At 37.9% G+C, this 144,179-nt stretch overlaps 3 long non-coding RNA genes across 5 annotated transcripts; 1 reads left to right on the top strand and 2 right to left on the bottom strand.

The window, feature by feature from the left end:
* Positions 1-18,024: 18,024 nt before the first annotated feature.
* On the bottom strand, positions 18,025-23,252 carry LOC117665061 (uncharacterized). Of its 2 annotated transcripts, XR_004591240.3 has the most exons (3): positions 22,996-23,252; positions 21,873-22,081; positions 18,025-18,981 (listed from the first exon to the last, which is right to left on the bottom strand). It is a non-coding gene; the product is annotated as an uncharacterized LOC117665061 (long non-coding RNA). The 2 variants fall into 2 exon arrangements; XR_004591239.1 differs by lacking the exon at positions 18,025-18,981 and having other exon boundaries at positions 21,829-22,081.
* A 6,265-nt stretch (positions 23,253-29,517) lies between these two features.
* Positions 29,518-94,458, top strand: LOC117664961 (uncharacterized). Of its 2 annotated transcripts, none has more exons than XR_009622551.1 (3): positions 29,518-29,566; positions 73,647-73,845; positions 93,956-94,458. It is a non-coding gene; the product is annotated as an uncharacterized LOC117664961 (long non-coding RNA). The 2 variants fall into 2 exon arrangements; XR_004591213.2 differs by lacking the exon at positions 29,518-29,566 and adding an exon at positions 69,782-69,934.
* LOC148114153 (uncharacterized) lies at positions 59,644-69,485 on the bottom strand. The gene is made up of 2 exons (XR_015734337.1): positions 69,378-69,485; positions 59,644-63,690 (listed from the first exon to the last, which is right to left on the bottom strand). It is a non-coding gene; the product is annotated as an uncharacterized LOC148114153 (long non-coding RNA).
* Positions 94,459-144,179: the final 49,721 nt, after the last annotated feature.

Below are 144,179 nucleotides of genomic sequence, written 5' to 3'. Positions count from 1 at the left end.
AAGTCTAAAATTTTCACACACAGTCCTTCTTCACAAGTAAAATATTGTGCAACAATGGGATACATTTTGCAATTTCCCTTGTTTGATGCGTCAGTGGAGAGAGAAAATGGAATTCCAGTTTTAAGATCATTGAGAACCAACTCAATAGCAAAAGGATACAAAACCTCATTGACAATAGCTGATGATTTGGTTCTTCCACAAGACATCTTTTTTACAATTTCTGAATCATCAAAAATTTGCTTCATTAACTTAATACCGCAATCTTGAGCCAGGAAAGAAATATGGTGTTTGATCCCACAGTAAATTTCAGCCATTTCAGTTACAGTCACTTTCTCATTGAAAGAGGAGTCTTTAACAATGAAAAACGAATTGATTCACTTGTTGCTGGAAGCTATTTTCTTCTTATCTAAATGATTTGTTGTGCTTGCATGCTGTGTGACAGTTTTTATACCATTATATTCAATTGTGAACAATTTCTGACACAATTTACAGTAGGCCGTCGTATTTGTTCTGTCGGTTTCGTTGTTGGTAATCCATGGAAAAGTAGCTTCCCAGTCTTTGGTGTATTTGCACACTCCTCTCTTTCATTTTAAAGAATTCGAAATCTCGCCGCTGTCACTCTCATCACTCGACGCCATTTTAGGTCAGTCAACACAAGCTACAATACATTTTAAAAATGTGAACTGTACATAATTTTATAATATATTTTTATTTTAATCTCATCATTAATTTTTTCGGAGAATCGAGTTCAATGGATATTCAATCTTTGTCTCATTCTAACTTATGGAAAAAAAGACAAAACACGATTCTCCTATCCTTATTCTTTTAGACTCTACAGCTTTAGATTACGTACCATTTCATCATAAAGCTTTTGAATAAAAAAAATCTCCACTATTTTGTGAAAAAAAATACTGAACATAATGTGAAAAAAATGGACTGTCCGCTCAAATAGTGGACACCTGGCAACTCTAGGGCCACAGCGACATTATCTGTAGTTTTATCATCTATATTGTCATATATCTATGTTCTGATAAATACAGATACAGGGTAGACTTTATTTGTTCTTTAGCAATTTGTTCAGAGGAGGACTTTTGGAGAATTTTGTGTCTGTGTGTATTTGTAAAAGCATTTGTGCATTTACAAAATACCTTTTCAAAGAGTATGATTATCAGTGTTTGATATCTATGGCTATCAAGGTAGAAAATAATCTTTGTGAATAAGAAGGACCACAGCTAATGCAGGGGAACAGTTTATTAAATAAACTGCAATACAAAGGGTTTGGGGAATTTATTTTGAATGAACTCATCATTTTGTAAGCATGAAAATCATTTGGGGTTTTTCAATGTAAACCAAAGGTTTATTTTAGCAACTGTAAATCACTAGTATTTACAGCAGATTATTGAGACAAATTGAAATTGCTACATGTGTTGGGCCTTAAAAAGGTTAGGGATTTGATGTGAAATAAATTGAAATATGAAAGATTTATTCCTTTGAGCGCCAATATAGTCTAATAAAACACTGTAATTTAATATTGAACAAATATGAAAAAGTGTGATTACAACATCAATAATTTAAAATTACAGAAAAGTAATAGACATCTCTCTGAAATCAAGGGCATCAATTTAGCTGGTACATAGAAATTGCTTCCTGAAATAACTAGCCAGTACTCCCGATCAGTTGGACTGTTGGAAATAACTTCAAAAAACTGAAATTACTAATGCGGTCTTGTATTTGAGATGTATGAGCCATACAGCCCTGGTATCATTTGGGGACATCCTCATCAGGGGTGAAATTCACTTACCTTCCCTACCGGTTTGCAAATGTGTGCATGCCGTTGTCCACCCATCAGTGGTGGGTTGCTCCCGGCACCGGTTCTCAAGAACCCGTAGTAAAAAATTTTAATAGTTGGGAGAACCGATAATAAGATTGGCTGGCCACGCCTCCCGAACCTGTTCCGGCCCGGTCACCGTTCGCTTACCCCGCCCACTCCCAATCTATTGCTGCCTCCTGAGTCCCAGCTGATGGCTAGAGGAAAGAAAACTGTTTAAACTCTTCCCGCGGGGCTTCAAAGGGCCGCCCTATAGCTGATCAGTGTTAAAAGAAAACAAAGTAGACCAGTGCCTGCAAAAATAGAAAAAACAGCCCCTTTCAGCTTCAGGATAGATTAATTAGCACAAGTTGATTAGATCGGCCTCCAGACTCTCAGCTGATTTGCTCTCAGCTGTTTTGCTCAGAGCTCTGTTGCTAGCTATGCTGAAAAAACGAAACTGAAAGTAAAGCAGGGTCTTTGCTGCAATGTGACAAAATGAGGCAGAGAGAGATTTCTTTTTCTTTTTCCTCACCAAAAAAGGTAGGTGCAAAACTGCAAACAAGGGGAAATTTAGGGCAAAAGAGGAGAGTTCAAGATTTTAAAACACAAAAGAAAAAAAGTTCTATTTAACTAGGGAATTGTAATAATTGAGATACTATGAATTGTATATTGTGTTGAAAGCAGAAATGGTTAAGTTGTGGTTTGAAGGAATATATGGGGGAAATTATTTGTTTATTATTATTGGTAAATATAATTAATTGATTTGTAAGAAATTGGATTGCATGGAAATAATTGGAATATTCATGTTCATATTGATTAATATATAAAAAAATAGTTATATAACTAATTGATTTATATTAAAATGTTGAATTTGTATTAAACAACTGTAATATTATGTAATTAACCAATGTGAGCATGGATATAAAAAGAGATGACAATGGGAAGGAGTATAATATAGAATAGAAGGGAAAAATTGAATTTGATTAAGATTAGAGATGAGGATGAAGGGTAATATTGGTTTTTTAAAAAAATAGATGAGGAATAAATATGGCAAAAAGGAAATATAGAAATTGTAAATTTAATTGAAATGACTAAACACTGTTTAAATTTGTGAACCGGCCAAATACTCTGTTCAAAGAAAATAAATTGTATGTTTGTATGTGTGTTTCTATATTTGTTCTCTTTTATTCTTTAAAGTTTAACAATTCATTCTTTATCTTAATATCTTTATATTTGTTTGGGGTTGGCTTTCTTCCCTTTCATCTTTTTTATTGTACAGCAATCTTGCTCCTCAAACCTACCACCTCTCTCTTTTCTTTCCTTCTTACTTTCTCTTCCCACTCTTCTTCTCCTCCTTACTTCCTCTTCCTTTCTCCTTCTCCTCCTCTCTTCCTCCCTCTCTTACCCTCACTCCTACTCTAATTTCCCTTCCCTTCCTTCATCCCTCTCTATTGCTGTATCCTTTTATGCACATGGACTACTCAGAGGGCTGAAAAAGTTATTTTTGACTGGTCCTCGCACTTTTGACTAGTCCTCGAATTTACGACTGTCCTCACATTTTACGTTTTTGCCCTATCTTGTCACCATGGTGAAGAGAAGCAGTTATGAAATGAATGACATGGTTGTTAAGAATGCTACAATAGGCATAAATGATGACCAGTCATAAGTGCGAAGACCGGTCAAAAGTGCGAGGACCTGTCAGAAATCACTTTTTTCAGCCCTCTGGGTAGTCCCTTTGTGCATATGGACTACTCAGAGGGCTGAAAAAGTTATTTTTGACTGGTCCTCACACTTTTGACCAGTCCTCAAACTTACGACTGTCCTAACATTTTACGTTTTTTGCCCTATCTTATCACCATGGTGAAGAGAAGCAGTTGTGAAATGAGTGACATGGTTGTTAAGAATGCTGCACGGGCATAAATGTGAGGATAATCATAAGTGTGAGGATCAGTCAAAAGTGCGAGGACCTGTCAGAAATGACTTTTTTCAGCCCTCTGAGTAGTCCCTATACACATAGCCATGGCCACCCGGTCACATGACCAGCTAGCCATGCCCACCCAGTCACATGACCTTTAAGCCACACCCACAAAATAAGCCTCGCCCACAGAACTGGTAGTAAAAAAAATTAGAACCCACCCCTGCCACACATGCACAAATCCTTCTGCACATGAGGCTGAAAATGTCACAAAAAAGGGACATCATGACGTCCGCGTGGGTGGGCGGGGCTTTGCACAGTCAGCCCTACCGTATCACATGATCTGGTAGGAACTGGCTGAATTTCACTCCTGATTCTCATAATTGCAAGTAGGAACTATGAGTTTGAAAAATTAATTTAGAATGCAAACTAAATTCAGGGAAAAAAACCCATCAAAGACATAAATTTTTATATTTGTTCAGCAGAATTTTGAGAAATAATCAGAGATTAACTGAATCTTTTAGCTGAGTTTTTAAAATTGTTTTCAGTATTTTGGATTACACTTGATAAAGTATGATGGAGAAGGAAGATGAAAACACATGAGAAATATCTTTCTTTCCATACTACACAATTACAACCGTGTATGGATATCCAATTCAGGATGTGCAGCTTCTATTGTGTTCCTGAACTTTGGTGAGAGATGAAATTTAAGCACTGCTCATAGCTAGTGCTTAAATCATATTATTTTAAATATGAATAAATTCTTAGAATGGATCTTGTTTTCTCCCTTGTAGTAGCTTTACATCATAAGTCATGACGTATTGCAAGAGCATAAGGCCAACATTCTGTTTAACATTTATTCCTAGTAATAATTTAGAAGACATCAATAGATCAGCAAATGGGCAAGAAAATGGTTTTCAAAAACAAGTTGACTCTATTCAATTAAAAACATTTAGTTTTCATACCTTTGATGCAGAGGTGGGTTTCAGCAGGTTCTGACCAGTTCTGGAAAACCAGTAGCGGAAATTTTGAGTAGTTAGGAGAACTGGTAGTAAAAATTCTGACTGGCCCCGCCCCCATCTATTCTCTGCCTTCCAAGTCCCAGCTGATCGGGAGGAAATGGGGATTTTTCAGTAACCTTCTCCTGGAGTGGGGTGGGAATGGAGATTTTACAGTATCCTTCCCCTGCCATGCCCACCAAGCCACGTCCATCAAGCCATGCCACGCCCAAGCCACACCCACAGAACGGTAGTAAAAAAATTTGAAATCCATCACTGCTTTGATGTGATTTCATTGGCGTCTAAATCCAATGAAGAATCTAGATCTAGAGTCTACTTAGAATCTAAGTTAGTACCTAGAGCATTAAGATTTATATTTCTTGCTATTTATTCTAGAAAGATGTGAATTATTTACTCAAGTTAACTAGAACACAACTAGAACATCGAAACACAGGAAGCTTTACCTGACATGATAAAACAATTTGGGGAAAAAAGTATGTTAACCCTAGTGTAATTTAGAAATAATTTCTGAACTATCTTGCATCTATCTCTTCTGTATAATACCATAGAATGCATACATCAGATAAAAGAGAACAGTTTGATTATATCTGTAGGGACACATGGATATTTTAAAAGAGAATATATTGGAAGTGTACTTAGTTAATGGAATCTTGGTTGAGGGTTCTGTCCTATCTACTGGGAGCAAAAAGATAATTTAAACATGGAAACATTCAGTAAATGCAGGACAATCCTATAAAACAAAGAATTTTTTTGTCTTGGGGAGACTTTCTAAAACTACATTGTCTGCTGTAACTTGTTAAGCTCCCTCTCTTTTGCTCTGTTCAATTTTGAAGCACCATTTTTATATGAAATTGATTTTTGCCTTTGACCTAGAATGAACATACTTCTTTGCTACAATTTCTGAATTACCAAAGTAATTCCAGATATGTTCCCACTACTTAATAGCAGAGACCCCTGTGTCAACAATCACAGTTCCATTTCAGAAGAGCAAATGGAGTTCACTAACATAAATTGTGTGAACTGAGAAATGACAGTACATTAAAGAAAAGCTTTTTCGATATTATATAAATCACATAGAAAATGGGCATTCCAGAAGCAGTAGAGATAAGGGTCTTGGAGATTTCCTGGAAGTTTCACCATCCTCATATTTTGAGCACTGTATAGGTTTTCCTGGGATTTGCCATTATGTTTTCCCAGTAAAAAATTGAATTTAAGATAAAAAAAAAAAATTAATAAAGCAAACAATTACTTGTAAAACCTTACTAAATTATTTGCTACCCATCCTAAATATTTATATGGAGATGTTTAAAAGATAAAGGTAAAGGTTCCCCTCACACATACGTGCTAGTCATTCCCAACTCTAGGGGGTGGTGCTCATCTCCGTTTCAAAGCCGAAGAGCTAGTGCTGTCTGAAGACATCTCTGTGGTCATGTGGCCGGCATGACTAAATGGCAAAGGCGCACGGAATGCTGTTACCTTCCCACCAAAGGTGGTCCCTATTTTTCTACTTGCATTTTTTACGTGCTTTCGAACTCTAGGCTGGCAGAAGCTGGGGCAAGTAATGGGAGCTCACCCCATTATGTGGCACTAGGGATTCGAACTGCTGAACTGCCAACCTTTCAATTGACAAGCTCAGTATCTTAGCCACTGAGCCACCACGTCCCTGTAAACATGGAGATGTTTACTGGTTTACAAAGAGCATAAAATACTTTTCTCCAATTAAAAGCCCTATTTAAAAGGAAAAAAGTTGAGCCAGGATAGCAACATTGGGTACAGAAGAAGATGGACTTTCATCTTCTTTTTAATGTGGAAAATAAAACTCAGTATTTATTGGGAATAAATATTAACGTTAAAAATAATTTTTGCATAAATGGAATGGTAATTTTTTAAAGAAATGAATATTCAATTTAATAATTAATTGTGAGAACATAGCATGCCAAAAATTCAGTCTGAAAGTGTAGTCTAAGGACTTTACTAGACATGGCTTTACATCTGTTTAGGAAGGAAATTCAGCTTCTCTTTGCCTACTCATAGCAGATAGGTTCAATTGCAGGCATAAAATATTCAGTGTCTGTGGGAGAAAGTGTCTCTGGCCGATTCACCAGCTACAGTTCAAACTCTTATGAACGCCATTTATTCATCCCATTGTAAAGTCTGGCTTTTTTCCTGTTACTTCTTTCAATTATTCACAGATCCAGTGGATTGTGATGTGGCAGAACATAAAGGACTCATAAGCATTGTGCTTTGTCCCAGTTTCATCCCACAGGAATAGCAAGCTTTTATGCAATACTTGTCATTATGAGGTGTGGGAAGCCTCCCCCCAAGAATGAAATATTTTGGGAAAAATTAAAAAGGCAGAATATTATATTTCCCTAAAGGAGAAAGGGAGAAACATGTCTTAAAGACAGAAAGCATCCTCCAAATCTTTCTTAATAGCCCACAGGAGATACCAGCACTTAAGAGCTTATTGAAAGAGGAAGACAAGTATCTAGATAGCTCTATTCATAAGCAAAGCAAACACTGCAGGCAGAAATTCATTTAAGACAGGATATTTTGAAACTCCTTGGCAGAATGGTAGGATTAGAAAGCAGCCCCTCACCCAAGATCCAATACAGGATGAAAGCCATTAGCCACAATAGGAATTGCCCAACACCCTTTCAGAACATAAACCATTCATTGCACTACTCCCAGAGCAGTCCAAACTTCAAAGTCACAGAAACCTGGAAGCTCAGATAAACAATAAGCTAGAGGTTGACCAGAGTAGCTCAGACCTAGGATTTGCATTTCCGCTTTTACCTATAGAACCAGCTATGACTTCTACACAACCCCTACATGACCTAATAGGAGGTCATGTTGGAATCTGACAACAGCCAATAGAATATTAAGGGACATGTTCTGGCACAGGAAGCTCAAATACAAAAGAAGGTATAGAAACCTATACCAAAGAAGGTATAGAAACCCACCCACCCTCACCTCCATTTTGTCAGCTGCCCGGAATCACATATGGTTGGTGGTTCTGTTTCATCAGTAAACTTCTCTTTCCAGTCTGCCTCCATGTTGTTTCCAGCATCTTTCTCCCAGCTTGGAACTGAACCAGATGGATTTTCTTTCCAACAAAGGGAAGCCAGTTCATGCCATAATGAAAAGTTCTCAGCTATTATTTAACTGCTCACTAGACGATTCAATTGTTTCTCAGGTGGATCTGAATCTTACCTACACTAAATGAGGACAAGTAAAACTGGATATGAAAAAGAAAGATGGTGGCATTTGTGAGACTTACTACAGCCTTCCATGTCTTTACTATCTTAGCAATAAGCAAAATAATAAAATGTGGTTTCAGCCCACCATGAGTTTTCTGTGCTGCAGTGCAGTCCCTTCATTTTTGAAGATAACCAGATTCCCATACATTAGGTAACCATAGTTGTGTATAAGATCCACCATAACAGTAGTTCTAAATTGTATTTGGTGACTTATAAAACAAAACAATTTTTTAAATGGCAAGGAAGCTGAATAAATTCTGTGTACCACAGCCATCATTTTTATCATGTGTATTGTCCTGTTATTTTTCCTGGATGGATATGATGTCAGTAATGATGAATTATTCCTGATGGGATAAGTTAATTTATAATCTTGATAGAATCCTGTAAGTCCTGATGATATACATTCTTTTATCCTTCCTGCAATGAAGTATTTTTTAATCATGAGTTTCCAAACGGCTATCATGCAACCAAAGAGAATTATTGTGTTTTTATTATGCATAGATTATTTTCAAATTATTTTCCTCCAGGTAAACATTTTTATTATTATCTTTTAAATCTATTTTAATATAATCTATCAGATATAAGCCATGTGTCATAATAAGTGAATGAATATCTGAATTAATACAACCTCTCTGATTTTCTAAAAAGTGATCTAAATCTTTGAATAAAAACCCAGAAGCTTTCACAAAGTGCTTCTTCAATTTATTTTTGGGCTTCTTCATTAGATGCAGTAACATTATTATATTTATTATTTTTCAATTTATTACTGTAGGGGACAGCAGAAAATGAGGTGGCTGGATGGAATCACTGAAGCAGTTGGCATGAGCTTAAATGATCTCTGGGGGATGGTAGAAGACAGGAAGGCCTGGAGGAAAGTTGTCCATGGAGTTGCGATGGGTCAGATATGACTTCACAACTAACAACAACAACACAACTGTAAGTGTAAGTTGGAACATTGGTAGCTACTGACCCTATAACTATTTAGAGAATTCCAGAAGAATGCATGGTCTTTTGCTATAGTATTAGGCAATCCTTACTTTAAGATTACTTAGAGGGGACTCTGTGATTCCATCAATAGAGATAGCTCAAACTATATAGATATGCAATATTGACTTCTTGATGGTAATGCTCAAATTCCTTCCATGAGGAAGTACAGTTTGCTCCATGCTGTTGAATTTAAACAATATATAAAATTTTACTTAGATGTAATAGTTTTGTTTGAGTAATATTCATGTGATTTGGATGGCTCATATTTGTAGATACTTTCTCTGTCCAATATCAATGTTTTATTGATTGGGAATTTAATCTACTCTGTTAATCACGAGCTGCTCTTGAATATTTGGATGTATCAGTTGGTCCAGAATTCAGCAGCTCATGCATTAGTGAGTGCACCCTGCTATGCCCATATAAAACCCTTGCTATGTTTGATGTACTGTCTTCTAGTAGGCTTCCATTCAAGGAGCTGATTTTCATCATTAAAGCATGGGGCCAGGTTACTTTTGGGACTCCCTATTCCCAATTGTTTCTGCCTGTCTTAACAGATCTGGGAGAGTGGGCATGCTTCAGGCCCCTTTGGTTGCAGTAGGGTCACCTGGCACAGACTCCACAGCCTGTGCTCTCTGTCTTATGGCACCTGCCTTATGGAGTAGCCTCCTTATGGAGATATGGATGATCTTGTGCTATGGTTGTGTGGATATTGGTGTAATGTAAAACTTTGACTTTTCTTTTCTTTAATTTTTTAAAAAAGTATTTTAACTAGATTTCTACTAGTTGAATGGGCAACCCCATACATTTGTGAATGAATGAATGAATGAATATCATCTTGAGCCAACAGATGGTAGAATTTGATTTACCTCAATCATAATGTCTAATACATAATCAGGTTTCTGTGATTCTTCTGTGAATTAAATTTGATTCCAATCATGTTCATTTGATAGCCTCAGGAAAACTGCAATTACAGTACTATTATCACAGCACTATATAATGGATTTCTTATTTGTGCATACACTCTGTGACAGCGTGCCTTGACTTCTTTTTATCGGAGACTATTGGATTTTTTAAATCTATCTAATACACCATATTCCTAAGCAGCTCATAACAGCAGCAGGTAACTGCAGAAGAATACCCAGCAAACAAATGGAAAGAAACTGCAAAATCCATTGTAGTTTTGCATATGCTTAAAGCCTCTGCCCCCACTCCCCAGTTCAAATGGCAAATCTGAAGTTTTGAAGCTAAGATGTAAGATACCCATAGAATCAACATGCACTGGTAATTTTAAAAATTCAAGCAACGTATCTTATAACTCTAATCTTATCAGTCCTTGCAAAAAAAACCCATAACCATTTGTAAGCTATGTGGAAAAAACTGTTGGAAGAAATATCCTTCTGGGTTCAGTTCCAAGTGGGAAAAAGACACTGGATTCATGGAAGTTGCTTAGAAAGGTTTATTGATGAACAGGATCACATGGCTTGAGATCCTGGGCAGAAAAGGGCAGGGATGCTGAGAGTGCCTTGGTTTTATACCTCTGTTGGGCTTTGAATTTGAGCTTGTGTTCTGATTGGTTGTCAGACTCCCATGGTACCATGCAAGGGTAACTTTGTAGGTTGTCTTGGTTGACTCTTGCTGGGTGATGATGTAATGAAAGTCTTTGGGGAATTCCTACTATGGCTCTGCCTGAAGGAGGTAGATCTTTCTGCCTGAAGGATGTAGATCTTTGTTATGTAGAATAGACTGGCCCAGGCCTTAATGGCTCATCGACAAAGGTGGGGGCTGAGTTTCTGCCTCCCTTTTTAGGGGAAATATTCTGACCTTGTAATATTTCCTAAAATATGTCATTTTCCTAGGAGAGGGGTGGGTGTTAACTTCCTACAAAATATTGGAATAAATATTTTTAGACTTTTTCTATATAACGCTGTATATTCTTTCTTTGAAAATGTTGCATTGTATTCAGTGATACTTAGTTTCTAGAACTATGAGGCCAGACATGGATCATATGATTGGCTAGAGAATATTACCAGCATGCAGATATTTGTGCATTTTCAATACAGAAATGGAACTCATGGAAGGGCTATGGCATCTGAATTAGAAATAAAAGACATATATATTGGACTTAAATTAGAATTTAAGAATTAAATTTATATAGTTATCTATCTCACAAAAAAATGACTCTGGGCCCATACAAATAAAACAAAAATGTAAAAATCATTATTATAAAAATGTTGACAAACATTAACATATAATATATATTAAAAATTAAAATATCTAAAATTAGAATATACAGTACAAACCACAAAAACAGAGAGTAAATATACCAACACATATAAATCACAATAGGGGAGCCACTTCAAAATGCTGGTTCTCTGGGATCCTCAAGCCTGGTGGGATAACCAAGTCTTGAGGGTCTTCCTGTACATTAATAGAGAGACCATAGAACCCAGACTACAATTACTGTAGATGGCATCAAAGAAAAGAAATACAGAAATCTCAACTATTTCCCGCCATCTGGATTTTTGCAGCACTTAATGATAGCTCTACCTAATGAAAGGAGACACTATATAATGCATAAACTTTTCTTTATGCATTTTATAGTTCACATTCATATTAGTAGTTACAGCAATTACTTCCATTTCAGTCTAAGCTTGGGGTTAAAATCTTCTTCACTAACAGTCTACATTAAATTGACACATTAATGAGAAGGGGAAGCCAAAGCACCAGTTGTACTTCTTTGACTACAGGGAATCATTATTTAACTTTTCTTGGCACAATTTTAGAATTACTTCTAATGTCATCAACCAGGCAGCTGGTTGATGGTATTAGATAATACACTTTGCAAAACATGTTATTTAATAAATTTCCTGGTTTGTTTGTTTTTTTAAATTTGATTTATATGCCGCCCTTCTCCGGAGACTCAGGGCGGCTTACAATGCACTGTTGATAGATTTACATGAATTTACTTTATAGGAAGAAACATTTAAACAATCTCTTGAGTTGGATACTCTTTAGTAAATCCACTGCAAAATATTACATGTTGAACTAAACAAAATGCTCACATTCACACAACTTTCTAAATCTAGCATAGTTCAATTCTTTTAATTTTTTTTGACAGTATTACACAAGCTTAAGACTGTGGTGAACCAATGTTTGACAGCTATAAGGGCACGCGGGAAGGATCTTGTAAAATGGATGGGGTGGGGTGGGGTAGATGGGAAGCGATACTACCTTGGGAATGATCATAGTGGGCCTGTACAGAATAATGTGCAGATAAAGAAATTCAGGAAGAAATTCTAATTTATCAGACTAAAAAGAGGTAGCAGGAGATTTGTATTTTCAGACTTGCAAGATTTTGTTAATATAGTCTTAGAATAAAAATCACTTGGTCTGTTTCCTGGTTGGACTACCTGGAAAGGCTGACAATAGCTGAATGTAATTTTGTACACATAATCTGTGGTTTAATCAACAAATATGGGCTAGGCAAAGTATGTTTTAGCATAATTTTTATTCTGACAATTTGGGATAATTAAAACTTCATTAAGCACTGAAATAGGATATATTTGAAGAGAGACATGGGAATAAATATTCCCATTCCATTTCCTGCATTTTGTTTTTGCTATGCTCATGAATATATTTTAAAATGGAAAAACTCATTTTAAAATGACTTGCAGAGATAGTATCACTCCTTACCTATGGAGAAGGATATTGACAAACCTATATACTTTTTTTTTTTATCCAGGAAGATGTTTTTGGGAATTATAATTGTTGGAAGTGTTTGGTTCCAAGATGGTAGAAAGATGCAGGAGCCAATGAATTTGGAAGCAGGTTAGAGGAAAGGAGATCTCCATTTATTTTGGAATCAGAAGCAAAGTGACTCAATATCAGTTCTGGGACAACTGAACTGCCTGGCATCGGGAGTAGACTGATTCTTATACCCTTTTGGACCTTTGAGATTGAGATACCTGGTGGGGGTTATTTGATTAGATTAATAATGTGCCTTTCTGTATTCTAATTGTCTCTTTAAAAAAATTGTAATTTTAATATATATATATATATATATATATATATATATATATATATATATATATATATAATGACATTCACATAACATACAACATATACGTATCTTATCTCTTTTAAACATTGTTTCTTCATGGTCTTCTTTCTTTTATTTTATTTTTCCTTCCATATGTCTCCATTTCTTTCTTTCTTTCCCCCCCCATTGTCCTTCCCCCCTCTTTTGATTACAATATGTTTTTTAGCTTTAACAAGCTTAACTTTATACATTTCTCTACAATTATTATATACATATTTTAATTATATCCATAATTTTATACAATTCTATATTCTTGTTATATAAAATTTTTCTTTTTTATTTATACTGTTTGTTGTTGTCCGGTTCTCTACATTTTTATTCCACTCCATACATTTGTTATGTATATATTTTATAATTCTAATTGTTTCCCCTGATAGTTATTATTCTTTATTTCTCTCCTTAAGCCATTTATACCATTTATTCCATATTCTATAATAATCTGTCTCTTCTTTTTCTTTAATTTTTGTTAATTTATCCATCTCAGCACATTCTAAAATTTTATCTATCAATTCTTCCTCTGTTGGGGTTCTTTCCTGTTTCCAATTTTTTGCATATACTATTTGTGCTGCTGTTAATATGTGTGGCATCAAATATTTTATTTCCTTGGTATATGGTCTTGTAAAAATTCCTACAGGAATGTTTCTGGTTTTCTTTCTATTGGTTGATCAATTATTTGTTCTATCCACTTCTTAATATTTGCCCATGTTCCTTGGGATTTCTTGCCTTTCCAACATGTTGAGCTATTGTTCAGATACATCTTGTAAGTCTTGTTGGCGGAAGATGCCATCTATAAAACATCTTCAACTGGTTTTCCTTGTATGCTGCCGATAATGTTACTTTTGCATTTACTTGCCACATTGTTTCCCATCTCTTCAGATCTATTGTATAATTAAAGTTTTGCGCCCATTTAATCATTGTGTCCTTCACTATCTCTTCCTCCATTTTGTATTGTAATAGAAATTTATAAATTTTGCTAATTAGCTTCTCCTCTGATCCTAATATGATTTTGTTTTTATACCAATTTTAGATACACACACCTTTACTTATATCCTATATACGTTTCAACTTACTCTGGATTTATCTATTATGCAAATATACAGTATAATATAACACTTCATATAACAATATAACAATATAATCAATTATTACTTTGCAATTAATCAATTATTACTTTACAATATTTTTAATCAGTGTAATGTATTTAATTTGCTTTTCTTCTGCTTCTCTATTTTTCTCCCTCCCCTCTTTATATTTCTGTAATTAACTTAGTATCTTATTCATTCATTCATTATATTCTGTAATATTCCTCTTTTTCATATTCAGTAATTTAACCATACAATAATTAATTATAGAGTTAATAGATATTCTAATTGTCTCTGTTTGGTTTCCAGGATGGTGGTCAGGGTCAAGGCTAGCCTTGGGGAAAGGTGAGGAATGTGAATTCTATGTAGTTTATTGTTTTCTGACTTAATCCTTAATCCTGTCAATTTGACCTGCCACAGTCTTCTAAAGAGGTTACTTGAGGTATTCTGGCTGGGGGGGGGCAGGGATTGCTTTAGCCTCTATGGAAGGTTCTTTGCCTTCCCTGGGGGCATTGAAATAATGGGGGCGGGGAAGCATCTTATGATTTTTCCTAGAGAGTATTATGGAGAATAGGTTTGCATCAAAATGGTTTCAATAAAAACCATATCTGATCTTAACAACATACAAATAATTTTGCTTATTTTATCGGGCAGATCATAACATAAAATCCATCCAAATGTGCTTGTGGTATTGATGAGAAGATATGTGTACGTATAGCAGCGTTAGAAATGTTCTCCAGTTCTGGGTAAAATCTTTTCTTCTAACACTTGGATCATTTTATTTAATTATTTCTCAATGAATGTAAAGTGTTTGAATAGATAATATTTGTCTTTAGATAATATTTATCTTTATTTATTTTGAGGATATAAAAAGATAACAAGGTAAAAATGTAGGTAGAAAACAGCACAGCTAAAGAAGCTTCTTGGATGAGAAGCGAAATATCTTCAAAGAAAAACAAGAAAAAGCACCTTTGGGACAATTATGACTTGGATGACTAAGAATCTTCATAGACATAAAAAAGTAAAAGTTTTTTTAAACAAAGAAGCTGGAAGGGACCTTGGAGGTCTTCTAGTCCAACCCCCTGATGAAATACCTACAACTTCTGAAGGCAAGCTATTCCATTGTCCTCACTGTTAGAAAGTCGGGCTATAGTTTCTTTTTGCGTGAAGACTGGTGCAAAGAATTAGTTAAGTAACTCTGCTTTCTCTCTATTACTTTTTTCATTATCTTTGACTTTTGTTGGAAGTCTTTGTTCATTCTGAGCCTTTGCTTTCCTGACTTCTTTGCTGATTTGAGCTATCTGCTGATATTCTGCCTTAGTTATGTATCCCTATTTCCATTTTTTGTACTTATCCTTTTTGTTTTTCAGTTTATCAGAGAGATTTTTGTGCAACTGTGCTGGTTTCTTGGATTTCTTGTTGTTCTTTTTCAGTGGTATTGTGCTGGACTGGACTTTTATGATTACATTTTTCAGAGTTTTCCATGCTTCTTGAGTTGTTTTCCCCTTTAGAATTTTTATCTATGGAATTTTTCTTAGGTTGTTTCTGAATTTGTTAAAATCAAATAAGTTCAAGACCCTGGCTGGATTATGTTCTATTGCTTGTGTTTGCATTATATTGAATTCCAATATGACGTGGTCATTCTCACCCAAGGTTCTAGCACCTTCAACTACCTCTATTACTTCTTCTCTAATAGAAGAATTAGGTCCAGTGTAGCTTTTCCTGTAGTTTCCTCCTCCACCTTTTGGATGACAAAGCCTACCCATGCCCAGTTCCTGCAACTGTTCTTATGTTTTGCCTCTAATCCCCTAATCATCTTTGTTGCTCTTCTCTGCCGTCTTTTTAGAGTCTCAACATTTTTTTTATAATGTGGTGACCAAAACTGAAACCATCTATGAAAAAAAAGCCCTAAATATTTTTTTCTGAAAAGAATAATATATACTGACATGTAATCAAGACAGGAAGAGGCTGAAAATAATACAGGCAAATTTGGACTGTTTAATATAACAGATTTTTGAAGTTTTCAGTTCCTTTCCCTAGAGAATTGAAGCAGAGTAGTCTCTCAGAAGGTCTAAGCTGGACTGTATAATATTTAGTTTAATGCAGTAAAAGACCTCAGACATTACAAACATGTTACAATTTTCTTATAAAGAAAACCAATCTTAGCTTAGATATATGGTTTCACTATTATAACATTAAAGTAAGCAACAGAAATTAAGAATATGTGCTTAACTTTTCTAGAACTTCTTTATTTCTTCATTTCTTCATTTTTTATTGTAAGTAAAATTGAACAATGTCAATGCTATTTTTTTCATTTTTCATAATTCAGAGTGAGTCACTTCACTGCAATGATAAGTGGTACTGGCAAAGCTTAAATAAATAAAATAATTACATAAAATCATGGGAACTAAACATGGCAATCTAATTTTCTCAGTTTTCCCTCCCAAGGTCAGCCAAGTGTCAAGATTTTTCAGGGTAAACATGTTTAAATGTCAAATTTTACTAAACAAGCATAAGTATGCAGGGAAAGTTGTCTTTAAATAGTGCAGTTGTATTTAATATAGAATATACAAACATTTAATTATTTCTTATTATTTCTGAAAACACTTCTTTCGGAATTTGTATTATAAATTTAGGCTTTAAATCTTCTATGACAGCGAAAGTTCTGATTTGCAGTCTAAGTCAAATAAAATGACAACTTTGGTCTAAATAATGAATGTAAAGAATTCTAATGAAATTAAAATCCCAAAATGATATCTTAATAGGCTTTATCTAAACATGTTTGTTTTTTTAAGCATGAGTCTGCTTGGCTGCCAAAGAGATAGATTATTTGAAAACTATCTTTTCTCTTGCTTTTTTCTTTCACTTTATGTTCGTTTAAGGATGACAGTAGCTAACAGAAACACTAGCACATTTCAATTTCAATATTTGGATTAGATGATAGGCTTTCACTCCTTATCACATAAGGCTTTGGAAGAATTAAAGCAAATTTTTAATTAGATAAACATGTCTTAAAAATTATATCAAAGGCGTAGTAAATGAGCATGGGAGATAAGGTTGAAGATGAAGCACACAAACTTTCAAAACTGAAGACTGAAGACAGTCAATAGTTCGGCACACACACTGTCAGCACCACTATTCCTGCTTCCATTTTGCCTATTTATACATGAACTCAAAACAAAATACAAATTGATTGAAACCAGGAAAGAAAAATAGGCAAGTTTTCAGATCATGGAAATAGTGTGTATAAATAGATCAAGGTGAAATCTACTTACCTTCCTTACCGGTTTGGAAGCGCACATGCTGTGTGTGTGTGCATCACAGACACGCGCAGATCTTCTGCGCATGCACAAAACTTTCTGCACATGTGCAGAAGATAAAAAGCACATTACTTCCTAGTTAAAGCCAGGAAGTAATGACTCCGCCAGGGGGGGCGGAGCTATGCTCTGCCGTCACTACCAGTTCACCGAACCACCAGCAAGATCGCTACCGGATCGCTACTGATCCAGTCCGATCTGGGAGCATTTCACCCCTGAAATAGATCTCTATATAGCAGTCATTTTTCCAAAATATACACGGGGATAAAGTAGACTCATGTACTTACTTGGAGCAGAGCCTTCAAGCATAGGGCACTTTTATTATATTTCAACTTTCATGGAGTTGTATTTTTAACAATGGGTATGACGGAAATGTCTACTTTGCTGATCTGATTCCAGGATGTTAAGTAACTGCTTGAAAATTCAAGTTTGCATTTTACGTATCTGAGTTTACTTAGCTATCTATTTTAATCCATCAAGAAGTTCTTATAAACTGTAATAGTAAAACAAACCCTGAATTACAAGTTCCAGAGCTTCTAAACAAATATGCAAGAATAGCATGTTATAACATTAAAATTAGATCAGTTTATATGTGAACTTCAAAAAAAAAAAAAAAACTATTTGTGAGCTTCATGAAATAATAATTTTGTTCCATTTAGGGACAAGTTCTTTTGCTTCTAGCTTTGCAGTTACAAGCCCTCTTTTGACCCATAAAAGAGTTAGACAACTCTGCAATTTCTAAGCCAGTTTGACTTTCATCACAGTTCTGATGATTATACAGAACTAGCAAAACTAGCAAAACCAGATTTATGTTCCAAAATGCCAATGATTTAAATTAAATTCTGAAGCTTTTAAAAGTTTAAGATTCACTACTTGGGATATAGATGTGCTGAAGGGAGACATGGCTTAAAATGGCCAGGGAATAAAGTATATAATCTCATTTGATTCCATTTCAGGCATATTTCATGGTGATATACAGATTATCCAAAAAAGATGTATCTGAAATCTGGACAACTACAATTTATACAATCTGTATAATCCCATGGATTTATAGAAACAGGACAGCAGTCTGGAATTCAAATGTATTCTTAATTTTTCACAAATGTATTGCTATTTGTTTCATTTTAAATAATGGCAACATGTTTTTCTATTTTCAATGATTTGATATTAAAAAAATATAATGTTTACAACTTGGTAAATTTTCAGTTTGCTAAAATCCATAAGAACCTACAGGAAGAGTCAATGAAAAGAAATATCTTGTTCTATTTCATTTGAAGCACTCTGTGCTCAATATGTCTGAGATTTTTAGGTAAATGCATTAAATTCTGGAGGGGAGAAGTGGGCCATTTGATTCTGGTTTTCTCATAGTTTCTCCAGATTCACAGGGTAGATTGGGATTTTTCAGCTGAATCAGTTTTCCAGTTGCTGTAGAAGATACACTGCACCATTCTATTAGACTCTAGAAACTGGAGAAATCCGCAAAACTTGGAACCTATGGAATTAAACAAGTCACTGCTATTTTGTGATTAGAGTCAAGATTAAAGTTAAGGAGCACAGCAAACAGAATAAGAAGGGAAGGAAGGGATTTTGGAGATCTTCTAGTCCAATCCTCTGCCCAAGCATAAAACCCTATAACATTCTGGACAAATGGCTGTCCAATTTCTTCTTAAAAACCTCCAGTGATGGAACATTCACAACTTCTGAAGGCAAGCCATTCCACTGATAAATTGTTCTCACTGTCAGGTAATTTCTAATTAGTTCTATGTTACTTTTTTCCTTGATTAGTTTCCATCTATTGCTTCTTGTTCTGCCTTCAAGTTCTTTGGAGAATAAGTTGATCCCCTCTTCTTTGTGGCAGCCCATCAAATATTGGAACATTGCTATCATGTTACCCCTAGTTTTCATTAAATTAGATATACCCAATTCCTGAAACCATTCTTCATATGTTTTAGCCTCCACTCCCCTAATCCTCTTTGTTGTTTTTCTGTACACTCTTTCTAGAATCTCAGCATCTTTTTTACATTGTGATTACCAAAACTGGATGCGATATTCCAAGGGTGGTCTTACTAAGTCATTATAAAGCAATACTAACACTTCACATGATCTTGATTCTAACCCTCTGTTAATTCAGCCAACAGTTGGCTTTTTTGGCAATTCCAGCACACTGCTGTCTCATACTTAAGTAATTATCCACTAGGATTCCAAGATCCTTCTCAGTTACTACTATTGAGCCAGGTGTCACCTATTAGATTTTATTGTTCTTAAAATATAGCTTGCCTAAAATATTAATCTATTTCTTAAAAATAATTTGATTTCTGAAGCAAAGGACTCTGCTTGTTTTTCTTGCCTTTCTGAAGACTTCTTAAGCTAAGCCTACCATTTATCCCAGCTGTAGTTGAGATGATGCACCCAATTCAGTTTCTTCTGAAATTTACTGGAGTTCAGTCCCTGATTTTAATAGAACAAAGCTTTTTCTATCTAGGTGAGGGATGAACTGAGGCTTTCCCCTCTACTGTATATTATGGAAGTCATCTCTTCCCCATTGTTGATCTTGTTTGAGATGAAGGCATATATATTTCTAGTGTGGTAGGCTGGCTGTTGTTCTAGATTATAAAATGTAGAATATACGTACATTAAATGAATGAGTATAAAAACAACAATTCTGAACGTGTTTTTATTGTATTCTATCTTGAAAATTTATGCTATATGGTGATTAATACATTTTGCAAATAAATATTTGCAAATACTTTTAATAGGAAGAAAAATCCCAAATAATGTTTAATATAAAGAGGAATCCTGAAAACAACACACCCAAAATCACAAAATAATTTAATTTTCACAGTGTATTGTGGGTAAAATAAGGAAAGGGAAAGGAAAGGAGTTCCTGCAAATCTTACTCTGCTAATCATTGCTGACTATAGGGAACTGCACTCATCTCCATTTCAAGGCCATGAAAAAGAGGTGAATGTGATTCTCTATAGTTGCTTTTACATTCATTCATTGATAAGCACTTCTCATAGTATTAATAGTATTAATAGTATTAATATTGAGGTATTTCTAACAACTGTACAACTAAATTGGATTTTGTGGAGTCCTGAAGCCTTTATTTGTCACATGCCAAGTCCCATGACATACATGAGACAAACTATCTATAGCTTTTGTTTTTATCACCTTCTCTCCATTCCAGCCTCAAGACTTGGATGTAGTATTCAAAGCTCATTGAAAAATTGATACTGAACTTTGGTTTTCATGTGTCAGAATGAAATAACCACAGCTTTCTCAGTTTTAATGGCCTCTGAAGTCTTTTGGCATAGGGCATTATTTTAGTAATTGAAAGGTGCTTCAAATCTAGTTGCATGCATATCTGAAAAACTATTTCCCCATCAAAATATGACTTAATGTTTTTACCTAAATATACTTTTCAGAGTTTTTATATACATCCTTTTTGTTCCTTTTATTAATAAATATTCCTCCAAATTTTTATTTCCTTTGAGATTAAAGGACCTAATTCTTACTAATAGAGAAGAAGTGATAGAAGGAGTTGGAATTACAGGAACTTTGGATGAGAAGGACTATGACATATTGGAATTTAACATAACATAAACACAAGCAGTAGAACATAATTATACCAGACTTTTAAAAGAGCTGATTTTAGCAAACTCAGAGAGAGCTTGGGAAAGGTTCCTGGATGAAAATACTAAAGAGGAAACAACTCAAGAAGCTTGGGAAACTCTGGAAAATATGATCATCCAGCACAATACCACTGAAAAAGAAAAGCAAGAAATCCAAGAAGAAGCCAGTATGTTGAATAGAGATCTCTCTGATAAACTGAAAGACAAAAAGAATAAGTACAAAAAATTGAAAGAGGGATACATAACTAAAGCAGAATACCAGCAGATAGCCCAAATCTGCAAAGATGAAGTCAGGAAAACAAAGGCTCAAAATGAACAAAGGCTTGCAAGAAAAGTCAAAGATAATAGTAAAAGGTTTCTTTCAATATATAAATAAGAAGAAAAAAGTCAAGGAAACAGTTGATTCACTAAAGAGAGAAGATGGCAAGGAAGTAACAGGCAGTAGAGAGAAAGCAGAGTGGCTTAATTCATTCTTTGCATTGGTCTAGTATGAAAATGCAGTACAAATTGAAAGCTTTAATTAATCATTTAATCTATTAATCAATGGAGACCAATTTTAATCAGTGGACTAATTTTAAAGATGCTTTAAGAATCCTTTATACTTTAAAAATGTGGAATATGATAGGGAATTATTAGTAATTTTAATATCACTTTTAATAATGTATAATTTGGAGAATACACACATATACACATAAAACACATACACACCACATAACTTATCAATTTATGATGAAATTTAAGGGATACATACCTGGATATATAGTAAGAAAATCAATCTTCAGCAACAATATAGGTGGAACTAATTTCTATGATTTTTCATTGATTGAATGAGATTTTCTGAGGAGTGAAAATGGCTATCATGTTTTAGAATCTGATGTTGAGATGCTGAAAAACCATTTTCCGGGTAGTTGGATGTTGTGGCTATGAAACCAGCTGATTGTCTAGTGCAAGCCACATTGTCTGTACAAAAAGTATATAACAACAAAGACTTTATTATTTATTTGCATTCTAGTATCAATTAGTTGGAGAATAAGATATGCATTTGTTAACATATACAGAATATTTCTTAAGAAACACTTCATACTCCTCTATAGATTACTGTTGAATTGACCGACTTTAGGAGCAACTCATTAACCACCTATGTCAACTCTTTATTATAAGAAATACTTGGATTATTGTTTGAAATAAACTTCCGAATTAAGATTTTGACTAAGCCAATAGTATTTTTGGAGTTGTTATAAGATCATGGTTGTGCTTTGATTTGACAAAGCTCTGAGCTCTGTGCTGGATGGGCGATTTTAAATGTTATTTGTTTTATGGATGGAAGTATATATTTCATCCTAACCCAGATTCAAAATCCATCCTGAAGCTTTTCCTCTATTATGATGGTTATGAATTCACCTTGAAGGCTGAAAAGAATAGCACTGTGTGTCAAAAAGGATATGGTGTGTGAGAAAGAAGTTTCTGTTTTATGCTAGCATACTAGCTTAATGAGGAGCAGATGGAAAAGGTGAATATATTGGATTCACTTGACTGACAAGTTTGCATCAAAGTGGCTCTTCAAACAGACCTTTGATTGCTTGAATCCTTACATCTTGGATCTATATTTTTCTCCTTTTTAAAACTTTCTCTAGATTGTACTAATCCTTTCTTTTTTACATCAAATTTTATTAATTTTTATCATACAAATATAAGATACAAAGGAAAATAATAAGTAATTAAAACTAGGGAAAGGAAAAATGGGAAAAAGAGAAAATGTGAGATGGAAAGGGAAAAAGACAAAAAAGTGTTGACTTTCAACTTTCTTCGACACAGTAGAAGGTAATAATATTACAACCTCAACTTTTTACTTTTATACAATAGTATATACTAACCATCTGTAATAATCCTTTCTCAAAGATGATGATTGTTCTCTGCCACCACTCTTTATCTTGCATTTCAACCAGTCTACATTTTGCCATAGGGGATAGTGCTTTTTTAAGTCTCACTGAAGTCTTCCACAAAAAATAAAAATCTATAGTCACTTTTTAAAAATATTAAATAAAAATATAATGTTGGAATGTTGTATGTTTCTTATAGATATTCCTTCTCTGTGTGTAATCTTCTAACTTCCTTGTAAAGTTCATTCTGTTCTGTTCTGAAACACAGCAAAAATGTTTTACCAATTTATTAAAGTTTCTCTCATGCTAGAAACTGCCTATCCACCAAGCAGTTCAAAAGTATGCAAATGCAAATAGAAAAGCAGGTATCATTTAAATGGGAAGATAATAGCATTCTGTGTGCCTTTTATTGGCCAGATAATCATAAAAATGTCTTTGGACAATGCCAGCTCCTTTGGCCGAGAAACCGAGATAGCACCTTGCTCTAGAGTCAGACATGACTGGACAAGAAAATCTTTACCTTTACCTGTAGAGAATGGAAAAACAAATATCTGAGCTTCTTAAATAATGTTCAAGAATTGGAATGAACTGGGACAAGCTACTCTAGGGTCAACACCTAAAGTCAGGCCCATGAGAGAAGCCAATCAGTCAGGTTTTCTTTTGTTGTCACAACTTATGAATTTACAGCATCTCTGTCAAAATGCAGACATGACCTGGATGCTGCATTGGATTGAGTAAGATGGTGTTCATCAATCTGACCGTGATCATGCAGGAAAAATGCTGGGAAGATAGTGATAATGATGGTGATGATCATGACTCTAGGATCAATACAAGGTAAAGCTATTCTGTACTAGCTAAGCAGTAGGTCAGATGAGCCTTTTACAGCTGTAATAATAATAAAAAAGTTTGCATTACTTCCAGCTTGGCGTCGCGGCAAGACAGTCGGGGAAATAGCGGGCTCTGATGAGCCCCGTGAAAACCCCGGCTGCCGAACCGCTGTCGATGGATCTTCGGACAGAACCCATCTTGCAGGGACAGGGGGAGAAGAGGGGCGCCTTGGACTACTGAGAGGAACAGAAAACCCTCTGTGAGTTGGTGGCGGGGAGCGGCAGTCATGGCGACTGCCATGAAGCTGGGACAAACTGAAAAAAGAAATGTGCAGGAGGAAGAAGTAAAGAACGATGTACTCCGAAGCCAGGTGAATGACACCAACCTTGGCGAGAAACAACATCAGAGGATGAACTTTTACTAATAAGACCCCTAACCTTAAATAGCGGCTGTGGATTTGTGGGGCAAGAAGATCTAGTAAAGGAATTACAGGAGGCAAAGACCTTTTAAGGAATCTATCCTAGTATAGACTAATTTGGAACAATTGACTATTGAAACATGCTAGTTTGGAGGAAATCTTTTTAAACTGGAACTGATTTGACCTTGGAAAAAGAAAAAAGAAAAAGCGATAAACAGGGATTTAACACCTTTAAGTCTAGAAGAAGAGAGACAAAGGGATGGTTACATAATTACAACAAAATGGAGAGAGCCATGACTAAGTGAAAGTGTGGATTGCAGAGATTCGATTTCCGTTTGAAAAACAAACAATGTGATCTGTCATTTATTTTGGATTAATTTGAAAACAACCAAGGGTTTTTGAATTTTGGAGATTCCTGCTCTATCTATGAGTGGTTTTATTGGTGGAAAGAAAGAAGAAATATTAAAAAAGTGAAACTAACTGGCGTAGGAACAAAAGAAGTTAAATGGCGCAGGAACAAAAGAAGGGAAGCTGATGGACTTTGCATAGAATAGTTATAACAAGAGAATTAAAAAGACCAATAGAGTTTCAAATTCGGCAACATTTAATTAAATGGAATACTTATGGACAGATAAGGAAATGCTATAAAATAAAATATATTTGGTTGTGAAATAAGAACATAAAACAGTTTGATTAAAAATGAAAATGTAATGTTTAAATGTTTAAATGAATTTTGAACATATACAGGAGGTGCTTATAGAGTAATAAAGATGGAAAATAAAACAAGGTAATTAAAATAGAAAATCAATGCAAAGGTGGATAAAAATGATGTCTTTAGAAAAGAATAAGAGTATATATGAATATGAGATAAATTTAAGAAAATTTACTAACTTATGGGAGAATATATGGAGAATATGTTTGAGGTAATATGTTTTAGTTTTAAATTGTAAACAAAACTGAGAATGGTAATTATGATTAAATATGAATGTTTAATGTATTGATGATGAAATAAGATACACAGATTTAATTAACAAACTAAGATTGAGCTTAATGTATGTTGGAAATGGTTAATATTCTGAACAATGCTGGGAACCACCCAGGAAGAGATGTACAGCCAAAATAAGATATGCTGGGAATCAGCCAAACAATAGTTGGAGATATGGAGGAGATTATGCTGGAAATCAGCCAAAATATGATATGCTGGGAATCAGCCAAACAATAGTTGGAGATGTGGAGGAGAATATGCTGGAAATCAGCCAAAACAAAATATGCTGGAAATCAGCTAAATAATAGTTGGAGGTGAGGAGGAGAATATGCTGGAAATCAGCCAAAATAAAATATGCTGCGAACCAGTTAAACAACAGATGTAGGTGTGGAGGAAAATATACTGCAAATCAGCTAAAATATAAAATGGTTGGAAATTAGATAAAATAATAGATAGGGGGTGAAAAAAGAATATGTTGGAAAAATAATTGAAGTGAAGCAAAATGAGTATGAAATGATTCTGTGTAAAATGAAAAGTGTAATAGATGATAATTTTTTTTTTTAAAAAGTGCAAATTAATAGAGTTTAAGATTTAAGGATTTGATGAAATGGGTCCAAGGACCCATTTATAGATATAAATTTGATTTATAAATTGAAATAAAAATAGAGTTGTGCTTATTTGGAAATTAAGATTTGTGGTGATATAATAGTAAGGTAAATATTTAGATTAAATATTTAGATTAGAGGTTAGAATATTCGTTAAAAATTGGTGTTTAGATTTTTATGTTAAAAGGGGTAATGGAGGAAATTTGGGGAAGAGCTAGATAGAATTTTGATTAACAACTGGAATTAAAAATGATGTGTTTATTTGGAAATTAAGATTTGTGGTGATATAATAGAATGGTAAATACCTAGATTAAGATATTAGAATTTTTGTTAAGATTTGTGTTTTGATTTTTATTTTAAAAGATGTAATGGAGGAAATTCAGGATAGAGCGTGTCAAAGAAGTGTAAGCAATTGTACCTATTTATGACCGGATCAAGACTTCGTTCTTAAAAGATGTATTTTATGTTTATGTTTTTTTAAAAAATAAAAATTAAATTAAATTAAAAAAAAAAGTTTGCATTGTTTAGTTCTTGTTTAGACTCATATGATATTTACATATGATATGCTGGTTTACAAAATCAAACATAAAATCAACATAAAAGTATCCTCATAATATCTTTTTATGTTGTTAATTATATTTTATGCCAAGTTTTAAATTATTGAAAAAGAAATTTTTTTAAAAAAATTTGATTTATATGCCGCCCTTCTCCGTAGACTCAGGGCGGCTTACAGTGCGTTAAGCAATAGCCTTCATACTTTTGTATATTTTATACTAAGTCAGCTTATTGCCCCACAAACTGGGTCCTCGATTTACCTACCTTAGAAAGGATGGAAGGCTGAGTCAACCTTGAGTCTGGCAAGATTCGAACTTACTTTAATTGCAGACAGCTGGTGTTAAATTACAGTGCGTTGTCTGCAGAGCTACCCAGGCTCTTCAATTAAATTGAAATATAATTAGTATAAAATGTATTTTAATAGATATAAATAGTGTAAAAATGGTAAAGGAGCATTCAGACATGTTATTTAACAAGTATAGAATAGAGAATAGTCATCAATTTCTGTTTAATCCTTGTTCAATTTACAAGGTTTAAAAATTATTTGTTCATTTTACTCAGTAGGCCAATGATTTCTGGGTCATTAGTTTCAGGAATGATCTTGCATATATCAGGCTGTTTATTTTTATTTTGTTAAAATAAAGAAAAACAGATAAAATGTTCTTTTGAGATGTTTTTCTTAGAATGAAGGAGACTTTATTTACATTTTTAAAAACAGTATATGTGAAAAGGAAGTTCAACAGAATGTAAAATGATCCACACATAACTTTGGGTTTTTAAGTCAGCTGGGACCAATGTTTTGCAAAATTTTGACAACTTCCTGCATTTGTATAAATAAAACACTATTTCTGCAGTGCAGAAACTTAATGAAACTGAGCTTTATATTGGATCATAAGAAATGCGTGGAATTGACTTTTCTTATTGCACCAGTAGTTATCATCTGCATTCAGCATTTAGCAGAACCAAACCCAAGACAATGGAGAGATAATAACCAGCCAGGGAGTGTTGCATTAAATAGATGTGCCATCTCATTATATTATTTTCTAAGGCAACATTTCCAAAGGGAATCAACTTTAAATACACTGTTGACAATCTGAAAAATTATTTTATAAATATGATAAAGTGTATATCTTTTACAAAGGAAGTGCCACCACCAAACAGCAAGAATTTTCATAACATAATAAAGAGGGCTTGCTTGCAAAATAATTTGTTATGCTATTTGAAAAATAGTCATAATCATATTGGTTCTATTCTAAAAGAATAAGTACTTTCCAATGTTTTGCAATTCACACATCCTTTTACACAAGGATCAAAGCTTCAAATTTGTATTTCTTTGTTCAGGTAAAACAATCTTGAACTTACTTGTCTGTATCAAAAAATAACACATCAGTAAGGTAAAAGCAAACCTGAAAAAAGTCATGAGTACATAGGATTCCTTTGGGAAAAATAGTTTTTGTTATTAATAGTTTATATAGTTACATATAGTTTATAGAAAAATAGTTCATTATTACTATTGCTAGTAATAAATAAGATTCAGAAAAAGAGTGTACTTTAATCATGTGGAAAGTGTTAACGAGACTTTTATATGCTAAAGATTTGTCATAGTTATTTATCTTTGCTATTAAATTAACATTATTCGGATTAGAACAGTTAATAATAAAAGCAGGCAAATTTAAGAAATGTTAATCTTTCCTTGTATCCTAAAGAAATCTTTCTTATGAAGTTTGAATTTGCTTTGTACTGTGCTCTGGAACACTATGTACTGTTCCAGAGCAGAATGTATAAAAGCAAGGTTAGCAGGAGAATAAGATGAGATAATGGTTTAAATCATAGTGAAGTTCAGTTACCTTCATGAATCAGGAAAAGGAGATTAAAAAATCCTGAGGATTTTGAAAAATGCATAAGAGATAGGTTTCCAACATTTCAGGAACTAAATCAAAAGAAAACTTTAGGATATATTCTAGATATTTTAAAACAATATTTTAATTATTTTGTGTGAAAAGAAATGAAGAGAAAACAGTACAGAAAACAGTACAGAAATGAAGAGAAAACAGTACAGAAAACTCAACACAGTAAAATACAGTTATAAATGCAGGAAAATGAAAGGATTTTCATTCTTACAAAGGACATGCTTCCCTGGACTGAATTTCAATGAAATGTGTGCCGCTACTGCAGGGCTGGGTTCCAATTTTTTTTACTACTGGTTCTATGGGCGTGGCTTATTTGATGGGTGTGGCTTCGTGGTCATGTGACTGAGTGGTCGTGGCCAACTCAAAGTCACTCACAGCAAGGTGGGCCGGCACCTTGCTGTGAGTGACATCAAGTTGGCCAGTCACATGACCGATGCTGCAGAGACAGAGCGATTTCCTGTGTACCTTCCCCTGACCCTTGGGCTGATAAAATAAAAGCCTGCCTGCCTAGCAGCCCAAACTGGAAAATGAGGGGAGGGGGGAGACGCTTCATGTCTAGAAAAACAGCCTTTCTTTTAATTGCCTCATCAAACCACAAACTCCTCCGATCAGGGCTACGGTCTCTGAGTAACGGGTCAGACGAAGAGTGGGGAAGTGACTAAAGGGGGAGAGAGGGACAAAGCCCCCTTAACGTGGATGCACAAATTTTGATAAACTTCTCCCCCAAGAAGAGATTCATTTCCCACTCGCCCTCCACCCCCAACATTTCCAAGAGCCTCCAACATTGCAGCAGCTGCTGCTCCTTGCCTCTCCTGTCCCGGAAGTGGAACCAGGCGCTGTTTCCTCCCCCAAGTCATTGTTGGAGCATCAGAGATCTAAGGAAAAGACTTCCAGCTCTTCACAATCAACTTTAAGAGAAGCCAATGGAAAAGAAGCGGCAGCGGAGCCGACAGGTGTGTGTGTGTGTGTGTGTGTGTGTGTGTGTTTGTCCTTCTGTGGTCCTCTCCCGGGGGACAGCCAGGGCTTCACTGCCTCCTCTTTCCTTCAGAGGGCTGCCTCCAAGTCCTTGCGAAGGGATAAACACACACACACACACACACACACACACACTGCCCTGTCACCTCCACTGCTGCTTCTTTTACATTGGCTTCTCACCTCTTTTAAAGTTGATCGTGAAGAGCTGGAAGACATTTCCTTAGATCTCTCCCCCAAGGGGAGATCTAAGGAAACGTCTTCCAGCTCTTCACGATCAACTTTAAGAAAGGTGAGAAGCCAACGCAAAAGCGGCAGTGGAGGCAACAGGGCAGGGCGTGTGTGTGTGTGTGACAGACACACAGAGAGAGAGACATCCAGCCACCCACCCCCAGCACCACCACTGCTCCTGCCCCTCTCACCTCCATCACAGAGGCTCCGCCTCCCTGAAGGGCCGCCCGCCCACCCACTGGCCGGGCTGCAAGCAGGCAAGTATGGTAGGGCCATGGGGAAGGGAGCTAGCTAGCCAAGCGGCCCTGACATGCTTGCCTGCCTTTCCGATGGTCCCATGGCCAGGCCCTCTTGGTTACCACTTCTTTTTTCAGCTGCTTACCTTCCATGGCGGCTGGTCCAGAGTCGGGAAGGCAAGCTAACCCGAGTTTTTGGCAGCCCCCAGCCAGCCGCCACTGCTGTTGTCGCCATGTTCTTTGCGCATGCACATTCCATTGGCCTTGTAAGGCAATAGGATGTGCATGTGCAAAGAACATGGCGGTTATGAACATGGCAGCCGGGGAACCGGTTCGGGGGCGTGGCTAGCCAGGAATTACTACCAGTTCTCCGAACGATGAGAGATTTTTACTACTGGTTCTTGAGAACCGGTGCGAACCGGGAGCCACTGCGCTATTGCGTTACTGGGAAAAAATTGCACTATATCCCATGGATATATATATAAAAAGAAATACAGAGGCAGGAAACATCAACAATCATAAAGATAATTAACAAACAGAAAGGGCAATTGTTAAAATGTGCATATATCTGCAATTTCTTATTTTTTTTCTACTGCTTGTTTGTTATACTTTTATAGAGCAGGCATTTCTCTTACTGTCTTCGTAATCTGTTAATGATTAAGATTACTGATCACTTGTTTGATCCCAAAGCTGGAGAAATAAGCACATTTATTTTGTACATTACAACTATTTTTAATTAATATTTCTTTTTTTTTCCTGCCTTTTCTTGAGCATGTAATATTCATACGGAAGTGTCATTAATTATCAAGTCGCATAAATGTTCTGCATAAATACTCATTCAATTTTTCTAGCAGTTATGTTGGCCGTAGTACTGCCTTGAGATACCATATCTTTGCTGTTAATGGCTTTTCAGAAGCACAGAAATAAAAAGGAAAAATGAGAGAAAATGTGGTATATTCAGAAAGATTAGACTGGGTTGTATGACTCACTGTTCTTTCTTGAGTTAATTGTTCTATGCTGGATTTCAATTGTTGGTTCTCATAAATGGATGTGACAAAATGGGTACATAGTGTGCTTTCACAAAATACTAATAAATTTGGATTAATTACATTTAAAAATATTTGTGAAATTACTTTTCTAAATTAGCAACTTTTTGAAACATTGACATGCACAATTCTGCTACTTTGGCATTAAACAGTAAAAACTATTTATATGTAAAACTATTAAAATGATAAAAGAATTTACAAAGAAAATAGCTATATTAAACATAAGTGAATAATAAATAACAAAATTATCTTTAATATCTATCTAAAGAATAAATTCTTTGAGCAAGATGATAAATAAATAAATATAGAAAATGGAAGCTGAAGATCATGTATTCAGCTATCTAAAATGATACACCTTAAAAATAGGCTTGAAAATAAACTTTCAGAATTTTACATCAGAAGTTTCCATTTTTCCTCCATTTAGTTTGTTATTGAAAGCTTTTGAGGAGCAATTGATAAAGGAAAAAGTTTACTGAGGTACAATGGAACTAAGGAGTCTATGGAATGCCAACATCAAATTCCAATTTGGGGCATTTTTTACTTACAATTGGCAAGAATGTCAGGGACAAACTAGTAAATTCATGGATCAATGATTCGTATAACAAAAACTATGTTTTGTACAATCTTTGGAGCAGATACTGATACCTACTTAATAAAAAATGACTATTTAGTCATTTCATCTAGTGTGTCTGCACTACAGCCAAGGTAATGTAATGGTTTGCATTTCAGATTAGTCTTTGAGAGATTCAAACTTCCATAATATAGGAAGGTCACTCTGTAACCCTATGCCATTTAAATCTTTCAATTTAACTTCACCAAATTGTTAAAAGGGTAACATAAACAGGCACTGTCAAGCGCTCAGGTGAGAGATGACAAAGATAGCAAATAATACCCATCTCTCTTTCTGATTAAGATTTTTAATGGAGGCCAGGATATTCACTGGACTTGCATTCATTTACAATATTAATTATTCTAAAACATGGGCAAGGAAAATGTCACATTTCTCTGAATTATTTAAATACTGAATATTTTCCTCAAATGAAAAGACAACAGTATTATGCTAGAGTAAATATGGGTAAAATGTATTACAGAGTTCATCTGTTGTACAGTTCACAAAGATTTCCATCTTTCAATCATATTTCCATGATTTGGGTTTCCTATTAAATGGCCTGTAGCATTTTCTCTCTTGACTATAATACATGAAATAAAAAACATTAGAGTTATTCAGCTTTCTTATGCATTCTAAATTTGTATTTAGGTTCCAGTAATATTTCTCCATTTCACTAATTTCTTCTGTTATAGATTTTCTCAGAGAATATTATAGGGAGAAACTTGATGAACATACTTCATTCCTCTCATCAAACATTTGGTGTGGGGGAGAGGCAGGTTATAGATGCATAATACTTAATCAGTCTGAGTCATTGCCTTAGATATGGAATGCAATTCTACAAAGGCAGGTAAAAGGTATGAAGTCTTTGTTCTTCCAAAAGCTATGACCTTATCAGACTGTATGAATAACTTAATCAATCAAACAAACATAAATCACCTACATTTAGTTAGAGCTTCTTGGGACAGATATAGTATATCTGTCCCAAGATATATATCTTATCGCTATCCTATGCAATGACAAATAAATAATGGTATTTTTATAGAAATTCATTTGTTTTTCCAGAAAAATCATTGGTTGATGTGAGATGAAATTGTGTAGAGTGCACAAAATTTTCTTTTAAGAGCAAGATGTCCCAATTGAGAGTGTGCTATTAGTTGACAGCTCCAACGTATTGAATTAAGGTTTCTTGTAATCTGGGTTTATTCAAGTTTTCTTTTTCCTTTCTTTTTCATCCAGCAGGATATTCCGAATTCACTTTTGCATTTTGGAATATAAACCAGAAGAAATGAAATGATTTTTGTTTTACATATCATTACAGGGATCCAAATCATTTGTATAATTAATTCCTCTAGAACAGGGGGTGTCAAACTTGTGGCCCATAGGCCGGATATGTCACGTGCTGGCCCCGCCCATCCCCAGTTTAGCGAAGGGGGAAAAAAGTTGTGATATGTTACGTGATGACAATGTGTCATCGCGAGTTTGACACCCCTGCTCTAGAAGATACATAAAAAGGTAATAAAATGTTCCAAGTACTGAGCTGGTCACAGTAAATGAAATATTTTATTTCATAAATTAGCAACTTATGTTTGTACGTGTCAAGCTTTGGCCTAAAACAGATCTTTTCCTTTCTGTGTGATTTACTTCAGCAAAGAAAAAATAAATACAAACAAAAGGCTCCATTTATTGATTTATGTATGGATTCCTATAGTTATTGAACTCATATGCAGGTGTCATAAGTGAGTCAGAATTTGGAAGCCCACTTAAAAAGCATAAAGCCATTCATATTGATTATATACCAAAATTGGTTTGCATATGCCAATTGTAGAACAATTGTGTAAGCAATTACATATGATTTGACAGCAGTAGACATCCAATAGTTTTTCTCATCCACATTAAAGGTAAAGGTTTCCTTGTCAATTGGGTCTGACTCTAGGGCGTGCTGCTCATCTCTTTTTCTTGACCAAGAGAGCCGGCATTGTCCAAAGACAATTTCTGTGGTCATATGGACAGCATAGGCCAAAGATACATGGTTAGTGTATGGCAATTCACATTGCCATACACTAAATAAATAAAATAAATCTCATCCATATCCTAAAATATGTTTTCTGATACTAATGTAAAAGCATTAGTAAGCTTGAAGTCAGCTTGAAGTATTGGATAAAGATTTGTTCCCTTGATTTAGATCAGACAAATCACTTGCCTAATAAATAAAACAAATCTCTGATCATTATCCTCAATAATTATAATTATAAACCCCAATAATTATGTTTGCTAGATTTTCCTTAGATCTGAACAACAGAAGCTACCAAATCTCATTCACTCCTAATGATGAAATCTAATATGCACCTTTTTTCACACTCTGTTGCAAAGTCTTTTGGACTCCAGATACGTTGACTTTTCAGTTCTCAGAATTCCAAGACAATGTTGCTGGAAAGTCTAGAAATTACCGCTCCAATATTACTACTCCAATATTCTTTGATTTGGCAGGAAAAGGAAACAACAGCCAATGATTTAATGGCTGGCCATCAACCCCAGCGAACCTCTAGGGAGCCACACAAAACTAGGTACCATAAATGCTATGCATGGAATAGCCCAAAGCACATGTTATGGTAAAGAGAAATTCCCAGAGGATGGGCTCCAGCATGAATCTGAAATCTTAGCAGACTGAACCTCTGGTCCTGGTGACCGACCCAGATTGGATCCATTCCAATATTGCTGGAAGTCTGGCATAAAGTAATAAAAATGTTGATTTTCTGAAATAGGATAAAAGACAAGATGGAAGTGAAAGACAAGAGACAAGAGGTCCTTGATGTCCTCTTGAGAGTCTAAAGTGAATCAGTATATTTACTTTTTTGTAGGAGTCCTAGCTGTGGTTTACTTTTATCAGCATGCAATTTAAATGTATAAATAATATTTTTAAGATGTCTGAAATATCAAGTGATCAGCTTTTTCAAAGGAAGCCAAATTATTTTAGAATTTTAAAAATAGCCTAGTATCATTCATGAATAGGGACAGGATCAAAGGAATATGATTTAGCTTTGCTAAAGCTGTGCAACCTATACTTTTGATTTTGTAGTTTAGCAATAAAAGAATCATGCTATTTCTTTCGCCAAAATTCCATTTGCAAAAGCAACAAAGGAGGAACCAATTAATTACTTTCATATTTTTTGTTGATAAACTGCACTCAACTTTCATCTTTCTGGCTGACAAACTGCACTCAATGTCTAATCCTTAATGAAACTACATCTACATGGAGAGAAGTAAGCAGTGGGGTACCACAAGGTTCTGTCTTAGGCCCAGTACTCTTCAATATCTTCATAAATGATTTAGATGAGGGACTAGAAGGGAACTCATCAAATTTGCAGATAATACCAAGCTGGCAGGTTTAATCAACACTCCAGATGATAGGCTCAAGATTCAGTTGGATCTTGACAGACTTGAACACAGGTGCTATAGAACAAAATGAAAATAAGAAAAAACAAATAGTATACAATAGGTGGAACCTGGCTTAATAACAGTAACTTTGAGAGGGATCTTGGAATCCTAATCATATTTAAATGCTATTATTAAATGATTGTCGGATAATCATTTAAATATGAGCCAGCAGTTTGCTGCAGCCACCAAAAAAGTCATGCAATCCTAGGCAGCATTAAGAGAGGGATAGAAAGAAGATCACATGAAGTCTTAATATCACTTTATAAGGCCTTGGTAATACCCCACTTGCAATATTGCATCAATTTTGGTGCCAAAACATAAAAAGGACGTTGGGAATCTGGAAAGAGTGTTAAGAAGAGCAACAAGGATGATTAGGAGACTAAAACACACGAAGAATGGTTGCAGGAATTGGGTATGTCTCGTCTAGTGAAAAGAAGGATTAGGGGTGACATGATAGCTGTGTTCCAATATTTGAGGAGCTGCCACAAAGTAGAAAGTAGGAGCTGCCACAAACCTATTTTCCAGGTTTTCTTGGATGGAATGGATGGAATGGAAACTAATGGATAAAAACTAATTGAGATAACCAACCTAGAACTAAGGAGAAATTTCCTGATAGTGACAGCAATTAAAGAGTGGAATGACTGGCCTTCAGAAATTGTAGGTGCTCTATCACTGGAGGTTTTAAAGAAGAGATTGGACAGCCATTTATCCAGAATGATATACAGTACGTGCTTGTGCAGGGAGTTGGACTTGAAGAGCTCCAAGGTCCCTTTCAACTGTTACTCTGTTATTTTCAGCTTCTTGGAATGTATTTTTTTAAAACAATGCAGTATTTTTTTAAAAGCAATGCAGTGCAAAACTTATGCACTTTTTTTGTGGACTGTTGAAAAAATAAATACCTTTAGTTCATTTTGCTTGGTTTTTTTAAAAGAGGTAATTATATCCAATGTTTATTTTGGATAATTAATTATTTTACAATCAATATGACGGTCACAAAGCAAGGTATATGTAACTACTATGAGAATAACTGAATCTTTTCGTTTCAGTATTTCTTTGTAGCTATTGGATGACTAATTGCTCTCAATAAATGAAGACATATGAACTTTAAACAATGTCCAGTTCAAGATGAATTATGTGTAGGGAATAATTATGCCTATGGAATAGAAACATGCTATGAGACAGCATAAGATACTTCTTCAGTTTCTGCTTGGTTCATCACCAGTATAGGCCACCCACTCATTCCTGAGTACGGGAAAAGGGGATAGTAATAAGTCAAGCCCATTGCAAATTAGCCCATGTGCCTGTTTTACAGCTTCAGTTCAAAACTGCTGTTTTCTAGCCTAAGCACTTCTGATTTTCAGCTCAGCCCATCCCAGCCTCAGCTTTGGTTGTCTCCTTCTCTCCTGTTGCTCATTACCAGCTCTTCATCCTTATCTACTGGGCTGCTTTGTTCTCTGCATTCTTTTATAAAATTGCAGTTTTATAATGGACTATCCTTAATCTTAAAGCTTCTGCTCCATTCAGCTCTTATATTTCCCACCCTTTCTCTTTCTGCTCAGGCTGGATAAAGTATGCTTCCTTACTTTCTCCCCTATTTATAGTACTGTAAACCTTCCCTTCCCTTCCCCTTCCCCTTCCCATTTCCTTCCTTTTCTAAAAAATAAAGGTTGTAATATAGGATCATTGTTAGTTAATTTCTATAAACAAGAATCCTTCCTTGCTACATCATTTCCATGGAAATGGAAAGGAACATAGGTATGAAAGAACAGACTTTTTATTTGTTTGTTTGTACAGAATTAGAAAAATGATTCTACACGGTGGAAAAGAAGCAAAAGAGAGAGGTAGTTTTAGTGTCAAAGGAAATAATGTGGAAAGGCTGTATGTGGAGGCATCTACAGTATGTACAATTATCTAAGAAAGAATAGGAAGAATAAAGGAATTACTGAAACAGGAATAGTCCCTAAAAGGCAGGAACAAAAGACAAGGATGCAGAGACAGAATTCAGTGAGTGAGATTTGATTTGCCTTTGGTGTATGGATGGATAGGGCAAAGTGTAGAGCAATTACAATGATCTTGTGGTAACTATAGTATTAACAGAGAATGAGGCTGGTCCCATTGCTAACCTAGTGCAATCTACACCAGTGGTGGGTTGCTCCCAGTTATGGGAAAGAATAGTGTTTCCTTTTTGGTGAGCATAGAAATATATGGAATATATAGAGGGGCCTAAAGGGCCATAATAAGACACTCGGTTAATAAGTGACAGGTAAACATGGTTGATGGACAGATCATTGGCCACAAATGGCAAGCTTATTGTTCTATGTTATCCTTGAATATCTGGAAACATAAACATACTGCAGCTTATAATATCTTGATTTATCAGTAGGATAAACCTAAAAAAATAACCCAGATCAATCTCAGGCATATTTCAAATTGACTTCTGAAGAAAAGAGATATAAGGGCTGGTGGTCAAATACAAATTCAGATTCATGCAAGACTAGAGACCTAAAACTTTATGCTTCCCATTAACAATCACTGAATATCAACATATGGTTACTTTTTAAATTTTTACTCTGATAGAAAGTAGTTGAAGCTAATAAATGTAGTAGCCCTTATATGAATGAAGTCTGCCACATTTTAGGGATACTGGCTTTTGAGTTAAATTCTTTTATTTTTTCATGTTATTATTTTCAGTTTCCTGGTAAAGTCTGATGATATTTGCAGACATATTTATCCCTTTAGGAAGATTGAATATATATAGTACATTCTTTCACTTTCTTATTCTTTTCCTTATTGCTCTCTCTTCTTTTCTCTTTTCTTCTCTTTTTCCCCTATCTGTCATATTTTCAGAATGGCAGATGGGAAATAACACACTCATAAGCCAAGACTGCTGTTCAATTTCAGCTCACTGCCTTCTTTTTACATACCTTGAGAAAGGCTCTTCCTCTTCTTAACGGTCTACACCAGGGAGAGTGTCTTATTATTCCCTTAGTAGGAAGGCTGATTAATTTCCCTGCTGATACTTTAAAAGAGTGGAAATGCTGCAATCTTTCTATAGAATTGCGGCGATGAGATCTCACCCATGAACAGTTTCTATGCTGACAAGCTTCCTTTTCTCAATGTTCAGCTCAGCATTCAACTATAGAAAATAAAGTATTTTTTCCCTTCATGAGTTTTCAATAGATTGTTTTTGGAGGATGAGCACAAAATATTTCTCTATGACTAGAGATATAAATTATCCTCAATGAACAGAATGAGCAGAATGTGGGAAGAGAACATCTCTTTATTATCTTGCTCCATATGCACTGTAGTGGGCTTTGAAAAAAGCAGGAAAGGTATTGATGCTGGTGAACTTCGCTGTTGGAAAGACTCCTGACAATAATGTAGGACAGCAAAGAAAACATCAAACCATCAAACAAATCAGACCAAAGTTCTCACCTGCACAAATTACCAGGTTCAAACTATCATACTTCAACCACATAATGCAAAGACCTAGTTCTGTAGAAAAGGCTGTAATAATGAGAAACATCAAACAAGAGAAAAGACTATATAAATAAGTGAATAATTGGTAGGCCTTAAAAACCCGGTTATGGGCAGACTGCCATGGAAAAAAAATCAACTTATATGATTGCTAGTATCTGAAAGAACTTGATGGCATAATATTGGCACATAATCAACCAAACAACCAACCAAACAACCAACCAAACAACCAACCGACTTGTTTTACCCTCAGGTGCTTTGAAGAATAGTTTGACTCCCTCTTCTTTGTGGCAACTCCTGAGATATTGGAACACTGCTATCATGTCTCCCCTAGTCCTTCTTTTCATCAAACTAGACTGTTGCTAGTTTGGTTATCCTGGTTAGGCCCATATATAAGAGACTGTAGGCTTTCTTGTAATAGTAATATTTATTTCTTTTCTTCCTCAGGAACACAATTAGACAGGCACTAATCTGGGAGGAGCAAGAACTTATATACAGAGAAGGCGGGGCTAATGGTAAGTACTAACCAATGGTAAGTGACACAATGACATCACACAATGACATATAAACAAGCACACATATTTACAGATATCAGGTTAGGTATTTTCATCTGTAACAAATCCCCCTCTAAAATACCTAACTAATGGTGGGTTATTAAGATTATATATGCACATCAAGTTTGGAAGTCAAATACATATGTTGTTTGGTTGGCAATGGCTTAGTGAGGATATCAGCAATTTGTTCACTAGTATTGCAATGGATAGCTTTAATAAATCCTATACTTGACAGTTGTCTTACATGTTTATATTTTATATCGATATGTCGAGATCGTTGACCTATTGCTTCGGAAGCTGATATATCAATTGCTGCCTTATTGTCCTCATTGATAATAATTGGATAAACAGGTTCATCCCACACATTGGTTAACAAGTCATCGAACCAAGTTAGATTGTTGACCGCTTTGGATAAACAAACATATTCGGCTTCCGCTGTGGAAGTGGCAATTAAATTCTGTTTGCCTGTGTACCAGTGCACCGCACAGCCATTTATAAGAAAAACATATCCAGAAGTACTTTTTCTGGTTTTTGAATCAGTAGCCCAATCAGCATCAGCGTAGCAGGTCAAAGTTGGTTTTTCAGAAATGAATGGTTCTAAGAATAAGCACATATCAATGCTAGACTTTAGATATTTTAGAATCCTCTTAATTCCTTCCCAGTGGTATGAGTTAGGATTGCTTACATGTCTTGACAACAAATTTACAGCAAGGGTGATATCAGGCCTGGTCCAATTAGATATGTATAATAAGGACCCAATAATTGATCGATATAACGTGTTATCCTTGAATGGTTCGTACTCATTATACACATTCCTATAAAAATCAGTTGACATAGGAGTATCACAAATTTTTGAATTAATTAAATTACATTTTTGTATGAGTTCCATAATCTTGTCTTTCTGAGATAATTTGAACCCCTTATCTGTTTTGTCAATTTGGACTCCTAGATACTTATTTACCTTTCCTAATATTTTTAAGTTGAAATTTTTGCCTAGTTGTTCAGCGAAATTATCACATTTAATTTTGTCGTGTCCAAAATACAATATATCATCAACATAAATCAAAACATATTCAATAGAATCATTATTTTTTTTTGTGAAAAAACAAAAATCAGATGAAGTAGCTACAAAACCCATATTTTTAAGTATCTTTGATAAGCACTCATACCACCGCTTACCGGACTGTTTTAGTCCATAAAGGCTCTTGTTTAATAGCCAAATTTCTCCCTTTTTTGTATCCTTTCCTGGGGGTGCTTTCACATAAATTTCTTTATCTAGATCAGCGTGCAGATAGGCTGTCTGCACGTCAAATTGATATACTTCCAGATTTAAGATAGAAGCTAACACTAGTGCTGTTTTCACGCTTTCTGATCTAACGGTTGGGGAATAAGTGTCTTCATAGTCATCCGGAAATCTTTGGGCAAAGCCTTGAGCCACCAACCTGGCTTTGTATAGGAATTTACCATCCTCTAGCTCCTTGATTTTATAGATCCACCTAGTGCCAATAGGGGATTTCTCAGTGGGCAGGTCTGTTGGTGTATATACATTTAGTTCTCTCAAACTGTCCATCTCTTTTTTCATTGCTTCCTCCCACTTACTTTTTTCTTCTAGGGGTAGCTTAAGTATGTCATCATATGTGTTAGGAGTCAGGTGTTTAGCTTGGATAGACAGTACGTAATCATCTAATCTTTTAGGAATTATGCCCCTATTGGATCTAATGGGCCTATTCTGGGGATGTTCATCGCTATGCATATACTTAGCTTCTTTTTCGGTTAATTGATCTACTTTCAAAGTGGGGTGTCCTTTTTTCCATTCATCATTAACTATTACTGGGCATTTGATTCTGTTAGTAGATGTGGATTTGGGGTTCGTATCTGATGTGTGATGTTTTGCGTGCGTGTGTGTAATATTTTTTGATTCTGGGTAAATTTCATTGAGATGTAATTTTGACCAGTTCATGTGTTCATGAAACACGGCAGATCTGGATACAATGAAGTGATTATTTTTATCAATGAAGCGATATCCCTTGGTTCCTGATTCGTACCCCATAAATATCAGTCTTTTGGATACTTTCTCTCCTTTGCGTCTTAACTGTGAGGGCACATATACATCAGCAGATACACCAAATACGTGTAAATGCCCAATTTTTGGTTTCCTTCCATACATGAGTTCGTATGGGGTCTTATTGATTGTACTGGACCATAAGCGATTTATAGTGTAATTGGAATAATTAAGGGCTTCAGCCCAGAATGACTGGTTTAAACCAGCATCATCTAACACACATTTAACCATGGTTTGTAGCAAACCATTCTTCCTTTCAGAGACTCCATTTTGGAATGGGGAAAATGGACAAGATTTAAAGTGCAATATTCCTTGTGATTTTAGCCAAATTGAAAATTCGTTGGATAGGAATTCCGACCCCCTGTCAGTCATTATTTGTTTGATTTTGGTATTGTATTGTGTTTCTACCATTTTAAAGAACTCCTTAAATTTTTTGAAAACCTCACTTTTGTGGTTAAGGGTGTATACAAAACCAAATCTACTATAGTCATCGACTATGGTCAGGAAGTATCTTTTTTTGTATTTAATTGAAGGTTTTAATGGGCCTACTACATCCATATGAATTAGTTGAAAGGTTGATTGTGTGGTGCGGGTGGCTTTTTTGGGTTTTGGCTTGTTTTTAATTTTGGAAGAATTGCATACAGAGCATTCTAAGTAATTTTTACAGTTCTTTATTTTTAAATCTTCGGAACACTCTAACATTTTTCGTATGACTGGAAAGCTCGCGTGTCCTAGCTTTCTGTGGAGTAAGTGACTACAATTATCGTGAATAGGTTTTCCATTGTTTAAATTTTCAGACATATTAGTATCAGTGTTTGATGCATTCTTATCATTATTTTCATCATGGCTATCTGAATTTGGTTTTTTGTTTCTTAATTGATAGTTTGCATAGACTAGTTCGTTATCTTGTGGCAGTAGGTATGTTAGTCCATCATTTGTAAATAGTTTACCTATGTTTCTGTTGTTCTTAGTCATGAATACCTTTCCACCTCTGAAAGTGGTTTCTATTGCATTGTCTAAGCTTAACTTTAGGGTTGCCAATATGTTATTTGGAATTTCGGGCACAAATAGTACCCCCTCTATTTTTCCTATACCTTTTATATGCGTGTCTCCTATTCCTCTCACTAGGACTCTATTTTGGTTTGCTACTTTAATATAATATTTCTTTTCAGTGAAGTTACTTAATATTTCTCTATTATGAGTTGTATGGCATGTGGCTCCTGAATCTATGAGCCAGGTGTTGAGTGAATCAGATATCAAAGTGTTATTATTTCTTATTCCATATAGTGATCCTTTCTTATTTTCTCTAGGGTTATTTCTGTATGTTTGTCTTTCTCTAGAGTGTGGTGATTCTCTTCTCTTATACCTGTAATCTGGGGAGGTTCTGTCTAAAAAGTGTATTCTTCTATCCTTGTGTTTATATGAGTCACTGTATCCTATATTCTTGGGACAGTCTCTACTCTGATGTCTTTCAGATCCACATGTGAGACATTCATGTGGGTATCTGTCTCTGGCCCTGAAATCAGTCCTTCTTTGATTTCTACCTTCTCTTTGTTGTGTATATCGCTCTCTTCTAAGTCTATCTTCAGTAATAAGCTTATTGGTAAGGTTTTCTAAAGTAATTTGCTCTATACTTAGGTTATCTATTAGTGTAATGTAGTTATCCCAGCTGTGATCTAGTGAGTTAATTATAATGCTTTTCATGGTGTTGTCAGAAATGGTTTCTCCCCTTTGAATAAGGTCTGCTCTTACAGCGTTTAAATTCAAGATATGCTCACTCATGGATGTATCATGTTTTAGTTTGGCAGAATAGAATTCCCTAGAGATTTTTGTGGTAGTGGCTACATTTTTGCTATAGAACAGTCTGAATAATTTTTGATATACTTCAAATACAGTTAAATTATGCTCTATACTGGGGAGTATACTTGGGGAAATAGAAACAATTAACATATAGTATGCTTTGTGGTGGAGGCAGTCTATTTCATAGGTCCAAGGCTTATTTGGTGGGTTATCAATAAAAAATAAAACATTTTCTTTCATATATACAATCTGTAAACACTGATCCCATTCCATTAAGTTGCTTCCATCTAATTTCAATTTTATAAAGTCTGGAGGTATTGTCCCTGAGTGTAGTGAGGTGTTATTCATGTTTAGTAGCTGTCCATGATTTAAGACCTTAGCATACTCACAATAAGGCCTGGGTATGGTAGATGTATGTCTGTATTTACTTATCTCTATGTTGCGCTGACTTGTATTTATGTTTCCTTCTTCTTTCTTTGCAGGCTCGTTCTGGGCATGCTCAGTCCTCATTTTTCTCCAGCAGTCGATGAGGGAGGTTCCTGTGTCTGCAGCTCCTGGGGTGAAGTCCCAGACGGCCTTCTGTTGCTCTGCTTTGTTTCCGGAGGGCCTCTGGTGACTGAAGAATGCCTGGGGTGCTGCTCTGCTCATCGGGGAGTCTTCTCTGAGGTCGTCAGTAAGTGGAGCTTGAGGCGGGCCGCCATTGCCAATGGAGCCGGGTTGTTCAGGGAGCTGCTCTTCAGTAGGTAAGTATGATTGCCAGCTTGTCTTTCTTCGGGTGGCTAGGCCTTTCTTTAGACAGTCTATTTCTTTTTGGCCTTTGGTAGATGGTAGTTTAGAATTTTCTATTTCATTTTCTGGTTGTTTGTTTGGTATTGTTAGTTTAGTCCCGAGTGCTGCAGTTAGCACCTGTATAGCATTGTCTATTTCTACTTCAGTAGGTTGAGCTTTGTTTTGTTTAAATAATTGTTTTTTATTTGTTTTTGGACTCGGGTAATCATCTTCTTGGTAGGTTTTGTTTTTTATTTCGTAGTTTGAGGTTTGGAATTCTTTTAGTAATTGGTCAGGCATTTTAGAGGTATTAGGTGGGTAAGATGGCTGCCATGAAAAAGGCGGGAAGCTGTCGCCATCTTTGGTGTCATTTTTGAAGTCAGGGGTTGAATTTCTTACCTTGCAGTTTTCTTGTTTGTTATTTTCGTTATCTGCTGCTGTTCCGTGGTCGTTTATTATGCTGCGGATTTTCACAAGCAGATTTGATTCAGCTGTAGTTGTTTCTATTAATTCTAGTATTTTTCTTTTTACCTCATCTTCTTTGTTTGGTGTTAGCAGTTCATTTTCTTGTAATTGCGTTTGTTTCTTAATATTTTCAAGTGGTGTATATTTGTCAGGAGTTAGTTGAGCTGCCATTCTTTTCGTTATGTATCTGGTGGCAGGTCTTCTTTTGTCGTTATGTGAGTCTTGCATCTTTATGTTCGGTTGGGCCTACCAAACCATCCTCTGCTACCAATTTGTTGCTAGTTTGGTTATCCTGGTTAGGCCCATATATAAGAGACTGTAGGCTTTCTTGTAATAGTAATATTTATTTCTTTTCTTCCTCAGGAACACAATTAGACAGGCACTAATCTGGGAGGAGCAAGAACTTATATACAGAGAAGGCGGGGCTAATGGTAAGTACTAACCAATGGTAAGTGACACAATGACATCACACAATGACATATAAACAAGCACACATATTTACAGATATCAGGTTAGGTATTTTCATCTGTAACATAGACATACCCAGTTCCTGCAGCCGTTCTTCATGTGTTTTGGCCTCCAGTCCCCTAATCATCTTTGTTGCTCTTCTCTGTACTCTTTTTAGAGTCTTTTTTACATCATGGCGACCAAAACTGGATACAGTATTCCAAGTGTGGCCTTACCAAGACATTATAAAGTGGTATTAACATTTCACATGATCTTGATTCTATCCCTCTGTTTATGCAGCCTAGACTGTGTTGGCTTTTTTGGCAGCTGCAGCACACTGCTGGCTCATATTTAAATGGTTATCCACTAGGACTCCAAGATCCCTCTCACAGTTACTATTATTGAGTGAGGTACCACATATACTGTACCTGTGCATTTTGTTTTTCTTGCCTAAATGTAGAACCTTACTTTTTTCATCATTGAATTTCATTTGTTAGAGAGCGCCAATGTTCAAGTCTGTCAAGATCCTTTTGTACCTTAAGCCTTCTTCCGGAGTGTTGGCTATTCCTGCTAGCTTGGTGTCTGCAAATTTGATGGGTTCCCCATCTATCTCCTCATCCAAATCATTGATGAAGATGTTGAAAAGTACTGGGCCTAAAAGAGAACTTTGGGGTGCCCATTGCATACTTCCTTTCATGTAGGTGCAGTTCCATTGAAAACTACATGTTGAGTGTGGTTGGTCAGTCAGTTACGAATCCATCTGGTGGTGATGCTGTCTAACCCACATTTTTCTATTTTATCTAATAATAAGTTATGGTCTACTTTATCAAATGCCTTACTGAAGTCCAAATAAATTATATCGACAGTATTCCTTTAGCCCACTAATTTTGTCACTTTGTCAAAGAATGCAATAAGATTAGACTGGCATGATTTGTTTTTGACAAATCCACGTTGGCTTTTGGTTATTACTTTGTTTGCTTCTAGGTGTTTGGTGATTTGTTGCTTGATTATCTTTTCCAGAATCTTCCATGGTATTAAGATCAGGCTGATAGGTCTGTAGTTTCCTGGATCTATTTCCCCCTCCCTTTTTGAATATGGGAACTATCAGCTATTTTCCAGTCCTCTGGCATTTCCCCGGTGCTCCAGGATCTTTGAAAGATATAGTTCAGTGGTTCTGAGATCTTATATGCCAGCTCCTTCAGAATCTTAGGGTGTAATCCATCTGGTCCTGGTGATTTGAACTCATCTAGGGTAGACAGGTGCTCTCTTACCATTTTCTTCTCTGTTTTAACTTGTGTACCTAATCTGTTCTTGTGGTGCTGTTTTTGATAGGTTTGACTGTTTTTTCCCTTTGTGTAAAGACAGTTGCAAAAAATGAGTTAAGTAGTTCTGCTTTCTTCCTGTTGCTTGTCCCCTTCTTGCCACTTTCTTCCAGCAATGGACCAATTGTTTCTTTGACTTTTCTTGTTTTTAACATGTTGGAAGAAGCTTTTTTTGTTATTTTTTTTACTTTCGTTGCAAGCTTTTGTTCATTGTGAGCTTTCTTCACTTCATCTTTTCAGGCTCATGCTATTTGATGATACCATGTTTCTCCCAAAATAAGAGTGGATCTTATATTACTTTTTGCTCCAAAAGATGCATTTGGCTTATTTTCCAGTTAGGTCTTATTTTGGGGGATATATAGTAGTAAATGCCTCTGTCTGCTGATGATCTTAACTGGGGCTTATTTTGGGGGTAGGGCTTATGAGCATCCTGAAAAATCATGCTGGGCCTTATTTTCCGATTGGGTCTTATTTTCAGGGAAACAGGCTATTCTGCCTTAGTTATGTGCCCATCTTTCCACTTTTTATACTTGTACTTTTTATTTTTCAATTTGGTGGATAATTTTTATGCAGCTATGCTGGTTTCTTTTGAGAGCTGTTATTTTTCTTCTTCATTGGTATTGTGCTGCACTGGGCTTTTATAATCTCACTTTTCAAAATTTCCCAAGCTTCTTAAGTTGTTTTCCCCTTGGGGATTCTCATCCATGGAATCCTTCCCAAGCTCTCTCTAAGTTTATTGAAATTAGCTCTCTAAAAGGCCAAGACTCTAGTTTGACTTTGTTCTATTGCTTGTGCTTGCATAACGTTGAATTCCAATATTGCATGATCACGGTTCCTGTAGCTTCAACACCTTCTATCATTTCATCTCTGTTAGTGAGAATTAAGTCCAATATGGCTGAAATTTCATGCTGAGGAAAGACTTTGCAATAAGCATTATTGTTCTTAGCAGATCAATACATTATAATTCCTGGAGGAATGTTCATTTTTATAAATAATTATATAATGACATAATTTTTCAGATATGGCTTCTAAGCCATGACCTTTGTATTTCCATTTCCTAAATGGAAAATGTAACTTGAACTTGGACTTAATATGAACGTCAGACCATCCTTTCCCCCACTTTTCTTCCTTATTCTTTTTCTTGAGGAAGAGTTCAGAAAAACTTAAAAGCTGACAGTTTGGTACCACTTTGATTTGTAATAATAAAAGTATTACTCAGATATAGATTTGGACTGCTGTGTAATTGGGTTCTTAATAAGCACAGCTTTTATAATAAATAGAATTTAAAATACAATAATAAAACAACACACTGAGCTGTATGTCAACTATGTGAACTTTATTTTTATAACCTGCACATACTTTGAAGAGAGATACCATACACTAAAACTGTAATGTTCTCTGTTCTGTAGTAGAGCTAATGGGCAGCAGACAGAAGTTGTATGATCTGTCACAATCACCCTGCTCATATAGGCTAACATAAAATTATTATAAAAACTATTATGTTTGCCTGTCAAACATACAACTTTAGCTTATCATACTAATGGCCTTTGTTTCCTGGTTCTTCCTTCCTGGCTTATCCCTTTTAAATTATCCAGTTTCTAATTTTCCAGTTGCCCTCAGCCTAGTCATGTCTTTCACACTAAAGGATATCATTTGCTTATCATAATGCTGTGGTGCACCTCATATATAGTACTTCATATGGACTCTATTCCCACCGTATTCAACTTACCCCATGTTTCTGTAGAAGAAGGAGTGACAGAACCTGGGGATGGAGTTAAAAGAGGGTTCAGCCTAGAATCCCTACATAGCCACAGACAGACAGAATTCTTGAATTCTGTTGATCCTTATCTAACTCTAAGCAAGTCCTCACCATTTTTTGTAAAGATTTCTGTGCATAGACTTTTTAGTAATAAATAACCTTTAGCACATTCATATCTTGACCTAGTCTTTTGTACCTGATAGTTTCTCTTGACAGAGCCTACTCACATTTCCATATAACAAAGTGACCAGAAGCACAATTTATGTATAGCCAATTTCATTTATCTCCAATTCATAAGCAAACAACATCTATTTTTAAAATATTCTTCCGGTTACACTGTGTATAGTGTATTAATTAATACAGTTTATTACACTACACTACACTACACTACATTACACTACATTACACTACACTACAATAATACAGTGTATTAATCTTCTCATTGTTCCTATCACCCATCTCCTTCCAATAATGACTGTATGACTGTAACTTTGTTGCTTGTATCCTTACAATTTATATTGACTGTTTCCTAATATGACTTGATAACTTATTTGTACCCTATGACTATCATTAAGTGTTGTACCTTATGATTCTTGACTAACTTATCTTTTCTTTTATGTACACTGAGAGCATATGCACCAAAACAAATTCCTTGTGTGTCCAATCATACTTGGCCAATAAAAATTATATTCCATTCTATTCCGTTCTACAGATTCAATCACATCATTTTTACAATAGTTACAGATTTATGAGTTAATTTATATAACATCATAACTATGATGTTAACTACGATCATAACTATGATGTTAACTACATAACATCATAACTATGTAGTACGATGGACTTGCAGGGCTGGCATAACATATAACATGTTCACACTGGTGTAATAGGACTGGGTATTTGTTAATATGATTTATTGGGTTAGGGATTTTCTGTTTCCACTGTGAGTTGTATTGTGCTGGGAGGGTGCACTGAGGGAGCTCCACAAATCTCATTGTACATATGAGTGACAATAAAGATTATTATTATTATTATTATTTATTTATTTATTTCCCCCCCTTTAGATACTGATATGTACAGTAGTCATTACATTTCCACTCTTGTTCTGATGCACATTTTTCTGACATTCCTTCACTTTAGTTTCATCCCAAATAATTCCATTACTTTTATTCTTAATTCCCTTCATTTTGCTGGAAGCTCTTTATTTACATCTTTTTATCTATTTTCCAAACTAGTTTTGAAAAACAATTCTTAGCTTCTATTAATGTTAACCATTCTGTCCTATGTTTGACTATATTATTTGCAATCTATTCTATTTGTATACATATAATATGTAGAATGATATCCTCCCTTTTTTGTAATAATTATTCTCTCATATAGATTTTTTTAATTCATGTGTTTGTGTACCTTTGAATCAGTGCTTATTTCTGATGACTCCCTGGATAAATCATTCCACTTTTCTTGGCAAGGTTTTTGGGAACTGGTTGGTCTTTTCCTCCTTCTCAGTGCTGCGACAGAATGAGTGGCTCAAGGATATTCAGTTGGCTGTGCCTAAGATGGACTAGAACCACAGTATCCCTATGTTTAGCCTGATGCCTTAACCACTACACCAAACTAGCTCTCTTCTCATCCACAGTCTCTTTCATGTCATTCTCTTATCAAATATCTTTTATTTTTGTATTTCCCATTGACGTAACTCTTTACATCAATGTGGCATTTGTAACATATTCCTTTTACTCTGTTCTGAGCAACTTCCATGAAATTCTTTTTTAGGTATATTTTTCTTTTATTCTGTTAGCAGATAAATCTAGTCTCATTTTCTTGCAGTGATTTTAATTTAATGCTGATTTCTTTCTCTTCCATGTCTTTGTTTCCCCAAGATCTATTCCTGACCCTATCAAATAATGCTCTGTCCCTCATTCAGATTCTCATATCATTTTGCACTATTCACTAATTCTTTCAAACTTTTATCATAAACAATTACATCAGTTATCTAATTAGATAAATCTCTATTCCTTGAACCATATATTCAGAAGAAGCAGAACTTTTTGTAAAGCAGATATTTATTAAAAATATCCCATACCCATTTATATTCCTTCTTGAGCCTTGAAATGACTTAACTGCTTTTGCTTCAGAGTAGCTAATTAAAACATTATTTGGGCAGCTAAAAAAAAATTCAAAATAACAACCTTAAACAGGTTCAGTTTGGTTAAGAGCATGCATTGTTCATTTGAAAAAGTCATACCTATAGAAAAAAGAGATCCTTAACTTTATCACACATTTTACCCTGGTTTTGCTGTAGTACAGAGACCCACTTACAGCATTAAAGCTGCAAAAACACAACTTTCTCCCTCTTGTCAAACTTAATTCATGATCATTCCTTTGATATGCCCGGATTCTTTTCTCAGCAATACTAGAAAAGCAGTTCACTGGTGCTGTTTTCCAAACTTTCAATTTCCCAATATTTATTCTGGGATATTTCTCTAAAATATTATGTCAGTTATCCAGTCAGATACTCATCAAAGACCAGCATATTTGGAGATGACATAAGTTCTTAAAATGTTTCACCAAACTACCTCTTCAATCTAAAAAAATGCCACTACTCCCACAAAGCTTCCTAGATTTGCTGTTGTACATGTGTCTTGGCAGCAGTAATTCCACACTGGATCCTTCATTTATAAACAATTGCTACATTATCATCAGAAATTATATCCTTGGGCTGGAAGAATGCAATTTTAAGAGCACTGGTGTCAATGCTGCTGCCATATAACATGCTGTACAGTCTTAAGAAATTCTGTTTTCTCTCTCCCATTTGAAAACAGGATTTGTTTCTCTCTCTTGCCTCAGATATTCATGACAATTTACTTTCTCAATGGACAGATTGCCTGCCATACCTCTTATCTTTACATCTCTTAAATTTATGTTTTGATCAGGCTAAATGGAGGGAAAAAATAAATATAGTTTACTGTGTGTTTTTTTTTTTTTGAGGCGGTAATCTATTTCATAGGACTTCTTAAAATGACACTCCGATGAATTGAATACCTTTTTACTTCTTCATAGTTAATCTGTGCAATGTAATATCTTGTCAGCATGGAATCTGCCCATCTAGTCCATTCACTGAGAATGAATGAAAATTGTTGAAATTATCAAATTGTTGAAAATTGCCTTTTCTTTGTTGGATGTGACAAACCCTCTCTAAATACCTTTCACTTCTTTATAGAATTACATTAAATGGAGGCTGTACATCCTTCTTGGGAAAGAGTATCTCGTGACCCAATGCAATGAGATACTCTTTCCCAAGAACAATGTACAGCCCCATTTATATAATCCTATAAAGAAATGAAAGGTATTTTATTTCATTTTGGTTTCACTTGATTGACTTAGAACATCTGTCCGGTTTTATTTGGGGCTTTATATTCACTTTTCATTGTGGGTTTAAAACAGTGATATGGATTTTGTGATGATGATGACAATGACGATGATGTAAATCATCCTGGATCCTTTGGTAATAAAGTAAATTAATTAACTATCTAACTAACTGATTGACTAACTAATAATTCAGTCATGTCAGAGTACACTCAGTGATTTCCAGAAGCGAAGAAGAGAGAGTGAGAGCACTGATGGTCTGGTATTCTCCGAGCTCAGCAACTGGTGGAATGGTATGCCAGTTTCAGATGTAGCTAAAACAGTGAAGGCGAAATGGGCAAATCTTGGGTTGGATGCAAAGTTATTAGAAATTATTTGCAAATGTCTGTTTTCTTAGTTTATATGCCAACTGTTACCCTGGTTTATTTGCATGTTAAAAAAAAGTATTGTTTCATATATTTGTTTCTTTTCAATATATGAAATAGTCAACAAATAAATTTGTTGTTGTAATAATTTTAGTTGATTAAGTATGTTAGAATCTTCTGTTGAATTCTGGAGTTCTCCTTCAATTTAATTTCTTGTAACATATTTTGAATTTTTTCATTCATCTTTGTCTTGATTAGTATATTGTATAAAATGTCCATGCATCACAGCTTTACAAGCATCCCAAACTGTTGTCAAATTGATTCCTTTATTTAAATTATTGTTATAGTAATCTTAGAGTACCTGTTTAGATTCTTTCACAATCTGTGATCTCTACAAAACAGACTCATTTAATCTCCATTTAAAAGAATGAAGATCAAATTTAAAGTGTAAAGACACCGGATTATGATCAGAAAAGGTTTTTGGAAGAATAGTAAATTTGGTTGTTTTGTGAAGTAGATTTTTTATAATTCAAATCATATCAATTCTAGAGAAAGATTTGTATCTCTCTGAAAAAAAAGGCAGTCTTTTGTTAATCCATTTTTTAATACCTCCAAACATCAATCAAACGTAATCAGACAGGAAAAAAAGATGATAACTAAACTTCAAGAGGGGAATAAGACTTACATGGATAATAAAATCATTCAAAGACTTTTTTGAAATTACTATACCAATCTATATAAGGAACAAGAAATCTCTTTGTACAGTATGGAGGATTACTTATCAACCAAATATCTTCCTAAACTATTAAAAAACTACAAGCAAATTTGAACAGTCTAATAACAACCTTTGAAATAATAGAAACAATTAAAAGAGCTAAAACAGGCAAAATTTTACAAAATTTTTGAAGATCAACTACTTCTTCCATTGAAGGTCTTAATTAATTCTATCCTATAGGGAAATCTTGTGCTGGATTCTTGGAAGGATGCCTACATTTCTTTAATATCCAAAGATAAATTGGATTTAACTTCTGTGAAGAATTGCAGACTAATTTCTTTCTTTAACAATGATTACAAACTCTTTATATCTATTTTAGCTGAAAGACTTAAAAAAAGTTTTTACAGGATTATACACATGAAGACCAGTGAGGTTACTTATCTAAAAGACAACTAAAAGATAATGGTGGCTATGGCTTTGGCTATGACCTAATGAAGCACTACATAGAATAGAGATGATATCAGAATGCAAATTGATGACATATTGGACATTGATATTTTAAAAAGAATGGTTTAGGATAAAGACAAGAGATTAGTTAATAAGTGAAAGATATGCTTGTGATTGGTTTAATTATTTATTTTTATTTTTTTAAATTTATTGGTTCGATTTATATGCCGCCCTTTTCCGGAGACTCAGGGCAGCTTACAATCCGTTAAGCAATAGCCTTCATACTTTTGTATATACCTACTTAGTAGGGCTTTCGGCCCGGCCCTAAGCAGTGTTCTTTTTTATACAGTTGGCTTATTGCCCCCACAAACCGGGTCCTCATTTTACCTACCTTGAAAGGATGGAAGGCTGAGTCAACCTTGAGCCTGGTGAGATTTGAACTTGCAGTAATTGTAGGCAGCTGGTGTTACTTAACAGTGCTTTAGTCTGCTGCGCCACCAAGGCTCTATAACATTATTATAGAATGTTTGAAAGATTTAAATGATTAAAAAAAGTTTTGTTTTCACAGGAACCTGAACTAGATGTTAATTTATGTGTTGGAAATGACCACGATTGCTAAAGTATATAAAATGTTATTCAAGGTAAATCTGGAAGATGAATATGTTAAAGAATGTATGGTAAAATGGGCAAAAAATGGGTATAGCATAATGCTAGATAAATGGGAGAATGTATGGACTAATGAACTAAAATTTATAATAAATTATAGCTTGAAAGAATTTTTTTATAAAGTGATGAATCATTGGTATTTGAACCCAGATAGACTAGCGAAAATGTATAAAGTGACTTCTAATAAGTGCTGGAAATGTAGTCAAAATTCAGGTTCATTTTACCATGTGGTGGTCTTGCAAATATGTGAAAACATACTAGATAGACAACAATGACAATGCAGAAAATATTAAAATACATATATTAATGAAATGTGAAGCTTTTCTTTTAGGTATTGTGGACAAGCCAATTGAAAAACAATTTGGGGTGTTATTCCTTCACATAGTGACGACTGCAAGAATTGTACTTGTCAAATAAAAAGGGATGCCGACAGTTGAACAATAGATTTTGAAATTGATTGAATTAACAGAGATTTTGAAATTAACTGCTTTGATCAGTCATAGTGAACTAGATGGCTTTATAAGAGACTGGAAACTGTTTTGGTCTTTGTATGGTCAAGTACTGTATAAGACACCCCCCCCCAAAGAAAATTTGGGTGCATCTTATACTCTGAATATAGCTTTTTCTAAATATACTCTGAATGTAGCTTTTTTTCAGCCCTAACGAGGCACTAGCGAAGTGAAGCGATCTCCGTGCTTTGTCTGCTCCCTCCAACACTCAGCTGTGCTTTAGAAGCTTTTTTTCAGTCCTAATGAGGCACTAGCGAGTGAACGATCTCCGTGCTTTGCCTGCTTTTCTCATTGCTGCTCCCTCTCAGCTGTGCTTTAGAAGCTGTTTTTTATCCCCAAGCAGGGGATAAAAAGCACGTGCACACGCTCAAAACCAACAAACTAATGTGCTGAAGCTGACCAGATTAAGGGCGCTAGCCAGATGAATACCTGGTAGGCAGATTACCCCCCCCCATTTTCCTCCCCCAAAACTAAGCTGCATCTTATACTTTGGTGCGTCTTATACTCTGAAAAATACAATATATAACGGATGGCTAACAGAAGGATTTGAAGATTAGTGTAATGTTGATATGCTTATTTTGTATTTTACCTTTTATGATAAAACAAATATATTAAAAAAGAAGAAATTATTTGCAAATGGAATGGAGAGTGGTATGATGCGTATAATATTATACAAATATGGATGGATTAAGTTTTTACAAAGCAACACCTGTTCACAATACTCCTATGCACTATGATTTTACTTACAATTTTGTTTATTTTTGTTGAAAAATTACTATTTTATATACAGGTCATTTGGCTGACTCTAATCTCATTAGCAATCTGAATTTAAATTTACCAGAATAGAACCATAGCATTTAAGAAAAGAATGCAGTATGAAGATTCTCAATCAGATTAAAAAGCTGTCTAGTAAAGCTGTGGAGAACTTCAGTTTCAATTTCTTTTTTTTTAAAATATTTTTTTATTTTTAAACAAACATACATAAAACCATCTTCAATTGCAAACATTGTCAGTTGGTTACAAGTGTTTTGTGCATCATTCACCAAATTCATTGCTTACAATTTACAGTTTACCTAGCTTCTCATAACATCGACCTAATATATATCTATATATTGTTATCCTCATTATCATTCAAAATATTTTAAGATTTGAGTTAATTTTTATTATAACATTCATTTCATCCTCCTGAATCTATCCAATAATAATACATCTATGTGTTATATTTCACATAGTTCTACAATTCTTGTATTGTGAAAGTCTCTACCATATTTCATTTCCATATTTTTAAATCTTTTTTAGTATTGTTTATCTTCTTGTTCTCTACTTTCAAATGTCAATTTGCTCATTTCAGCACATTCCATTATTTTCTTAATAACTTCATCCTGCGTTGGTATTTTCTCATTTTTAAAATTTTTAGCAAACACAATCCTAGCCGCTGTTAATACATTCAAATATCTCAATTTTTTATTATATATTTCAGGTATAATCCCCAGTTTCAATTTCTTAAACAGGTTAATGAGCAAAAGAAAGCTCAGAATTATTCTTATGAAATGTAAGACTGGAGGCCACATCTGAGAGCATCTGAATATTTTTTCAAGATCATACAATTATAGGGAAACAAAAGAGTCTTATTTAGCGTGTTGTAGAAAGATTTATACAATCTGAAGAGAAACCAGAATAACCAGGAACCAGACCTAAATAATATGCTTGGATGATAAATGGCCAGAATATTGAACAAGTTTGCAAATATTAGGGTATGATTTTCCATAATTCCACAAAATGCAATGCACACCAAAACTATGTTATAGAAAATGCTAAAAAACAGTGGCTGCAATCCAATGTTGCTATGTCACTAGAGGAGCACAGTATATACCAGCAGTAGTGAAGTTGTTTTCAGCAAAGGCACATGTACAACTACTCTTAGGTGACCATCTTTCCTCTTTTGCCCCTCTTGAAAAGATCCAGTCTAAATTACTAAAAGCTTTATTGAAGGGAGGCAGGGCTGTTAAAGATCAAAACTGGTGCATGGATCTGCATTATAACACATTATAACTACTGTTCAGAAGACATTAACTTTAACATGTTATAACACTTTGCCCATAGCAGTTCTGGAGAAGTAATATAAAAAGTTCCACATGAACTATGCCGCTGTGGACAAGTAGCCTTTGAAACTACAGCTCATGTCCTGTTGTAGAGATTCTTTTGTAGGGATTCACGGACTCATAACACCTTACCTGATTAAATATCCTAGAAACTCTCATCATTTTAATGTAAAACTATTATTGTTGGATCAGTACAATTCAATTTATCTGGACGTAGGTAAGTTTTGGTATACTGTGTGTAAAATTAGGCTGTCACCCATTGATTTTTACCATCAATTGTAATATATTACTATGCCTTGTTCTGTTTGGTTCTGTTCTGTTCTGTTTTATTTTAATGTTTAATTTTTTGTACTGGTCTGTGACCATAATAAAGACTGAATTGAATGTGTTCTAGACATATTATGCTTTTACAACTCTGAAGCACGAGGGGGGGAGAGGGAAGGGGGAGAGGAATTTAAACCTTTACTTTTCAAATGTATGCTGATAATGTCAAGAATTATAGCTTTTAATAATCTGATCCTGATCCTGAGAGGATCAGTGTAGAGATTAAAGGCACCAGGCTAGAAAATAGGAAAGTCTGAATTCCAGTTCTTCCTTAGGCACAAAACCACTGGATTGATTTTGGGCCAATTACTCTCACTCAGCCATGTAGTTATCAAGATTCAAAACTGATTTGGAGGTACAACTACAATCCTGAACTTTGTTTAATTTACTCCTATTTTTAAAGCTATTTAAAATCCCATTGTTTAACTGTGTTCTATGAGGAAGTACTTTATTGTCCTCGATCCAGGGGTGAAATTCAGCAGGTTCTGACAGGTTCTGAAGAACTGGTAGTGGAAATTTTGAGTAGTTCAGAGAACTGGCAAATACCACCTCTGGCTGGCCCCAGAGTGGGGTGGGAATAGAGATTTTGCAATATTCTTCCCCCAGGAGTGGGGAGGGAATGGGGATTTTGCAGTATCCTTCCCTGGAGTGGGGAGGGAATGGAGATTTTGCAGTATCTTTCCCCTGCCATGCCCACCAAGCCACACTACGCCCACCAGGCCACGCCCACAGAAACGATAATAAAAAAATTTGGATTTCACCCTGATCCAAGCATATTATTTAGATCTGGTTTCTGGTTACTCTGGTTTCTCTTCAGATCGTATAAATCTTTCTATAACACACTAAAGAAGATTCTTTTGTTTCCCTATTATTGCATGATCTTGAAAAAATATGCAGATGCCCACCAAACCACACCATGCCCACCAAGCAATGCTTACAGAACTGGTAGTAAAAAAATTTGGATTTCACCACTGCCTAGATCTCACACCATTCATCTTTATTTAATGAACTCATGACCTAATATTACAAGAAAAAGAGACATTTTATTCTATCCACTTTTTTCACAATATGCAAACATTTATAAGTTTTATATGATCCTTACTAAGAATCACTAAATGAATTCCTCATAGTCATGGACATGTTTTCATATATATTTTTATGAGCTCTATTAGTAAATCATGATTTACCTTTTGCTTCATTGTTCATTGATTTAGAATCTAGAAGCAGATGACACCATTCAAGGATATTACTAGGATGGGCTTGGTTTTGTTTCCCTCATGTTCTCACTCTCACATCAGCCACAGAGAGCTAATTTTTTGTTTTTTAGGATCTCAACCGTGCAGTAACTAGCTAGATCAGGGGTAGGCAAACTTGGCTCTTTTATACCCTGTGGACTTCAACTCCCAGAATTCCTAAGACAGCTTGGCTGACTCAGGAATTCTGGGAGTTGAAATCCACAAGGTGTAAAAGAGCCAAGTTTGCCTACCCCTGAGCTAGATGATAGCAAAAGCTTTACAGACTTGATAGAACTTAAATAATTGCTGATTGCATGACAACAAATATTATCAATTGATCTAGAACCTAGAAATCAAGGCAGGTCACAGCCCCAGGACTTAAATCTTATTTTGCTCCTGTCAACAGATCCTTTTCCCTGCCTTGTTGGCTGACAGTTGGTTACAATCAGCCAACAATTCTGTCTGGCCTACGTAGCACTAATTTCCCTATTGCCAGCTTCTGCCCTTACTCATGTGTTATTTCAATATATGACTAGCACAATATGTACTAACTAAGTTGAGTCCAACTTGTTGACCCAGAGCTATAAAAGGTAGGTGCAGCAATAGTAAGCCATTTTTCTTATGTTACATAAGTGAGTCACATTTACATGAATTACATTTACATGTTAGCAATTGAAATAGATGTATACATAGGGAACATAGATGAAATTTCCTGTAGTATTGCGCTACAAATAATTATGTGCCACTGTATTTGAAATCTGTGCCCTCATTACTATCTTCTTGATATCACATAGTAATCACTTTTCAGTATGATTGCATGGTATGATGCTGTATGGCATGGGTGTCAAACTCAATTTCACTGAGGGCCACATCAGGGCTGTGGTCGACCTCGGGTGGTCAGGCGGCCGTTGCCATCTGGGTGGGCATGGCCAGCTTGACGCCACTCCCCAAATTGCTGGCATGTTTTCTCTTTGCACTGCAATTGGTTGGAACAGGGCCTTCTGAAGGATGTAGCTATGTCAGAATTTCCAGTGTTCCTTTTTTGCCAGGCATATCTTTGAATTCAGAGAAAATGAATCGTTGAATAGATTCCTATTCAAAAAATATAACTTTAGGAACATTGGAATAAGTTAGTGTACTTGATAAAGTTTCTTGATGCAGAGTGGCTCAAGTTCCTTGCTAAATGAACAGTGTGATGGAATTCTGAGTTTATGTCACTTTGATCTAGCATCAATAATCTGTAAGAATAGCAGTGTATATTTGTGAGAAAGAGATAGCAAGAATAGCAGTTTGTCAATTGGGAAAAAGGGGATGGCCAAGATATTCACAACACTGGGTGCACCAGTGACAATTCCCAACAATACTTTCCTTTTTAAATTAAGGAGCTAAGCACTTCAGAACAGGAAAACCTCCATCTTTTGAGATAGGGGTATAATTTTAAACTTAGCACTCTTGCTTACAAGGATTCTCTCTGTAGTACATGTATCTTTGTAGTACCTTTACCTTATTCCCAGATTAATTGGAGATTTTGCTAAGAGCAAAAGATTGAAGAAAAAAAATAATAATAAAAAGTTCATCTTTAGCCCGGGAGTAAATATAACTACCATATCACAATGGTGAAAGAACTATAATGAAGGCGAATCGAAGTGCAGAAAAGATAATATTTTGTCTCACTTATCCTCACTATTGGCAAATATTATAAAGGATATTGCATAGGTTGCCTGGGGACAAGTTACATTTTTTTCATGCTTACTCCAAAGAAACAGAACTACAGCTTTGGTAGCTTTGAATGGCAACTTTGTCCTTTGGAAATGAGACATGTGGATTGCTAATGTTATTTGGTAGATGGTACTTTTCCCCCCCAAGCCTCTACTTTTATTTTATTATTCTGTTCATTCTTCTTGGATGTGATATAACCATATTATCCTTGTGTCCTAGTGTTATTATTTTTTAAATAAAAGCCTTAGACTGTGCTGAAAAATCAATAAAATTAAATTAAGAATAAAATGACAAACATCTTGGCTTTTTATTAACAACAATTGGATGATGGTTTCAGGCTTTAGGTAAGATATATTGAAAAATTGTTAACACAAGTAAAAAAAAGTCCAGCAAATAGTTCTTTCCAATTTGATTGACACTGAGTTGATGTTAAGCTTTGGTAGAATTCTGGCTCACATTAGCAGATGTTTTCTCTATTTTCCCAGGTGGACCTCTATACATTCACAATACATGCTTAATTAGAACAACCTTTAATGAATGGAGAACTTTTGTGGGACGAATCATTGTATTATTCTAGAGCTAAGACCACTTCTTTCTAATGATAAATCCAGTTAAATTCTATCATCTCTCTCGCTGTAATGCTAGTAATATAATGCTGTATCTATTTTTGGTGGATTTCAAAAAATAGCCACATTACCTATTAGTACAATTTTTATTTTTTTTTTAACTTTAGAATAAGCTCTGGCAATATTATTATATCTCTCCAAAGTGATTCCATTTTTATGCTTATAATAATCACTCTCAAGATCCACAAGTACAGTCTGGTAGTGGTACATTGTTCCATAAATGATTTATGGAATCACTGTATTTTTAGTTTATTTAGTTCTTTCAGAGAAAAGGTTGATTGCTGAGTCCAATATAATTGTCATTTCCAAACATAGCTTCCGTCTAAAAATCAGAGAGGAATTCAGATCCACATGGATCTTCAAATTGTATATCTGTGGTTTCTAGATGAAGAACTGAAACATCAACCACCATCCCAATTGTGTCTCACAATGTAGTAATAGCAATAACACTTAGATTTACTGTATATGTGCCCCATAGTACTTTGCAGCACTCTCTACGTGGTTTAAACATCAGTCTATTACCCACAATGATCTGGGTTCTCATTTTACTGACTTTGGAAGGATATAAGGCTGCCACATCTGGATCGAATCCCAGGTTGTGGGCATCCTAACCACTGCACCAGTAGTGCTCCTTTTATCTCATATCCATCACCATTTAAAAATAGTATTTAGGGAACCATACTCTTGCCTTTCATATGTGACAGAGAAATAGATTTGGGTATCTTCAGCCTAGTGGCATAATTTGGTTCCTGATTTCCCTGTCTGAAGCATTCTGCTTAATAACACAAATAGGAACACAGTGTTGTTTGTAAAATATTTACAAAACTTCCTATTTCAGGGCATGTAGTAAAGTAAGCAATTTCCAAAATATAATCTAGCAATTTTCCCTGCCATTTATGACTTTGAAAATAGAATTGCGATTTTACAGAATTGAAGGCCATTGCTATGGAAAGTTATATGTTATTAAATCACTTTTAGAAACTTCATTTGACAGTGATTTATCAGAGTCAAACAAGCTCCCCAAATTAATCCTGAATATGGTATTTATTTTTAGTTGTTTCAGGATTCACTTTGATTGTGGATTATTGGGGGTGGGGGGACAAAAATGGAACTCTATCTAGATAAAATGTCTTCTAATCTTTCTTTTATATTTCTACTATTTGATTTGAAAGATAATCTCTTTGAGGCTTTATACTAGAAATATTGTGCTTTTAATAGACAAAGTAGAATTTCCTTATATAGATTAAAAAATGTAAATTCTTATTTGGAAGGAAATATTGTTTGGAAGTTCACTCACAATAATACCATTCTAAACTCTTTCTTTCAGCATTTCCTGATAAAAGTCATGGAGGACTATGTTCTATTCCATTTTTCTATCAGACTGTATTAAGTACACAAAGACTGTATTAAGTACACAAATATATTTTATATACTTTGATTCTTTTGAACATTAAGGGTTGCCAGGTCTATGTAGCAGTTTGAGCTATAGGTGGCAAGTTCTGCTAGTAATAATACCTTTGTGACAAGCATCACAAAATTATATTCACAAAAATAGAGGTTTTGTAAGACCTGAATTCCATGTCTAATTGATATGTTGAATTTAAACAAGTCTATCTTTAATTCAGTTTTCTCTAAGGGGACCCCTATCAGTCTTTTTTGACAGTTTATGGGATCACAACATATTCTTTGGCTGTAAATGAAGCATACTTTGGTAAAAGACAGTTTTGTAAAGTGAAAATAATAAATGAATTTGAAATCCAGGAGCCTGGATAGCTTTGCAGACTAAGCACTGTAATTTAACACCAGCTGTCTGCAATTAAAGTAAGTTCAATTCTTGCCAGGCTCAAGGTTGACTCAGCCTTCCATCCTTTCTAAGGTAGGTAAATTGAGGACCCAGTTTGTGGGGGCAATAAGTTGACTTTGTATAAAATATACAAAAGTATGAAGGCTATTGCTTAACGCACTGTAAGCCGCCCTGAGTCTCAGGAGAAGGGTGGCATATAAATCAAATTTAAAAAAAAATCTAATAAATGTATGCCAGAATATTTTATGGAGCAAGAAAAGCAGATTCATGGGAACGTTGTATTACTTCAATTAGCTTTAAATTGCTAATTATGCCTATACCACCAGATCTGATACATTTCCTTCAGAAAAGTAATTTATACCAGGATCTTTTTCATCAATTACTTATTTTTAATAACAAAGGTAACATAGTAGTGCACCATTTCCAGAAGTCTTTATCAAACATAATGGTAGGAAAAGAGGGCAGTGATGGTTCATACTGGAGCTATGTAATATTAATTTAATCATAGGCTTAAAATGTGAGAGAAAAGATTGTATGTGTTCGAATTACTGTTATAAAGTTTAGCTAGTACTTACACTTCTCTTATTAAGTAAACAAAACACCATAACTTTTTAAAATCTCCTCATTGAAAATTGGCAGATAGTTACTAGTCTGTAGTTTTTCACTGAGTCCCTTCTTTTGCTACAAACTAGCTCTAAGAATATATTGCCTCCTTAAGAAAGCAAAAATGAAGATATTTGCTATAATTTGGGGGCCAGAAACTTAAGACAGCCATGCTTTTGACTGATGTGATCACAGAACTATTGAACCATATCTTTCAAAGTTCTTGGAACACTGGGAACTACCAGAAGATTGGAAAAGAGCTGATGTTCCCATCTCCCCCCCCCCCAAAAAGGGGGGCAAACACAGATCCAGATCCAGATCCAAAATCAGCCAGACATCAATACCTAAGAGGATCCTGGAAAAAATAAACAAGCAATAGATCTGCAAACACCTAGAAGCAAGCAAAGTTATAACCAAAAGCCAACATGGGTTTGTCAAAAATAGATCATGCCAAACAAATCTTTTTTCATTCTTTCACAAAGTAACTAAATTAATGGACCAGAGAAATGCGGTGGACATAGTATACTTGGATTTCAGTAAGGCATTTCACAAAGTAGATCACAACGTACTACTTGGTAAACTAGAAAAAAGATGGATAGACAGCATTACCAGATGGATTTGTAACTGGCTGACAAATCACACTCAATGTGTAATCCTTAATGGAACTACATCTACATTTACATGTAGCAAAATAAGCAAGGTTCTGTTTTAGGCCCAGTGCTCTTCAATACCTTCATCAATGATTTAGATGAGGGAATAGAAGGGGAACTCATCAAATTCATTGATGACACCAAGCTGGCAGGAACTGTCAACATGCCAGAAGATAGGCTCAAAATCCAGGTGGATCTTGACAGACTTAAACAATGGGCCCTATCTAACAAAATGAAATTCATTGTAGAGAAAAGCAAAATTTTACACTTAGGGGGGAAAAAACTCAAATGTATAGGTACAGATTGGTAAAATATGTCTTAATAGCAGTAACTGAGAGTTGAATCTGGGAGTTCCAGCAGCCACTTAAATAAGAGCCAGCAGTGTGCTGCAGCCACCCAAAAAGCCAGTGCAATCTTAGGCTGCATCAATAGAATCAAGATCATGTGAGATGTTAATACTGCTTTTAGTACTAACATAAAGCAGTATAACATAAAGCAGTATGTTATACTGCTTTATGTTAGTAATGCTTTCCAAGGCCACACTTGGAATATTTGTTTTGGTCCAGTTTTGGTCATCATGTGATTAAAAAGATATGTGAGGCTCTAGAAAGGGTTCAAAGAAGAGCAGTAAAGATGAATAGGGGGCTGGAGGTTAAAATATATGAAGAACAGTTGTAGGAATTGGGTATAGCATATCTACTGAAAAGAAGAACTAAGGGTGATATGAAAGCAGTGTTCCAATATTTGAGGCGTTGCCACAAAGGAGAGGGAGTCAACTTATTTTCCAACGTACCAGAAGACAAAACAAGAAACAATGGATGGAAACTAACCAAGGAGAGAAGCAACCTAGAATTAAGGAGAAATTTCCTGAGAGTGAGAACCATCAACCAGTGGAACAGCTTGCCTTCAGGGGTTTTGGATGCTCCATCATTGGACGCTTTTAAGAAGAGACTGGACATCCATTTGTCCAAAATAGTATACAAGGTCTCCTGCTTAAGCAGTGGATTGGATTAGAAAACCTCCAAGATACCTTCCAATTCTGAGGATAATGATGATCAGCATAAATTGAGTATCTAAGGAAAGAAGCATAAACAGAAGTAGAATACTCTCCTCCTCGCAACAGCTTCAGACATGGAACATGGATGGAGTTTTTTACATTAACATATTATACCTTTGTTCTCATTTTATCTGGGATTAAAAAGGGCTTCAGGAATTACTTGTCTATAAAATGAAATCTATCTAAAAATCCATCTGTTTAGCATTTATTCTCTCACATTGCTATGCCAATTTTCATGAACTCTAACTCCCAATATGAATATTATCATTAAAAAAAAAATGGAAGTAACATTGGACAAATAAATCTAAAACAATACACTAATTCCATTATTTCTTACAACTGTTTGACTGAACATTTAAAATGTAATTGTATCTGCAATCACATGGTAAACCTGCCTAATGTGTTTGACATTAAGTAATCCCAACAAAATTATTTATTGCATTCATTTGTGCAGGAGAGGTGCATAATAATATATGCTGAAAATTAAATGTCATTCCAAATTGAGTATTTATTGAGGAGATTGATCAGGAATACTAAATGCCAATTTCACTCTTAGGGTTTATTATTCCCCTGTCTTTTGATTATTTCCATTACAGCTTTTTCCCCTATAGACTGGATTTGCATGTTTAAATTGAAACAGTTGCCAAACCCGTACAATTCATTTGCTTATCTGATTATTTCAATAAACACTTTATTTATATTGCCTATCTACAAAAATAATTTCATTTTCTTAACTTGTAAAATGAAATATTTTGGTATTGCTGAGTGGGAAAGTATAGTCTGAGTTTAGAATGAATTATATAATATAATATAATTTTCTACCTTTCTACCAAAAGGATACAAGGGCTGATACCTAAGACTTTAGATACCTTATTATACAATATGTAAGATTAATCTTTTCTGTTCTACTCATATATTTGAATGAACATTATCTTGCCTCGCAACTCTGTTTGGCTAATAAACCTTTCTTGTGCCCCCATATGAACTTAATAATACTTGGTGTTACTGGTAAAACTATAACATACATTAAAATATGCAGTATACCTGAAGTGCTTGGAACATCTGAAGTACGCTCAATAATAGGTCTGTGTAATCTCTGAAAGAGTGTTTTTCTTCAATGGTGCATTGAATGAAGCACTCTTGCAAAGCTGTTTCATATTTCCTTTGCACCTATTGTCTCTGCTGGCATGTTGTCACAAAGAGACTTTAACCCATGACCTATGCAGCACAGTCATCAATCAATTGAACAGTTTGCCTCCAGAAGTTAAATGTTCCTTGACTGGAAATATTTAGAGATCTGTGGTTAGAATGCAGTATTGCATGCAAACTCTGCCCATAGGCAGGAGTTCAATCCTGACCGGGTCAAGGTTGAATCAGCCTTTCATTCTTCTGGGGTCAATAAAACGAGGACCTAGATTGTTGAGGTAATATGCTGACATTTGTAAACCACTCAGAGACTGTTGTAAAACATCATAGGATGGTATATAAGTGCCTTTGCTATTTAAGAAAAGACTGGACAACTATTTGTCTGGAATAGTGTAGGGTCTGCTGCTTGAGCAGGGAAGTGGACCAGACTTCCAAGGTCCCTTGGAACCTCTATGTACTTCTAAATTTTTCTGTTACTGGATGAACTAGAGGGCATTGTCGAAGTCTGGCAAAGCCCATTGATAGAGTGAACTGATAAAGTACAACTAATCTTTGACTTACAAGTGGTTATTTTACAACTGTCTGAAGTTATAACAGCCATACAACAAGTGTCATACTGGTCATACTGCCTCCCTATGGTCCCATGATCATATGTTGGATGGGTCAGCTTGGGGCCCCTCATAGCATTTCTTTACAAGATGGACTGAATACTTGTTACATCTGTAGTCTCAGAGCATAGGTTGTGGAAGGACTAACTACTTATATAAAACATAAAGCTAAAAAGATAAGCCTTCAGTGGAGGGGCTTTGCAGTCCTAGATTCCACACTTTTTAAACCCTCTTTTGTTGTTTGTAGTTCTTTATTTTGGAGTTTCTCTCTCTTTTTTGCTGTGTATTCCCCCCCCCCCCAGTATTTTGGAATCTGATGAATGTATTTCCCACTTAGCAGAAGGATTAAGTCTGTAAAGCATTAACATTTCTAGATCTCCTGGTTTTTTTAAATCAGTCTTACTCCATGAAAGATTACAACAATTTCTAAGAACTTTTATATTGGTAATTAGACCTTCTATAAAGTGTTATTTCTTAAACAAGGCCAGATTATTCATTCATTCATTCATTCATTCATTCATTATTAATTCAATTTGTATGCTGCCCCTCTCCGAAGACTCAGGGCGACTCACAATGCATTTAAAATCATTACAAAAAACATTTAAAAATTAAAAACATTAAAACTCATTCACACCATTCATGGCCAGATCTCGCCGGATCACAAGAGTGAGATCAACGGCCCCAGGCCTGCCAGAAAAGCCAGGTCTTCACCGCTTTTCAGAAGGCCAATAGGGTGGGGATGGTCTGGACCTCAGGAGGTAACTGGTTCCAGATAGCTGGGGCAGTCACAGAGAAGGCCCTCTCCTGCAGGCCCACTAGCCAGCATTGTTTAGCTGATGGGACCCGGAGGAGACCAACTCTGTGGGATCTTACCGGTCGTTGGAAGTTATGCGGTAGAAGGTGGTCTCGAAGATGCCCTGGCCCTGAGCCATGTAGGGCTTTAAAGGTAATAATCAACACCTTGAATTGTGACCAGAGACTAATAGAGAGCCAGTGCAGCTCGCGGAGAATTGGTGTAATGTGGGTGTACCTAGGTGCACCCACGACAGCTCGCGCGGTTGCGTTCTGGACCAACTGTAGTCTCCAAACACTTTTCAAGGGTAGCTCCATGTAGAGCGCATTGCAATAATCTAACCGTAAGGTGACAAGGGCATGAGTGACCGTGAGGAGAGCCTCCTGATCCAAGTAGGGTTGCAATTGGTGCACCAGGTGAACCTGGGCAAAGGTCCCCCTAGCCACAGCTGTCAGATGTTGCTCTAATCTTAGCTGTGAGTCTAGGAGGACATCCAAATTGCGAACCCATTCTGAGGGGGACAATTTCTCCCCCCCCCCAGAACCAAGGATGGCCAATCAACATAATCTTTAGGAGGCAATACCCACAGCCACTTGGTCTTGTCTGGGTTAAGTCTGAGCCTGTTGACTCCCATCCAGACCCTCACGGCCTCCAGGCACCGGCCCATCACATCCACCGCATCACTGAATTGACGCAGGATAGAGATATACAGCTGGATATCATCAGCATATTGCTGATACCTCACCCCGTATCATTGGATGATCTCACCCAGCGGCTTCATGTAGATGTTAAATAGGAGGGGAGAGAGGACCGAGCCCTGAGGTACCCCGCAAACAAGGGGCCTAGGGGTCGACTTCTGTCCTCCTACCAACACTGACTGTGATCAACTAGAGAGATAGGAGGAAAACCACTGTAACACGGTACCTCCCACTTTCAGCTTCCTTAGTCGTTCCAGAAGGATACCATGGTCAATGGTATCGAAAGCCGCTGAGAAGTCAAGTAGCACCAAGATGGAGGAATGACCCCCATCTTGGGCTCGCCAGAGATCATCCATCAGTGTGACCAAAGCTGTTTCTGCTGTAGCCAGGCCTGAAGCCAGACTGAAAAGGGTCTAGATAATCCATTTCCTCCAATGACCGGATGGGGCTGAAGTGCCACCACTTTCTCTACAACCTTTCCCACAAAGGGTAGGTTGGAGACTAGACGAAAATTCTTTAATTCTGCTGGATCCAGGGAAGGCCTCTTGAGGAGGGGCCTTACAACCACCTCCTTTAATGGTTGCGGGAAGGCAACCATTAAATAAATTATGATTTATTTTCTCATAAAGACTTTAAGGATGCTGTCTAATCATCCAACCATTGTCATGCCATAATTACAATAATGAGGGCAGGCTTTATATTATCTAGGCCAGAGTTCTGTTTTATATTGGACAATCAAATGCTTCTAGAAAGCCCCAAAACAACTATTGAACACAATACAACTATGTATTTCCATTATTTTTATCCTAATCTCCCACTATTCAACTCTGTCAACAATATTGTGTATTTTACATATTACATCTCTTTCCCTCTACATTTCTTCTTCATGTGTGTTAGATCCTTTAGATTCTAAACCTGACAGCAGTGTCTTACATTTAAAATGTAAGATTCCTGGGGAATCTTTTAATACCTACCCCCATCAAATTGATATTTTGAAATCAAATTTGTCTTTGTTTTCTGATACTATGCAGAATAGATAAATCCATATAGATGAAAATTATTCTTTCCAATAAAAAGTAATTGTTTCTTTCACATCTACTGTTCCTCAAAAACCATGAATTTTTAGAGAAACGGTAGATGTAAAAGAAACAATAGATGGGTGCCCCTTTTTTCTTCAATAATAACTCTTAGGATAGGTTGGGCTAAGAAACCTAGTCACTTTCCCTGCTTAAGACTGAATGTAAACTTGTCCTACTGCAGGGCTGTCAAACTGGATTTCTTTGAGGGCCAGATCAGCATTGTAGTTCTCCTCCATGGGCCAGTGGGGGGTGAGGGAAATGGGATGGACACATCCTGCAGCACCCTGATAGCCAAAAGGGGACACGGTGGGGCTGTGTGTGGCCCCCTCTGTCCCGTTTTTGGCTTGAATGGCCTCCAGCAGCACTGTGCCAGCCAAAAATGGGCCGCATGGAAGCCCTGCAATGCGTCTGCAAGAAGACTGCATGCGGCCTGTTTTGGCCAGCAGAGGCACCATGGGCCAGTCTTTTGATGTTTTCACGCTGGTCCCACGGGCTGGATTTAAGCACCCCACGAGCCAGATTCGGCCCGCAGGCCTTGAGTTTGATACCCCTGTTCTAGTGGAATACCTTAAGTGTTATTTGCTGGAAGGGCTTATAGCTGTCTCTTAATTCTAATGGAAAGAATTTTTTTTTTTTTTGCCTTTCTTTCTTTTTCTCCATCTTTAAGAAAAGTACTAAGGTAGCATGTTATATTGATCTTCAATGCCAGGTAATTGTGTTGTTTCATTAAAGTGAACATGTCTTTCCTAAAGCTGCTAAGAAAGGACAAATGAGGCTATTGGAAGGGCTCATTCTTTTGAGCCAACATTAAAATATGTTACATTCTCTTGAAGAATCAGTGCAGTCACTTCAAGAGCTTTATCACATCGCCTGACATACTGATGGGTTTCATGATACTCTGTGCATCTTTAAACCAGTCTTGATTCTCATGAGTGTCTGCAGTTTTCTTGGCAAGATTTCTGGAAATACTATATAGATTTTCACTGACTGGTGGGATTCAAATTATTTAACAACCAGTTCTCTGCCTAATGACTGGCAGGGTACCTTTTTTTCTGCTTCCTTTATGTTGTTCTAAATAGACAAATCAGTTAAGGAGTAGAGCTTTAGAGGATGGTGAGAGAGGAACTACTCTGAAGAAACAGATTGATTCTCAATGAATATTCACTTTTCTTTTATCAAAACAAAAATGTATAATTTGCTACAAAAATCAAAGGATGGACATAAGTGATTTAGTTGCAAATCAGGGACATTTTTAACATATAATTCTTTTATATTTTTAAACATAACCTTAATAGGTTACATTCATGTTAATTTAATTGCCTTTACTTCCCACTGAAAATAATGGAAATATTAATCATGCCATTTACTTTATTACTTACTTTTTTAAGATCTTATTTTTTTGAAGATCTCCAGAGGTCCAGAACAGGCTGACCCACTGGCAGAGAAGCCAAAGTGTTTTATTCAGATGATGGTGAAGCTGTAAGAATATCAAATCTAAGGAAAACATTTTCACCAAAAAGACATTGGCTGGGGCCATGTGGCCAGCAGGCCTAGGCCTGGACTGGGCCATAGCAGTCTCCTGCTTCAGGGATTGAGGCAGCAGCAGCAGCAGCCAATCGAAAGGGAGGTTGCTTCCTTTGTCTCTTCAGGCTGAACTGTAAGGCCCTTGTTGATTGGCTGCCATGCCCCAATCCCTGAAGCTACTCATTCGAACTAGCCAGTTAGCAGCAAGAAGACTGGGCCCAAACTATGCCTGACCAGAATGAGTAAAAAACTAAGCCTGCAGACCCTCATGGCACAGAAGCTGAAGTCTTTTATTCAGATGGGGAAAGCTGTTTTCCTTACATCTGACATTCTTACAGCTTCATCGGCTTCTGAATAAAAGACTTTGGCTTCTCTGCCACATGGTTCAGACTCTTCTGCAGCTCTTTGAAAAGTAAGTACAGTGAAGCCATGGGAAATGGGATGGGGAGGGCGGATCAGGCCTAGGAACTGTCCATTTCGGCCTGTAAGAGGCCAGGTGAGCCCTAGGAAGGCCCAGATGTGGCCTGGGGGGTGGATCGGGCCCAGGGACCCTCCATTTCAGCCTATAACAGGCCAGGGAACCCTAGCAAGACCTGGACAGGGCCCAGGAGATCAGATTGGGCCCAGGGACCTGCCATTTCAGCCTGTAACAGGCCGGGGGAGTCCCTCGAAGGCCCTGTAACAGGCTGTTTGCATTGGCAAAGAGGCAAAGGAAAGCTCATCAGACAGGCAATTAGCTGGGCTATGTGGGAGTGGAGAATGGCGAAGGAAGGTTCAGAAGGTAGATGGGCTGTGTGGGAGGCTGGGGTGAAGTCAGGCAAATGGGCTGGGCTGTGGGAGCCACATGGTTGAGGCAAGTGAGCTAAGGAGCAAGGGAGCCAGAGAACAGCAGCTGCTATGCTATTATAAGACATTGATCTTATGAATAATTCTTGTAGATTACCAGGTCTCAGTGACACAGCTGACAATGACATTAAATAATCTGATCTTGGTTTATTTATGGCAATGTGGTCCATACTGAGCACATTTGTTGGAAGACAGCAATTGATTTACCTATTTGGCATTTTATTTCTGCTTCTGTTCCCCCATCTGTGTCCATGACACTAGCAAGGTAGTTAAATTGTTTGACAAATTTTAAGGCCTGTCCTAAGGTACCTACCAACTGGCTCATATTTCCTTAGCAACAATAATGCTCATTTTTTGACTAATAGTCAAAAAACCTTTTGAGTATGTTTTAATTGTGAAACTGTAGTTGTTAAATGATATGATTTTCTGATTGTAACCCTTTAAAGTCCACTGTTTTAGAACAAATGCCAGTGTTTGTCTTGGAAACCTCAATTCCAAGTGTGTTTTATTTTATAAACTAAAGCTTTTTAGCAAATACACCAGTAGGGCGTTGCTCCTGGTTCTGTCCGGTTCTTTAGAACTGGTAAAGGCAGCAGGAGGCTCCGCCCACCCGCCCAGACTTCATAATTGATGATCTGCACATGTGCAGAAATGTGTGCATGCTCCTGTTGCAAACTGGTAGTAAAGGTAAGTAGAACCCACCCCTGAAATACACCCATGTTTCTGGTCTGCTTTTTATTCAATAGACTGCTTGCTTTGACTGCTGCGTCTTGCTACCTTTCATGAATTGACTGGCATTCCAGACCTAGCTCTTGACTACTACTGGTAGTTTGTGCTGAACAATGATTAGCTGAGCTACTGTTTGCAAGTTGTGCACTTACAAGCTTATAGACATATGATGAGTATGTTTCTTTATCTGCATGGTGATGGAAGTAATTGAGGAACATGTAAGTTGATTATAAATTGTGTTGGGAATAATTTGCAAATGGCAGATTTCTGGATGCTTATAGATGAATAGCTTCTAGTATTACCAATTAAACATACTGTTAGTAGCTCATCCATAACTCTTTAATTTTTGGAGAAAAAAGAAAAAGTAGGAGAAAAACAAAGACTACATGCCTCTCCCCCCCTCAAATTCTATGTATAAGATTGGTATCATAAAAGTATTACTTAAAAGCAAGATAATTCCTGAATTCTCCTTGCAATGTTTCTGCTGTTTTGAGTGAATAGAACAGAATGTTGCTTAATTTTTCTAGCACTGCTTTTGCTTAATTTATGTAAATATTAGAAAAATTGGACATCATCTAAAAATTTCTCCTGAATTCTTGTCCATACATTATTCTCACATTTACTTACATTTAACTCTGTAAGGTATTTCTTCAACTTTATTTTTTAATCTTTAAAATGCTTTGTATTGGACCACAGCATGGGGATTTATGCAAAAATGATTATTCTTCTCTAAACCTTCTTAGAGTACAACTCAGGATTACTTTCAGCCATTTATATTGGAAGTCTCAATCACCATTGCTTCAGCTTTTCACAGTAGGCAACACTGCATCAGTTTATGTGATATTGATTCTTGTCCACTTCAGAAGGAAAATTCAACACTCTTGACTTGGTTGAAAACGCCTGAATTTTTTGCAAACTTGTAATGTTGGTCTTTGTTTTACAAGTTTGAAACGTTGGTCTTTGTTTTGCATGTCTCCTAAATATTTACTTTGGAAAACTGATAACAAACTTTATTCCAAAGTAAATATTTAGGAGGCATGTCAAAAAAAAGACCAACATTTCAAACTTTGATAAATATTTTCACAATGAGATAAATCTTAAGTTGGCACACCCATACATGAATCTAATAAATCACAGGGCTAAATTAAGTTTATATTGTATTCTGTCTACTTTCTTCTGTGTGAATCTCTGCAAGTAATTGCCAGGCAATTTTACTGGGATAATTCAATGTAGTAGTTAATGTAACAGGCTAGAAACTTAAATAGCTAATTCATTTCTTGTTTCTATTAGCTTTTCCAAATATAAATCTATAAATGCCATAAATTTAGGCCTACCTTGCAGTTACATCTAAAACCTTTGTAATGTTTTACTTACTTCAGGGATACTACAAGCTTCTCTTGTCTGTCTCTCATGCAATCTGTAGACTAAGATATAACTAGTTTTTGAATATATCTTCTTTCCCATTCAATAAAATCAACCATGGCTTCCCAAACTGTGCAGTTTTTCTACTGCTTTTATGCAGAACTTCGAATTTGTAATGTTTTATTGTATTTCTATTCCTTTTCCCATCAATTTTCCCACTGCAAGAATATTGAAACAGTAACATCATTTCTCTTTTTTATGAGACAGATTATAAGAAAAATGTAAATGTCTTCCACTGAGACTAAGTCCCAGTGGGATTTGTCCTTGGAAAAAGTTTTTTTCCCGTTAACATGAAACCAAACAAACCTCATGAAAGAAATGAATACTTTTTAATGAGTGTTTTATATTCTGCATCTGGGGAGGTGTTCTGAGTCTTTCTACTTAAATATATTTCTGCATATATTTTTTAACTTCTCACAAGTTAAAAAAAGGAAAACTGAAACTGAGCAAGAACGAAATAACACATTTCTAGTAGTTTCTTAAAGATGCAGGTGAAGATGAGGACCAGGTGATCAGCACAGAGTTTCAAGCAAGAAGGAGTTACTGTGTTTGGATGCTTTTTTGATCTTTTGTCTATGAAATAGACCTCACACATCTTTTTTTTTGGATCACCAGAGGTGAGGGACCAAAAGGAATAGAGATAGGTGTAGGAGATTTGGATATTGTTGGTATATCTGAGATGGGGAGGGTAGCGATAGTTAACAGTGATCTCCTCTCACATCTACAGTGGGACACATGCAGTCATCTGCCAGTTACCTATTATCTTCAGTAAAGGAGGGAGATCTGCTGTAGCCATTTTTATTCTTCAGGCTTTTCCACACATTTGCTAAGAACTGATTCCTTAGTTTTTCAGAGAAGCTTCTCTTTGCTGGCGTGATTTCCCTTGTTAATACATTCTTGGTTTGATTGTGTATCAATATCTTATCTCTATTCCTGTACCCTACCTCTTTAGCATGACATCTTTGTTTTAGAACTCACTATAATGTTTTGTTGAATCTGGTAGAGAATTTTGATGGATTATATTTTTTGTTTGTATTAAAACAAACCATATTGTATTTTTAAGAGACCCTATTATTTAAAGTTTTAATAATCCTTTTCAAAAAAACATTTCCACTGTATCTTCACAGATTCAGGAGAAAAGTTGCAACAAGAAGAAATGGTAAGAAAATTATAAGAACACAGAATACTAGAGTTGGAAGAGATATTGGATCTTGGAGGTCTTCTAGTCCAACCCTTGCTTGAGGAGAATCTATACTATTTTGGACAAATGGTTGTCCAATATCTTCTTGAAAATATCTGAGAATGGGGAACTCACTGCTTCAGAAGGTAAGCCATTGAACTGATTAATTATTCTCACTGTCAGGAAATTTCTCCTTAATTCTAGTTTGTATCTCTCTTTAATTATTTTCCACTAGTTACTCCATGTCCTGCTCTCAGGTTCAATCCCCTCTTCGTTGTGACAACTGGTCAAATATTGGAAGATTGCTATCATCTATACTTCTCTTTGTTAGATTAGACATAGCTAGTCCTCACAACTGTTCATTGTATAGTTTGGCCTCCAGACACCTTACCATTGTTGCTCTTCTCTTCACTTTTTCTAGTGTCTCAACCAGGGGTGAAATGCTCCCGGTTCGGACTGGCTCAGGTGAGTAGGTAGTGATGGCAGCAGGCGGTTCAGAGAACCGGTAGCAAAAATCCCTGCCCCTGCCCCCCATGCCCAGCTGACCCATGCGATCATCAGAGGCTTTTTTTCTTTTAAATGCCTCTGATGAGCCAAGCTCTGACAATCCCAGCTGAGTTGCCTGCCGATCAGGCAACTCAGCTTGGATCGTCAGAGCCATTTAAAAGAAAATACGTTTTTTTCTTTTAAATGGCTCTGACGATCCAAGCTCTGACAATCCCAACTGAGTTGCCTGATCGGCAGAGGGTTTTTTAAAACCCTCTGACGATCAGGCAACTCAGCTGGGATCGTCAGACCCTTTTGAAAGCATTTTTAAAAATGGTTTTACATGTAAAAAATGGTTTTAAAAGTAAAAAAAAAAATTGGCCACGCCCACCCAGTCACATTACCCCCCCCCCACACCAAGCCACACCCACAGAACCGGTAGTAACAAATTTTAGATTTCACCACTGGTCTCAACATCTTTTTTTATTTTACGGTGACTGGTACTAGACATAGTATTCCAAGTATGGTCTTACCAATACAATATAAAGTAGTACTATCATTTCACATGATCCTCTGTTGATGCAGCGTAGGACTGCATTGACTTTTTTGTCAGCTGCAGCATATTGCTGACTCTTATTTTAGTGGTTATCTACCAGGACACCTAGATCTTCTCACAGTCTCTACTGTTGAGCCAGGTGCCACCCAATACCTTTTCATTTGGTTTTTCTTCCTTAAGTTTAGACCTTACTTTTCTCACCATTGAATTGCCACTCAAACTTATTTTTAGATAAGGTCCTTTTGAATAAGATCCAATATTCGAGTCTGTCAAGATCCTTCTGTATCTTGAGTCTATCTTCTGAAGTGTTGGCTATTCCCCCCAGGTTGGTATCATCTGCAAATTTTATGATTTCCTATTCTTTCTTATCATCTAGATCAGGGGTCACCAACCTTTTGGATTTCAGGAACCACTAAGTTCATAATTTTAAATCCTGTGGACCACTAACATGATCTGTCTAATGACTGGCTGGGTGGGCATGTCTAACTCCTCACCTCCCCGCCCAGGCTCCTTAATGCCCCAATAGGAAACGGTTGTTGGAGCTAAACAGTCACCATGAGAAAGAGTTAGCAAAACAGCTCAGTTCAAATTGGATCTGACCGAGAAGGAGGCTCAGCAGAAGCATCTTCTTTTTTTCCCCCAGATTTCTATACTGCCCTTCTCCTTTCAGACTCACTGAGAATTATGAGCATTGGCTTTCCAAGCAGAGGGAAGACCTGCGGGGGTGCAAGGCCAGGTACCGGTGCCTGGATGCTCAGTGGGCTGAGATGGTCAGCCAGTTCCAGGCCATGATGCAGTCCCACTGGAACAAGGCCCTCCGGCTCTTTGCCACCAACGGCACTTCCCTCCAGCCTTTGCCCAAAGCCCCACACCAGGAGGCCAAAGCAGACCCCAAGTTTGAATTTCTGCTCCCCTCCAACTCACACAAAAGGACCACGAAGGGGGAGACTCTCTGCAGTAACACAAATGTTCATTGCACGTATTCATCCCAGGGGACGTAGTTTGAAGACCCCTGATTTAGTGCAATATTAAAAATGCACATAATTTTTCTGCGGATCACTAAATTTTTTCGTGGACCACCACGATGAAGACATTGAAGAGTGAAGAACATTTAGGTGCCCCATGCTTTCCTCCATTTAGATATAGTTCCATTGAAGGTTACACTTTGAGTGTGGTCGGTCAGCAAATCCATCTGTTGGTGATGCTATCTATTCCATATTTTTCTATCTTATCAAAAAGTACAGTGATCTACTTTGTCAAATGCCTTACTGCAGTTTAAGTAAACTACTATATGTCCACAGCATTTCCCTTATCCACTAATTTAGTGACTGATAAATAATGCAATACTCTGTGTGACATGATCACTTTTTAACAAACCCATGTTGGCTTCTAGTAATAGTTCTGCTCATTTCTAGGTGTTCACAGATGTATTTTTAAATTATCTTTTCCAGGATTTCCCCAGGTATTGAAGTCAGGCTGATTGGTCTGTAGTTTTCTGAATCCATTTCCCACCCTTTTTTGAAGATGGGACACATGTCAGCTCTTTTCTAGTCTCTGGTAGTTCCCCGATGCTCTAGAACTTTGAAATATTTTGTTTAGTGGTTCTGAAATCATGTTTGTCACTTCCTTCAGAATTCCAAGATGTGATCCATTTGGTCCTGGTGATTTGAACATCTAGAGTGGATAGATGTTCTCTTCCCATTTTCTTGTATTCCTAATGTGTCTTCTTGTAGGTTGGACTATTTTGTAGAAAGACAAATGCAAAAAATGAATTAAGCAGTTCTGCTTTCTCCTACCTCCTTGCCATTTACTTTCCATTAGTGGACCAATCATTTCCTTGACTTTTTTCTTGTTTTTCACATGTTAAAAGGAATTTTTAAAAATTGTTTTTGGTTTTTGTTGCAGGTCTTATTCATTCTGAACTTTAGCTTTCCTGACTTCATCCTTGCAGATTTGGGCTATTTGCTGCTTTCTGTTTTAATTATGCATCCCTCTTTCCCTTTTTAAATGCTTGTCTATTTTGTCTCTCAGTTTATCTTTATGCAGCCATGGTAGTTTTGTTTGGGTTTTGTCTGGGGTATCTTGTTTTTCTTTCTCAGTGGTATTGTGTTAGAGAGGGCTTTTATAAATCATATTTTTCAGTTTCCCATCTTGCGTTGTTTTCATCTTTAAGATTTCCTTCATGGAATACTTCCTAAGCTTTTTCTAAGTGTGTTGAAATCAGCCATTTTAAAATCTAAGACATTAGTTTGACTTTGTTCAATTACTGTTCTTCTGTCTGTACTATGTCGAATTCCAGTATGATAGGATCATTCTCCCCTAAGATTTCCACAACTTCAACCCATTTATCATTTCACCCATCATTTCATCCCTGTTAGTAAGAATTAAATCTAGTATGGCTGACCCTCTAGTTCCCTCCTCTATGTTTTGCATGACAAAGCTGTCTGATAGGTTTGTCAGGAATCTTTCTGATATCCCACTTGCTGCAAAGTTTGCTCCCAGTCGCTACGTCTCTTCATTTTTTGTGGAATATTACAGGCCATATTTCTAATCAACCAGCACTGTAGTACTTTAAGTGAGTCTATTCCTTCTTCCATCCCCTTCTCTAGTAGCTATTTAATTAATTCCCTTTCCTACCAATATATAATACTTTCTGTCACATGGCTACTGAACATTTTAGTCCTGGCAATTTGATTTATTTCAGCAAGTTTCAAAGTTTTCCTGAGCATCCTCAGTGATGTTATTTCACTATAAACCTGTCAACACCTAACACATTTGTTTTTAAATGAAATGAAAAACCTTTTGGAATAATAAGACTCAACTATATTTTGTATCTCCTCATTTAGATAATGTATTAAAAATGAAATGTATGCTTTGAGCTATATGCTGAGTGTATTTCCAGTTGTGTGTTGAAATATGACCTTTTCTGTCTGTTTTCCTTGTGAGCCTTACTGATTACTTTCTATGTAATTTTATTCATCAATTTAGGTAAATTGTTTCAGCCTAGTGGGCAGATAATTAGTTTTTATTACATGGTGATCGCCATCACAATCCACACATAGACACTGATTTTTAAATGCCGTTGATATGCACATTTGAAATATAATAAAAATGCAGTTCATACTGAGAAATATTTGTCAATCCAGAAAATGTTTCTCATTATACAAATATCAAGATTACTTAGTAATTTCCAACTTTCTCCTTTGAATAACTCTTCATTTGTGATATTTCCAACTTTTGTGCTTCAAATGCTGGACAAAATTAAATCCCATTTATTTCAGTATTGTATGACAATATTACATGAGTTGCCACAAAATTAAAATTAAAATTATAACTACCATTTACAAGATATGCTTATTTTATGATGTTTATTCATTATTTTTGCTAAAGATGTTGGAATGTCCTATATCTATTGCCTCAGAATTTGTCATTTCCTTTCCCCATTAGAGATTTAGGTTGACTGCTAAGTGAATTTTACTTCCAGATGACACAATCACAATTACTATCTGATTTTTCCACGACAGTGTTTGGTTTCAATTCCATATGCCTTTAAAATTATTATAAAATTAAACTAAATAGTGTGACTCTGGGAAACATGATTATGAAATCATTGATAGGCAAATCTATGCAGTGTAATCCATGAGGATAAGATAATGCAAATTCTCTCTTATCAGACAGAATACTAAACAAAAAAAAGTTGGAGATTTACCATATATTTGTGATTATCCTCAGTAAAAGCAACTTACTTAAAATTTCTCCCTGAAACTTCTGCAGGGTACTTATGAATATGTGTTTCCAAGTCCTAAAAGAAAAATTAATATATAGCTGGAGAAATGTTAAAATATGAACATTTTTTTATTTTTATTGTTAATCTGATTTAAACTGGGTGGTTACCATAGAATTAAAATACAAAATAAGCAATATCATGAAATAATAGAAACATATAATCACAACTGAGGACAGAATCAATGAATATGTTGAGACTCATTTGTATTTTCATCTACATTCTGTCCTTTGCTCGCAGATTGACAGTAACAGCTGCAGGTGTGGCTTGGTATAAAGAAAGATAAAAGGTAAAGGTTCCCTTGGTGGGTGTGGCTTGGTGGGCATGGCAGGGGAAGGATACTGCAAAATCTCCGTTCCCGCCCCACTCCAGGGGAAGGAAACTGCAAAATCCCCATTCCCTCCCCACTCCTGGGGGAAGGATATTGCAAAATCTCCATTCCCACCCCACTCTGGGGCCAAATGGCTGAACTCCTTGCCCTAGACCTCTCCCAAGATTCCTTATTGGTTTCCTGATTACTCCTCCCCATCCTTTTTGCTGGCCTGTTTGCATCAATTGCGCCATCATTTTTATCTTATGTTTATCTGTCGCCTCTTCTCTCTTTGCATAAAATTTCTGAGTCTCTTTTAATAAATCTTCTATTGTTTTGGTTTTTCATGTGTCAAATTTCTGCAATTTTACCCTAATGTCCTCCCATGCTTTCCTTACAAATTGATATTTCAAAATTGTTTGAGGTTCTGGATCATCAGGATCCAAATGTCTATACTTTTGAAGTTTGCCTTTCGGTCTCTCTAGCCATTTGGTCAGTGTTTTGTCTTTTCCTTGTTCTAATGGCAATGTCTTCTGAATATTAAGACTCTGAGGCACTGCATTTTTAATACATTCTATTAAGTTTCCCCTATAATCAGTCATAGGGACGCGGTGGTTCAGTGGCTAAAACACTGAGCTTGTTGATCAGAAAGGTCGGCAGTTTGGCGGTTCAAATCCACATAATAGAGTGAGCTCCTGTTACTGGTATCAGCTTCTGCCAACTTAGCAGTTCGAAAGCATGTAAAAATGCAAGTAGAAAAATAGGGGCCACCTTTGGTGGGAAGGTAATAGCATTCCGTGTGCCTTCGGTGTTTAATCCTGCCGGCCACATGACTATGCAGACATCTTTGAATAGCGCTGGCTTTTCAGCTTTGAAACAGAGATGAGCACTGCCTCCTAGAGTCAGGGACAACTAACATATATGTGCGAGGGGATCCTTTACCGTTACTTATAATCAGCCATAGATTTCCTTTCTGCACTCCTGTTACCATCCCACCTTGGATCTGCCTCAGGGATCACAGCCTGTTCATTTTTTTGTGGAAACTTTTTCTTACCCTGTTCCCTAACTTCTCACCTAATCACTCCATTCTCATCTGGCATAAATATCATATTGAATATAGACTATATATCTCTACATGAATATTCCATTGGTCCTAAAAACATTTCTATTGAGTTTTTTATTAATTTAATCAGTTCCTTCTTGAACTGTCTGATTTCAGAGGCTGTTAGAGGGACCTCCACACAACCCAGATTGCTTTCTCCCATAGGAACCTGTCTAAAGGGTGCCATAAGGATTTCCCCCCTTTCTGTTGACTTGTGACAATAGGGAAAAAAACCTTCTGCCATGTTCTTTTTCATCTCCTTCTCTAAATCCTGGTTATTTATTTATTTATTTTTTATTGAAAAAGTTTTTCAAATACAAATTTTTCCCCCTTCCCCCCCCTCCACCCTAACCTCCCTCCCCCTCCCCTCCCCCTGTGGCTTCTCCAAAATAAAACCCAAATTAATAACAGATTATATAATACTTTACCATCCTTTTGTACCACCCCCCCATATACTAACCCTTTCTTTCTAACAATATTATTATATCCCCCTTATACTATACATTTCAAAAACAACATTCAACTGTAAAATTATATAATAAATTCTAATTTAGCAATTTCATCTATTCAACTCATAATCTATCCTTCTAACAATATCATTATATCCCCCTTATACTATACATTTCAAAGCAACATTCAAAGCAACTTTCAGCTGTGAAACTATATAATAAATCCTAATTTAGCAATTTCAACTCATAATCTATCCATTTCCTCCTCCCCCATACATATATCTCTTAATTCAAATCTTTTACGTATATTAATATAACATAACATCTCTTCTTCTAAACTAAACAATCAGTAAACTAACCTATCTCCACCCACTTTCCTACAGGTCTACATACATAATATTTTCAATATCTTTATTCTTCTACCCGTTCCACTAAAAAAAATTTTATTTACATATATATATAAAATCCTCAATTGACTTTAAGTTTGTAATCCATATGATATCTTCTGTAATGTCTCACGGCTGGATTGTTAATTCCATTACCCATGTTAGGGTAACATCACATCCTAATTCCAACAGTATGTTCGGTATCTTCAATTACCATCTGCCCCCATCAATAGTAAATATTTTCATATATAAAAAAAACCACCCGAGTGACTTTATATTTATATTCCATATAGTGTCGTCTATAATGTCATCCATCTAGATTATTAATTCCAACCTCCATGTTGGGGTAACAGCCAGATCTTCTGCATGCCCCAATCCCATAGTTCTCTTGCCTTATAGCTCAGCATAAACGTAATCCATTTGTCAAAGAATCCAAAATAGAAAATTCCAATCCACTCAAGTTATGGCCATCTTCACATCCCAAGAGTACAGCACTACAGAGATCTGTCACTCTCCTCAGGATAATATAAACCAATACTTTGCCTCAACTAAATTTCTAAATATTCAATCGTCTCTTGAGTAACTGGCATTACACTGTTGTTTGGTCTAAAAGTTTTTATTTTTGTAGGACCTGCTTCTTCTTTTCTTAACTTTTTGTGGCTTAGATCTCCATCCTGGTTTCCTTTCTATGAGTTGTATATCAACTGTTTGGTTTCCATGCTGGTCTGTAGCTTGATAAGTCATCACATTAGAATCCGAAGCCGCCTCTCTTGTATTTATAGGTAATCCAACTATAGCCTCCAAAGGAGAATCCAGAAGCGGCTCATCCACAAAAGCCTCTGTAACTTGTTTTTCCGTTACCTCCACCTCCATCTGCTTAGCCTGAATTTCAATCTCTTGTTGATTTTGCCTTTCTTTATTCCCCTCGTGTATTATACGTGGGGATGTTAAACCCATTTTGAAAACCTTATAGTAAAATTCTTCCGCTTTTTCAACAGTATTTAATTGATATAGTTCTCCTTGATATCTCAATATTATACCAACTGGGACATCCCACCTGAATGGGATGTTTTGTTACTTTAGTTCAGTCACCAAAAATCCAAAATCTTTTCTACCTTTTAACATCTTAGGCGGTAGTTCTTTAAATATCCAGATCTTCCTTCCATGCATTTCAAGAGTGGAGTTGAAAGACTTTTGCACAATATCATTTCTTATTTCTTTATCAGTAAAGTAAATCACCACATCTCTAGGCAACTGCCTTTGCTTTGCCACCCAAGAATTAACTCTGTAGGCCTTATCAATCTTGCAGGATACATCTTCAGGGCTAACCTTTAAAATCCCAGCCAGAATTTCAGCAGACATCTTTCTCAAATCTTGTCTTTTATCTTCCTGTATTCCCCTAATTCTAACCGCAAATTCCATGAGTCTGAATTGCATTATTGTGGTTTTATTTTCAATCCTTTGTTTTATATTATCCACATTGTAAGTCTTATAGTCAGCTTCCTTTATTTTTTTAAACTCTACTTCTGAGCTTTTTTCTTGAATCCTTATTAAATCATTTTCAATTCTTTGTATTTTATTATACAAATTATAAATCTTATCATCAACTTCCTTAGTGTCTATTTTTAAATTTATAATTTCATCCATCTTCAGAATTATTTCTATAAAACTTTTCATATGTTGCTTCAGAATATCATACTTTTGTTGAATCAACTCTTTAATTTCCTGTCTAAAATTTTCAAGATTCAGATTCACAGTCTTATCATGTCTTGCCATCTCCTCCAGTAAAAATTTCTTTAGGTCTATGAGGCCATTCTTCTGCATCTGCAAACTCTCAACTTGTTCATGCGATTTATAAATGGGAGAGCCCCCCCCCCATGGCTTGGTTATCTGGCTTTGTCAGTTTTAGCGCCATCCTGCCACACAAAAGATTTTTTTCCTTTTTCCTTTTAAAGAAAAAGACTTCTCTCCAAACAATATCAATAACAAGTCTCTAAGAAGGAAGAAACATGAAATAAGAATTTTTCCTCTCACTTCTAACCAGCACTTTTGCTAGATACTTTGTAACTTTGTAACTTTGTAACGTTATAAGCTATTCAAAGGGAAGGACTTTCAGCTTTTCTCAAGCCTCAGCCAGTCGCCATTTTAAACTCTCCTTTTTCCTCCTTTCACTCTTCTTTAATTTTAAAATCAGTCTTGGGGTTAGAATACTTGCAGTTTAGGATCCCCGATCCGAATTTCATCCTGCTTATTCAGATGATCTGTTAGTTTTGTTGATTAGTCCGGTCCCAGCGCCTGGCTCTGCAAAAAGGCAGAGTTCTCCCGAAGCCCGGAGCAGCGGCGAGCGGAAATAGGGAGCCACAACCTGCTCGTCCCCAAGAGTAAAAAAAAAACTCTGGGGACTTCGCAGAGGGCTCTACCTGCCCTCGCCTGCTCTGTCTCACATTTCCTTCAGGAAATGGAGTTTTTCGAGCCGCCTTTCAGATGTAAAGGCGGCTCTTTACAGGCAACGGGGCTGGCAGTCTCAGAGGACCGTCTGGCGGCGACGGAAGCCAGACAGGAAGCCTAAATCCTGGTTATTTTTGACTAATTCCTTGGTTTCCTTGGGTAGGTCCAGTGGTGGGATTCAAGTAATTTAACAACCGGTTCTCTGCCCTAATGATTTCTTCCAACAACCAGTTTGCCAAACTGCTCAGAAAGTTAACAACTGGTTCTCCCGAAGTGGTGCGAACTGGCTGAATCCCACCACTGGGTAAGTCCTCAGATGCGGATGGCTCAACTTTGAATCCTATAGGTACAATACAATCTTCCTCCTCTTTTGGCGGCCAGGATATGGAGGAAGATTGTCCAAGGGTTCCTATTTAGACATCTGCATCAGATTATCTTGTGGTCCCCTCCAAGAAGCTACATAATGTGATTCCTCTGTTCTTGCCTTAGTCTCATTTATATAATTATTTAGGTCTTGTATTATAGCCAAATCATCAGTACCAAAGGGAGGCCATATAAAATTCATCATCCTCCCTCCAGAATATGAATACCTTTTTCTTTCCCTTATTGGTTGGCACACTGGCTGGGGAGGCATCCCACCTCTTTGAACTCTTATTGCCCATTAATACCCCTCTGGTAACTAGATACCCCTCTGATATCTTACCTGTTGGGCATAGTCAAAGTCCTTCTTTGAGTCGGCCAACTTTCCCTTAGATTGTCACTGGGTCCTGGCTTTCTGTGTCTGGTCCCCTTTGTTCTGGCAGGGGTGATCCGACCTTTAGGGCTGGGAAAACTTACCCAGGTGCGCACTCCCCTTTGGATGTCCCCAGCTGCCAATGTTGGAATGGATGCAAATTCCAGAGGAATCCCCAAGGCTATTATGTGCTCATGGCCACTTTCCTTCACAAACAGAGGCAAACTTGCCTGATCAATAACAAGTGAAGACACAGTGAAGACCTTTTGTTTCATTTAGTGCAATAAGTGGGAAGAAGCTATCAAAGCTGGTTCTCTCCAAAGCTCAGCATCTCAAGTCAACATTTTTGTACATTCCTTATACTGGCTGCCCATCGTCCTCATTCTCCATTGGCTGAGGTACTATGAGGTTACATTCTTTCCAACCACCTTCTATATATTTCTTGCTACCCTCCCCAAACATTAGACTGGATGAAAACGGAATAATCATGCTTAGGATCTGAGTCAGTGATACATTTCAGATAGAGGCATAAAACTCAATAGGACTGCCAACAAAAGCTGCAATATATCATCATTTACTAGCCTATAATTGATACAAGATATTCCTTGCTACCTATATTGGGCTTGACTTCACCTAAGAGTGGAATATTATTATCAGGACAATCACAAAAATCTTAACAGATCCAAGTATGATGGCCTCAAAAGAATATAGAAACCCCTCAGAACCAAATATTTTGCTAGAAATATGCTGGACAAGTACCTCAGTTTGAAACCTGTGTTGGGAACCTGCAGAAAAAGATAATTGGGCATTAAGAACATTTATTGGTGTCTTTTCTTAGTACAGAAGTAATGCATGTCATGTAAATGGAGCATCAGGCAGTTGTAAACAGTACCTAAAAGTTGTTTATGGTCGACAAAAACAGGGGATTGAAGGAGCTATCAGCTCTTGCAAGAATGCACACACATACCAAAATGTGATTGTATCTATACAATAATAGTCAGTTATTGCCTTATTTAGATAATATTTCTGATGTAAAGGTGATGATATTTCAATTCAGTTTTATTTGTAGGTGCACTATATAAACATTTAAACACAATGATGCAAGAAATCTTCACTAAAATTTTTGGAATCTGTCTAAAGCACTCTGAAGTCTGCATTTGCGGATTAGTTATCCAAATCTGCTACCCGGTATTTTTAAATGCTTTCTTGCTTGCCTTTTGAAAAGCGTGATTGCCATCTTGTGGTTATAAATGTCAACTACAATAATAGTTTCCTAGTTAAATAGAGAAACAACATAAATCAAGTATAAAGACATTTAATACTATACATTAACAAGGTACAGTTTTATATTTATAAATATAAATTTATAATTTATATAATTTAATATAAATATATATAATATAAATATAAATATAATTTATAATTTATATAATATAAATTTAATATAAATTTATATTTAGACATTTTTTTAAAACTGTATCTTGTTAATGTGTAGTATTAAACCATCCATTGTATTGACCATTCATTGCATGGATGATCACAGTATATCTTCTTTGCAATTATTGTTTTAGTTAACGGGGCCATCGTAAGTGTCAATTTGCAACAAATACCACCTTTACTTTTATTTTACATTTCTCTTTATTAATTTTCAAGATAATATAGTAGGGGGTCTCCAAACTTGGCAACTTTAAGACTTGTGGACTTCAACTCCCAGAATTCCTTAGCCAGTCCTTTCTGGGAGTTGAAGTCCACAAATCTTAAAGTTGCCAAGTTTGGAGACCCTTAGCTAGGGAATCCTACATGATCAATTCACAAGGGTGAATTGTGGTTGCTAGTTCCTTGATAATAAGTTAGGTTGTCCTTACTGGTTTTGAGATTCTGGAAAATTTCTTGAACTTTACCCTATTGTTGCTCTTTTAATTTTATTTTTCTCTGTCACTCATGATATGAATACAAAGAATGTCTTTTCCTCCTATTTCTTTGTTAACATTGGTGTTATCCGAACTGTAAATAAAGTACGATATATTTTAATTTATAGCAAGACAGTATAATTTCTTTGTAAAGGGCATTTTCTACCCAGAAGAGTTTTCTACGCAGAAGAAAGCTCTAAAAAGTAAGTCCTGTAATTCAAATATAGATAATCTAATATTCTCCAGATGTTTTAAATAACAATATCTTAATAGGAGATGGTTAATCATATTAACTGGGATTGATAAATGTGCTGCCTTCACTTTACAAAATACTTTGCAAGAGAAAGTATTTTTCATCTTTAGTCTTGTTCAGTGGTGGAAACTAAACTATTAAAGTTCCTCCCAACCAGAGGTGGTATTCAGCTGGTTCAGATCAGTTCGTGAAAACCAGTAGCGGAAATTTTGAGAAGTTCGGAGAACAGGCAAATACCATCTCTGGCTGGGCCTGCCCCTGCCCACCCACTTGCCAGCTCGCCAGTTGCCCCAGCCTGCTGGTTTGCCGCTTACCCTCACCCCATGCCATCCACCCACCCTCTCACCCCGCCCCACCCACTCAGTCACTCCTCATCACACCTCCCTGGCATATCACAGTGTGTGGCTCCTCGCTGGTGTTGACCACACAGTCTTTGCGGCTTGCCACATGGGGCCAACTGAGCAGCCCTGATCTGCCTGTCTGGGTAAGTAAGCCTGTAAGTCATGGCCTAGTTAGCTGTCCCCCCCCATCATCCCCATCCCCGGCCTCCAGCTTGCCTGGCTTGCTTCGCCACCGTGGCTCTATCCCACACAGCACTGCAGCCTAGCTAGTTGCCCACCACTGTCTCCGGAGTTGCCTGCATTGTTTCGCTGCCACGGCTCCATTCCATGTGGTGCTGCAGCCTAGCATACTGCCCCCCCACCGTCTCCAGCCTCCAGATTGCCTGGCTTGCTTCACCACTGGGGCTCCATGTCACACAGGCCGTGGCGCTTGTAGCCTAGCTAGCTGACCCCCCAATCCCCAGAGCTTGCTTTGCCTTCCCTCAGCCAGTCTGGGAATGCACCATTCCCCTCCCCTGGCCTTGCCCCAGGTCTCTGCCCGCATGCCGCTCCCCCTCTGGCCTCAGACTATGTCCCCCACTGGGCTGAATCAATTTTTTTGGCCTGCCATGCTAGGCTTAAGGGCCATGGGGGGGGGGTAGCAGATGGGCAAAGGAGAGCCGAAGCTGTTTGGGAATGGACCGGATGGTTCTTCTTATCTGTAAGAAGTCCCATCCGGAAAGCGCTGCAGCAGAGATCTTGCAGCCACTTCTTCCATCCCTTATCAAGCCTCGGTCATTCTCAAAGATGCTCCATGTGCTCTCTGGGTTGGCAGCTGCTTCTCTCCACTGCTGCTCTTGCTGGGAGAGCATCTTGTGCAAATTAGCAGCTGTGAGCCACCACTTTTCTCTAAGTCCCATCCGGAAAGTGTTACGGCACAGAGAAGCAGCAGCCATGTTGAATGCTGTTTTTCTCAGTCACAACACTTTCTGGATGGGACTTAGAGGAAAGCTGTGGATCACAGCTGCTAAATTGCACAAGACGGTCTCCCATCAGTGTGGAGAGAAGCAGCCACTGCCCTGGAGAGCGGAATTGGAGGGGAGCAGGCCCTGAAAGGTTGCTTGGTTGAACCTTGCCATGTAGCGGAAGCTATTCATGAGCACATGCGTGGAAGCTGTCGGCACATGTATGTGTAGAAGCCACACACACACATGCATGGAAGCCTTCCACATGCACATGTGTGCATGCTCACATTTTTGGCGAACCGGTGGTGAAATTATTTGAAACCCATCACTGCTCCCAACAATTCAGCTATGTATAGACTTAAATGACTGCCCTCTTTTATCTTTCTTCTCTCTGTTAATGGTACCCATTGTGGTCTGAGGGCCCATGATGGTAGTGCAGGCAATCTTTGTTGATTATAAAACAACTGGGGGGGGATTCTCTATGCAGCAAGAACTTTTTTCTTACTCTGCAAGCTTTTTCATCATAGCAGTTTCTAAAACAGTGAACAAGTAGATGAATTACTAGAATTTTTTCAAGTGTCAAATAAAAAAAAATGGTATGCTTACAAAGAATGTGAAGGCTTTGTCTCCATCCTTATTCTATTCTGGTGACAGGGAGCTTCAAAATTTATCCCTCCATTCATTTGTTCAGTGGAGGAATCCCATGGGACCATAGGGCCTATACCTTAAGAAAGAAAAGGAGGAGAAGAGCTAAAAAACTGGGGTGAAGGTATGTTTCAAAATTTTGTTTTGTAATTCCTTTTGTTAATTAGTTTTAGAAGGATGCCAGAAGAGAATCACAAAGGAGAGATGAAGCGATAGTGCCAAAATGCAGAAATGTCATTAATTTGTATTTGTTTATAATTCTTGATCCCAAACGAAGATCCTCAGTCTCAGGATCTTCTTGCATTTTTTAATTATGCACTTTTTCTTCTTGCATTAGTTAATTCTTGCATTTCCCCTTGGTTTTCCCTCCAGAAAAGGAGGAGAAAAAGAAATTATAGCTGTTTGATAGATTTTCCTTTGAAAGGATAAACTAAATGTAATAAATATGATTACAGAGACAGATTGGTTCAGTTGGATTGTTTGCTTCCAATTTGGTTTGCTGCATTTTCTACTGATTACTCATTAATCAGTTAGTGAGTATGATTTGCTAACTTTCTTTGTTACTAGAATTAGGGAGACTAATAAGTTTTTAAGGGAGAGCAGAGGAGATAGAACCACTGTTAATTCAGTGGTTTAATTGGAAGTGGGGTCCATTTTTAGAAAGCTGCAATATTGTGTAATTTATAGTAGCTGACAAGATTCAAAGAATGAGTTTGATGTATAGAATCTAAACTTGCTAAACTTAAAAAACCCACAATTTTTGAAATTGGGTGGGCAAAAAATGAAGCCCATTTTGCCTCTTTGGGGTCCCTTAAACTTCCTTAAAGTTCATTTGACCTATTACTTAAGTTACTGCCATTTTATGACTTTTAGATGCTGGCCAAGGCATTCTGAATTTCAGATACTTTTAATAGGCATTATTATGGTTGGTCACATAATCAGCTATATACTGTATGTATATATATATGTATGTGTTACTGTATGTATATGTATGTATGTGTGTGACACACAGTCAACAAGTAATCTTCAAATCTCTCTGTTAACCATCTGTTATTATATTTAGCACATAGAAAGTCCACAAATGGTTTACAATCTCTTATAAAGCTATCTAATCCATTTATCTTTAATCAAAGGAGTTAATTTCACCACCTCTGCTAATTCAGCCAATTTCAAAATCCATTCTTTAACAGTTGGCATCTCTTTTTCTTTCCAGTGTTTGGCAAGTACAATCCTCACAGCTGTCACCATGTGAAGGAATCACACCCCAAATTGTTTTTCAATTGACTTGTCCATCATAAAAGAAAAGCTTCAGGTTTCATTAATATTTGTATCATGAATATTTTTTGCATTGCCATTGTTATATTTATCCAGTATGTTTTCACATATTTGCAAGACCATCACATCTGATAAAATGAACCTGGATTTTGACTATATTTCCAGCACTTATTAGAAATCCCTTCATACATTTTCACTAATCTATCTCCTGGTGAAATACCAGTGATATATCATTTTATAAAAGTTTTCTTTCAAACTATAATTTAATGTAAATTTTAATCTATTCATCCATACAGTCTCCCATTTATCTAGTAATATATTGTACTCATTTTTTGGCCCATTTTACCATACACTCTTTAATGTATTCAACCTCTAGGTTCAATTTGACTAACATTTTATATACTTTAGAAATCAAGTGGTTGTCTTCAAAACATAAATAAATGTCCAGTTCAGATTTAGTTCCTGTGAAAATTTTTTTTATCAACTTTAAACTTTTCAAAAATTCTATAATAATTAAATCAATCACAAGCAAATCCTTCACTTACTAATTGTTCTCTTGTTCTTTATCTTAAATTCCTCTTTTTAAATTATCAATAAGTCTAATATGTCATCCATTTACATTCCGATATCATTTCTGTTCTATGTAGTGTTTCATGAGGTGGTAGCCAAAGACGCACTTTATCAGCTATCTTCTTTATGTTCTTTTATACTTCCACTATACACATGCAATTGATTGCCTAATAACATGAATCCTAAAACCAGGGTTAACTTTTACTTTGTCATACCACAGATAGGCATGCCACCCAAATCTCAAATGAAAACCTTTGTGGTCTAACAGCCTTGAAATTTATCGAAAAAGTTATTCAATCTTTTAACCATACCAAACAACAAACATCATAATATAATCTAAGATCCGGTAAACCTAGACCTCCTCTATCTTTAGAATCTTGTAGCAACTTATACTGTATTTAATTCTTGGTTTTTTATTTTGCCAAATAAATTTAGATATATCTTTCTGCCACTGTTTGAAAGTGAAATCTCTAATCAATATCAGTACAGTTTGAAATAAAAATAATACTCCAGGTAATACATTCTGAATTTCTTCCAATTAATTTTAAGTCTAATTTTTGCCATCTATTTAAATCCAATTTTATCTCCTTCCATATTTTACCGTAATTATTTTTGTAAAGCTTAGAATTTTTCTCAGTAAGAGTCACTGAGAAAAAGGCAAACACTGTGCCTTTTTCACAACTTTAAAGCTGGTTTTAAATTCCAATTTCTTCTGATCTTCACATTTATGTTCTTAGTCAGTATTGTCTAAGTATTGTCTTTAATTTATTTATTTTTAAATCCACCATTTCGTGAAACATTTTAATCTTCCTTATAACATATTTAATGCTCTCTAGTGGTCTTTCGCAATCAATACCAAATCATTGGCAAATGCATGTAATTTGTAATTATGCACTTTAATTCGTAGTACTTTTGCTCGGTTATCCTGTCTAATATCTATTTAACAGTTCTAACACTAGAATAAATAATAAAGGAAATAAAGGACATCTCTGTCTTGTTCCGTTTTGGATTTCACAAGGTTTTGTAAAATCTTTATTCACATGATCCAAGCTTTCTAGAGTGTATAGATGAACTTCAGACCCTGTATAAAGCCCAATCCAAATTCCATCTTTTCCACTACTTTAAACATAAAGCCAGTTCAATTTGTCAAACATTTTTTCTACATCCAGAAAGATTAATGCAACCTGTTTATTGCTACATTGTTGTAAATATTCAATTATATTCAAAATTATTCTTACATTATCTTTTAGTTGTCTTTTAGGTAAGAATCCATATTGGTCTTCATGTATATAGTTCTGTAAAACTTTTTAAAGTCGTTCAGTTAAAATAACTGTAAAGAGTTTGTAGTCATTATTAGGGAGAGAAATTGTCCCGCAATTCTTCAAAGAAGTTAAATCTTTGGGTATTAAAGAAACGTAGGCATCCTTCCAAGAGTCCAGTATAGGGTTTCCTTGTAGAATAAAATTAATTAAATCCTTCATCGAAAAAAGTAGTTGATCTTCAAAAGTTTTATAAAATCCACTGAGTAGGCCATCTGGTCCTGGAGCTTTATCTGTTTTAGCTCTTTTAATTGCTTCTGTGTTTTCAAAAGTTGTTATTGGACTATTCAAACTTTGCTTATACTTTTCTGATAGCTTAGGAAGATCTTTAGTTGTTAAATACTCCTCCATAGTAGTAAAAGATTTCTTGCTGTTTATATAAATTGATATAATAATTCCAAAAAAAGTCTGAATGTTTTTGATAACCATGTAAGTTTTATTCCCCTGTTGGCATTTGTTACCTGAAAGACTGGCAAAAATGTTTAAAGATAAATCAACTAAATGTTGGAAATGTCATCAGACACTGGGAACATATTATCATATGTGGTGGATGTGTTTAGAAGCAAAAAAATACTGGGCAAGAATTTGTATGTGGTTGGAGAAGATGATGCAGCAGCATATTGTTTTAAAACCTGAGATATTCCTGTTGAGGATTTTACCAGGGAATTATAGTAAAGAAAATGTATATTGATTATTCATGTAATAACTGCGGCTAGAATTGTGTTTGCACAGAATTGGAAAGGTCAAGGGATTCCTGCATCTTCACTATCCTTTAGAAATTCTTCCTAGAATGTCAATGTATCAGTGTGGCATATGTTGAAAGAAAAATCCTGTTTGGTTCTAATCCAGGAGAAAGATGCTGAAAATAAAATGGGGGCCTCATGGAAAGGTCTCTGTTTATTTGGTTTTCCAGAAACTTTAGTGACATCAGCATGTTTCTGAGGTGGCTGACAAAATGGGATTGGTATAGGTGGGCCTTTATACATTTTTGGGGGCTTTGTGATTGAGATGCCTGTTCCTGTGTAAGAATGTGTCCTTTAATATTTTAATGCCTGTTGCCAGATTCCTATGGGGTCATGTAGGGATCATGGCTGGCTCTTCAGGCAAAAGAGAAAATGCAAATCCTGGGTGTTTGTCTGAGATAATTTTGTTTTGTCATCTTGTGTGTTGTTTATTTGGAGTCTCTGCTTATGAATAGATTGGTCGAGCTCTTCAAGCTTCTGTTGCTTGTGGCCTTACCCTAACCATATGGCAAGAAGACTGGAGCTGCTTTCTGCCTTTAAGAACATGTTTCTCCATTTCTCTTTTGGGGAAATATAATATTCTGCCTCTTTTAATATTCCCAAAATATTTCATTCTCTGGGAGGGAGGGGGGTGGGCTCCCACACATATTATTATTGTTACTACCATTACCATCATTGTTAAATCCACATGTCATTTTTTTACAAATCATATTGAAATAACAAAAATAATCCAATATAAAGAATTACTACACATAAAGTTACACAATACATAACAATACAAAACAGCCATAAGAATAAAACAATAACAATGTTAGCAATTATTTGAGAATTTTAAACAAAATTTCTAAAGTGGATACTATTAATTCTCATAATTAAGATACTGTATTTCCATACTTTTCCTTCTTCCATTTAAGAAAATTCATTAAATTTATTGTGCCACAAGATGGTGGTATGAATCCACACTATTGCAAACAATTTAGTATAAAACACAGAGATAATCAGATTTGCATTAGTATTGCAGAGGCCACCTAACCAAATTATTTGATACAGAAAATGCACACATTTCTATAAAGAAACTGTAATTTTGTAGCAGAAATATTATTCACAAGATTTTCCTATCTTTTGTCTTCATCGGTATTAGTGTTAGGTATTAAGACAGATACACTGAGGAGCCTGAATTTTGCAATTTTAATTATCATATTTTCTGTTTGTGATATAGCCCTATGTATTTCATTTACATGAAAGATTAAGCATTTTCTTAGGCTGTTTCTCATTTTTCCCCTTATACTTTAATAAAATTCCCTCTTATCTTTCATATTTGTAAGCTGAAGGCATTGAATCTTATTTAGCCTTCCATCGTTTAAAATTCATTCTATGCCTCAGTTTATTTTTGCTACCCTTCTATGTCTCATTTACATTTGTGACAGTAATTAAATACACTCAGTACTTAAATGAGATAGAAAAGCACTCCAGTGTTTAGGAAAATATTATTATGGAAACATATCTTCATATATTTTGCTATATTTAAAATTTCACTTTAAGCAAAGTTGGCATTTCCCCCCCATCATAACCCCCACCCCAGCCATTCCAAAATACTGTTCTTCACCTTGAAATTTAGAGAAATGCATTGAGCTGTTCAAGCTCTTCTATAATTCATGATATAGAAAGGCAGCATAAGGAAGAAAAACAAAAGCCCCAAAAATATAATATAAGTGGAGCTTGCTGATAGTATTTTTCTACTGGGTTGCACTCAGTACTTAAAAATTCCTTGTAAATTATTGTACTTGTTTACCAATTTATATTTCAGTATTTTTATTACAGTAAATAACCAGAATTAAAAACAAAATACAGTAAAAGCAAAACAAGGTAAAATATTACAATTGGTGATAATTAAAGTATATTTTTAAATATTTTTGTATTAAATATAAACAATATGATTATTTTATGCTATTTGGGTTTTTATGGTTTATTGATTGTTTTTATTTTGTTATTTTATTCTTAGAAGAACTTCCCTCAATGGGAGAATAAAACAGCATCCATGTCAATAGATTCCATATGGTATGAAGAAGGATTTGTTAATCCCTGAGGAATGGGCTCCAGAACGAGTCCAAAAGCTTGGAAGATTAAACCTCTGGTCTTCATGACTGACCCTGGATCTTGCAAGGATTTGTTAACCTCCAGGATATACCATGACTGTGAAATAAATGATGATGATGGGATGGGGCAGGGGGGAGGGGATGACATTTTCAAGAAATTCCCATCCATCCACACCCCATTTTAGGCCACAAGAGGAACTTTTGTTGGCACCACCAAAAACTACAAAACCATCATTTTGAATGGGGCCAAAAAAGGTATAAAAGGTATATGTTGAGCCTCTGCAAAATGTAGCAGTTGAATTGTGCTCTGATTGTGCTTCAGACACTGCAATTAGATTATCTGGGGTATTTTTTGAACTCAATTACATACAGTCAACTCAATAAAGTAGAATCATCAAGATTGTGCTGATCAGTGGTGGGATTCAAAATTTTTTAGTACTGGTTCTGTGAGCATGGCTTGTTGTGTATGGTTTGTTGGGCATGGGTGGGTGGTCATATGACTGAGTGGGCGTGGCTAACTTGACATCACTCATGGCAAGGTGGGGCAGCACAGGCGGGGCAATGCTGCAGAGACGGGACAATTTCTAAGTACCATTCCGAGCCCCTTCCCCTCCACTCTCTTGGGCTGACAAAATAAAAGCACATCTAAAGAGTGCAACTGCCTGCCGAGGTAAGGGGGGTGGGGAAAGGAAAAAAGCCCACTTGGTCTGTATAATATGTATTTGCCAGCACAATGAAGAATCTCTCTTCCAGCTTGCTGGTTCAGGCATTGGGAGCTTGAGGAGAAGATTGAGTACCCAGACTTGCTGCTGTGCTGCTCCAAGTCTGGCTCTGGCTGCAGCATCCAATTTTCATCCATGCTCATGCGAGGAAGCCAGGGAGCTTAGCGGCAGCATATTGCAATTTGCATGCCTTAACAAGCCCTCTGGTGGCCTCAGTGCACCTTTCCTTCCCATGGAAAATTTTAATCTGTGCACGTGGGGGCACTGTGGGAATCAGTGCCTGGAGTGAGAGGGAGTGCGGGCTGACTGGGTGGGGAAGGCTGATACTTCCAGTGCCCATGAGGAACCCAGGCTTGGAGCAGTTTTGGAGCTTGTTAAGAGGGACTCTTCCGCCCCAGTCATGCGTTTTCAAGCCTGGGTTGCTTGGAGTGAAAAACATGCAATATGCGTTTCCATCTGCCATTTTTCAGGCCGTTTTGGGGGCATTTTTGGGCCATTTTTTAGCCTGGAAAACAACTGAAAACAGCCAAAGCTGCTGCCTTTTGTTGGTGCGAGCAGCCTCCAGCCGCCACTTTTTGCTGGCCAGAACTGAGCTGGCAGCAGCGACTGGAGGCTGCTTGTGCCAGCAAAGAGCGGCGGCTGGAGGCTTCTCGCACTGAAAAAAAGAGGTGGCAGCTGCAGGCATCTTGCCGTGGTGAGCAGAATGGGCAAGGCACAGATATCAGTTGGGCTGCCTGGCTGGCATGGTAGGATGCGATGAAGGCCAGCAAGCTGGTGGCTCCACATTGGACAGTGGGAGGCAGCTAGCTAGGCCACAATTTGCAGGCTTACCCAGGCTGATCAGGCTGATCAGAGACACTGTGGTCAATGCAAGTGAGGAGCCAAATAGAAGCAACAGCTATGCTGGGGAGACGAGAAGTGACTGGGTGGGGTGGGTGGGTGGGGTGAGTGGCGAGTGGGCGGGCGAGGGTGAGTGGCAAGCAGGCGGGCAGGGCGAGTGGGTGAGTGGACGGGCGGGGGAGGGGACAGGGCCAGCCAGTGGTGGGATTTTCCAGTTCTCCAAACTGCTCAAAATTTTCACTACCGGTTTACCTGAATTGGTGAGAACCGGCTGAATACCACTTCTGGTGCTGATTTAAAGTGGAAAGAGAGAAATATCATACCTGATTATCATCCAGAAATATAGGTTAGAATGGAAACAAAAAACAAGAAAGGAATGCCGAATTCCTTTCGGAATTCCTACTCAACTCCAAAGGAATTTGAGTAGTGTACTAATAAAAGTATGTGAACCTATCCATGAAGACATCAGGTGCTGAGCAGTTTGATTATTAGATTAAGAGACTGACAAACTTCACTCCCAAATAAACAGTGTTAGGGTGGTCTTGAACACCAAAAAAGGCCAGCGAGATCAGAAAGGAGTGAAGTGCTTAGAAGACATATATATTCTTATCATTACAATAACATCTTATTGTTACACTGTTATATATAGAAAGACTTGGGCAAAATTGTGGTAAACAATAGCACATAGCAATTGGGATTACCTAAGAGGGGAGGGTTAAGGGCTGGGATTGTGAGAGGTCTGCTCCTAGGGTGAGAGCCTCAGAGAGACTAGTGTGTGGATAGCTGTTCATACACCCCACTCCCCCACCCCTGAATGGGAGCTAGATAGATGGGTTTGGCTGATCGGTCCATCCCAGAGTGTCCAGTGAGAGGAATCAGCTGGGATGGAGGACAGTGTGGTTGATTAGTGTGGAGGAGTGTGGGGGGGTGGTTAGAGGGAGGGGAGCCTCTGACACTTTTTTTATAGCACTGTGGAGGCTCCCTCCCCCATTGATCCCCCACAGGATGTCTGGGAAATAAATGGGAGTGATTAGAGGAGAATGACAGAACCCTTGATTCTTCAATAAAGGATGTTAGGGGGAAGAGGGAATATTTATCAGGGGGATGTTGGGCAGGATCATGTAAGGCAATAGCACAGTGGTGATGGGCAGGGGTTGTCATGGGAACCAGGCGGCCATTGCAGGGGAAGATAACCTCCAATGTTTAATATCAGTAATGTATTCTGGCCTCTGAGCTCATCCCAAGTTCCTGGCAGCATACCCCCAGAGCCCAGTGGTTTGGCTGCTGCTGCTGAATGCCAGGTCAATCAATAAGATCTTATTGAGGAAGAATGAATTGACCTGGCCTGAATTACTGAAACCTGATTGACTTGAGAAGGAGAGGGTTCCCCTCTTGGAGGTGTGTCCACTTGTGTTTTAAGTTTGGCACCAATGAAGAACCCAAGGAAAGGTAGGGGAGGTGGGGTGGCATCCTCAGAGACTTTCAGGGGCCTTGTTTACAATTTCTGACTGTTTCTGAAGTTGGGCTCACAGGATCACATCCTTGCTGTTGTGTAGCAACTTTCCTGCCTGAGATGTGGGAGGCTGTCTCAGGGCTAGTGGTGGAGTTCCTCCAGGTTCTGGGGGACAGCCATCTCTGGATGTGGCCTCAGAAGCATCCCAGGAGTTCATGGCCCCATGGCGGCCATGGACCTATCCCAAATTATTACTGGCCAACTAAGGACATTGTTACATGCCAGATTTGATCTTCTTGTTGGAGCAATGGCAATGGGACCTGATGAAAATTGGACACTATATTCTCTAAAGTCCTTGTTATAAAGCATACTTTATAAAGTATAAAGCACATTTATACTTATTCTTGGCTTTAAGGGGACACTTGGTTTGCTAGATCTTATGTGAAATGTTGGCATTTCAAGATTTTATTGATAACAACCTGTAATTTACAGGACATCTAAGATGGATTCCTTGGGAATCAAACCGCAGTGGCTGAGCTTAAAAAAAGCAAATTAATGCTCCTTGGTCCACTAGGTTCTTGAACAGTTGCTCTAAGGGGTCATCTGGTTTGCATCTTGCCTGTGAGTCTGGGTATTCTTTATTAGTTTCACAGTAAGTAGAAGTGATCACTATTAGGCTAGATAGTTACTGAAAACAACATAGCATTTTGTAACACTATTTGGTGCTAACCCAAAATTAATGATATTGGAATCTGTCCATCTCAGGATGAATGCTTTGGTTTCCTCATTGATGGATCTGTTTAGAATAGAGCACTCAAATTTAATGGTTGGTAGACAGTTTTCATTCAGGCTGGTAAATGAGTGCTAATTAATCAGGAAAACAAGATTTCATTGTTTTTGCCCTAGTATAGCAGTACAATCCATATGTTTATGTCTGGTAACAATAAAACAAAACCATACTTCTCTAACTTATTTTTTGTAGTTGTTTTGGTCCAGTAGATGCCAAGGAACCATAACGCAATTAAGAATTAATCATTTATAACCACTTGCTTTTAGGAATAGAGAGAGAATCAGGTCATGTATAATGTATAAACAGTAGATGTGCATAATTCATTCAAGTTTGGTAAAGGAAGACATCACATACCCTTAAGTCTTGAGATGGCCACAAAAGATAGGATAAAAAAGTTGGCAGGAGGATAATATTTGCAATCAAGTTCATGAAGAAGAGTTTTCATTTTTATTGTTATTAAGATATTTTGCAACATTTTATGGGACAAATTGGTTGATAAAAGTCTCAGGATTTTACCAATGAAATCCAGGGAGAATTTGGCAATAGAATTGTATTTCAGGTCTCTTCAGGATTGGGGAATCAGACAAGGTCATTGGTAAGAGTGCAAGGATTTTCTACTGAATGAAAAAAAAAATCTGCCCTCTTCCCGTAGCCAAATCAGACTAAAAGAGAGGTTGAGTATATTTTGTTTAAATTGATGATATGCTATTTTTCTAGGTAGGCTCTTTTATAATATTTACTGTATTAGATCTCTTTTTTCCTTTTTTCCCCCTCTCCCTCCCCCTCCCTAGCCTCCCCTCCCCACCCATCCCCCCCGTGACTTCTTCATAACAAAAAAAAACCCTAATTCATAACAGATTACTTACTCCCTCCTCTAGATATTGACCTTTACTTACTAAAAATATTATTAATATTATAACATCCCCCTTTATCCATACATATCAAAAAAGAGAAAAGAAAGGAAAAAAAAAAGACATTATACTATGACATTATAAAATAACTTCTCCACTTTAAAACTATACAATAAGTCCTACTTTAACATTTAATCTTCTATATATATTACTATAACATTCCAAAGCGGCCTTCCCCATAAAATCTAGTTTAACATTTATTCCACTCTATCCATTTCCTCCACTCCCCTAAATATAACACTTAAAAATCCCTTTTCTTAGACTAATCAATCTACTAAATAGCTTATTCACCCACTATCATGCAAAATTGCCATACACAACATTTCTTAACATCTTTGATTCACTGCCCACACTTCTTAAAAATATATGTCTATATTTTCCATTATATCTAAATAAAAAAAAAGAAAAGACAATGACTTTAAATTTATAATCCATATAGTATCTTCTTTGAGGTCTTTCCACTGGATTGGTAGAACCAACATCCATAATCGGGTAACATAGCTTACTGGTGCAACAGTTTATTCAAGATCTTCAATCATATCTGCCCCCATCAGTAGTAAATATCTTCTTATATGTATAAAAGTAAAAACAACCACCCGAGTGACATTATAATTATATTCCATATAGTAATAATTGTGGGTTTCATCAGGATTATTAATTCCCATCATCGTAGTGGGTAACAACCCGATCTTCTGCATGCCCCAGCATAATTCTCTTGCCTTGTGATTCAAGATAATATAATATGTTTATCAACACAAAAAGAAATTCCAAAATGGATAATTCAAATCCATCAGTTTAAGGCTCGTTTCACATCCCCAGATTACGGCCATGCAGAGATCTGCCACAAACCTCAGGATGATATTAACCAATACGTCGCCTCTTCTGTGTTTACACATAATCGTTCATATTTTAAAATCACTGGCTTCACTGTTGCCTGATTAGAAATTTCTGTTTTTATGCCACCTATTTCTTTTTTTCTTTTCTTTTTGTGGGTTTGGTTTCCATCCTGGTTCCCTTTCTATAAAGTGTGTATCATCTGGTCGGTTTTTATTCTGCTTTGTAGATTGGTCTTGTTGGTTTTGCTTTTGTATCTCATATTTCTTTTTTATCCCTTGTATATCCCCTAATTGGTTTCCATGTTTATCCTTGCCTTGATAAGTCATCACATTAGGATTAGATGCCTCTTCTCTCAAATTTGTAGATAGTCCAGCTGGGGTATCCAATAAATCCAATGGCAATTCATCTGGTACAGTCTCTGTAATTCGATATTTTACCTTTATTTCCGGCTCCTTCTGCTTATCCTGTATTATACCTGGAGATGTTAAGTTCATTTTCAACCTATTTTGATAAAATTCTTCCGCTCTTTCAACAGTATTTAGCTGATATCTTTCTCCTTGGTATCTAAATATAATACCCACTGGGGCGTCCCACCTGTAGGAGATATTTCTCTTTTTTAACTCATTCACCAGAAAACCAAATTTCTTCCTTTCCATCAATATCTTAGGTGGAAGTTCCTTGTAAATCCAAATCTTTCTTCCATACAATTGCAAATTAGAATTGAAGGAGTTTTGAACGATATTATTCCTAATCTCCTTATCTGTAAAATAAATCACCACATCTCTAGGCCATTGCCTTTGCTTAGCAATCCAGGAGTTGATTCGATAAACTCTGTCGATCCTACAAAACACTTCGTCAGGTTGAACCTTTAGAATCCCAGCTAGAAATTCAGAAGATATTTTCCTTAAATCATCTCTATTATTTTCCTGCAAACCTCTTAATCTTATCGCATATTCTGTAAAATTATATTGTACCATTAAAATCTCTTTTTCAATCTTCTGTTGCAGATTTTCTGCATTACCATACTTTTGATCAGCATCCATTTTAGGTTTTTCTTCTAAGCTATTATCCTGAGTGTTTGTCAAATCATTTTCAATTTTTTGAATTCTATTGTCCAATTTATCTTGAATTTCTTCCATTTTAGACTCTAGTACATTAGTATTTGCGTCCAACTGTTTCATAAATCCTGTAAAACCATTAACCACTTTTGAGAGTTTTTTCTCCAAAAAATCAAACTTAGATTTCACCAATTCTTTAATTTCCTGCTTAAATTTTTCAAATGGCTGATTCACAATCTCCTCCCTTCTTTCAATCTCCTCTATAAAAAATTCTATTATATTAAAGTCAGGTTTCTGAGACTGAAGAATTAAGACTTGTTCCTTTAAGTTGTTGGTGGGGGGATCCCCCCCCTTCTTGTTTATCTGACTTTATGAGTCTCAGTGCCATGTTTCCGCCCAGGCAGGCTTTGTTAAAAAAAAAAGCAAGAAAGAAAAAAAAAGGGACTTCTTTCCAATCAACAACAATATCAGGTCTCCAAGGGAAAAAAAAAGAGAAAAAGACACAGGAGCAAAGTTTTGTCTACAAATGTAGCCAGTGGTATTTATTCCGCTACATTGTAGTAATAGAAAACGGAAAGACTTCCCTTTCAGCCTCTCCTCCAGCCAACGCCATTTTAAAAGGCTTCTTTTTTTTTCCTCTTTCTTTTCCTCCTCTCTCTTAAGTAATTTTTTTTTTTTTTAAATCAGTAAAATACTTGCAGTTCAATATTACAGGTCCAGCTCACATTTTCTTTGAGTAGTCTGTTAAATTTGCAGGCTTGCTTTTGACGCCTGGCTCTGCATCAGCAGAGGTCTCCCAAAGCCCGGAGCGGCGGCTGGGGATACGGGGCATCTCATCCGCTCCGTCCCAAAAGTAAAAAAAAAACTTTTGGGACTCCGCAGAGAGTTCTACCCACCCCTGCCGGCTCTATCTCCGTTTCCTCATGGAAACGGAGTTTTTTCGAGCCGCCATTCCGTTGTGAAGGCGGCTCTAACAGGCGATGGAAGCTGACGATCCCAAAGGGACGTCTGGCAGCGGCAAACAGCAACCCGGAAGTCGAAAAAGAATAGTTGATAGTGTTTTATATCTTTTTTTACTCGTTTTGTTGTTGCAATGTTGTTGTATGACTGTGTGTGCCATTAGCAAAGTCAGTTTAGATTTTCTCTAAAAAAATTGGGAGGAAGCTATATGTTCTTGACTAAAACTTCTTATATCTACCTAATCTTCTTTTCAAATTATGATTGATTGAATGTCAACTTTTAATTTTTAGGATTAAGAAAATACTGATCAATTCTTTTCAGTTAGAACATAAGCTTAAAATAGAATCATGTCCCACACAAGTTCTGGCTGAAATTCAACACTGCTACTTACATAAGGCCTATATCTATTTTTTCCTATCATTTTTGAAGGCTGATCCATCTCATTTCAGCTCCTGAGATTCTGAAGGTGGATTGGGTCAGGCTATAGGAGGGGTTGCATGCTGAATATAGTGTTCACCAGAAGCTCCTCTAGTGCAAGCAAAGAACATACCATGTCCCTTGTCTTAATCAGAAAATGTGCTCTCTCTTACGTTCTGAACTAACCATTAGACATGAAGCTAGTAAGAGAAATAGAAAGCAAAAAGAAAGAATGAAAGCTTATTGCTTCTGAGAGATGGGTATGCAGTTTACAACAAACAGGGAGAGTCTTCATTCAAATCTGGTTATTCAAGCAGGCATTGTTAGAATCAGAAGTATGATAATCATGTATCATGGAGATGTATGGAACTATTATTTATTATGATTGTATGGCATTAACTGGAATGATTTTATGATTTTGTTTTTTGCTGTGTGGATTTTTATGTTTAGATTTTCTTATATTTCTAAGTCATTTGGAGTTATCCAGCTGAAGATGGCAAAAAAAATACCCCAAATAAGTAAATTTTGGTAAATAAATATCATATTCATGGAGGGAATATCTGTTTTATTCCTTCACCTTGAATCACTTTGTGGTTTAATAATGCAAGCCATTTTTGATTAAACCTGCCATCTGTACCCAACATTTGGAAAGCCAGGTTCTTCCTGTCACAACCCAGAACAAAGAGTGAGTGATGGAGGAATAACACCTCCTTAAAAAACCTTGGTCCAGTTGGCTCAGCAGGTAGCACCTTCTAAGGGTCCCTATACAAGGTTATAGAAGTACTAATATCTAACATTAGGTATAAAATGCCTTCAATGACAGATGGAGTACCTCAGTCGTATCAATGGCAATTCCTAGTCAAATTGGGTCTCAATACTAGGTTGTTCCCCAGAAGCGATGCACATCGCCCCTGCCCAAGTGATGTGGAAAATTTGCAAGAGCTATCCACATTTGGATGGGGCATGCTAAAGAAGCTAGTCCATCTATGTATTGTGACCATCAATATTGGAACAATAATCAGGAGAAGCCGAGAATTGGTTGAAGCTTTGAAGGCCTGCCGCATTGACATTGTATATATCCAAGAGATGAAGTGGAAAGGAACAAAAGCTTGAGAGATCGGCAAAGGATATAAACTATATTATAAAGGAGAAAACAGCACTTGGAATGGCTTTGGTATTGTGATCAGTGAGAAGTATTTTTATTATTATTGTTAAAATTGTGAAATACAAAAAATGTAGATCAAAATGATAATGGAAAAAATAAAACACTTTACAATCAATGGGGAGTTGCTCCCAGTTTGCCCTGGTAATAACATTGGCTGGCCCTGCCCCCGAACTGGTCCCCAGCCCGGTCACTGCTTGCTTACCCCACCCACCTCATCAGAGCCTTTTTAAAAAAAAAACTTCGAAAAGCATTTTTTCTACAACCTCTTCGGCTGAAAAAAATGCTCTTAAAAGTAAAAAAAAAAAAAGCCTCTGATGATCGCACGGTTCAGCTGGGATCTTCAGAGGTTTCTGAAAACATTTTTTCTGCAACCTCTTCAGCCGAAGAGGTTGTAGGAAAAAAAATCCCTTTAAAAGCCTCTGGCAATCCCAGATGATTTGCCTGATCGTCAGAGGCTTCGAAAAACATTTTTTTCTACAACCTCTTAAGGTTGTAGAAATAATGCGTTTAAAAGTTAAAAAAAAAAAAGTTGGCTACACCCACCCAGTCACATTACCCCCCCCCCCCAAGCCACAGAACCGGTAGTAAAAAATTTTAGAACCCACCCCTGGTTACAATGATTAAATGTGTATTTAATCCAGAGTCCAAACTCTGGACTCTTTCCAGTGAGGAAACAGTCCAGAGTTTGGGAAGGCTCATAAGACCTTGTGGGCTGTATTTGTAGCTTTTATTCAAACCAGCTCCACAGATGAGAAATTCTTCTTTCCTAAATGGTGTTGGATTGGTGTTGTTAGTATTGTGGTGTAATCCAGAAAAAACAACAACCAGAAGTACAGATAGTCCTCAATTTACGACCACAATTGAGCCCAAAAATTCAGTTGTTGAGACATTTGTTAAGTGAGTTTTGCACCAATTTATGACTTTTCTTGCCATGCTTGTTAAGTGAATCATTGCAGTTGATAAGATAGTAACCTGGTTTTTAAGAATCTGGTTTCCCCATTGACTTTGCTTGTCAGAAGGTTGCAAAAACTTACATGATCCTAGGACACAGCAAAGGTCATAAATACGAACCAGTTGCCTAGCATCTGAATTTTGATCACATGATTATGGGAAAGCTGCAAAGATCATAACTATGAGAAATGGTCAAAAGTCATATTTTTCAGCTTTGTAACTTTGAAATGATCACTAAATGAACTGTTGTAAGTTGAGGACTACCTGTATTAGCTCTATCCATATTGTATTGATCTTCTCCTTTGTTTTTACTCTCTGTTCTGTCCCTGTCCCCACACACACACAAACAGCCAGCCAGGGGTTAAAAAAGTACTCACACAAGGTTCATTATCAGGAACTTGGCAGCAATACGATAACCGTCTGCCAAGTGCTTTACTACAAGAAGAGAGAGTGTTCCTCCACCAGATAACACCAACGAATACACACAGTTTTCAAAACAATCCAGCTCAAACATGAAACCTTCAGCAGATTTGGCGTTGTACAAAGTGACTAGCCAGAAGTTAGCTTTGTCCATCACAGAGTCTAAATGGCCACCACACTGTCTTATATAGCCTGTGGGGTGTGGTCCAGTGACTCAGCTTAATCCCTGGCACGCCTCCTCATCTGCTGCAAACGTTTATCTCGCCTTCGTTGGTGTGGATCCAGGAACGACTTATCACCCCCATCGCTGTCATTGGAGACACCTGGCTCCTGGTCAATCTCCTCTCCCTCAGCAGACACCTGAGGCATTGCCAGAGAGGAGGGGCCTGGAGAGGGAGGCTTGGCCAGCTCCTCTCCTTCATGTTTGGAGCCTTCTTCCTCTGATAAGATAGGCTCGGAGGATGGAGCCACAACACTATCCCCCACCTCAGGGCCCTTCCCCCGGGTCTGATGGTCAGGATGTGGTCGGGACGGGAACTGGTCGTGAAAGGCCCGTACCAGGTCGGGATTGAACGGAAGGAGTGTCCACCAGCTGAAATCCTCGGGCCCGTACCCCTTCCAGGTGATGAGGTATTGGAAGCGCCCCTTCAGCCAACGGGAATCCCGGATGCTGTCCACCTCGTACGCCACGGAGTCGTCCTCGTCGGCTATGGCTGGGGGGGCAGGTGTTGTTGGGCATCGGAGATGGCTCGCTGGGGCTTCAGGGACCAGGAGGGACCGATGGAAAACATGGTGGAGCCGCATGGAGAGGGGCAGAGTCAACCGGTAGGCCACCGGGTTGATGGCCGCCTCGACGGGGAAGGGACTGATAAAGCGGTGGTCCAGTTTCTTCACCAGCCGGTCCATGGGGAAGTGTTTCGTGGACAGCCACACCCGATCCCCGACTTCCAGCAGTGGCATAGCCCGTCGTGAGCGGTCGGCGATCTGTTTGTAATCCTCCTTTGCTCGGATCAGCTGCCGCCGCACCAGTTGCTGCACGGCCTGCAGTTCCCAGAGGAAGTCCTGGGTCTCAGGAACAGGAGAGTCCGAGATGGCCAGTGGGAAAAACTGTGGGCCGTATCCCGCGTTGGCATGGAACGGGGTCATCTGGGTGGAGGTGTGTTGGGAGTTGTTAAAGGCGAACTCCGCCAGGGGAAGGTACTCGGCCCAGTTGTCCTGCTGCTGGTTGACAAAACAGCGGAGGTATTGTTTGAGGATGCCGATGGTGTGGGCTGATGGCAGTCCACGGCACGGGATAAAATGTGCCATCTTCGTGAGCGCATCCACCACCACGAGGACGGTCGTGAATGTAGTGGACAGTGGCAGGTCCGTCAGGAAGTCCATGGAGATGGCTCCCCATGGTCTCTCCGGTGTCAGCAGCGGCTGGAGGAGTCCAGGAGGTGGGCTAGACGCGGCTTTGCCCGTCGGCACGTCACACAGGATGTCATGTACGTGTGCATGTCGTGCCATACCCGAGGTCACCAAAAAGTCCGCGTTACCAGATTCAGCATCTTAAAGAACCCGAAATGTCCTGCCGTGGGGTTGTCATGGCACTGGTTCATGACGAGGGCTCGGAGCGGACTCGTGGGCATGTACAACTGGCCCCGGTGCTTCAACAAGCCCTCCTCCAAAGTCCATGGGGACGCGGGGCCGACTTCCGCTTTCCGCTGCTGTGACCAGTCATCCCGACGCTGCGCTTCCAGCACCTGAGCCCGCAAGTCTGTCGGTTCCTGGACCGCGGCCAAGGATTCCGCTGGCAGCACTGTCCGTGGGGGAAGGGAGTCCTTAGGGCAAAAGTACTCCAGCTTGCGGAATAGAGCATCTGCTCTCTGGTTGTGGCCGCTCGGGATATAAGTCACGTGGAAGTTGAACCGGGCGAAAAACAACGACCACCGGATCTGCCGCTGGTTCAACTTCCTGGCCGTGGTGAGGTGCTCCCGCAGGCACTGTAGGACCTGGCAGACAAGCTGGAGGTGGCTTTCCTGGGTCCGGGAATAGATCAAAATGTCATCCAGGTATATAACCACAAACCGGTCCAACATGTCCCGGAAAATGTCGTTCATTAGATGCTGGAAAACTGCGGGGGCATTGGTCAGCCCGAACGGCATGACGGTGTACTCGAAGTGGCTGTATCGGGTGCCAATAGCCATCTTCCACTCGTCCCCCTCTCGCACGTGCACCAGATTGTAGGCCCCTTGGAGATCAAGCTTAGTGAAGATCGAGGCCTCCCGCAACCTTAAGAGCCTTGGTAGTACAGTGGTTTAATGCACCCTGTAATTAACACAGCTGCCTGCAATTTCTGCAGGTTCGAATCTTACCAGGCTCAAGGTTGACTCAGCCTTCCATCCTTTCTAAGGTAGATTAAATGAGGACCCAGTTTGTGGGGGCAATAAGCTGACTTTGTATAAAATATACAAAAGTATGAAGGCTATTGCTTAACGCATTGTAAGCTGCCCTGAGTCTCCGGAGAAGGGCGGGATATAAATCAAATTTAAAAAAACAAAACAAAAAAACCCCCTCTCCATCAGCTCCGGGATGAGTGGCAGGGGGTAACGATTCTGCCCGGTGATTGCGTTTAACTGCTGATAGTCGCAGCACAGGTGTAAGTCCCCAGTCTTCTTCTTCACAAAGAGGACTGGGGCCGAGAGAGGGGAGGACGAAGGCCGGATGAATCCTCGGGCCAAGTTTTTGTCCAGGAAGTCCCATAGGGCAGCCAACTCAGGCTCCAACATGGAATACAGGCGTCCCGTGGGCAGTGGCGCATTGGGGATCAGGTCCACCAGGCAGTCATAGGGTCGATGCGCGGGTAAGCGGTCCACCTCCTTTTCGCTGAACATGTCAGCGAAGGGCGTCAGCTCAGGAGGCAAAGAGACGGCATGGGTGGAGACATCCTGGCCAGCACAGGTGTGGCGGATGTGGTCGACACACTGCAGGTTCGGGAAGGAGATGGCGTTCCTTGACCAGGCCACCTGCGGATCGTGGGCCTGAAGCCAGGCCATCCCCAAGACCAGCGGGAAATGCAGGTCCGCCATCACATAAAATTGGATCGCTTCCTCGTGGGCCCCAATGGCGAGGCGCAAAGGCTGAGTCATGAACTTAATGGGCCCCACTTCCCGCCCATAATAGTCTCGACCCTCAACGGAGGGTCCACCGGAACCAAGGGAACCTTAAAATGGGCCACAAAGATCTGGTCCATGAAGTTCGTCGTGGCCCCTGAGTCCACCAGCGCATGCGCTTGAAGCCCCTTCGACCGGTTGGCCAACAAAACCCGGGTGTCCAGAATCAGGTGCCTAGGGGGCTCACAGTCCACAGCCGCCGACTCCGGCGGGGCATGGCTACGTGCCTAACCCAGGGTTTCCCCTAGGCCAGGCCTGCCCCATTTCCCGGCTGGTCACGCCGAGATTCCGGAACAGGCTTGAGCGCCCCACTGCTCTTCCTGGGGCAGGAGGTGGCAAAATGTCCAGCCTCCCCGCAATAGAGGCACAATCCCCCTTGGCGTTTCCGCATTCGCTCCTGGGCTGTCAGGCGAGGTCGAGCTGCTCCCAGCTCCATGGGCTTCTCCACGGTTGCCACGAAACGCGGGGTGACCCGGGACGCTGTCGGTGCGGGACACAGGGGTGCAGAAATGGTCGGGGGTTCCTGGACAGGCTGGCGGGTCTTGCACAATTGGAAGCGGGCGTCAATGCGCAAACACTGCATTACAAGGGCGTCGAGGGTCTGAGGCACCTCCACCCGCACCAGCTCGTCCTGCAGGTCGTCGGAGAGGCCATCCTGGAAAGCGTCCCTTAACGCTGCATCGTTCCAATCAGAGTCCTGGCCCAGAAGCCGAAATTCAGCCACATATTCCTGCAGGGGGTGCTTCCCTTGACGGAGGTCCTTGAGGCGCCTGGCTGCCGTCTGAGTCTTCAGGGGGTCCTCGTACATCACCCTCAGATGTTGCCAAGAGCCCTGATATTCTGCCAATAAGGGGCTATTCTGCAGCAATAGGGGTGTGGCCCATCGGGCAGCATTGCCAGAGAGGAGGTTAATTATGAATGCCACCCGAGCCCGGTCATCCGGAAAGTCGTCCGGCCTCATAGCCATAAACAAGTGGCATTGTCCCATGAAGGCCGGGAACATCTCCTGCTGCCCAGAGAACTTATCTGGCACATTGATAGGGCATTTCCGACGGGGAGGAGGAGGAGGTGGAGGGACAGCTGCAGGAGCTTTTCCCAAAGCCAGCTGCACAGTTAGCTGGCTGACTTGCTGCTGCAGGAGCTGGTTGGCATCTTGCAGCTGCTGTAACTGCTGCTGCAGCTGTTGGTCCATCGTGGTTAAACGATGGTTTACATTTCAGGTGACGGACAAGATGTTCTGTCCCCATCCCCCCACACACACAAACAGCCAGCCAGGGGTTAAAGAAGTACTCACACAAGGTTCGTTATCAGGAACTTGGCAGCAATACGATAACCGTCTGCCAAGTGCTTTACTACAAGAAGAGAGAGTGTTCCTCCACCAGATAACACCAACGAATACACACAGTTTTCAAAACAATCCAGCTCAAACATGAAACCTTCAGCAGATTTGGCGTTGTACAAAGTGACTAGCCAGAAGTTAGCTTTGTCCATCACAGAGTCTAAATGGCCACCACACTGTCTTATATAGCCTGTGGGGTGTGGTCCAGTGACTCAGCTTAATCCCTGGCACGCCTCCTCATCTGCTGCAAACGTTTATCTTGCCTTCGTTGGCGTGGATCCAGGAACGACTTATCACTCCCATCGCTGTCATCGGAGACACCTGGCTCCTGGTCAATCTCCTCTCCCTCAGCAGACACCTGAGGCATTGCCAGAGAGGAGAGGCCTGGAGAGGGAGGCCTGGCTGGCTCCTCTCCTTCATGTTCGGAGCCTTCTTCCTCCGATAAGATAGGCTCGGAGGACGAGGCCACAACATTCTCAAAAAAAATAGAGAGGGTCCATTCTGAAATATTTCCCATATTATCAGGGCTGATACCTTTTTACATGCCTGTAGCTCTCCTTCCTGTGTCCAAAAGTCATTCCCATATACCATTACAGTCTATACAATTTCATCCCAGTTTTTCCAGACTCATGTTTTTATAGGCATTAATTCAACATAAACAGTAAACATGGCTGTCATTCATTAGAATAATTTCTTTTTTACCATCACATATTTAAATGAACACATTTGCAAAACATCAATATTATTAAATGAATATTTGCCCTTGGGATGCCTAATATGTAAGTAACATTAGATACTTTAGACTGATAGAAAATATTGAATACAACTGGATCAGACAGCAATGATAAAAATTTATCATTAGAAAGAAGATGGCAAATTGAATAGAAAAGCTACAGAGTCTTGATGGATGGTCATAAGCAAACAAACAACAAAAAACAAACAAACAAATATCCACCTATTAAATCCAGCCTAGTTGGAATGTTTGGACAGGCGGCAATAGCTAGCTGAGCACTGCTGATTTGAAAAAGTTATGCAGTGTCAGGCCGTGAGTAGTACTTGAATTAGAGAGCACAAAGAAACTTCATTTGCTAATTTTCTCCAGATTAAACTTTTGATAAACAGCAGAAAAATATTCCTAGTAACTTCATTAATGTAAATATATTAGCCATATCAGATAACAAAGAGAATAACAGAATCGTAAAGGACCTTGGAAGTCTTTCAGACCACCTCTCTGCTTAAGCAGGAGACCCTATTTCAGACAAATCAGTTCAGTCCAGTCTCTTTAAAAGTATCCAGTGATGATGTACCCACAACTTCTGAAGGCAAGGCATTTCACTGGTGTGGACCTAAATGTAGGTCTTACCTCACATGATTCTGAGTATGTTCCAAAGTTTTAAGCCAGGAGTGTCAAACTTGATTTCATTGAGGGCTGCATCAGAGTTGTGTTTGACCTTTGCGGCCAGGGTGGGCATGGCCAGGGTGGGCGTGGCCAACTTGATGTCACTCATGTCGGGGGTGCCTGTAGGGGCCCGAATGCTCTGCCAGCAAAAACGGGCTCCCAAGCTCTGTTTTCAGCTGCAATGGCCTCTTGTAACCCTCTGCCAGTAAAAACAGAGCTCAGGAGGCCTCCCAAGTTCCGATTTTGCTGGCAGAGGCACCATGGGCCAGTCCTTCACTTTTTCCAGGGCAACCCTGTGAGCCAGATCTAAGCATCCCACTGGCTGGATCTGGCCCCAAGGCCTTGAGTTTGATACCCCTGTTTTAAACAAACCAATTACTTATCTGTAATTTTAATTCTTCAAGTAATTTGAGAGTGAATCAAAATATATGTCAGCTTGTGAAGCATTCCTGACCTGCTCTCGAATTGCCATAGGCAAAGGAATGGGAAAACCGAGCCTCATGGCTGCATCAAGGAACTTTCATTTCAGTCAAAATAAAGCACATTCCAGCGGCAACGTCAAGGTCATCTCCAGTGAGATGCACAGTGGTCGGAGGTAGTGACTTCTAAAACCCGTGAAATTGCTTCATTGGGGAATGTGACTGATGGCACAGCTTGGCGGGAGGGGGAAACAGGGTCAGAGCCAAGGTGTGAATTAAATGAGGTCAGAGTTGGCTTCACTTAGATCATGCTGATATGAAGCTCCTAATAAATAACTGGATTTCTTTTGAAGCTTGGCTTGAGGCTCATGGTTTAATTAGGGCATCGGTCAGAATCTTGACAGCAAACCAACTCTCCCAAAACTAATCAAAATGACCTGGATTCCTGAGTCCCGGGTTCTCCATTTGTTCTCCAACATCTGCATGGACAGAAACTTAGGTTTCTGGCAGAGGGTGGACTATCTGAAGACAGCTTGCTCCAGGCGACCCAGAGCAGGACAGAACTTGCCCCCACCCAGGGAACTCCAGGAGCCAGCAGCCCAATCGGGACCAAACTGCAGCCCTCTCTGGACATCAAAGCCAAGACGCCAGCCCCAGTGACCCAAACGAAAAGGAATGAGTATTGGTGGGGAAAAGGTCCCTAAAGCAGCTGAGGTTGAGCTTGTCACTGCATTTTTGTATTTGTCAGCTGGGCTCCCATTCTGAGACTTACAGTAGACTCTTTGACTGTTATCTCTAAGCTACTGCGCATGTCCACATTCTTTCACTTCTTCAATTTTCTTGGTTCGCCTGCCAAGAGGTAAGGCAGGAACACTGCCAAGATGTAATCATTAGTTAGTAAGACTGTTTTTTACTTCTTTATAATAAAATGTGTTTTATTAGAATATATCTTGGGTTTATTTTCTTTAAAAGTATACTCCAAGGAAAAGCCACGATCCATCTCATAATCAAAGTGCAATTACCCCAAAGCGGAATGGGATTAATTGCTACCCTGACACATGGGAGCAGAGGTCAGTTTGGATTGATTTGTGGCTTTTTCCTTGCTTGTTACTTTGATGATAAGCATCTAGGCTAATTAGACAGATGATTATTTTAGCGACTGTGGAACGCTGCTTTAATTACTGCAACAATGCCAAAAAAGAAAAAAAGGAAAATGAAACTCAGAGCATTCTCTATTAATGATTTAAACTTCTCCGACAAAGAAGAAGTAGAAAGGAGGCTTTCAAATTTCCAGCCCCTTGCTTCAGCCACATTCCTAGAAGGAGCCATGGGAGGAGTAGAAGAAACGGATGAAATGCTCTTACAGAGGCTTCAGGAGGAAGATGACAGAAAAGCTGCTTTTGAAGGCAACGTGCTGCAATTGAGGTCAGTGACATCTCCTTCTGAATATGCATGCTCTCAAACAGTCCTCCCAGAACCTTTTGAATTTGAAATGCTTGGTGCAAGGCCAAAGTTTTCACAAACTGCTGAGCATTTTTCCTCCCACACACAGAGAGAAATAATTTATTATTCTCCTTGAAGCTCCAAGCTCTCCCTAGATGAGCAAGCTATAAAAGGCTATCATGACCATATAAAATTTTTTGAACATGAGCTATCCCAGGCAAAAATGGCTTTATGTATGCTTGAGCAAGATAAGAGAGAGTCTCATGTTTTTAAAATTCCTGAAAATGCCATCTTGGCTTCTCCTTTGAAGCCAAAGCCACACCCCCAAGAGGGTCTTGTGTCAGGCAAATCAGAACAGAGAGCTGTACTCACGTCACATTTGTCTCATGATCTGCTGTCTTCTCAAATTACACACCATGCCATGGAGGCGGAAAAATTATCTGAGCTGCCCGAAACTAAAGTTGCAGCACCATCTGCTGGTGAAAGTAATTTACTAGAGAAAGCTGAAATGCATCGCAGTTTGCAAGAACAATTTCAAGTATTGCATCGGACTTTATCAAACATGTCCTTAATCCACTCAGGTATTCAGACTGCAATGCCACAAGTGTCTCCACAGGCTCAATCTTCAGCACCCCCTGGTGGTGCTGGTGTCCTTTTAAATGGAGCACAACAACGCTTAATGCAGCAAAGGCAAATGACTGCGTCTCCAGCAAGCCATGTTAACACTGCAGCTCAAATGTAACAGCTCCAAGCTCAAGCACAAGTGGCAATTGGAGCACAGCAAATTCCTATACAGCAGCAACATTTTCAAGTGCATGCACAAATGCCTCCAGCCATGCAACTAGGACCAGCTCCCAGTCCACCTCCAGTGGCACAACCGGGACCATTTGTTGGTCCACAACAAGCACAACAAATACCACAGGTATTTTTACAAGTACAGCCAGCATACCAAATGCATGTTCCTCAACAGGTCTTTTCTGTTCCTCTACTAGCTGGTGAGTCGAAATTAAAGATGTCAGGACAAAATTATAAGGCCTGGGTCAGTGAGATTGGATTGTTACTTCACAGAGAAGATACTCACTGTATGGTTTTTAATCCTTTTGCCCAGCCACAGACTCCTGCAATAAGAGACTTAGAGACTAAAGCTTACACAACATTATTGATGTCCATGGATACTGAACTGCAGGTCACCTTTCCGCCTGATGCAACAGCCCAACAAATTTGGGTCCAATTGGAAAATTGCTACAGGCCTGTTTCAATTGAATCTTCATGTTTGCTCATGTCTGAGTTTCATGGTTCGAGATTGAAACCTGATGAACAAATTGGAGGACATTTAACCAAACTGAAAGGAATCAGAAGAGAATTGGGTGAAAGAGGCTATCTTATTAATGATATTCAAATGATCAGCATTATTATTAACTCATTGAATTATGAATGGAAAGATGCCATTACAAAGATTAATCATGTGCCTATTGCTCAATGCACAGTGGACCATATATGCAGACTTTTAATTGAAGAAGAAGCACTCATGTTAGCCACTCCACATTTGAGAGGACCACCCACATCAAGAACTCCAGCAAGGCGTCCCTTCCGAGGAAGAGCCTACGTTCCAAGGATGCCAAGATGCTACATCTGTAATCGTGTGGGACATGCCACCCAGGATTGTCCCCAACAAGTTCCAGCTCCTGTCTCGTACCAGCCCCGAGGAACAGATTCCAGAGGAGGCAGAGGCAGAGGAGGAAGACAAGGTCGTTGTGGTCCCAGGCATGATCCATAAACTGCACTCACCACATTGGCTTTAACCAACGATCCACAACCTCAACCAGAGTACGACAGACGACTCTGTGGACTTTGGACAGTGATGCAGCATTGCATGTTACCTACAGAAAGGAACTTTTTACAGAGATGCACGAGCCTGAACCTGAACTACATGAACTTTATTCTTTTTCCAATCATCCTTGTCAGGTCAAAGGAAAAGGAACTGTTTATATTGAAGAGCTCGATACATTCATTCCTGATGTTTATTATATACCAACAGCAAATAGTAATTTGCTTAGTCAGAGTCACTTGTCTAGAGTGTTAAAGTTCCAGGTTCACCACCTCGAAAAAGCAAGTTACATAGTTAAAAATGGAGATATTGTTGCTGAAACCATGTTAATTGGTGGTGTTTATTACTTAAAGCCAAAACCTAAATTGCAAGCACAGGAAAGTATGCAAACTCCAAAAGAGGAGAGCACAGGCCCAGAGAGAGATGTTCCAGAGAGAGATCCTGTTGCTACTCCAAAGGCTCCTAAAGCCAACAAAAAGAAAATAAGGAAACAGGTTGCTCAGAGCAAGTCTGAGGTTCCTCATAAAACTGTTAATGTTGAAAATTCACTAACTGGTAAACCTTTGCATTCCAGGTGTATCCTTAAATGGCATAGAAGATTGGGGAATGTCAGTTTCCGTGTTCTTAGGAAGATGCCGGAGTTCGCAAAAGGTTTGGATCTAAAGGGGTGTAAGGTGTTTTTGGATTGTGCTGTCTGCAAGAAAGCCAAATCCAAAGCAGCAGCCATTTCCAAACGCGCTACACACCTGTCAACACACATTTTTGATTTGGTACACACTGACATAGTTGGTCCTTTTCCGCCAACACTTGGGGGTAGAAAATATTTTCTAACAATTGTTGATAATTACTCTAGATATGATATGTATATCCTATGAAAGAAAAATCTGAGACCTTTCAGATCTTTAAAGACTTTGCTGTTCTTGTTTCTACCCAACACCAAATTCGCATCACCAGAATCCAGAGTGATCATGGTGCTGAATTCATGTCTCAGCGTTTCCAGACTGGATGCGTAAGAATGGAATGCTTCATCAGACGTCAGCTCCTTACACACCGGCTCATAACAGAGTCATAGAAAGACGACAAGGGGTCCTGCAAACCATGATGCATTGTCTCCTAGAAGACGCCAACCTTAGTAACCCATACTGGAGTGAAGCTATCAAATATGCAAATTACATTGTCAACCGTACTTGGAGCAGTGTAATAAATCAGACTCCTTTCTTCATGTTGTATGGCTACAAGCCCGATCTCAAAAACCTCCATAATTTTGGTTCATATGCTATGGTGAACATTCCCTTAGCTCAAAGAAGAAAAGAAGGTCCAGCAGCAAAGAGACTTATGGGTATGATGATAACTCAAAATGGAGCAAATTTATTGACTCCAAACATGTAATTGTGATTTCCCAATTTGCTAATTTTGAGGAAGATGTTGACTGGTCCAGGATTCATTCCAATGATCCTGGAGTTTATTTTCCTAGAGATGATGCTACTAATGCCACACAGATCGATGATCAAGATTCCACTAGTTCTTCACAGGCAAATGTTCCATCTTCGCAAGCCATGGATGCTGATGCTAGTGACAAATGTGAGGACAAGGATGAAGCAGAAGAAGAATGGAGTGTTGTTCCGAGACGTTCCAAGAGGGTCACAAAGGGGATCCCTCCACAACGATATTCGTGGCAACTGACAAAAACACCCTTGCTTTTGATTTGCAATGTTACATTTCCACCTGATACATTCACACAAATCAAGCATCTTCCTGATTCAGAACAAGACAAATGGTATGAGGCAATGCAGGTTGAAATGGACAGTCTAAAGAAACTTAAGGTGTTTACACCTGCAAAACCTCCAGCAAACAAAAGGGTCATTGGCACTTGATGGGTCTACAGAATCAAAAAGAAGCCGAATGGTGAGTCATTGTACAAGGCCAGACTTGTAGCTCAGGGTTTTGCTCAACGTTATCCTGAGGACTACACAAATACCTATCACCGACAGTTCGGACTGAGAGTGTAAAAATTGCTTTAGCCACTGCAACTATTCTTGGTTTAGAAGTTTTCCAGTTCGATGTTGACACGGCTTATTTAAATGCTGATCTAGATGAAGAGATCTACGTGAGAGGTCTTCCAGGGTTCCGATAGCAAGAAGGGGATACCTGGTTTCTAAACAAAACTCTTTATGGTCTGAAACAGTCTGGTTTAATGTGGTACTTATGTCTTACTGACAAACTAAATTCAATGGGCTTTATTAAGTCCGAAACTGATAAGTGTGTGTTCACAAAAAGATCTAACAATACATATGAGATCGTTTTTGTTTATGTTGATGATATTGTTTATATTGGTCCAAATAAGCAAATGAGTGAAATTTTTGCCAAAGCTTTGCAGAGATATTTCACGTTGAAATCATTGGGTCATATTAGCACTTATTTAGGTGTTCAGATTGAAAAAAACACAGAAGGGGTTTAGTCTTTCACAAGAGGATAAAATTGAACAAATTTTGCATCATTGCAACATGAAGGATGCTAACACAACAAAGACACCCATGCAAACAGATTTTCACAACTTGACACATGAACCAAGTCCTGAGTTTGAGGATCAAACATTTTATCGTTCAGTTATTGGGTCACTGTTGTACATTAGTAGTTGGACCAGACCCGACATTGCACTTAGTGTTAATCTCTTGTCTCAACATGTAGGTAAGGCAAAACAGTTTCATTGGACATGTGTTAAGAAATTATTGAAATACTTAAAACACACTAAACATATGAAGTTATTGTTAGAGCCAACACATACTGATTATGCAGAATTATGTTGTTATGCAGATTCTGATTGGGCGAGTGATAAGAAATCACGTAAAAGTACTTCAGGTTATATGATGTTCTTAAATGGATGTCCTGTTTATTGGCAAGTGTGTAAACAGAATTTTGTTTCTTCTTCATCTACTGAAGCTGAATATGCTTGTCTTTCAGATGCATGTAATTCTCTAACTTGGTTTGAAGCTTTGGTCACAGATATCTGGACATGTCCAATCCGACCGATTACCGTGATGGAAGACAATGAATCGGTGGTTTATATTTCTGAATCACATTTCACAGGTTCTAGGTCCAGACACATTGACATCCGTTATCAAAACATAAAACAATTAGTGAAAAAAGGTTTTGTTAAATTGAAGTATGCGTCTAAACATGATCAAATTGCTGATATGCTCAACAAACTGCTTCCAGCAGCTCAATATGAGTATCTGCGTAAGAAGATGTCTTAATTGATGATGTACTTGATGTCCGTTCAACTGACAAAGAAGGGGATTGTCACTGCGTTTTTGTATTTGTCAGCTGGGCTCCCATTCTGAGACCTACGGTAGACTGTATGACTCTTATCTCTAAGCTACTGCGCATGTCCACATTCTTTCACTTTCTTCTAATTTTCTTTGTTCGCCTGCCAAGAGGTAATCATCAGCTACTAAGACTGTTTTTTACTTCTTTATAATAAAATGTGTTTTATTAGAATACATCTCGGGTTTTATTTTCTTTAAAAGTATACTCCAAGGAAAAGCCATGATCCGTCTCGTAATCAAGGTGCAATTACCCCAAAGCAGAATGGAATTAATTGCCGCTCTGACAGAGCTTCCCCATCCTAGCATCCAGGGCTGGGAAAAAATCCCAAGCAAGCTAGGAAGAGTGGAATGGATGAGGGACTGGGAACAAACCAGACTCCCAAAAACTCTGATGGAATCCTTGGGGGGGATCCTTAGAACAGCTGAGGGAGCTGAACCACCCTTTGTAATGAGGGGTTGTTGTGCTGCCAAAAAGAAAGGGGGGGTTGCAACTGAACCCTTTGAAGTGAGGAGACGCAGATGGGAATGCAGCCCCCCTTCTCTACCCACCAGAAGAAGAATGAGCCTGAAGCTGCTGCTGGTGGCTCCTCTGCGCAACAGGCAAGTTGCCCAAGGCAGCTGCCCCCTTCCCTTTCTGTGAATTAGAGCTGATGGAGACCACCAACTACACCAAGGGAAGAGCAGTGCCGAACGAACTACTCCAATTCAGGGGTAAATTTGATGGGTACTCAGATCAACTGGCTCTATTCCTTCTCTCTGCTAGAGTTCACCTTGAGCGCTATGGAAACCTTTACCCATCACACAGAGCACATTCAGCTTCATGGGGAAGCTACCCCCTTTGCCAGAGCAGCTATTAGTTCATTTTTTCAGAATGAGCCTGGACAAGCAAATTTTCCAAATAACCGCCTATTGGGACATTCCAAACTGACTCTCTGAGAGGTTCCATGTAACCATAAAAGTTTACTGTGGATTGCGTGCCAATGACATGCAGAAACAACCAGATACCAAGGGGAGAAGACAACCAGACTGGAAGCCATCTGGCCAATGGCAGCAGCACAGCCGGCCCCAAGACTAACCCTCCCATGAAGCCAGTTGAAATGCTACAGATGCGGAGGGATGGGCCACATTGCATCGGCATGCATGACCCTAGCTCCAAAACTCAAGCCAGATCCACCACCTAGGGCATGACTGGAATGAGGCCCCAGGCGTGCTGCTGACATGTCTTGAAAAGCCCTCCAGGCTGTAGAGGTCCCTACCCACCCAGCTGAAGAGGGGGGGAACTCCAGCCAACGACAACCAACCACCGGATCCCTATGAGGATGAAGGTGAAAATGACTCAATGGTGAGTGAACTAATCTTCCTCATCCTGAAATTTACTTATCCATTTCTTGTCTTTTTCCTTCTTCAGTTTATAGGCTAACCATCTTCCAGGTCTATTAGCATTTAAAAAAAAATTGTTTTGCTCTTTTTATTTTCCCATTATATTTCCCATTATATTTAACATTATATTTAATAATCTCCATTTGTTTTTTTAAGCATACATTTTGTGATTCTTTTTGTAACTCTATTTCAAGTCCTTTATTTTCTTCTTCCAAGAATCTTTTGATATTGTTTCTGTTTCTTATTTTTCTTCACTATATAGGTTATAGCTAATCCTCTGATATATGCTTTCGCTGTGTCTTACACATTCTGTAATGAAGTCTCCTCTTTTCTGTTCTTGGGAAAGAGTGATGACATCATACTGGAATTCAATATAATGCAAACACAAGCAACAGAATATAATCCAATTAGTGTCTTAAACCTTAAAAGAGCTGATTTTAACAAACTTAGAGAAATTATAAGCAAAATTTCATGGATAAAAATAAAAAAGGGGAAAACAACTCAACAAGCGTGGGAAATACTGAAAGATATGATCATAAAGGCCCAGTCCAACACATATCATTAAAAAGAAAAACTAAAAATCCAAGATGAAATCAGCATGATTGCACAAAGATCTCCCTGATAAAGTGAAAGACAAAAAGGATAAGTACAAAAAAATGGAAAGAGGTACACATAACTAAGGCAGAATGTCAGCAGATAGCCTGAATCTGCAAAGATGAAGTCAGGAAAGCAAAAGGATCAGAACAAACAGTCTTTCAACAAAAGTCAAAGATAATAAAAAAAAGTTACTTTCAAAATATAAATAAAAAGACAAAAGTCAAGGAAATAGCTGGTCCATTAAAGAGAGAAGATGGCAAGGAAGTAAGAGGCAGTAGAGAGAAAGCAGACTGCTTAACTCATATAAAAATAATAAAAAAACAGATTTGTGAACATCTAGAAACAAATAAAGTAATAAATAGTAACCAACACAGATTTGTTAAAAACAGATCTTGCCAAACCAATTTTATTTCATTCTTTGACAAAGTGACTAAATTAGTAGACTAGCAAAATGCTGTGGACATAGTATATTTAGACTTCAGCAAGGCATTTGATAAAGTAGACCATAACCTACTTCTTGGTAAGCTAGAAAAACAGCATCACCACCAGATAGATTTGTAATTGGCTGACAAACTATTCAACAAGTAGTCCTTAATTGTACTACATCTACATGGAGGGAAGTAAGCAGTGAGTACCACAAGATTCCATCTTAGGCCCAGTATTTTTCAATATCTTATTCAATGACTTAGATGAGGGAATAGAAGGGGAACTCATCAAATTTGCAGATGACACTAAACTGGCAGGAATATCCAACATCCCAGAAGACAAGTTCAGGATCCAAAAAGATCTTGACAGGCTTGAACAACGGGCCCTATCCAACATCATGAAATTTAATGTGGAGAAAGGCAAGGTTTTACACTTAGGCAAGAAAAATCAAAGGTACAAGTACAGATTAGGTGATAACTGGCTCAAAACCAGTAACTGTGAGAGGGATCTTGTAGTCCTAGTGGACCAGTGGTGGGTTGTTCCTGGTTTGCACTGGTTCGCAAGAACCGGTAGTAAAAATTTGTAGTAGTTCAGAGAACCGGTAATAACATTGACTGGCCATGCCCCCGAACCGGTCCCCGGCCCGGTCACCGCTCACTTACCCTGCCCACCTCATCAGAGGTGGGGAAAAATGCCGAAAAATGCTTTTAAAAGTAAAAAAAAAAAGCCTCTGATGATCGTGTGGCTCAGCTGGGATCGTCAGAGGCTTCTGAAAGCAATTTTTTTGCAACCTCTTAAGGTTGTAGAAAAAATGCTTTTAAAAGTTAAAAAAAAAAGTTGGCCACACCCATCCAGTCACATTATCCCCCCCACCAAGTCATGCCCACAAAATAAGCCACGCCCATAGAACCAAACAGAGGCAAGGAATCAAAATCACATGAAATATTAGTACTGCTTTATAAAGCCTTAGTAAGACCATACCTGGAATACTGCATCCAATGTCAAAACTTTGGAAAAAGTGCAAAGAAGAGCAACTAAGATGATTAAAGGCCTGGAGACTGAAACATATGAAGGCTGGTTGCGGGATTTGGGTTTGGCTAGTCTAGAGAAAAGAAGGACTAGTGGGACATGATAGCAGTATTCCAGTATTTGAGTGCTTCCAGAAAGAGTGAGTGGGGGGGTCTATTTATTTTCCAAAGCATCAGAGGGCAGGACAAGAAACAATGAATAGAAACCAATGAAGGAGAGAAGCAACCTGAACTTCCTAACAGTGAGGACAATTAACAAGTGGAACAGCTTGCCTTCAGAAGTTGCAGGTGCTTCAACACTGATGGTTTTTAAGAAGAGACTGGCAACCATTTATCTGAAATGGTATGTGGTCTCCTGCTTGAGCAGGGGGTTGGACTAGAAGACCTCCAAGGTCCCTTCCAGCTCTATTCTGTTTGATTGCTATACTCTGTAAATAGTACCTTCCAACATTAGAGTAATAGGAATTCATGGGTCATGCAGATTCTTAAATGTTTTCTCCCATCCCCAAGCATACATACTTCCACATTTTTAAAAGTTGTTTTGACTTCCGGTTTCCTTGTCTTCGGCGACGGCGGCGCTCTTTGAAGCTCCGCCAGCCCCGCCGCCTGTAGAGCCGCTTCGCGATCGAGAAGCGGCTTGAAAACTTCAAAATCCTGAGGATTGTTGGAGGAGAGATAGCAGGGCACAGGTCGAGCCCCTGTAACCCCCCAGGGAATCGTTTCTGGGGAGGAAACAGGCGCGGCTCCCTTCCAACCTGCTGAGACTCCGGGCGGCGTGGGACGATTCTGCTCCTGCAGAACAAGCCGGCTGCAGGAAACTTAAAGCGAAAGAACCAGCTTTAATAAACAGCGAAACTACCTGAATCCTGAAATTTGGAAACGCAAGTATTAGCACTTTGTTGACTTTTCAATCTGAGACAATGCGAATGAGTGAAAGTGCTTTGAAAAAACATGGCGCCTAGCTTCAGAGTTAACGAGCCAGCGAGTGTGGATTGGTGAAGTTATTTTGTTTTGCTACAAAGTTTCCAAGTTGCTACTAAGCTGCCTTGCTTGTTATAAGAGAAATAACTGGGAAATTTTTTTCCCTTTTCAATATTGGACTCTGCTTTACTTTAACCCTTGTTTGACCAAATCTGGGGGACTTTTTTAGAAGTCTTTGTGCAGGAGGGAAAGGAAAAGGAACTTCCCTCTTTAGAAAAACTAGATCACGAGCCAGGATGGCTTCAAAGAAGCAGGAAGGGAAGGCATTAGGGGGGGGATCCCCCACACACAAACAGCAAACGCAACTTCCCCCTGCTCAACAGCTACAAACTCAGAAAAAAGAATTTGATGTGGGAGATTTAAAAGAATTTATTTCTAAAACTCTGGATGATAAATTTCAAAAATGTCAACAGGAGATAGATGATAAATTTCAAAAATCACATCAGGAACTTATGCAGGAAATTAATGAAGTCAAAGACATGGTGAAACAGAATCAAAATAAGGTGACCAAAAAAATATCAGAAGTGGCGTCTGGCCTGGCAGAATTTATTGGGAAAGTTGATTATAAAGTTGAAGAATTCAAATCAGAAGTTAATGTCAAGATGAAAGACAATGATTATAAAATTGATGAAGTTGATAATAAAATGCAGAGAATTGATGATGAGATTGTTATGATACAATTCCGGGCGATGGAATTCGCCATACGGCTTCGGGGAATTCGAGAGGAGGAGAGACAGGATTTGAGACAAGTTTGTTCTGAAGCCTTGGCCAAGATTCTACAAGTTAATCCTGATGTGGTATTTCACAAAATAGATAAAACCTATAGAGTGAACTCTTGGGTGGCCAGACAGAGACAACTGCCTAGAGATGTGGTCATATACTTTACAGAAAGAGGAATTAGAAATGATATCCTGCAAAAATCTTTTTATACTTCTGTACAAGTGGGGGGTTCACGACTTCAAATCTTTAAAGAATTACCTCCTAAAATGCTGAAAGCCAGAAAAGAATTTGGTTTTCTTGTTAAGGAACTGAGAAATTTACAGATACCCTTCTGGTGGGACGCACCAGCTGGGTTAATTTTTAGATACAAGGGAGAAGGGTATCGGTTGAATACCGTGGAGAAGGCACAACACTTTTACACTACTATTCTTAAGGAAAGAACACCATCTCCATGTACATCCACAGTTTTGGAGATTAAAGAGAGCGAAGAGAGGCAATTGCAAGAACAGTCCAAGCAGGAATTAGAAGTAGTGCAAGGTGCAGAAGGAGGTTTTCTGAGTGAGCCCTTGTTGGATTCTTCTCCAATTTTGGATTTGATTCAGTTGACAGAAGTTAAAGATCAACGTATAACTAGAGCCCAATCCAAGCTACTTAAACAAAAGCAACAACAACAACAGGAAAGACAAGACAAGAAGGCAGTTAAGAGTATCGTACAAGAGAGTGGAGCTATGGGAGGAGCGAGATCGAAGCTCTCGGATGAACTTCAAATATTTTGCTCTGTGCTCCAGAAAGAGGCTGATGACCTTTAAGTGTCTATCTTGGAATGTCAATGGGTTGAATTCAGCACAGAAAAGGAAGAAATTATTTACATATTTGAAACAATTTAATAATGATATAATATGTTTACAAGAAACGCATATCACAACTCAAGATCAAAAATATTTGATAAATTCAAAACTAGGAGCACATTATATATCTTCAACTTCGCAGAAAAAGAATGGTGTGGTTATTTATGTAAATAAAAAATTAACAGCGAAAGTTATAGAAGCAGATCAAGATGGTAGGTTTGTAGCAATTGAATTGCTCACAGCAAATGGTCAAATTCTTTTGATTGGAATTTATGCTCCCAACCAACAACAGGATTATTTTTACAAGATGTTACATACTAAAATATTGCAATGGGACTATAGATCTATTTTAATTATGGGAGACTGGAATGGAGTAATTGATTCTAAACTAGATAAAAAGAGCTTGGCAAAGTCTAGAATTAGATTACCACAGACTTTTTTTGATATGAAAGAAGATATGGAATTAAAAGATGTTTGGAGAATACATAATCCAAATGAATTGGACTATACTTTTTTTTCGGATAGACATAGATCTTTTTCTAGGATTGATTTTATCCTGTTGTCAAATGATCTACTTGTTAAGACAAAAAGAACAAAGATTTTTCCAAGAACTCTGACTGACCATAGCCCTGTATGGATAGAAATTGAGATGGATAAGGTTGAGAGACGTTCTTGGAGATTAAATGAGAACTTGTTTAGATATGAAAAAAATACAATAGAACTTAAAAAGCACTTGAAAGAATTTTTTGAAATAAATTTGAATAAAGGTACCCCAATTGAAATTGTTTGGGATGCAAGTAAAGCTTATATGAGAGGGGTACTCATCTACATGAACTCTAAACACAGACTGCTCCGACAAAAGAAAAGATCTGAGTTGGAAATGGAAATAAAGAATAAAGAACAGTTACTTATTAAAAATCCAACAGATGAAAGAATACGAAGTGCTATAAAACTTTTGAAAGACCAATTTCAAATGCTTATGGCGGAACAAGTTGCAACAAGTTTACAATATGCGAAGCATAATACATTTTGCAACGCTAACAAACCGGGCAGATGGTTGGCTTACACATTGAGGAAAAAACAAAGCATACGGACTATTGATAGTATTGATATTGGAGGGAAAGAAATCTTTCAACAAAAACTAATTAAAGAAGCTTTTGTGGATTATTATACTAAACTATATGCCAAAGAAGAGGTGCAGAATGGACTTATAGAAAAATATTTAAAGGATAAGAGAGTTACAAAAATTACTGATCAACAAAAGGAAAGAATGAATTATCCTATAACAGAGGAGGAGATAACAGCAGCAATTAAACAGCTAAAAACAGCCAAAGCTCCTGGCACGGATGGTTTGACTGCAGTGTATTACAAAACTTTACAAGCTGAAATGGTGGGACAACTTAGAGATTTATTTTGCAATATTCAACAAGGGGGTAAAATACCCCCATCCTGGACAACTGCTTATATATCTTTGATACCAAAAGAACAAGTTGGTCCTAAAAAACCAGAGAACTACAGACCAATATCTCTTTTGAACACAGACTATAAAATTTATGCGAAGGTATTAGCCAACAGGTTGATGCCAGTAATCCAAAAGGTGATTCATGCGGACCAAGCGGGATTTATTGAGGGCAGATATATGAAGGACAATGTAAGGCAAGTAATAGACTTATTGGAATATCTTGATAAGAATAAACAGATTTCTGCAGTGCTGGTTTTTTTGGATGCGGAGAAGGCCTTTGATAGAGTGGATTGGAATTTTCTACTAAAGACTTTAAAAAAGATGGGCTTTGGGGACCAATTTATACAGGCGATCTCAGCAATTTATCAAGAGCAAAAAGCACAGATTATTATTAATGGAAGTTTGACGACAGAGTTTAAAATTGAAAAAGGAACAAGACAGGGATGTCCGTTGTCCCCACTTTTATTTATTTTAACACTGGAAGTCTTGCTAAATATAATACGGGACTCAAAAATTTTGAAAGGCATAATGATAAGGCAAGAGGATTATAGAATAAAGGCATTTGCAGATGATCTGGTGGTTACCCTATCACAACCAATGGAATCAATAATCTTGATGAACGACATTATACAAGACTATGGTAGAGTTTCAGGTTTTAGAGTGAACTCAAAAAAGACTAAAATGATAGTCAAAAATATGACACAAGATCGTAAACATGAGTTTGAAAGGAGGGCAGGTTTTGAAATTGTACCTAAGGTAAAATATCTTGGAGTTCAGGTTGCAGAATCAAACATGAAATTGTTTCAAAATAACTATGAAGTGTTGTGGCGAGAGGTTCAGAAAGACATGGAGACTTGGAAAAAGCTGCAACTGTCTTTACTTGGAAGAATAGCAGCAGTTAAGATGAACATTTTGCCAAGATTTCTGTTTTTGTTTCAAATGATTCCGGTGCTTAAAAGTGATAAACAACTGAAAGTTTGGCAAACTGGACTTAATAAGTTTGTTTGGAACGAGAAAAAGCCGAGAGTGAAATTGAAAATTATGCAAGATGTTCCAGAAAGAGGAGGCCTTAAACTTCCAAACCTACAGTTATATTATGATGCAGCAGCTTTAACTTTAACAAGTGATTGGTTTGGAAGTAAAAAGGCTGGAATATTGAATGCAGAAAGTTTTGATCTTGAATTTGGATGGCATGCTTACCTATTTTATGATGATAAAGTTGATAAAGTATTTAAAAGTCATATACTTAGAGACTCTTTGATGAGAGTTTGGAAGAAGCACCGACTCAAATGGGATTATAAAATACCGCTATGGCTGGATCTTGGTCATACCTTGTGGAATACAAATATAATGTCACTCGGGGGGGGTTTATACAAAGAGGTTCTTTTTACAGATGCGGGCAGATGGCAGTTGAAGACATTGCAGACACTGTTGGACGAAGGGATTAATTTAACCTGGTTACAATATAATCAATTACAATTGAGATGGAAAGAGGACCAAAAAACTGGTATTATGTTGCATGAGGAAGAATTGGTTAGACATATAAGAGAGAAAGGTCCAATGCATATTAAAAGGCTTTACAATGTTTTGCTAGAAAGGGATTCAGAAACGGAATTAGTTAAAGATTGTATGATTAAGTGGGCACAAAATTTTGAAGAACCAGTGATGTTGGAAACATGGGAAAAAATTTGGGTTCAGAATGTTAAATTTACACAGTCGCAGAATTTGAGGGAAAATTTTTATAAAATGTTTTATAGATGGCATCTAGATCCTAAAAAGTTGTCATGTATGTACCCTAATGTTCAGCCAAAATGTTGGAGATGTGAATGTTTGGATGCTACGTATTATCATGTTTGGTGGACCTGTAAGAAAGTTAAGGCTTTTTGGATAAAAATATGGTGGGTCATGCAGAATGTTTTGAAGAAAAAAATTCAATTTTCTCCACAATTGTTTTTATTGGGTATAGTTAAGGGTTTTACACGGGGTGAAATAAAATTAATATTGTATATGATAACAGCAGCAAGATTGTTGATAGGTAAATATTGGAAGAATGAAGCTTTGCCTACTATCGAGGAATGGACTTTGAAGATGGCCAGTTTTGCAGAGATGGCGAAGATTTCAGCATATTTAAAAGATTGTTCACAAGAGACTTATGAATGGGAATGGAAAAGGTGGATAGAATATGTTCAGAACAAATACCAAACTAGAAAGTACCAAATAGCTTTTATTTGAAAACAATGTATTAGAAATATTTTAATGTAAAGAGATAAAGAGGGAAAATTATATAGGGGGAGGGATGGGTTCAGGTATATATATCAGTATTATTAGTTATGAGTATATAATAGGGAAGTCTGGGGGGGAGGGTTAGGGAGGGCTAGGGAGGATGGGAAGTTTGGGGAGGGAGGTGGGGGGGTGAAAAAAAGGGGTGAAAATGTAATTGTAAAACTTTTGCAATTAAAAAAAAAAAAGTTGTTTTGGCTGCATCTTATAACCAGAATTTTGTATTGTTGAAATAACATGGTCTACCTGCTATGTCTCTTCTTCTAGAATAGATCTATCCATCATACAAAAGCATAATTATTAATTGCCATGAAATACCATTTCCTTTTGGTGCAATAAAAAGTCACCCACAAACTCCACACACACACACATGCATGCAAAAAAACAATCCTTGGTTTTCTGCATGCTGTATGAAAAAGCTCCTTTTGAGAAAGGAATTAAGTGTAGGCATTAGCTGCTAATAACAACGCCGCAGGTTGAATATCTGTCACTCAACACAATCTTCTCCCACTCTCTCTCTCTTTCACATAAATGCATAATTTAAATCTGATTCCTAAATGTTTTCTCCCATTCCCAAGCATACATACTTCCACATTTTTAAAAGTTGTTTTGGCTGCATCTTATAACCAGAATTTTGTATTGTTGAAATAACATGGTCTACCTGCTATGTCTCTTCTTCTAGGATAGAGCTATCCATCATACAAAAGCATAATTATTAATTATTCCATGAAATATCATTTCTTTTTTAATGGCAAATATTAAGAGCAAAGTTAATATAAATATGTTAGTATTCTTTTCATTGTCATTTTATTTATTTATTTATTTATTTATTTATTTATTTATTTATTTATTTATTTATTATTTAAATTTTTATACCGCCCTTCTCCTGTAGGACTCAGGGCAGTGTACAGCCACAATAAAACAACATATCTCCACAAAATTTAAAAAAACAGTTTAAAACATATTAAATAATTTGGCCCTTGTATTAAAAAACTAAAAATACCCAATTAAAATTCATTTTCTAAGCCAGCTCAGCCTGTTGAAACAATAGAGTTTTAAGGGCATGGCAAAAGGTACGTAGGTTGGGGATCATACGTAACTCTGGGGGCAATTCATTCCAGAGGGCAGGTGCCCCCACAGAGAAGGCTGTCCCCCTTGGTGTCGCCAGTCAACATTGTTTGACCGACGGTACCCTGAGGAGTCCCTCTCTGTGGGAGCGTATTGGCCGGTGGGAGGCTATTGGTGGCAGAAAGCGATCTCGTATGTACCCAAGTCCTAAGCCATGGAGTGCTTTAAAGGTGGTAACCAACACCTTTGGTTGTTTGAATCGCACCCGGAAGACCACCGGGAGCCAGTGCAGCTCGCGCAGGAGAAGTGTTACATGGGTGCACCAAGTCGCTCCCATAATCACCCACATGGTCGCATTCTAGACCAATTGGAGCCTCCGAGTGCTCTTCAAGGGGAGCCCCTTGTATAGAGCATTACAGTAGTCCAGAAGGGAAGTGACGAGGGCATGAGTGACCGTGCGCAAGGCATCCCAGTCCAGAAAGGGATGCAACTGGTAGATCAGGCGAACCTGATAAAAAGCCCCCCTGGCCACAGCCATCATATGATCTTCTAAAAACAGCCGTGCATCCAGGAGGACACCCAAGTTGCGAGCCCTCTTTGAGGGGGCCAAGATCTCACTCCCAATAGTCAGATGGAGCCAGCTGGGTATACCGGGACGCTGGAAACCACAGCCACTCAGTCTTGGAGGGGTTGAGTCTGAGCTTGTTTCTCCCCATCCAGATCTGCACGACCTCCAGGCACCGGGACATCACGTCAAAGGCATCACTGAGGTGGTCCGGGGTGGAGATGTACAGCTGAGTATCATTAGTGTACTGATGGAACTTCACCCCAAAACCACAGATGATCTCACCCAATGGCTTCACATAAATGTTGAACAGGAGGGGTGAGAGGACCGATCCTTGCAGCACCCCACAAGCAAGTCACCTCGAGGTCGACCTCTGTCCCCCTGCCAACACAGACTGCGTACAGTTGGAGAGGAAGGAGGAGAACCACCGCAACACAGTGCCCCCCACTCCTAACCCCTCCAACCGACGCAGCATGATACCATGGTCGATGGTATCAAAAGCTGCTGAGAGGTCTAATAGGACCAGGACAGAGGAGCAACCCCTGTCCCGAGCCCTCCAGAGATCATCAACCAATGCGACCAATGGCATTTCTGTGCTGTACCCCAGCCTGAAGCCCGACTGGTACGGATCTAGATAGACAGCTTCATCCAGGTACTGGGGAAGTTGTCGCGCCACCACACTCTGAACAACCTTTGCCACAAAGCGGAGGTTGGAGACTGGACGATAATTCGCTAATACTGCTGGGTCCAGGAAAGGCTTTTTGAGGAGGGGTCTCACCACCGCCTCTTTCAAGGCAGGAGGGAAGAAACCCTCATTCAAAGAAGCGTTAGTAATCACCTGGAGCCAGCCTCGTGTGACCTCCCGGGAAGCCAGCACTAACCAGGAGGGACACAGGTCCAATAAACATGTGGCAGCACTAAGCCTACCCAGTATCCTGTCCATGTCCTCAGGAGTCACAAGGTCAAACTCCTCCCAGGTAACACTCTCAAGACCCACCTCCATCACCCCATCTGAACCTACCCAGTCGGAGTCCAGGCCTTCCCGAATCTGAGCGATTTTGTCATGCAGGTATTGCACAAAATCCTCAGCCCAATTTTATGGTTCTGCTAGTTGTGAACTCATTTACTAGAAATAATGCTGGTTCTGCCAGAGATATTTAAAAGAAAGTGGCAATACCATGGAGTTTTCTACCAGGTGTTTTTGGGTCCTGGACCTGCATCCTGTTTCTGGGTAAAGTGGTTTAATTCTTCTTGCAGAAATCACAGATAAAATCATTTTAAAAAGGGGACTTATTAGAAACAAATTCATTTTTTTCTGAGAAAGCTTATATGCTTTTTGTAAAGCTGATCCTATAGTAATAACAATAGCTAGACTTATGTACAGATTCATGGTGTTTACAGCAGTGGTCTCCAAACTTTCTAGCTTTGCACACCAGCTGTGGGGGGAGAGGGAATGTTCCGTGTGAGTGGTGAGTAGGACCTACGTGTGCATGCTGGCCCACCACTTCTTTGGCCCACTTCTCTACCCAAGGTCCTGTAGTGGGCTGCAGCCCATGAATTGGGACCCCTGATTTACAGCAGTTTACAGTGTCAGCATATTGCCTCCTACAATCTGGGTCCTCATTTTACTAATTCCAGAAGGATGGAAGGGTGATTCAACTTTGAGCCAGTCAGGATCGAATTCCTGGCAGTGGGCAGAGTCAGCCTACAATACTGCATTTTAATTACTTCACCAGCACGGTTCTTCCACTGGCTCCTATGCTAGGAGGATATGACCAAAGGCAGCTGCTGGATCATTATTCAAACTGGAAAGCAGAATTCTAATGGAATTAAATTGAATGAAACAATTTAAAAGTAATTGTTGAAGTTCATGCTCAAGTGAAATATCCAACTGATCTAAGGAGAAGAAAAATACTTCTTTAAAACTTGTGAAATTTCTCAAGGGGTTTCTTCTTATATCTTCACAGAGAGACTCAATATAGTAGGAGAGAATTTAATTCATTCTGGGATTATTTTACAGTCAAAGCACATCCAGCAGATAGATTAGTTGAACTGTTTTGCATAGAAATGTTAATCCCCTTTAGGTATATAAAACTGAAAAAATTGGCTTGAGATTCATGAATGTTTTCCTGTAATGGCAAAAAAGCGCTCAATATCTCTAAGGGCAGATTTAAAGTGCTAGATAAAGCAGTTGAGCACAGAAATGTTTATGTACAGAAATAAATGCTAGAAATTGTGTACAATGTTGCAAATCCATGATGCTTTCAATTTTTACTCCAAAACCTCCATCAGAATTATGCTACTGTGTCATATCCGCCAGGAAGAAAGCTATCAAACAGAATATTATTACTGAAGGAAAATGATTTTTATTCTAACCTCCGATGTTTGTGTACTCCCAAATTCTCTGAATGCCCATTAGATTCCTGCAAATGGATCTTTAAATTAAAACAGGTTTGGGAGAGCAATGCAAAGCAGAGAAGGAGGTTTTGTCCAACCATTCTACTTGGCCTGCTTATTCTCATTCAGTAGGATACAGTCTAAGAAGTAGAAGTCTTGGCAGACTTTTAATATTTCTTATGAAATAGAATATATCCCATTTGGTATATGGCAGGAAGAAAAATATTATATATAAATATTTTAATTAGAACGTCTTTGGTACCAGTACAAAAAATACAATCATGCAAATTCCTTAAGGTACACTGATGAGTGCTTACTTCAGGCTTATGGGAAGACATTCATAACAGAATAACAGAGTTAGAAGGGACTTTGAAAGTCTCCTAGTACATCCTTTGCTCAAGCTGGGGACTCTATACAATTCCAGACAAATGGCTCTCCAATCTCTTCCTCAAAATCTCCAGTGATGGAAGACCCACAACCTATGGAGGCAATTCAGAATAAAAGAATAACAGTTGGAAGGGATTTTGGAGGCCTTCTAGTACAACCTTTGCTCAAGCTGGGGACCCTATACCATTTCAAACAAATGATTGTTCAATCTCTTTTATAAAATCTTTCAGTGTTGGAGAACCGACAACTTCTGGTGATAGAAGAGTCTACTTTGAGATTGCTAGATTGTGCTCGCTGTCAGCACATTTCTTCTTAATTTCTTCTTATTTCTTAATTAATTCTCCTTGGTAAGTTTCCATTAGTTACATCTTTTCCTGCCTTCAGGTGCTGTGGAGAATAGGTTGACCCCCGCTTCAATGTATCTTGGCCAAACTGTTGATTTAATTTGGATCTTGGGCAGAGAGAGGGAATGGCTACCAAGTTTGATTTCCAGGTGCCCCTTGTTTGATTCATATGAGGACTGTGATTCTTGAACTTCAAGTACTACAGTTCAGATTTAAATTATGCATTTATGTGAAAGAGAGAGAGAGTGGGACAAGATTGTGTTAAACGACAGACATTCAACCTGTGGCATTGTTATTAGCAGCTAATGCCTGGATTTAATTCCTTTCTCAAAAAGAGCTTTTTCATAAAGCATGCAGAAAACCAAGAATTTTTTTTTTGCATGCACGCATGTGTGTGTGTGTGTGTGTGTGTGTGTGTGTGTGTGTGTGTGTGCGTGCGCGTTTGAGTTTGTGGGTGACTTTTTATTGCACCAAAATGGTTTTAAAATTGTGGCAGAAAACTCCGTTGGCATTTCAGCCTACCAGCAGGCCAAGATACCATTGGCTGAGGGAAAATCTTTAATGCATTTTGGCTATAAAATGAAACACCTGGAGATAAAGGAATATGCCAAATTCTTTTCTTAAAATTAGTGATGCCATAAATGAATTTTTTGATATCAGCAAGGCTTCACAATCTAGAACAAAGAAGAGATAGTATTGCCCTGTGCTGCATTAGTGAGGACACATGGAATATTGCATTCAACTATGGTCACCATGATACATCATGGTGGCTCAGCAGACTAAAAGCATTGTGATTAACACCAGCTGTCTGCAATTACTGTAAGTTCGAATCTCACCAGGCTCAAGGTTGACTCAGCCTTCCATCCTTTCTAAGGTAGGTAAAAATGAGGACCCAGTTTGTGGGGGCAATAAGCTGACTTTGTATAAATATACAAAAGTATTAAGGCTATTGCTTAATGCATTGTAAGCCGCCCTGAGTCTCCAGAGAAGGGCGGCATATAAATCAAATTAAAAAACAAAAAACAAAAAAGATGCTTAGACCCTATATAAAGAGTGCAGAGCAACAAAGATGATAAGGGACTTGGAGACTAAACTGTATGATGAACTATGCATAGAGAAGGACTAGGGGGGGTGACATAATAGATGTTTTCCAGTATTTCAGGAAAAGTCACAGAGAAGAGGGATTTGACTTATTCTCCAAAGCACCTGAGAGCAGGACAAGAAGTAATGGGTGGAAGCTCATTAAAGTTCGATCAAACATGGACCTAAAGAAAAATTTCCTAACAGGGAGAAGACTTAATAAATGGAACAGTTTGCCTCCTGGATTTGTGGGTGTTCCATTGCTGGAGATTTTCAGTAATAAACTGAAGAACCATTTGACCAGGATGGTTTAATGTTTCCTGCCCTGAGCAAAGTGTTGAACTAGAAGATCTCAGAAGTCCCTTTCTAGGTCTCTGTTTATATGATGAAACTAACCCAGAGGGTTCCAAATGAAAGTCATGTGACTGCAGCAGCATCCCAGCAGTGCAGCAGTAGCCAATAGCACTGAAGTGGCCAAAAAATTGCCAAATTTCATTTCCTCTGGAGTCCTTTTGGACACATTCTGAAATTTAGCTCATTTGAAATACTTTGGTTTAAAATTGTTTGAACCAAGGTATTTCCCTATGATGCATCATTTTGACAAGATGAAGGTCATGACAACAAGATTTTCAGTAATATGCATATTTTCTAAAGTATACTGTATTAACAATAGAGGCCTTGTTTACCAAGCACTGAACCCAAAGCTATGACATGATTTTATCTGATAAATAAATAGCTGTTTTATTTATGATAATAATAGCTGTTAACACACACATTTTATTTCTACTGCAGTGATGGAACTAATCTGGTCAAATTTCATGCAATGGAATTAAGTTTTAGTGAATATTGATTTGCTTATTGGTTGTGACTTTATATCATCTAAATTATATGAGTAATCAACATCCCATTCTTTGACATTAATATCTCATCTGAAAGCAACTCATTTGATTTTGAAATCCCTTTTGGGACAACGCATTGAAACAGAGATGCCATCTGTCATCCTGACTGAGACCAGCTCCATGAATGGAATGCCATCATTGCACTGCTATCACAATCAAGGAGCATTGAATGTTGAGGAGATAATTGCCCTGAGTGCCAAAGGCTTCCGCTTTGGTAAGGAGCAGATTTCAGAACTAAAAACAGACATAAAAAAAGCATTTTTTTTTGTTTGTGTCCTTGTAATATTCTTGTTGCTTCTAATCTTCCAAAAAAAGATATGGACACAATCAACTTTGTTAGTATTAATGTTTTTGCTTAGCTATGGAGTTTTATTGCTTTTGTCATGGAACTGAAGCTGGAATTTGGATTGGTATAGTCACAAAGTGAAGACCTGGCAATCAGAACTTAATGGATTCATATGCTTCAATTAGACAATTGTTTGCAGATGTATGTTCGTCATTTGATAAACACCTTGGTCAAGTGATGACTAGGAAGAGTGTGTTTACATTTTAATGATTTCTATTTGATTTGCCTATTGCTTAAGAAATGCATAATTTTTACTTGTGCACACTCCACAAGTTTTCTCTTAAAGGTAACTGTTACTTCACCTTTGATCAGCACAAAATACCATATTCTTTTGTCTCAAATAGACACTGATTTTAATATTTACCATGGCATGGCTGCATAAAGGACAGCAGAATTTTAATTTTAAATTGTCCTTCTTTCATCTTTTAAGTAGGGGGAACAGTAGCTGATTGTTGCATGTTGAAAATACCTAACTATATGTATATATTTAAAGTCATGTAAGGGTTAATCATCTATACATCAATTGTTCCACCCACTGACTTCTCCTTACCATTTGACTCCTCCTACTGTGTATATATTCTGATGTCCTGAACAGTTGCTTTGCCTTGCCTGACGATCTCCTGCAATAGAAACAAAGAAATAAATACTATTTATGTTCTCATGACTTGCATCCTGATTATTGGGACTATATAAAAGAAATAAAAGAAACAATTTGGTAGCAGAGGATGGTTTAAAGGCCCAACCAATCCAAAAGATGCAAGAAACTCCAAAACTAGATGAAGGAAAAAGAAGAACTGTTACCAGATTGTCACGAGTGTTTCCAGGATTGCTGTGGCTACCTGCCTACTCACAAACAGTATGGTTTCAATCAACCCATCTCCTGTTGGCAATTACCTACAAGCCTTCCCCGCCCTAGTTAATTGCAGGTTAACTCCCCATATAAGCAAGGATCTTTTCGCTTGCTACTCGGGCCTAGACTCCTGGTTTAGGCCTAAATGCACAGCTCCTGCAGGAAGCTTAGTGCAATGCTGCAGATGGGAGAAGAATGCAGATAAAGACTCCAGACGCCGTTGCAGAGAAACTCCCATGGATGTTTGCCTTTTGCTGTTTTGTAGCACGCAAGCTATCATCGGGACTGCTGTTGCTGGACCTTCTTCCTCCCACAAGCTTCAAGCAATGTTTGCTGTTTGAACTGTTTTTACTTCAGGTGACTTTTAGCTGTGAAGTTTGTGCTGCCCCCACTTGGATTGCCTTGATGATGTATCGATGCCGAAGCTGCTTACCTTCATGCTAGCTTTATTCTCTTGTGAACTGTTTCGGTATTGTGGAGAGGGATCTAGGGAGATAGCCTTGCTTCACATACCCAGATAAGACTTTGTTTTTAATGTGCTTTCTTAAAGACATAGTGCTTTTTAAATTTTTAAAGTAAATTATATTTTTACACAAGACGCCTCTGTCAGAATTATTTCAGTCTCAGTGTGTTTACTCATGAGCTGGTTCACAGTCCGGGGTACCCCTCAACCCCATTTTATAACAGTATAACAGTATAACAATCAAAAAAAGAATGGCAGCTCAACTAACTCCTACAGAAAACACACTGAAAGAAAAGACAGAGAAAAAAGAGAAACTTTCCAGTAATGAGATACTGCCAGATACCAAAGAACAACAAATCATAAATGAAGATATCCCATCAGTCATCAAAAGGGAGGAAGATATGAAAAAGAAAATAATTAAACTGATAGAAAAAATCCCGAACGATCCAAATCTGTTAGCGAAACTCCACAATCTCATAGAAAATCATGGAGCAGTGACAGATGAGGAGGAACAGGAATCCAGCCAAGATGAAGAAAGCGAGGTAGGAAAACCAAATACCGACTGTATAACTGATGATGAAGCCGGCGGCAATTTCAGCCTTTTTCATGACGGCCATCTTGCATGACTAATTCATTAAAGGTGGCCGACCAGCAGCCAATGGGATTTCAAGATTCAAATCCCAAGGTGCGAAAACAAACAAACAAACAAAAAAACAAAAACAAATGATAAACCATTAAAAGATGATTTATTTGACCAGCCTTCCACACTAGAAATTAATAATGCCATGCAAGTGTTAACCAAGGCATTTGGAAAGAAATTAAAATTACCGGACCCACAGCCAGACAAACAGAAAAAATCCAATAAATCTACCTATAACAAACAACAAACTGAATTAAACTGCATAAAAGGTGAAGCCACCGCATGCAAAAAGATTTACAAGCCACCACCCACTGAAACCAGCTGCTAGGCACACTCGAGAATCACACAAGAACCCAGAAAATAAAACCCAGAAGACCTCACGCTGAGCAGTCAATGTACTCCGACAGCGATGATCCAGACCAGGCCCAGTTCTGCAGCCGCACAGAGGAACAGAGCCACTGGACCCTCCGAGATGACTCAGATGACCAGCAGAGCACCAGGAATGCCCCAGCGACTCAAATAGCCTCCCAGGCGACTATCGACTACTCAAGGCCTCCCAGAATCAATGCAGAGGAAAATCCTGAAAATTGGGGCCTTCTCCCGAGAGCCACAAGCACAGGATCCTTCATCGGTGACTGCTGGAGAAAAATGCGATCTGAGCATGCTCAGAACGCCCCTGTAAGAAAAAATGCAGAAAACATAGACTCAAGTCAGTACAGATACGCCTCTAGCATTCCAACGCCATATTGTGAGTTCACTAAAGACCTAAACCACGGACAACGACAGACTGTAAGTAATTCTTGACACAACCCAGGGGCTTTACCAGCAGACTATGTAAAATTCAAGTCAGATGGATCAAATCTATTGGATTGGAGTCAACAGCTCCAGGTTATATACTTAAGAGAAAACATGTTATTTTTTATTAATGATCCACCCAGCAAACCCTGGACTTATGAACTGGACTGTTTACACCATAAAGCTTATTATATTCTCATTGCCACTATATCACCTAGCATTTACCCTAGCATTCAACACAACTTAACTGTTTCTGAAATATTTCAAAAATTGTTTAACATGTTTCATAGTAAGAGTGTCGCCACAACAACTAGGATTTCTAGGGAATTCCACTCTGCCAAGCTAAAAAGTGGAACGCCCATGAGTGAACATATTTTGAATTTAATTGCCACCAGAGCTGATCTCATTCAAAGAGGAGAAAATATTTCAGAGGGAAGTTTAAAGAGTATTATAATCAACTCATTAGATTCTAGCTGGGATAACTATATCATCCTGCTAGACAGTCTCAGTTTAGAGAACCTATCACTAGAAACACTTACTACCAAACTTATATCAGAAGATAATCTGAGAAAGGAATGTTCCATGAGCCACAGAGAAAGCAGAACTACAAAGAAGGTAGAGTTCCAAGGCAGAGGTAGATATACACCTGAATGTCACACATGCGGTTCAAGAAATCATTATATGAGAGACTGCCCAAGGTATGAAAGAAATAGGGACCAATCATATTGCAGAGAGAGGTCAGATAGAAGAGTTAACTTCACAGACAGACATTCAGCTGATTATAGATATAAACATAGAGATTCATCCATCACTAAGGATAGAAAAAGTTACAGAGGCAATTATAAGGAAGATAGACATGGGTCATTATATGGACTAGGAGATAACAAGTTCACACCAACAGAATCAAGTAACATGTGGCTTATTGACTCTGGAGCCACTAATCATACCACCAACAATAAGGAACTTCTTAATGATTTCACAGAAAAGAGTTACTATGTTAATGTGGCTAATCAAGATAAAGTCCTAGTGAAAGGAATAGGCAACACACACATCAAGGGCATAGGAAAAATATTGTATTTTTGTGGGGGTATTGTTCCCAAAATCCCGCATAACATATTAGCTACTCTTAAATTAAGCGAAGAAAAGGAGATAGAAATTACATTCAAAAATGGAAAGGTGTATATGACTAAAAACAAAAGGGACATAGGAAATATTATTACCAAAGAAGGATCGACATACTTTCAACCAAAAGATGATGAAGGAACACACACAAACATACTGTCAGGAAATAAAAAATGTAAGACAGATAATCATGAAGGTATTGAATCTGACATGAAACATAACCACATTAATGATGATGTTTCTACTGAAAAAATATCCAATGGTAAGCCAATGCATGATGAGTGCGCACATTTACTCCATAGAAAATTGGGACATGCCAGTTTACCTGTTATTCAAAAAATGTTAGAATGTTCTGATGACGTAAAAGTAAAGAATTGCAAAAATTATTTAGAATGTTCCGTCTTCAAAACTCAAAAACAAACCTAGACCAAGAAAAGCCACACGCACCACACACTCAATTTTCCAATTGGTACATATGGACCTAGTTGGTCCCATGACACCATCAATTAAATATAGAAAAAGATACTTCCTCACCATGGTTGATGATTTCAGTAGATATGGTTTCGTATATACGCTCAATCACAAAAACGAAGTGTTTAAAAAGTTCAAAGAATTTCACAAAAGAGTAGAGACCCAACATAATATAAAAATTAAGCAAATAATGACTGATAGGGGATCAGAATTCTTGTCAAAGGAATTCTCTAATTGGCTAAGAATGCAAGGAATACTTCACTTCAAAACTTCTCCTTTTTCTGCATTCCAGAATGAAGTCGTAGAACGCAAAAATGGTTTGTTACAAACCATGTTTAGATGTGTGTTAGATGATGCTGGACTAGGAAAAAATTTCTGGGCTGAAGCACTTACGTATTCAAATTATACCATACATAGGCTATGGTCTAGTGTAATTGAGAAAACACCTTACAAAGTCATGTATGGCAGAAAATCAAAAATTGGCCATCTACATATATTTAGTGTCACTGCTGATGTATATGTTCCAAAACAATTAAGACACAAAGGGGAAAAGGTATCAAAAAGATTAAAATTCATGGGATACGAATCAGGGACCAAAGGATATTGATTTATAGACAAAAACAATAAATTCATAATATCTAGAACGGCTGTATTCCACGAGCATGCAAATTGGTCTAAAATACATTTAAATGAGTTGTACCCTAAAGTTGAAAACTCAATAGATAATCTTAATAAACACATGCCATATAAAACCGAACCCAAAACACGACAAATTGACATACACAGACACCAAGAGGCTTCAAATAAAGAATGGAATAAAAATCATCCCAACCTACAAGTAGATGCATTAACAAAAAAGGAAGCAAGGTATATGCATGATGCTGAGACATCCCTGAATAGACCCATTAGAACCAACAGAAACCAAGTACCAAAAAGATTGGAGGATTATATACTGTCTATCAGTGCATACAATAAAACACCCAGTACATATGAAGAAATACTAAAATTACCACAAGAGGAGAAGGTCAAGTGGGAACAAGCAATGAAAAAGGAAATGGATAGCTTAAAGGAGTTAAATGTATACACATACGCAAAACCACCTGCAGGTAAAACTCCCATAGGGACAAAATGGATATTCAAAATTAAGGAACTAATAGAAAATAATGAACTCTTATACAAAGCTAGACTTGTGGCCCAAGGTTTTGCACAACGGTTCCCAGATGACTATGTGGATACGTACTCTCCCACTGTAAGGTCAGAGAGTGTTAAAAGATCACTAACAATAGCATCCATTTTAAATTTAGATGTGTACCAGTTTGATGTACAAACTGCTTATTTACATGCTGACCTTGACAAAGAAATATATGTGAAGGCACCCCTGGGAAATAATACACAAAAGGGAGAAACTTGGTTATTAAACAAAAGCTTATACGGATTAAAGCAATCTGGGAAAAGATGGTATGAGTGTTTGGCAAAGATACTTAAAGAAATGGGCTTCTCAGCCACATCCGCTAACTTATGTTTTTTTATCAAAAAAGGAGAAAATTCCATTGAATATGTACTCATATATGTTGACGACATTCTATACTTTGGACAACAAAAACATGAGTGTGATGAATTCGCTGAAAAATTGGGCAAACATTTTACATTGAAAACCTTGGGGAAGGTAAATAAATATTTGGGTGTTCAAATTGACAAGACCAAAGGAGGATTCAAATTATCTCAAAAAGAAAAAATAATAGAGCTCTTACAAAAATGCAATATGATTGACTCAAAACCATGTGAGTCTCCCATGCAAACTGATTTTATAAAGAATATGAATAATGAAGGTGATTCATTTAAAGACAATACCTTGTACAGATCAGTCATTGGGTCGTTACTATATATTTCTAATTGGACTAGGCCTGATATCACTCTCTCTGTTAACCTCCTGTCCAGACATGTAAGTAATCCTAATACATATCATTGGGAAGGGGTAAAAAGAGTTCTTAGATATCTAAAATTCACCACTGATGTCTGTTTATACTTAGAATCTGTACATTCAGAAAAACCTATTCTGTCTTGCTATGCTGATGCGGATTGGGCCGGGGATTCAAAAAGTAGAAAAAGCACATCTGGTTATGTCTTCCTTATAAACAATTGTCCCGTTTATTGGTACACCGGTAAACAAAATTTAATTGCAATCTCCACAGCTGAAGCTGAATATATTTGTCTATCGAAAGTGACCAATAATTTAACGTGGTTTAACGACCTACCATCTAACATCTGGTCTGAACCCTATCATCCCATAACCATCCATGAGGACAATAAAGCAGCCATAGAAATTTCAACTTCTGAAGCAATAGGTCAAAGGTCGCGCCATATAGATATAAAATATAAACATGTCAGACAGCTATCTAATATGGGATTCATTAAAGCTATTCATTGTGATATGAGTGAACAAGTTGCAGACATTTTGACAAAACCTTTACCAATTAAACAACATGCTTATCTAACTTCGAAATTGAATATATGTATATAAATTGTAATATTGATAACCGTTAGGTATTTTAGAGGGGGATTTGTTGCATGTTGAAAATACCTAACTATATGTATATATTTAAAGTCATGTAAGGGTTAATCATCTATACATCAATTGTTCCACCCACTGACTCCTCCTTACCATTTGACTCCTCCTACTGTGTATATATTCTGATGTCCTGAACAGTTGCCTTGCCTTGCCTGATGATCTTCTACAATAGAAACAAAGAAATAAATAAATACTGTTTATGTTCTCCTGACTTGCATCCTGATTATTGGGCCTATATAAAAGAAATAAAAGAAACACTGATGAATACATACCCACACTTGCATATTTTAATAAGTCTGTGGTTTTGGATGGGGAATTGGATATCTGATCCTACTTCTGGCTGCTAGGTAAACATATGCATCCTTTCCTCTGCAACACTGACAAAAGAAGAAAGGGGGAAGGATCAATGGAATAGCATGAATTGTTTGTGGAAGGAGTGAGGTTGCAATGATCTGTTCCTTAACTTCATTTCCAATGCTGCAGGGAAAAAATGATACTTTTTTTGAAGCTTCTAACAAAAATGAAATTGATCCAAAGAACCAGACCAAGAAGGAAGGAAAAAATGTTGCTTCTTTTTCTTTCCAGTATACTGTCACAACGTTGGGCATATCTGAGGTTCTAGTGTTGACATTGTAAAAGGAACAATTTGTACTTAACCAGGCATCTAAAGGTAATTGAATCTGGCATTCAAAGGGGAACTAAGAAAGAGGAAGGTCTATTATTTGGTAGCCACCAAATTTTTAAAAAGGACAAGACAAAAGAAACAAATTAATTTTTAGGCAGGGTGGCAGGCTGGCAGGCTGGCAGGCCAGCAGGCAGACATAGTTACCATATTTTTTGCACTATAGGACGTTCCAGACCACAAGGCACACCTAGTTTTTGGGGAGGAAAAAAAAAATCTGCCTCTGCCTCCCAGCAATTTGTCTCCTTGCAGCAAACAGCAAACAGCTTGGTCACCTCAGCACAGCCTGATTTAGCACGAGCAGCTGATTGGCAGTTGGATCGGCCTCCCAGAATATAGCTGATCAGCTGTTCCAGACTGCGCAGATCGCCACTACCGATCGCCACCATCGCCACTGATCACTGTCACCGATCACTGCCTCTGCGCCCCCTCCATTTTCAGCCTCCACCTGTCCCATTTTCGGCCTCCACATGCCTGGTTTTTGGGCTGCATGTACCCCATATTTGGTCTATGCGTGTCCTGTTTTTGACCCATTCCTATCACTGCCTATCACCACCTTTCACTGCCACAGCTGATTGCCACCACCATTTGCCACCATTTAGTGAAACAGGCCAAAAATGGGATGCACGGAGGCCAAAAATGGGGTAGGTGGAGGCCGAAAATGGCTGAAGGGTGGGGGCTGGTGGATGGGCGGGGCTTTGGCAACATTTGCTCTATAAGATGCACAGATGTTTCCACCCACTTTTTTGAGTGGGAGGGAACAGTGTGTCTTATAGTGCGAAAAATATGGTATTTAAGACTAAAGACTTCAATGGCATAAACATAAGATTTAAACTCTTCATTTAACATCCTATTCAATAATAAGCAATCTAAAATAAACCTGAATCTTAGAAGTCTAAAAATTATGTCATTATCTAAAAACTAGGTTGTTTCCAGTTCTATAGCTGCTATTTTTTTTTTCCAAAATAACTGTCATCCCACAAAAGAATTAAATCATCTGAAAAGGAATTGTGTTGTTTTTCATTACTGTAGCCAGTAGTTTCTTACATTGTAAACTGGTAAATCATAGTAATTTTAATGAAACAACATAATTATGTTTGTCCTTTTGGGGTTCTTTTAACTATAAGAACAGTATAAGACAGTTGTGTTAGGCTATATGAACACTGCATTGCAGTGATTACAACTTTTTAAATTCTTTCTATTCCTAAACAAAGTAATGCTATGGGATTGAATTGTCCCACGATAAGCAAGCAATCTTCAAATATTTGAGAAGCTGTGACAGAAAGGAGGGCATACCATTTGAGGAAAAGACAAAAGTTAATGGATGGAAATTTATCAAAAAGAGAACTAAGAGAACTAAGAAGAAATTTCCTGACAGTGAGAACAATTAATAAGTGGAGCGACTTGCCTCCAGGAGTTCCATCTGTGTTCCATCAGTGAAGATTTTTAAGAAGAGATGGGACAGCTATTTCTCTGTTGGCTAGCATCCCTGCAGAAAACAGAAAACAACCTGGTCAGTTTCAGCACATCATCGCAGCTCCAGCACATGGCTCATCAGGGCTCTGCTCTATCAACTGAGCTGAGCTGCTGCCACCTTCAGAAAATGCTGGAACCTTTGCTGCTGAGCAGCTGATTAGCGATTGGATTTACCTCATGGAATACCACAGATCAGCTGTTCTAGCCATTTGCTGCTGCCCGTTTGCCACTGCCTTGGCCCATTTGCTGTGGCCTGTTCACAGCAGCCCTTCACCACCGTGGCCCATTTGCCACCACAGCCTGTTCACCGCCGCAGACTGTTTGCTGTGGCCTGTTTGCCACGGCCCATTCGCCACTGCCTGTTTGCCACAGACTGTTTGCTGTAGCCCGTTCACTGCCACTACAGCCCATTCACCGTGACCCATTCGCCGCCATTCACCATGATTGGTGATGAATGGGCAGTGACAATAGCCGCCTGTGGCACGATAGGCGGCGATAAGCAGTGGTGATCCCCACTACCTAGAACAGCTGATTGGTGTTGCCAAACCCTCCCCCCACTGCAATATTCACTCTATAAGACACACAGACATTTCCACCGACTTTTTTTTGGGGGGGGAAGCATGTTTTATAGTCCGAAAAATACGGTATGTTTCATTTAGAGATGGTGATTAGCTATTAAAATAATTTTTATCTGTTGGGATGAAGGAGAAAATTGCTTCTTCTTTTCTTTCTCCTTCTCTCTGTTTGAGGGTGCTGAACTGTAACTTTTTCCCTGGTTCTAATAACTGTAAAATTCACCCGGGACTGCTATTTACTGTTCC

This window comes from Pantherophis guttatus, chromosome 4 (genome assembly GCF_059756535.1).
Source record: "Pantherophis guttatus breed Tessera chromosome 4, ASM5975653v1, whole genome shotgun sequence".
NCBI lineage: Eukaryota > Metazoa > Chordata > Lepidosauria > Squamata > Colubridae > Pantherophis > Pantherophis guttatus.
This window is presented reverse-complemented; position numbering and strand designations above follow the sequence as displayed.